This window comes from Micromys minutus, assembly GCF_963924665.1.
Source record: "Micromys minutus genome assembly, chromosome: 24".
In the NCBI taxonomy this organism is placed as follows: Eukaryota; Metazoa; Chordata; class Mammalia; order Rodentia; family Muridae; genus Micromys; species Micromys minutus.
Window position 1 is genome coordinate 40,023,862 of NC_137959.1, and position 144,179 is coordinate 40,168,040.

The following is a 144,179-nucleotide window of genomic DNA, read 5'->3' on the forward strand; positions in this document are numbered from 1 at the left end:
GCAATGGCTCGGGAAGGCAAAGGAGGAACTTTCTCATCGATTCCCTGAGGCAGTGGGGTGTGTGACACAGCATTAAAATTCTTATATTGGGACTCCTGAAGTATGGGTCCCGGATTTAGATCTACCATCAGCTACCTGTGTGACCCTAAGCAACTTTTTAACCTTGCCTCCTCCTCCCTTCAGTGCAGGCAAGAAGTTTTAAAGGTACACCACTGGTACTTAAGCACAGTTCTGAGGTGGCAGCAATTAGACACATCCAATTTGGTGATACTTAAAACCGTGGTCCATAGAAGTCTCTCGTCACCCTCAAGAACCAACTGTCATTTTCAGCAACTATCAGTCGTTCTCAGCTGTCATTTGTCACCTTTAACTACCAGCTATCACCATCACCCACTACTTTTCATGCTCAAATGCCACCTGTTACCCTCAACGATCGATCACCTTTAGCTTCTTTCACCCTCAGCCGGCTTGTCCCAAGCCAGCCGAAGTGCGTTTAGGACCGCCCTGCCATCCCAGAATACGGACCCCGTGGGTGACGACAGCCCCTGCTACCCCGGGTCCACTCACAGAGGCAGACGACAGCGTGGCTCATAGAAGCAAGACGAGAGAACCTCTGGTGCCTCGCTGCCCCCGCTCCAGAGCAAAAGCTGTCAAACTGGCTCCCAAAGCCACTTCCTGGTCTCTCTAGGAAGCCAGGAGGTTCTCTCTTCTCTATGGTGAGCAAGTGGTTCCTCGGGTCTTAAACCCCGTTGAGGCAGTTCTCAGTTCATCTCGCCCAATTTCCCGGCAGTGTGCTTCAGAGTCTTTCGAGAGGGTCATCTAGACTCCTCTTCCTACCTCCAGCTTCTGCTTCCAGACCTCTGCCTCTCTGTGTACCCCTATTAGTAAGTGTAAACGAACGATGAACGTTTAGCTCAGCTGGCTTCCTTGGATGGGTGGGTGGGTGGACGAATATTAGATGGGTGGGCAGGTGAATAGATAAAAGTGTGGATGGATAGGTGGGGTGGAAGGGTACGTGGGTGGTTAGAAAGATAGGTGGGTGGATGAATGTGTAGGTAAATAGGTACGCGGGTTGAGTAGATGGGCTGATTGAGAGGAGAGAGTATATAGATAGATCGATGGTGGATAGATAGATGCATAAATGAATAGATGGGTGTGTGGGTGTGTGGGTGGAGAATGGATGAGCGACAAATGAAGGTCTGTAAGGAATGGAACACTCACTCCCCATGTTTCTTTAAAAATATTTTATTTTATGTGTATGCATGTTTTGCCCACGTGTATGCAACCTCATGAGGACGTCAGAAAAAGATCTCAGAAATCCTAGAAATGGAATTATGAGCCAGTTGTGAGCCGCCAGGTGAGTGTTGGAAGCTAAACCTAGGTCCTCTTCAACAGCAGTAAATGTGTTTATCTGCTAAGCCATCTCTCCAGCCCCTCCACTTACCCTTTCAAAGTATATTTTCTCTGAGCTTTGGTATCTCTACATGGATGTGAATATGTTTTGTTGTGTCCCTGATTTTGTTTTTCCAGCTCCACGAATGTAACAAGCCAGGCCTAACTTTTGTTCCTGAAGAACTTAGAAGCCAGGAGGAGAGGAAGTTAGCTTTCTCCCTGTTAGGAGCACCTTATGCCCTCTCATTAGGGCTGTGGGCTTATGGCAAGCTGAATCGTCTGTGTAAGCAGCCCAAAGAGTCATGTGCCTTATACGGAACCCTGGATCGGAGGGTTTTGTTCTGGAAACTGGAGAAATGAAGATTTTTGACTTTAAGTGCTTTTGCTCTGTCAGCAGAATGGGTCCCATATTCAGACTCAGGTGGGTTCAGACTCAGGTGGGTTCAGACTCAGGTGGGTTCAGACTCAGATGGGTTCAGACTCAGATGGGCTCAGACTCAGGTGGGTTCAGACTCAGGTGGGTTCAGACTCAGGTGGGTTCAGACTCAGATGGGTTCAGACTCAGATGGGTTCAGACTCAGATGGGTTCAGACTCAGATGGGTTCAGACTCAGATGGGTTCACATGAATTCTGTCATCCACTGCTTGGTTTTCCTCTGGAATACACATAAAGACACGAGGGTAGACACAAGACCCAGGACATAAAAAGGAGTGAATGCCAGAAGAAGGAAGCCGAGTTGCTGGTGGGACCATGACTTCCCTGGCTGTCTGGTCTTTGCCTTCGATCTGGCCGTAGGCCTCAGGAGAGGAAGACAGTATTATATTCAGTGGTCTTTAGGGACAGCTTTTCTGTGGCTCATTGGGATATAAAAAAAACTTAGAAAAGAAAAAAGATGGATGCTGAGGGGCTGGGAGCCCAGCTATGTACTCTTGAGGCCAGCATCCGTGAAAGAAGGGACCCCTGAGAATTCGAAACAGGAGATTGTTTTCCTGTGTGAGCAATCCCAGGATCCTCCAGGGGATGTCCACATTTCCTGTATGGACAAACATGAAGAGTGCTATATTAAATGTTAATATTCTCTTGTCCCCCGAGGACTCTTAAAATATAAACATTTACATCTGAAAGGAAAATTACAGACTTGGTAATTTCTCCCTGAGTTCTCACTGCTGGTTAGTAGATTTTTGTAAAAGCCCCGATAAAGAAATCTCAGCTAGAAGTGACCAGAGAAAGAAATTACCCTTATCAACAGTTTACAGTCAATACACATTTTATAGGCCATTTGAGAGACAAATGGGGTTGAATGCCTAATGGGGGCAGTGGTTTAGCTCTTCCTTTGTGAATTTTATAGCATACAGGATGTGATGGAGCACATCAGAAATTGGGGCATGGCCATCTATGAACATTTTATTTATTACAAAAATGAGTATTTACAAACTCTGGATTTGCATAATGACCCCTAAAGAGGAAGAGGGAGAAAAAGAGGGAGCCTGGGAGTTAGAACTCTAGATCAAGGAAAAAGATTTTAGTTCAAGAGACTGGAGCTGGGACCCTGCAGGATGCCGTTGAGACAATCTGGGTCATGGTGCATTTCAGAAAGATCACATTTCTGGCAGGCTTCCTTAGAGCTCAGCCTCATTTTGTATGTTGAGAATCATGTACACATCCATTAGGTCATGGGATTCTCACATTAGCCCTAACATGCTATTCTTCTGGGATAATGAATGAGCAGAAGAAGCCATCCCCAGGGAGCATCCTAAGCATAAATAGACTGATGCTTAGGAGTCCAGAAAGGATTGAACAGCCATGTGTGTTTCCAGCAAGTATTACCTTAGTGGTTTCATGCAATAAAATTCACCAGCACCAAATGCAGCCTACAGGAAAGGATAAAGTACTCTGTGAGCCACATACTCATTCAGGACTGGAGCTTTCTCTACCTGATGTGCTATCCTTTTCTACACACAGTCTCCAGAGTCACCCAGGCTGGGGAAGGACATCCCCAATAATCCTATTTAAAAGTCTTGAAATTGTTCAGTCTCTCCCCTTAGGCCAGTTTTAAATTTTGTGAAGCACACAAGCACATGTTTCTGGCTGTAGCTGTTCAAATCTCTAAGCAGGTCAGATGTTCCTCTGACCCAGTTTGGATCTACTGGAGTCTGGGTGGCAAGACAGCACTGGAACAGGGGCCAGGGTGAGTAACATGAGCAGGTTGTGAACGACCACTGCAAACTGGGGAGGTCTCTAAAGAAACCATCGTGTGAACTGGAGAGATGCATCTGCAGGGGAAATGCATACCCAGATTTGATTCCTGGACAGGGAACAAGCTCCCAAAAGTTGTCTTCCGTGCGGATATCCACACATTGTCTGTAATACATGTATACCTGCACCCACAAAGCAACAAAAATACAAAAGAGATCCATGTAGGCTTGGTCAACACCTCAAAATCCCAGTGAGATTCTGGTTCAGTGAGAGATCCTGTCTCAAGTCAGCAAGCCTATACCCACACACATGCACTATAGACATACATGCATGAGTGCATGTGAACACACATGTGTGAGTAAATCCTCCCCCAAGCCCCTTGAAAATCCATTAAGTTAAATGATTTGTTCGGACACAGAAATCATGAACGGCAGAGCTAGGACCTAAAGTCAGTCTCAGGCTCTAACTCCCTGTGCTTGGAGTCCTGTCTTTCCTGCTCTGTCTCTTGGGTGGCTGTATTCCCTCACCAACAAGAAAAAAAATTAAAAGGAGGGGGGAAACAAATAGTCAAAAGTCAAGAAACATTTAAATGGTCATTAATGATTTCCAGAATTAATTTGTTTTAGGAAAGGAAATAAGTATGTATTACTTACAGTGTGTTTGATAAAATGATTTCCCTGCTACATATTAAAGAACTCTCTGAGTAACTTAATGAATGTTTATATACCATTTATCCAGCAATTAAGCATCTTCCCATTCCTTTATGAGCGTTTATAGTACTTATTAAGAATTATCAAGCATCCTATCTGGGTCAATGACTCTTCTTTTTCCTTTTAAAAAAACTTTGCAATATCTTATTATTAGAACTGTTGCCTTTCTCAGCACAAACTAAATGACATGTTTAAATAGTGCTGATTAAAAACTTCATAAGATTAGCTTAGCTCTGAGTACCCCACCAGAGAAGCCTCTTTTGCAGTGGATGACAGTTAATAGAGATATTCATGAATGGTCAAAACACAGAGAATAGGTAGCTCTGTGGTGCTTGGCCCTAAACAGGGACATCTCTATCACCCCTCTAAGGCTCGGGGGACATCGCAGCCAAGGGGTGGGGCCAGGAAGACTGTAAGAGCCAGAGGTTGGGGAGGACTGTTGGAAAACATTGTCTTCTGGACCTGACTCAGGAAGACCCGCACTAAACCAGCACCATCAACCTTTCAGCATGGAAAGGGGCTAATGAAGACCTACCCATCCTCGAGGGACTACTGATAGTTAAAAATGGCTGGGGAAAGAGATGTGACTTTTGTCAGTAATGCAACCACTGACAAGTTGCTTACCACCGACCCATGCAACCATGACACTAATCTTCGCACACACACACACACACACACACACACACACACAGACACACACAGACACAGACACACAGACACACAGACACACACACACACACACACACACACACACACACACACACACAGAAGAGTAGGAGAGAGCACTTGTTAAGAATACGGTTTTCACGGAGAGAAGGAGAGGGAAGATAAAGGAAGACAGTAAGCCAAAATTCATTATATTTATGCATGAAAATTTCAACAAGAAAATATGAAATTTTATGTTATCCCGAGTTTCCTAGCCAAGAGGTGCCTCATTTCATACTTACAATGATTGGTTGAGATGGTCACATGACACGTGACTGGCTAGAATCTTTCAGCATCAATATCGTTTCCTAGGAAACAAGCCCACTCAAGCTCTTGGAGTTCTCTGAAGCTCATGCCTGCCACATCGCTCTTCAGTGCTCTCAGGAGTTGAGGAGCATGGATACCAGCTACGTTATTTAGTCAGTTTGGAATCAATGGTTAGACAAATCCATCCTATTACCGGGAAATCAAAGGAAAACATTTTAGGCTCCTGTAACTGGAAACTCAAAAGGCGGATTCAGCAGTCTCTCAGTTCATCTTGCTAATGTTTGGCTGGCCTCTTTACTGTGGCAAGATAAAAATAAAATTTGTTGGTAGCCAAACCTAGCAGCTTCCTCATTTCTTGGACTCCACAGAAGGAACGCTTTCTGTTCTAGCGTAAGATGTGGGGAAGATTTTGGTTGGATAGCCATGGGTCATGTGACCGTCTCTTAATCAATCAACATAGTTGGGAGGTGCCTTCTGAGTAGTTGGAACTGGATTATTATTCCTACCCGTGTCTGCTGTTACAAATTAACATAAATGTGGCAGCTTAAAGCCATAAATCTAGTCTCTAATGGCTCCAGAGGCAATAACTAGAAGTCATTCTCATCTGATTAACATCAAGGTGTCGATGTGGCTACCCATGGAGGAACTGCAGGGGAATTTGCTGTGTGATGTATTTCAATTTCGAGAGTTGTGTTCTTTAATTTTTTAAAAATTACATTTAGTGAGTTTGTGTGTGTGTGTGTTTAGAAAAGAGGACACCCTATGGGATCCCCCACCTCTTTCCACCAACATATAGGTCCTGCGGATATAACTCAGATAGTTAAGTTTAGTGGCAAGCAACTGAGCTAAGCTCTCTTGTCAACATCCCTTGACTCATGACACTTTCACCTCAAAGAGCACAGAAGCTGAAATTCTTCTATTATCACATGGCATGGCCTCTCTCTCCTCTGAGTTTAATCTCCTTGTGTGCCCTCTTATTTATACTTGAGTACATTTAGAGGCCATACTGATAACCCTCAGTAGTCACTGGCTCAAAATCTACAACTTAACCACTTCTTCAAGGCCCTCTTTGCTGTATTAAATTCTAGTTCTGGGTTCCAGGCATTAGGATGTGGATACTTTGTGGGGAGTGGGGAGACATTTTTCAGTCTAACACACAGAATTTGCTCCCGTTCAACGTTAAGACAGAAAAATATTGGTTCGAGATTGTGTCCACAAGAAGGTGATTTGGGCACCTAAGGCAACCATTTTGTACTTTATGGAGCATTGTTGGTTTCGACCCAAATTGTGTCTCTCCTTTCTTCCACACTGATAGCTTTTCACTGCCCTACATGGTTATTTGTACTAACACTGTGCTTTTTAGTCTTCATTGTTGGTAAGTGTGCCCATGTTCTAAGTTCTTATCAGGACAGAGTGATTGCAATGATGTGTTCAATTCTTGTATCAGATGTTAAAAGAGTTGATTCCTTATACTCCATCCATTTTTCCCTTTTCATGGGCAGAAATTCAGTGTTGGTTAAGTCTCTGTCGTCAACATGGAGCCAATCTAGAGTCACCTGGGAAGAGAAAACCTCAAATGAGGAACTGCTCAGATCAGAATAGCCTGTGTCCATGTTTGCAAGAGATTCCCTGTAGTAGTGACTGATGTGGGCAGGTCCAGCCCACTGTGGGTGGCACCATCCCTAGACAGGTGGGCCTAGAATGTACAAGCAAGACGGCTGAGCATTGTCCAGTGAGCAAGCTGATAAGCAGCCTTTGCCAGTGGCTCCTGCTTCCAATTTCTGTATTTCCTGTCCTCAATGGTGAACCATGACCTGAAATGGTAAAGTGAATTTCTCTTCAAGTTTGGTCAATACTTTATGGCAGCAACAGAAAAGAAAACCAGAATTTTTGTTCACTTGGCTTCAACTGTGTGTGCGTGTGAAGATAGTAACAAGACAGAGAAACCTAGACTCCCAAATGGTCTCATGGAGGCGAGCCCCTTCACTAGCTTTGTTAACCCAGATAGCCTAACTACTATGTAAGATCATATATTAATTATATTATATTATATTATATTATATTATATATAATTTAGATTTTTATTGAAATAATTGTTAAGAAATAATAAAAGGAGCTCTCATATATGTTTCAGTTGGATTCTTTCAGCTGCAGCTCTTTATGAAACTATAGAATAGTATTAGAACCAAAATATTAACATTAATATAATTCACAGAGATTAAAAATATTTACCATATATACATTTATAATATAATATGATATGCGCTTATATATGTTATAATAAATATACTATTTATATTATATTACACACGACATTGTATTATATGTTATATATGATATTTATTATATATTATTATATTGTATTTACATCTATTATAATTTTATACTGCATTATATTATTCTATGCATTTGATATCATAAATGTGTGTTTGTGTGTGGCTATGTGCACATGAGCACAGGTGCCCAAGGAGGCCAAAAAAGAGTGTAGCCCCCCCCCCCCCCCCGGGGCTGCAGTCATGGTAGTTGTGAGATGGCTGCTGGGAAATGAACTCAAATCCTCTGCAGGAGCACCGAGTATCCTTGACCTCGAAGTCACCCCTCCAGCTCCACAGACCACCTATCTTATCTGCATGTTCTCTTTAACTTGTATCCACTGGCATGTGTGCTCCTTCCTAACCATTTTACCCCAGGCAGAGGCTTAATGAGCAAACATTTTGGGGGTTTTTCTGTTTGACCAGGAGTCTGATCTTGGTGCCAAGACAAGATAGTAAAATAGCCTACGCCAAGAGAGGGAGGAGTGTTGGAGGGAAGATGGTCCTTAAGTGATCTTTTCATTGCCCTGCAGAGCATCCTTAATAAACAGGGGCCTGTGCTGGGCACCATCTTCATCCTGAGAGCTGGAAGGCAGACAGAGCGTTCTGAGTGACAGTGGTGGGGTTGTTACCTCATGGGTTCTATCATCTACTGCAACCTCTATGTAGCAACCCGATGCAAATGATGCTTACACCACAAAGAGAATCCTCTGGGAGCCATCTGCTCCTGACTGGTTTGCTCGAAACCTCCTTTAGAATAGGAGTCATGAACGAGTCTTGCCTCGGTGAGAAGGTATATGGGCACCCCTTCCCCACCAACACACATAGGCACACACTCTTGGGAGGGCATGTCTCTGGATAGTGTCGGCAATGAATTCTGGAGTGATTGGACCGAGACCACATCCCTTCCAAGCCCATGACCAATGTCTGAGTTCTCATCTTTCCAGAACCAAGACCTTGAAGTTAAGAGTCAGTGCAAAGGGGGCTGTGTTTTGTTGTGAAATGTCCCACACAGGCTTGTGATGAATCTGAGGAGCTGGTCTCAGCTGATGGTGATATTTTGGGAGGCTGTAGTGTTAGGGAAAAGGATGAAGAGAGTGGGGGGCATATAGCCCATGGAAGTGTGGTGAAGTCTGGGAGCAAGGGAGATGCCTTTGGGGGGGCCCATGTTGGGAATCCCTTCCCCCTGAGATACCAGCTACATGATGGCACAGTACAGAATAGAGTTTCTTCAGGTCATGGGAGAGTTAAGAGGGTGGTAGAGGCAGAGAGAGAGAGGGGAGAGAGGGGTCTAGAAGCCCCTTTTATAGTGTCAGGTCACTGGGGTGGAACATACCTGGCTATTGCCAGGTAACTGAGGGTGGGGCTGACAGAATCCCAACATGTAGGACCATGAGGAGGTGAGGTCTAGGCTACTGGGGTGACCTTTGAGGAATATATTCTACTTCTGGATCTGGCTTGACTTCCTCTTCTTTTTGATCAGTCCCATGTGAGAGGTCATCTCTAGAAGCTTCTACCACCACGGACTCATTCTACCCACAATGCCTTCTCCACCATGATGTACTCCCTTGAACCATGAGCTCAAACAAGCCTTCCCTTGACTTGCTTCTCAGGTATATTGTTGCAATGACAGCCCAAACTGGCAAAACCCATGAGTACCTCAGAGGAGATTCCTGCAGGAAGAGAGATAACTGGCCCGAGGGCTGATGAGCTTGGTCCCTTGGGAGAGCTCTAGAGCCAGGACCCAATACTCTTCTCCGAGTTATCCTACCTTGCATGTACAACCATTTCCTGTTGGTTCACCAGCATGCTCTGATTATCGCTGAGGGTGATTCTGAGGTGTACTTAGACTGCCACCTCCAGCATCCCACAGAAAATAATGCACATACTTGAAGGTACCTGCATTTGAAAGTTGGGCATGCATGCGCCGGTGTGTCGAGAAGAGGCAGGACAGTGGGGCACCTGTAGCCTCTGCTACACACAAGGAATCCCACAGTTCTGTGCCCTCTGAGGATACCCCTGCAGATCTGCTCTCCGGTGTCTGCCGAGGCTTCTGGTTTCTCTGGGCATAGATCCCTGGCTTGCCAGTGAAAGCAGCAGCTGAGGTGAAATCTAGTAACCCAAGTAGGCAGTTTCCCAAAGAGAAGGGGGATCAGAGAAAGTGAGGTAGAAGTCTGGGGTGAGGGGAATATGTGGAGGGTCAAAGAGGCGGGTCCAAGTCTGTTTTGCCCAGCGGTGAGGTGTCATGTTTGCGACAGAAAGAAAGAGAAAGCATTCTTTCAGGTATCTGAATCTGAAGGGGAGGCTTTGTCCACACGCTGGGACGGTCTAGAAGGATGGAGGGAGATGGCAAACAGTCCGGATCCCCGCATTCCACCCTCTTTCCCTCTAATGTGTCCTTTAGTTCTCCTCAGGATACCATACCAGCTCCCATAGACTTCCAAACACAAACCCACACAGTAAAAGGTGGACAGTCCCAGGTCAGAGAGACAGCATAACTTCCTCTCTTACAGATACTGTCTGCTTGCTGGGCTTCGAGTGACAGGAACAGTGCCAGCAAGCGCACCGGGCTTTCCTTTTAAGGAAACTATTAATGCTGAAGACCGAGTCACCCCAGAAACCCTCCTTTAATACTGTCACTTTGCATGAGGGGTTCAGTGTGTGATTTTGGAGGCAACGGTGAGTATTCCGACCACAGCTTCTTCCTCTAGATGCTCCTCAGAGCAACACCTGCCAACACTTTCCTGACAGGGTTGGAGAGGCTCCTTCCACCTGCACAAATATTTTCTCCCATGGGCCATATGTTTGGAGGTGGTGTTTTCCAAATAGACTATGTGATCAGCTGAGAGCTGTCACAACTAGTCTTACTTATAAAGAATAGTTCGCTGGCAGTAATGAGCATGTGTGTATGTATGCATGCATGCAAGTATGGTGTTTGTATACATATGTATGCAGGCGTATGGAATCTATGTACATGTTCACAGGGGCCATAGGAGGATGTCATGTGCTCTGCTCCACACCCACCACCTTATTCTTTTGAGACAGCATCTTATACTGAACTGGGAACTATGCTATCAGCCAGGGATGCTCCTGACTCAATCTCTGTCTGCTGCTTATTCAGGTATGCATAGCTCACCTGGTCCTTTTCTGTGGATGCTGAGAATCTGAGCTCAGGTCTCCAAGCTTGTATAGTGAGCACTCTTAACCTTGAGACGTCCGTCTCAACCCCACGACTTCCCATTTTAAACTTCTAAACAGAGAAAAACAAATACATAAAAATTAGAAGCATGGACTGTTGTGAAAAGATGACATCCCAGGTTTCAGCACCAATGTTAGGAAAGGATGAAGAGAGTGGGGGAGATATGGCCCATGGAAGTTTGGCGAGGCCTGGGGGATAGGGGGATGCCTCTGGGAGATCCATGTTGGGAATCCCTTCCCCCTAAGGGACCAGCCACACGACAGTATAGTACAGAATAAAATTTATACAGGTCATGGGGGAGTTAAGAGGGTAGAAGAGGCAGGTGGGGGGAGAGGAATAGTGGAGTAGAGGAGTAGAGGCCGGCCATGAGAATGTGAAGAGATGGGGGGAAGGGAAGGGGAAGAGGAGGGGTAAGAGTGTAAGAGCAAGAACAAGAGAGAACAAGAGAGAGAGGAGGGAGCAAGCAGCCCCTTTTATAGTGTCAGGTCACTGGGGCAGAACATACCTGGCTACTGCCAGGTAACTGAGGGATGGGTTTACAGAATCTTAATATGGACTTTGGAGTCAGAGATAAAGAGACCTGGATCCCAGCTGAAATGAGACAGTGCCGGTGTCCCCACACACACCCCATCCATCCAAACTTAGATGTGTAGAGCCAGGTAGGATGGCATAAGCCTGCAATGCCAGCACTTGGGAAGAAGAGGCAGGAGGATTGTCATGTGTTCAAGGCTAAACAAAGACTGTGTTTCTAAAACGCTCACGGGAATGTTTAGAGCAGCGCGATTCTTAGCAGCTCCAAACTGGAAATATCTAGAGTGGTGCGTGACAGACCAATACGTGAGTGTTTTGTGTTCACTTAGTTGGAAACATGCCAGCCGTAAAAAACCAGTGTGTGTTACCACAAGGACAGACCATAAAAACAGGATCCTCACACCCTCATTAGACAGTGCAAGAGGGCAGACGAGGAAAAACTACCCATGGCATGATTTCACTTGTAGAATTTACCAGAATAGATGAATCCCCTGAGAAAGAAAGCACATGGGTGGGGTCAAGGAACTGGGGGGGGGGGGGATTTGAGGGGAGGGGTGAGTACAGTATTCCTTTCCAGGGCGTGGAAATGGGATTGTGGTTATATAACTTGTGAATAGGAGGCGTTGAATCGAAGGAGCAGAATCCACAGATTGCATAATATTTAAATTATACATCAATAAAGCTGTCGTGAAAATCTTACTACAGTCTCATTCTAATTTCAAGGGCAGTTGAGTGGAAGAGGGTGGGGTGGCCTATCACCTTGACATGCCCACGGAAGTAAGTCAAGGATGTCAAAATCTGCATGGGGAGAAGGGGGAGGCGCCAGTGAGCGCTTGTCTCGATCTCTTGTCTTGAAGTTCCAGCTCTGCCCAAGGCTCTTCTCAGGCCTCCTTCTTTCTCAGGCTGAGAAGGAAGCTGAGTGAGCTCTGAATAACAAGGGGCTCCTAGTTGGCTGCCTTGAAAACCACAAGTTGTCTTGACTGGATTTCCACTATCAATTCACCTCATTTTCATCCCGCCGCTGACTGCAAGGATCATTTTACCCCGGGAGTATTTTAGTCCTTGTAGCATGTGTTTCCTTAGCCCATAGAGGAGCTAAATGCTCTTTCCCCTTGGCAACTGTGTCCGAAAAACACACTGTTAACAGACCGTGTGTGCGCCAGGAGGTGGCCAAGCTCCTTTGCCTCCTGCAAGCTGGTGTGTGAAGAGCTCTGGTGTTGTTTCTGGGGGAGCTATGTGGGCACTACTCAGAAGGTGTTTCTGCGCTCATGTGCTCCTCATTTGCAGCTGGGGTACAGGTGTTTGCTGAGGGGTACAGCTGTGTCATACTCACCGACACGCCCTCATATTGAGACCTGCGTCTCTAGGAAGACTCTTATCTTCGTCCTCTTTCCTATTGAACCCTTTGTTTCAGATCCATACTCTTACTCTCAGCAATTCTCCTTCCCTCCCTCCCTCCCTCCCTCCCTCCCTCCCTCCCTCCCTCCCTCCCTCCCTCCTTCCCTCCCTCCTTCCCTCCTTCCCTCCTTCCCTCTCTCCCTCTCCTCCCTCTCTTCCCTCCCTCCCTCCCTACCCTCCCTCTCTCCCTCTCCTCCCTCTCTTCCCTCTCCTCCCTCTCTTCCCTCCTTCCCTCCCTCCCTCTCCTCCCTCTCTTCCCTCCCTCTCCTCCCTCCCTCCCTCTCTCCCTCTCTTCCCTCCCTCCCTCTCCTCCCTCTCTTCCCTCCTTCCCTCCCTCCCTCTCCTCCCTCTCCTTCCTCCCTCCCTCCTTTCTTCCCTTCCCCCCTCCCTCCTTCCCTCCCACCCTCTCTCTCTCTCTCTCTTTTGTGTTATCATCTCCCTTCCCCCCTCCTCCTTTCTTTGTTTTCTTGCCAATTCCTAGTGGGTTAAAACCCAAGATTCAAGCATCAGCCTTTTCTCCTCCTCCATCAGTCATCTCCTTAGAGATGCCTTCAGTTGTAGCATTTTCTCTTAACCGTGCTCCCTAGGCTGATGACTCCCAAACATACGTGAGCTTGAGATAACACTGAAGAGTGTGGAGATGGTCCAGTTTATTCCAGTATCCAGAGGAGGATTCCTAACCCCTGTCCACCCTGGGTGTTGGCCACATCATCTCCATACCCTCATTTTCATCTTGACTCTCAGATTGTTTAGTCTTGTGATATAGTGGTCTCTTGGGCTCCATTGAAAAAGATTTATTTTTTCATTAATGCATATGTACATGTCTGTGTGAATGTATACCATGTGTGTGCAGGGGCCCTCAGAGGCCAGAAGATAGGGTTAGAGCTGTGGGAGATGGAGTTACAGGTTGTGTGAGGTGCCAGATGTGGGCGCCAGGAACTGAACTGTGTCTTCTGCAAGAGCAGCAAGCACTCCTAAGCACAGGGCCATTTCTCCATCCTTATTTAAAACATTTTAAATTATTTTTTGGGGGAGTTGGACACATATGCTGTGGTGTGCATGCAGTTGTCAGAAGACAATGTGTGTGTGTGTGTGTGTGTGTGTGTGTGTGTGTGTGGTCAGTTTTGGCAGCAAGTATCTTTTTTATTAAGTCATTCCAGAGGCCCCTTCTTCTCCACAACTTCTATAGTTTCATGGTGGCTTCCTAAGTAGGGGAATACTCAGAGTGTCAGCAAGGTAGCTATGTAAGAACACAGGGCCAGAGTCTTTTAGACAACCCATCCATAGTCCACACTTCAGCTATGTCTTCTGTTCTTTCCTTCACTCCCAGGTCCCTCGCTTTGCCTCACTCCCCTCAAATCATGGAATGAGAGTAAACAGAGGCAGAGAACTGAATGAGAGTGGGCCAAGAAATGGGGTGACTCGTGGGGACCAAGAAAGGGCCACCAAGGGCCACCAGGCCTTGGAAGTGTGGAGGTGATAAGAGAAGTAGAGAAAAGCTATCTGCCTAGCTAGGAGCAGTCCTGTGGAGAGAGGGCTCGGAGGTCCAGAGAACACCACAGCTGGTGCTGAGGCAGGGAAGGGCTGAGCAGTGGAGGGAAGTCTAGTATCTCCTGTCTGCTGATGGCAAAGTTTTGTAGTTAGGGCCAATTTAGATTAATTTTAAACTTTGTGTGTGTGCACGCACGCACGTGCGCACTGGAGGAGCAAGATTGATTTTATGGTCATCTTCCTCATTCACTGAGACAAAGTCTCTTATTGATACGGAACTTGCCATTTCAGCCAGCCAATAACCCCCTGTATCTCTTATCTCCACCCTGCAAGTGTTAGGGTTTCAGGGCTGTACTGTGTGTCTGACTTTTATATGGGTGTTGGGATCTGAACTGAGGTCCTTATATTTGCACAGCAAAATGCGTTTGTCCCTCTCCCAAGCTATTTCCCCACCCAACAAAGACTCTATAATTTGTTCTGGAGTGTCCCACCCATTTATTGTCTCTTTGCTGCTGGTGAACTGAAGAGCGTGGTTACTTAAGTTATGGCACATAATCGGAGTTTATAGTCATAGCAGGTTATATGGGGCAAGAATTTGAACCTGCTATTTCGTACCAGGAACTCTAGGTAATGAAAGTTTGTGTCAACTAAAAGAAGTTTCTTATAAAGTTAGAGTGATTTATAGCTTACACAATCAGAAGTTCCAACAGCTTCAGGGACATATGAGTAAAACATTATTGCATGAATATAGACCAGTTCCAACCAAGGAATGTGACTTGGTCACACAAGCCCCAATGTAGGAGGAAGTTACAATGGGAGTATTGGTATATCTCACTACCCATAGATGAGGACAGTACTCAGTCCTCACTGAGTCTGGAATCATGGATAATATATATATATATATATATATATATATATATATATATATATATATATATGTATATATATATATATATATATATATAATGGATAATAGATATATATTACATTATATATATGCAGTACATACATAATATTATATATATTATGCAGTACACATGAGTTCATACATTCAGCATGCATCTTACTGGGTGCTTCCTGTGTTCCAGAAAGTGTTCTTGTTGCTGATTTCCTCATGTCCTACGACCAACATATATGGTGTCTTCAAGTTCTAGTAGGCAACCATGAGCAACGGTAACAGCCTGTGTTGGTTTTGGGGGGCCTCAGGATGCCTCTGACCAACACCTTGAGGGGAGGTATCCCACACCTGGCACTGTGCATTTTACTTAGTGATAGAAACACTGACCGAACAACAACTTAGGAGAGAAAGGGTTGATCTTGCTTCATGATTTTGGTTTCAGGACATAGTCCTGCACAGCGGTGGGGTCACAGAGGCGGGGTCACAGCCCTGGGAGCTTGAAGCCTGCAGTCTGCAGCCATGTTGAAGAGCAGAGAGACATGCAAGCACTTCAGCACTCCCAAGCACAACAAGGGAATGGAGACCTAATCTTCCTCTGTCAATTAACAAAATCAAGAGAGTCCCCCTAAGACACTTTCTTAGGCCAACCTTAGCCTAGTGATCCTCACAGAGATTGTCGTCCGGGGTCACTAGGTTATGTCCAGTTGACAGGTGACGCCGATCACCACAGTATAACTATAGAATGGTGGAATTGGGCAGTTGTGGAAAGTAGCTACCACTCAGGCAGGTGAGCTGCCACTGAGGTGGGTGGAAATGGTCAGGCAGTGGCCACTAAGACTTGTTGAAAGCCCTGAGTGTGGGGCGTCCAGAGTCCATGCTTTGATGCTACAAGGGGGCAGGCAGCTGCCCTTGCTGAGGTGGGGGAAGGTGCCAGTGATATAAGCTTAAAACACAGTAGGGAGAGGGAGGGCTGGGAAATGGGAGAAGAGGAATGTAGGGACAGAAGGAAGAGAGGGAGCTGAGACAATTGAGGAACAGATGATGAGGGGACTGAGGCCCTGTGAGAGGGTAGACGCTGTTTTTCTGCTATTGGTGCTGAGGTGATTTTGTGAGTTTCCAGGGATACAATATCACTGCAAACCAGGTAGTGTAAACATTCTGAATTCATCCTCTTACAGTCTGAAATCAACATGATGTCAGGGCTGTGGCCCCTCTCAAGGTTCTAGGAGAAGCTACTGCCCTGCCTCTTCCAAACTGCTGGTTCTCGGAATCAGACTGAGGCACTGTGTCTAATCTCTGCCTCTACACTGTATGACCTTTGTTCTGTGTCCATCTCTGTCCTCTCTTCACATTGTTGTTGTTGTTGTTGTTGTTATTATTATTGTGACAGGTGTTTTGTCTACATGTATGTATGTGTGCTATATGCATTCAGTACGCATATTTCATATTTCAGTCATTAGAAATCAGAAACCCTAAAACTGCAGTTAGACATGCTTATGAGCCACCATGTAGGTGTTGGGAATTGAACTCAGCCGTCTGTAAGAGCAAGGCATGTTGTTAACTGCTGAGCCATCTCTCCCATCCCCCTTCAAACTCTTCTGAAGGAACATGTCATCAGCTTCAAGCCACACTAGTTCAAGGCCATTTAGACCCCTAAGTATATATATCTGCATGAACCTCTTTATCCAGGAAGGCTCTTGGCAGAGAGAGAACGGGTGTAACTTTCACATTCATGTTACAATTGCCTGTCAATACGTCTTTTATAGCTTTTATAGTCTCACACCAGCTCACAAACACCAAAGCGAGGAGGAATAGCAGCACGCTTGGCTTCGTACCTACAAATTCCGTTTTGCAAAAAAAAAAAAAAAAAAAAAAAAAAAGTAGTGAGTGAGGTGAAATTTCACCCTGAAATTGGCGTAAAGGAAGCCATGGCAGGCTGATCTGTGAAAGTTCCAGGCATCTTGGAACTTGGGCCAGAGAGTCCTGGGACTGGGAGTTTGAGCCGATCTTAGAACGCAAAGTGGGAGCGCTTCAGCTGATCTTCTGGGCTCTAAAGACATGAAATATGATCTCACCGTAAATGCTACTTTGTAACACGACTTTCTTGCCTTAAAAATATTGCCAACATTTTCTTGGGTCATTAAATATTCTTCAACAATGCGCTTTCTTAATGGCCACATAGCCGTCCATCAAATGAAAGTACTGCTGTTTATATAATGAATCCTTTATGGTAATCTGCTGGGGCTGTTTCTACACTACACATATGATTAATACTACTGAGATGAACAACTTCTGTTATAAATCCTCATGCACATCTTTGATTATTTTCAAATGTGCTCTTTTTTAAATAACCATGAACCACGAGTCGATGGTTTGCCATAACAATTTATGCTTACTGTTTTCTTTATGAATGAAAACTTCGCCTTCGGGCAGAAATAAAAAAAAATGGGTGAAAAGTTCTGGGAACATCTGGCTTATGGTATGACACGATTTTGGTATTCAGCCGGGGCTCCCAAATTTTGAAATGTCTTATCTATAATCATTTCAGGGCAGGTTCCTTCAGGAGACACAGGCCTGATGCTCCCTGTTGGCCTGCAGCCATGGCTACCAGAGAAAAGCAGGATCCAGGTTTGGTTTGACCCAACACAGCATTATTTCCTCAGTGTTCAAGATACAAAAAAGAGGGAGGGAGCACACCAAGAAGGACGGAGCAGGAGTTTTTGTTGAGACAGAAAGGACTCCCGAGATAAAAGATGCTTTTGAAAATGGTGGCTTCCTTTTATCTGGTTCATCCTAGCGAACAAGGTAAGGAACGGGTTTGTGTTGGTTACTAGCTTATCTCTGTGAAAGCAGAGCAACCGAGGGAAGAAAGGGAGGAAGGGAGGAAGGGAGGAAGAGAGAGAGGGAGGGAGAGAGGGAGGAGAGAGAGAATTTCATGTCAAAATTAGCTCTGAAGACCATCAATGTAATAAAGCCAATGCTGTCTTCCAGAGACCCAGTACAATGCCCTGAGCAATGATCTTCATCTCCCCAGGGACCGGTGGGGCGGGGGGGAATGGAGTTTGTACCCAGAACTTCCAAGAAGGAGAAGCCACAGTCCCTTTTCAGTGGCCACAACCCATTGATATCTCTGCTTGGACAAATGGCTGCTCCAGCATGTGATACAGAAGAGACTTCTAACCTACGTCCCTGTCCCCATCTCAGGAAGAGGCTAGAAGGCTGGCAAGATGTCCATTCTACCTTCTTCTCTGTCCTGGGTAGAATTCTAATTCTTTCCCCATGTTCTTGAAAGGAGAGACAGTGGATGTAAAATTCAAAAATCATAAGGCAGAGACTAGAGAAGCATCTGAACATGTAGGCAGAAAATGTGTGTGTGTGTGTATGTGTACTTACAAGAAGAGGAGCTAGGTAAGGGGAGAAGCCTTGGTCTCCATGTGGTTAAGTCAGAACAGAACTGGAGGTCTTCAGCTGACCTTCCACCAACACCTCTGTCCCCGATTCTCGACATCGGCATAGCGTGGCTGATGTATGTGAGTGTGTGCCTTGCTCTCTCGCACACTTGAGCAAGGAGGGACAGTGATTGCACAACCTTCTGCTTACAATGGGGCCTCAGTAAACTGCTGATGGAAAAGGCAGGGGATTAAAAGCCAATGTGCCCGCGAACATGCTGCTATTTAATTGCAGAGGCTTGTCCCACCCCTTCACTAAGGCTTTATTTGTGGATTAACAGAGGTATTCAGTGTACAGAGGCAAAGTTCACATTCGAGGTCTCTGTCGAAAGCAGTTGCCATCCACGTGAAGAGGATGTAAGTCAGGGTGATTTTTGCATCTCATCTGACTTTCCAGGAAAGATGAAGTTTCTGAAGTTAGAAATTATCTACTGGGGCCCTGCTCTAGACTCTATACTAAATGTTTAACCATCTCGGGAACCAGTTTCACCTTGCTGGCAGGGTCAAAACTGAATTCATGTTCCCTGGCCCCAGAACCAACTCCTGTCCTGTTTGTTCAGCTGCTTCCTGTCGGTCTGTTAACCAGTAAGGGATGTAAAGAAGGAAGATGCTGTTATCCTGTTATCTATACTGAGGCACACGAGTCATGAATGTGCTGTTTGTCTTGACTTAATTGACTGTGTACAGCTCTCTCACTCCTTGTTCCCTTCCCTTCCAAATTCCAGGTCAGCGTCCAGGAGGGGACCTGACTGCAAAATTGACTCAGGACCCTAAAACCAGGTGACCCAGATAAGGCCCAGTCACCAACGTTAACTTCCTTGCTTAACCCCTTGTGTCAAAATATGATTGGTCAATGCAAAAGCCCTCCCTGCCCTGTTTTGTGTCCTCATTCTATAGAAATGTAGTACAATGTCCCTTTGGGGATGCTGTTCAGGTCCTGAACTGGCTGCCACTCAGAAAATGAAGCTTTCATTTCTGAAGTGAGTTTTCTCGGCTTCTACCCTAATACCCAACAGTCTCAAATGACAGACATAAATACCACCCCCCAACATCTCTAACACCCAGGTTATGTGCCAGTAGTTGTCCCTATGAGTGTAGTCACAGGTTGTCACTACTGGGTTTTTCCAGTCACCTTACTCCAATATGAGTTCAGATTCAGGCAGGTGGCATCCGATTGTGTATCCTCGAGTCCTTGGGCTCCGTTGTGGAGTCTTAGGATTACCTCAGTAGGGAGGAAAAACCTAATTTCTGATGCCCACACTTCTCTCTCCAGTTTCAATACAAACCCCGAAGCTTTCCTCCCCAGCCCCCGCTGTCCCCGGTTGAGCAAGAGCATCCACATCCATGACTTTAAAAGTCAGGAAGAAGCCCCAAGGGATGGGGTGGACAGGCACAGGCGGGCTGAGGGGATGTGGCACAGTGAATAATGCAGGGAGTGAGCACTCCCCAGAGGTCCTTTCCTATTCAGATGGACTCACATCCATTTGCATCAAACATCTGCCCCCACAGCATCCTCATCTCACTGGGGTCATAGGTGATTTCAGTACTCAGCTGTGGTCCAGAACTTAGTTAAAATCAAGGAAAGTTTTTACCTCAAATCACAGCAGAGGTTCCTAGGAGGAATAGATAGAAAGAGCTTGGAAAACTAGAAAGTGACACCATGAATGGTCACAAGCTTGAGGTCGCTTCCTTTATCACAGCTGAATCCAGATTGAGATTTGGGTTTCATCTACAAACATTCTTGACACCATGCAGGCCTCCATAGGTTAGATATTCCTAGAGAGGCTTCTGAACACCAGGAACCCACTGTCTAAACTCATGTCTTCTTTCAGAGAGGAAGGAAAAAAAAAAACCAAAAAAAAACAAAAAAAAAAAAAAACAAAAAAAAACAAAAAATCTGGATGCCATAGGCTACAGGTAAATCTGGTCCTACATGGGTCCTTTAAAAATCAGTGTGGGTAACCTCGGAGAAGGCTGGGTGATGGCTCAGTAGGTAAACTGCATCCGCATGGCACAAGCTGGATGACCCATGTTTGGACTCCCAGAATTCACATAAAAAGTACATGGATGTCACACAACCTTCATCCTATAGTGAGTCCTTAGTAAGTCACGTATGGAAAAGGCAGTTGATTAAAAGCTGTTGTGCTGGTGTAAAAAGCTGAGTGTGATGGTGTGAGTCTGTAATGCTAGCCTTTGGGGGAGGGGTGCTGGGGTGTGAGGGGGAGACAGGTAGACCCCTGAAGCTCATTGGCCATGAAGTTTAGCCAAATCAAAGACCTTCAAGTTCAGTGAGAGACCTTGTCTCAAAAAACCAAAACCAAAAGTGATAGAGGAAGATGCTTGCTCGTAATCTCTGACCTCCACATATGCTTAGATGTACCTGGTGCACATGTGTGCAAACACATACACACACACACACATACACACACCATACACACACACACACACACACACACACACACACGAGCATACACATACACACATGGGGGGTGGGGAGAGGGAGAGAGAGAGAGAAAGAGATGAGAGAGAGAGATGAGAGATGAGAGAGAGAGAGAGAGAGGGAGAGAGAGAGAGAGAGAGACAGAGAGAGAGAGAGAGAGAGAGAGAGAGAGAGAGAGAGAGAGAGATGAAGATCACCAGGAATTAACACAATGATCCAATAAATAGCTAAGTCTCACTAGCCTGTGTCTATGTTCTGACAGACTGCCCACACTGGTAACCAGAATGTGTAAACATAGTGACTCTGATTTGACAAACTCACTTGGCAAAGTAAAGCCATGTTATATGATTAACACCAGTTTCGAAAGGCTTCCCACATTGGCCATGTTTGCTTGGTAATTGCTGTCTTATTGGCCTTTCTCCCTGCCTGGGCCTTAAGCTCCCTGAGAGCAGATACCATGTTTTTATTTCTTTCCCTTGCGTTTGGGTTCAGAACTTGGGGCTGGAGAGATGGCTCAGTGGCAGAGAACCTAGTGCAAGATTTGAATCTTAATTCCTATAACCAAAAGACATGGGGCATGCACACACATGCCAGTGGATGCTGGCTTAATGACTGTTTCATTTAAACACGTAGAAAAGCCTACAGCAGCGGCTGAGTGTGTAGGTTGGTGGTAGAACTTATGCCTAGCAAGCTAAGGGCTCCTGGTTCCATCTCAGGTGTTACAAGCAATCAAAACAAACATAGTCTTTTGGAGAGATGGATCTTTGAGTTTCTCCAAAACATGGTGCTGAAAGGGAGAACAGGAACTAATCTACGTAACATATAATTTCAAAGATTTCATTTTAATGCCAGTAAAACACCTTACAAGGGCATCAACTGACTTTCACCACAAGGGGTTTAAAAAGGCTTAAGGATGTTCTTTCTGGAAGGGATGAACAAGTCATTAGGATCAAACTTCTTGTAGCTCGTGAAACAAAAACAAGCAGATGATTCTGTGTGTAAAGTATTGGTTGAGTGTCCTACTTTGTTTCTGGTTTCTGTGATAAACCTCAGAACCAAAAGCAACTTGAGGGGGAAAGGGTTTATCTAGCTCTTGGTTTACAGTCCATAATCTGAGGGAAGCCATACCAGAAATTCAAGGCAGTCATCTGGAGGTAGAAACTGAAGCAAAGACCATGGAGGAGTGCCACTCACTAGCTTGCCTCCTCTGGCTTACTCAGCTCAGCTATCTTTCTTATGTAGCCCGGGCTCACTTGCTTAGGAGTAACACTGCCACAGTGGTCTGGGTCTTTCCACAAAACTCAAGAATCAAGAATATACCCCCACAGATAGACCTACAGGCCAATTTTATAGAGGCAATTCCTTACTGAGACCCTCTCTTCCTAGGTATTAACTAGGTTTGGGTAGAGTTGAAACAAAATCATGACATATACAAGACTGAGAACCTGAGTTTGAATCCCTAGGATTCACACAAAACCAGATGAGGTGGTACATATGTGCAACTCTGGTTCTTCTACTGAGAAATGAAAGGTGGAGAATTCCTGGAAGTTCTTGGACTAGCTAGATGAACAACAGATAGACCATGTCTCCAACAAGGTGAAAGGTGAGAACTGACGCTGGAGATTGCTCTCTGACATTTGCTTTTATGTTGTAGTCCATACCCACCAGCACTTACATATATGAACACATATATGCACACAAACGCATGCATACACATACACATGTGTATCATGCATGCCTGCACACACACATACACACATGCATGCACATGTATGCACAAACATAAGCATATAATATACACATGCCTGCACATACACATATACAAACAGGCACACACACACATGAACATACATACACACATGTACACACATACATGCACGCATATATACACACATGCACTCACAGACACAGATTTTTTAAAAAGTTTGTAAAACAAAGCAAATTCAAATATTTTGAAATTTCCCTCAAAAAAGCATGAAAATGCTGCAAGAGATCAATTGTCAATGAGGAATTCTATACCCAGTGAAAGTATCCTTCAAAAGAGAAGATAAACTGTCATTTTCAGCAAAACAAAAACTGAGCAGTTTACTAAAGCCCAACCTTAAGGAAACACAGAGGAAAATTGGTTTTGGCAGTGAGCTTGGAGATAAACAAGGAAATGAAAGGCAATAAAAGGTAATAATTTGATGGGAAACTCTATTGTTGACTGTATACAAAAAAAGAAAACAAAACCAAACAGATTTGACATATCAGGATAATTAGAATTTATGACATAGTGGCATGTGAGAATGGCTTGGTGGTGGTGTGCCTGTCCTGAATCCTCCAATGAGGGAATAGGAGGTTGGTTCAGCAGAAGGGTATTTCTATTTCATTCCTAGTACAGAACAACAACAAAGAATTAACCTATTTTCTCTGTTGTGTTTTTATCAGATCTTTCTCATCACGAATACACAAAAAGAAGGAAGAGTTTTTCTTTGTGGTGCTGGGGGTGTGTGTGGGGGGAAGCTAGTGTTCAATGCCTGCTGGGCCAGTGCTGTGGTGTTTGTCAGCACTCCCATGGCTTCTAAGTGTCCAAAGGTCCTGGCTTATCTAGGAATGGAACAAGCATATCAGGTCATGATGAACTTTAACAAGCTTCTCCACAATCATTAAAAGAAGAGCAAATTACTAAGAAATGCCAACATAATGAGAGAGTGAGTGGAACATAGAGCAATAAAAAGCTCATTTAAGGGAAAGCTAGAAAGTAAAAAGTCATAGCCAATCTTCAAACAGACAGTGGGTTTAAATTAAATACATTGATATTTATATTAAGCATAAATGAATCAATGTAGTGCAAAATCCATTATTCTTTTAAAAAATATTTATTTTATTCTCATTTGTGTGTGACTGTGTGGGAAAGAGAGACTGTGTATGTATGTGTGTGTGCATGAGAGAAAGGGGGGACTGTATGTGTGTGTATGTGTGACTGTGTGGGAGAGGGAGACTCTTGTGTTTGTATGTGTATGTGTGTGTATGAGAGGGGGGACTGTGTGTGTGTATGTGTGACTGTGTGGGAGAGGGAGACTCTCTCTCTTTGTGTGTGTGTGTGTGTGTGTGTGTGTGTGTGTGTGTGTATGAGAGGGGGAACTGTGTATGTGTATATGTGTGACTGTATGGGAGAGGGAGACTCTCTCTTTGTGTGTGTGTGTGTGTGTGTGTGTGTGTATGAGAGGGGGAACTGTGTGTGTGTATATGTGTGACTGTATGGGAGAGGGGGATGTGTGTGTGTGTGTATTGTATATACATGTGTGTAGGTGCCTGCAGAAAAAGGTGTTGGATCCCCTAGAGCTAGAGTTACAGGTGGTTGTGAGTTGCCCAATGTGGGTGATCTTGGATCTATGAAAGCAGCAAATGCTCTTAACCACTGGGCTATTTCTTTAGTTCTTCAAATTGAATTTCACAAAGGTATTTTTGGAGAGAGAGGAGGAAGATGCCGAAGGGGAGGAGAGAGAGAGAATGTGTGAGAACATATATGCATAATTATTTACCCACTTATATTTTGAACAACTTTTCATATATATTACAGATTAGAGCAAAACATTAAAAATTATATAAACGTAATTATAACATCTGGAATTTTAGATTTTTGTGGGTAGCAGTGGGTATAGTGTATGTATGTATCTTTGTCTTGTTGTGTGAGTGTCTCTGTGTGTTTGTGTGTATGCATGCACATATAAGGGTGTACATGTATATGGAGGTCAGAGATCAATGTCCATGTCTTTTCAATCATTCTCTACATTATTTTTTATGGAAACATCTCTCACTTAAGCTAAAGCTCATTAATTTGGCTGGGCTAACTGACCAGTGAGATGCAGGGATGCACCTCTCTTTGCCTGCCCAGTGCAGGAATTACAAACACATGCTATCATGCTGAAGGTTTTAGGTTGTGTCTTAGTTATGGTTTTACTGCTGTGAACAGACACCATGACTAATGCAAGTCATATAAAGACCAATGTTGGGGCTGGCTTACAGGTTCAGAGGTTCAATCTATTATCAAGATGGGAGCATGATGCAGGCAGAGCTGAGAGTTCCATATCTTCATCTGAAGGCGGCTAGTGGAAGACTGACCTCCAGAGAGCTGGGGTGAGGGTCTTAAAGCCCATGTTCATAGTGACACACCCACTCCAACAAGGCCACACCTCCTAATAGTAACTCTCCCTGGCCCAAGCATATATAAACCATGACAGGTTGGTTCTGGAGATCTGGACTCAGGTCCATGTTTGTGTAGAAGGCTCTTTGCTATTGGAGTACTTCTCTCTTTTTATTCCTCACTGTGTAGAATAAAGAATTACACAAAATATAATATTCATAAAATTATAGTTGTATTTACAAAATATTCAGTATCCCCTGGGTGGTGTTCAAGAGGTACATGTTCTTAGCAACATTGCCCTCAAATCTCTGAGATTATGTTATGTACTGTACCAACCTGTCCTTGTGTTAACCATTGGGTCAAGATCACAGTGATATATGAGCACTCTATACTCAGTGAATTACCATGTGCCACTCACTACATCAAAATGCTACCCAGCATCTGCAGTATCATTATTTTAGTGGTGTTAGAACTTTTGGGAATGTGACTCATTGAGGAACTCAACACTAGAGCAAATACAATCTACCTTGTCCAAGGAACATTTGAGAAGATGAAGGTCACCATCTGCTTGGAACAGCTTCTATGTTTCAGCATCTGGAAGATGGCTATATGTGGCTATATGTGGGAAAGAAAAACAAGTGCCCAGATCAAGTGCACCAGAGGGAACTCTGTCTTGTCCAGAGTCACCTGGCAGTGATAAAGATGGCCACTTGGTGGGGATGTTTCAGAGGGAATCTCCACTCTAGAAGGAAAGTCACTTCCGCACACTGCCATCCACGCTCAAGGAGTTATGGATACTAATCACCTGTATGTTTGCAGATTCTTAGCGTTTTTAATTGTTGCTCAGTTTGGGAAATCTTCTCCTTTGGTAACTGTGATGGTTAAGTTTCATTGTCAACTCTGACAACTGTGGAAACACACTTCTGAGTGTGTTTATGAAGGTGTTTCCAGAAAGGTTTAACTGAGGAGGGAATGTGGGCAATATTATCTCTGGGCTGGGGTCCCAGACTGAATAAAAGGAGAAGGTGAGCCAATCACCACCATTTATCTCTTTCTGATGCTTGACTGTGGATGCCATGTGACCAACTACCTCATGTTCCTCAGGCTGCCATGCCTTCCCCACCACGATGGACTGTATCTCCTCAAACTGTGAGCCAACATAGGCTGATCCTTCCTTAAGTTGCTTGTCAGTTATTTTGTCACAAAAATAAAAAAGGTAACTAATATAGTAAGTTATCATCTTCAGAAAGTATCTTCAAAAAGGTTTCTCCACCCACAGAAGGTCACAAGTGCATTGACCTGGGGACATCATTTGCAAGAATGATTATATCCCTCTATCCCTTCTCCTCGAGAAGCTGGACAAAAGCTTGCCAGATATAGGACACTAACCATGTAAGGCTGGTCTTGAGGGCAGTTCCAGATCAAAATGTTGGGGACAAACTAGAAGACTGGATGCACAGGTAAGAAGGGGAAGTCCTTGCTGAGGGGTTGTATGATTCTCAGATAGAGAAAGATCTTGACGGTCCCCAGGGAAAGAAAGAATTCTAGGATCAGAACGATATGAGTTAGGTTTTCCTCTGGAAACTCCACAATTACACAATGCTCATAGCACTGGGGGCTTGTCCTTCTTCACCTCAGGAATCACTCTCTAGAGCAGCAGATCTCAACCTTCCTAATGCTGAGTGTGACCCTTTAACACAGTTCCTCATATTGTGGTCATCTCCAACCATAAAATTATTTTTGTTGTTTACTTTATAACTGTGATTTTACTACTTTTATGAATCATAATGGAAATATTCGTGTTTTTTGATGGTCCCAGGTGACCTCTGTGAAAGAGTCATTTAATCCCCGAAGAGTTTGTGACCCAGAGGTTGAGAACCCTGCTCTAATAGAAGGAACAGAAGGAGCATTTCTCGGAATAAATGAACCAGTCCAGAATTGTTAAGTGAGCTAAGTGTGACAGAAAGGATGGTTTCCAGTGGGTTCAGAGCAGGTGACACTCGAGATGACTTCATCGGAAGAATTCGGTGAGGTACGAACATGTGACACTTGACATGATGTCATGGGAAGGGGTGGCCAAGAGAAGAGTTGGGTGGCAAATTGAGTAGAGAAACAAGGAAGCAAGAAGAGCCTGGGAAGAATGACTGCTGTCCAGTGATTAGGGCTGAGAGGAGGTGAGTCTCTGAAACAATGAGGGAAAGGGGCCTCTCTTTATGACTGTACCCCAGCACCAGGCTTGGGAGAACCAGGTTGGTCCTTCTCTTTTCAAAACATCCCAATGGAAGAAGCTCTCCAACTCCCATTCTACTGAGGAGGAAACAGTCTAGAATGGCAGGCAACCTGCCCAAACCTTTAAACGACGGGGCCATTGTTCAGCCCCCTTTTCACCTTATGTTGAGAAATATTTCTTCTTAAATTTTGGTGTTGTAAGGAGTCAGCTTTCCCCCCTCACTTATGTGAACTGCCTGAACAAAAAGAGTGGGCCGGTCTCAGGTGAGCATCAGCCTGTCAGGAAATCCACACAAGCCTGTTTGGTCCTGCTCCCATACAGAAGCCAAAGTGCCAACGTCCTGAGAAAAGAACTAAAGCTACTTCTGTATGCCCACGTAGGAAACCCCTGGGAGTTCTTCCCCCAACCATCAAATGTCTGTGTACTCAGCGTTAGGATGGGACAGGGTCTGTGGAGCGAGAGAGGAAATGTTTAGGGCTACTCAAGAATCCCACAGCCCCATGGCCCTAAGCTTGCAGGGGTAGCGCCAGATGTCCATGAAGCTGGCTGGGAGTGGAGATAATTTGCTACCTCCCCACACAGGTCTCTCACGCATGCTCTGTTGACTCCCACGATGATCCCACCCCACAGTGTAACTCACAGGTTCCCGCTTCTTAGCCTGTTTCCCTTGGGTCTTGAACTAGCCTGAGGCTGTTCTACCTCATCCCCCCCTCCCCTTGATGGGCGCTTGACAGACTCTTTTGGATTGCATCCAAGTTAGGACCTGACTCCCCATCCAAGGCCTCATTCGTCTTCCTAGAGGCTGTGCCGCTGGGTTAGGTCCTGAGCGAAGCCCGCTTCCCTCTGTATCCACTGCGTTCTACCAGACCTCCTGCCTCGTGTTCACTTACATTTAAACGGGCAACTCTGCAGCCTTTCTGAGGCTCTTTTTAGGGTTCCAGGTGGAGCACAGTGTTATTGACAGGTGAGCAGCAACCCCCAGCCAAGATGACCTCATTCTTAACAACCGTGGGCACTGAAATGGGTTTAAATATGAGCTATCTGAACATAAAGTGAGAGCTCATCTCTCCAGTTTTCACAGGTCTGGCCTTTATCAGAATCCTACACCCCTCCTAGGCAGAAGCCAGTAAGCACTACACCCATCAAACCCAGTGGGAGCTCCCCTTGACCATCAGTATTGGAACTTGTGCGCTCTCTCTCTCTCTCTCTCTCTCTCTCTCTCTCTCTCTCTCTCTCTCTCTCTCTGTCTGTTTCTCTCTCTTTCTCTGTGTGTGTGTATGCAGGTGTGTGTGTACACATGGTATATTATACCTGGATATATGTGTGTAGGTACCGAACTATCTCTCCAGTTCTTACAGGATGGCTCTTGAGCCAGTGAGTCACAGGTGTGTGGATTCAGATTCCTTGCTCTTGGATAAGTACAGCCTCTCCCGGCCTGAATTTTCTTGTTTACAAGCTGAGTCTAACAAAGGATTGTGTAAGATGCACACCAGGCAAAAGGAGGAACTAGCACAGCAGGGGCTGCTTTTCTGTGTCTGACCTAAAGCAGACAGTGGGTGGTTCAAAAGGCAATGCCAGGGATTGGCCTGCTTCACTCCGCTGCTGTGTTTCTAGGTCTTGGATCGTCCCTTTTGTTACTGCCTACAGGAATAGAAATGTTGCGAGGACATCCTATTCGGAGACCGAGTCCTAACACCCAGACCAGAGCCTTGAACAGAGTAGACCGAGTCAGAATTGAGCAGAGCACCCATCACAAGAAAGTTCTGACAGCTTCTCTCAGTCTGATTGTCATGGCTATGGTCCCCCCCCCCCCCCCCCCCGCCACAGCTGTCCTCTGGGAAGACACAGGCACCTCCCGTCTGTCTCTAAGGAGTCTCCTTCTTCTGGACATTGAGTCCTTTACCTGTCTCAGTCGGTTGTAATCCTCCAGATCCAGGCCAAATCAGGGGAGCTTTCTTTATAGAGTCTCCTTCCAAGCTTCACTGATTACTTGGATAACACACAAACACACACACACACCATACTACACACACACACAAAACACACAAACACAACACACACACACACACACACACACACATACACACACACAGAGAGAGACTAAGTTGGCAAAAGGACTCAACAAACAGAGGTCATAGCCAAAGGAGATTGTAATTCCAATTCTGTCAATTATTACCTGAGTAAACATCTCTCAGGTGGGAAGGTATACACTCAGACATGCCTGTGTGTGTATGTGTGTGTGTGTGTGTGTGTGTGTGTGTGTGTGTGATTATGTATATGTGTTTGTGAATATGTGTATATGTGTGTGTAGTTGTGTGTGTATATGTGTATATGTGTGTGTATAGTTGTATGTGTATATGTGTGTGTGAGTCTGTATATGTGTATGTGGATGTGTGTGTATATTTGTGTGTGTATGTGTGTATATGTGTGTATGTGTGTGTGACTGTGTATATATGTATGTGAATGTCTGTGAGAGTGTATGTATGTGTGTGTATTTGTGTGTGTGTATATTTGTGTGTGTATATTTGTGTGTATGTATATTTGTGTCTATTTGTGCATGCATATGAGCATGCACATACACGCATGTGTATGTGTTGAGCGCCTTAAGGGAATGAGCAGGTATTTATATCACTGTGTGCAGTTTAAATTACCACCTGGGAGTAGTTTCCCCTATCACTACCTTTAACACGCTCGTTCAAAGGGTGCGGGGGCTGTTGTCCCCCCTCCCCTCTCGCCTCTCCCTTCATATAAGCCGGGCTGCCTCCAGCTAGCTTCTGCACTCACACTACTCATTGGCCCAGAGCAAGCAAAGGCCAGTGGAGAATGAAGCCGTTTTCCTCTGAGTCAGCCTGGCTCTGCTTGGCTGCCACCGCAGTGCTGGGGGGCATGCTTCTCTGCAGATCCAGGAGCCCAGGGCAGCTGTGGAGCCAGGCGGCGTGTCTGGCTGGCCTCTGGGGAGGTGCCTGCCTGCTCAGCCTGTCCCTCCTCTGCAGCTTGTTCCTCTTATCGGTGGCCTGCTTCCTCCTGTATGTGAGTTCATCTGACCAAGACTTGTTACCTGTGGATCAGAAGGCCGTGCTGGTGACAGGTAAGTGGCCATCATTGCTGTGATTGTCCTGCGGAGAAGGGCCGGACACCCTCTGCCTCGGTGGGAGGCTGTGGGTTTGGGCTTGAATGGAAATTGCTGAGAGTGGGTGGTGGCATCTATCCGAGTGGCTCTCCCTGCATTTCTTGGTTTGGATGTGCTTTGGAAGAAGCCAGTGGGAGGACAAAATATGACAGTTGCTCAGGGTCACAGATCTATACAATGAGTGTGTGAACTTCTTAGGAATAAATATTAATAAACAAAACAGCACCATTTCATGTGTATTCTTGTATCAGGAAACACTGGACAGACTTCTTCAGGCTTAGGTGGTATTCTGTTCTGAGGTGACTATTGAAGTAGGTTCTAGGCCTGGTCACCCCTCTACCTGTGGAAATAAGGTGGCCAGCCATCCTCAGCACAATACTGTGTGACTAGGACTCCACTGTACTTGGTATCTTTGCAGTTTGCCAGGCTGCTCTCCTGAACCACGACCCACCTGTTTGAACCTTTTCTCTACGTGTCATTAGTATGTTAGTGCTTTTTAATTAGATCAAATGGGCAGTGCGGGCACAGATCTATCTGCTCCTTAGCTGAGCTGCCAGCCTCTCACTTCTGGGAGCTATTAAGCGCGAGGCCAAATTAGATTCCTTGGAGTTGTAAAACGGGTTTGTTTGGTGAAGTTGCAATCAGATTTTCCCCAAGTGATCCTAACCCAGAAAGGTCTGGAAAGAAGAGGAAAGGCCATCAGCAGAGTTACCTTGTGAGGAGGGTGTCACTCCTGCATGGGGAGGTCATTACCTGTGGCTGTGGCCCTTGGCTATGGTCAGCAGAAGACTCATCGGCTGATGATTCACAGAGAAAGACTCTAAACTTTATATCTCCTTTTCTATTTTCTTTTTTTAAACTTTAAACCCAGTAACAAAATTCTTCCTGTGAGCATGGCTCAGGAAGTTCTTGCCCGAGTGGGGAAGTGCAGGAATCAGCTTCTCCGAGCTTAAAAAAAAAACCCAACAGTGGAATTGAATAGCTGTTGTATTTCCAGTTGCACAAAAGAAGACAGAACCATTAAGTACACTGGAAATGTTCCTGTCTCTATGTCTGTCTCTGTCTATTTCTGTCTCTTCTGTCTCTATCTGTCTCTGTCTGTCTCTATCTCTGTCTCTTCTATCTTCTACAGAGATGTTTGTCTGTCTCTGCGTCTGTCTGTGTCTGTCTCTACTGTCTTTATCTTTCTCTCTCTCAGGATCAGAGGTTGATCCCGGGAGTCTTCCTCAGCCCCTCTCCATTTTATCCTTTAAGATGGTGTTGCTCCCTCACCCCAGAGCTCACTGATTGGCTAGCCTGGCTTGCAAGCAAGCCCCCAGATCCCCTTGCTTTTGGTTCCTCAGTGAGTAGCTGACAGCATTTCCCACAGTGCCTAGCTTTTTCCGCGGGTGCTAGGGATCTGAACTCAGGCTCTTGGGCTTACACAAGTCCCTTACTCACTGAGCTATCCCCCAGCCTCAGCAATGCTGGAAATAAAAGTCATGGCATCCTGCCAGTCACAGTCTCCTGGGAGACTCAATTTAAGGTTTGACACTTCTTTGGTTGACCTCTGAGAAGGGTCATATCCAAGAACAGGACTCTGCTCCCATTGTTTGTCTTGGCAATACCTAATGAACAACACAATCTCAGGGACTAACCCCTAAGGGAAATTCTTTGGAATGTCAGAGCAGGGCTAGAGATATTTGAGAAGCACTAAAATGTCATTTTTTTGTCATTTGCACAATGAAAGCACAAGGTTGGTATTGTTCCTAGGAAGGTTCAAGACCTTTGTTATAATTTAGGGTGGAGTCCAGGGGTAGAGGAACTTGTCTTACATGTGCTAAAGTCTAGAGTTCAATCCCCAACACCCCCCCAAAACAAACAAACCACCACCACTAATACTAAAAGAAAACAAGACAACCAAACAAAATAAAACCAAAACCCAGGAGCAAAACCAAAAAACCCAAATGTACAGACACAAAAACAAAAGAGCAAAACCAAAACAAACCTCAAAAGGAAGTAAAAAAAAAAAAAAGTTAAAAAATAAAATTGTGATACCCAAACTCGTTAAAATTTTAAAAAGATTTATTTTTATTTTTAACTAACCTTCTCTCTCCCTCTACCCCCCCCCTCTCTCTCTCTGTGTGTGTGTGTGTGTGTATGCATCATAGTGCACATCCTGAGATCAATGAGCAGCTTTGGAAGTTGGTTCTCTCCTTCCACCATGCAGGTCTAGGGGCTTGAACTAGTATTTCAAGCATCTTTACTTGTAGAACCATCTCACTGGCACAGAACAGTCTAACAAACAAAGAAGCCAAGAAGCCTTCCTGGGTTTAAAAATTACACTCAGAGGCAGCCTTGAATTTAAGAAAGGGACAGTATGTGAAGTCATGGGAATTGCTCCTTTACTAGAAAAAACGGTTTTGGAAAAATAATTGGCATGGGTGATGTCTGCAAAAATGGCTCAGTGGTTTATAAGAGTCCCTACAGGGGACCTGCGTTTGGTTCCAGCATCCACATGGAGTGGCTCACAGCTGCCTGCAACTCCATCTTCAGGGTGTGTGATACCCTCTTCTGGCTCCCACAGTCACCTGAACTCTCACACATATCCCATCACACCTATGCATAACTAAAAATCATAAACACAAATTTTAGGAAGAAAGAACATGGCAGGTGGGGGACCCAGCTGGGCAGCCGAGTGCCTGCCTAGCATCTAGAGGCTTTAATTCCTGACAGCAAAAAGTGACCAGACCAAATGGACGGAACTGTGTGATGAGTAGAACAAAACCCAGACCGTGTTCTCAGCCCAATCTTACCCAAGGTAGCTGCAGTTACAAAGCAGCCCAAATCCATGATAGCTCCTTTGAGAGGGACAATACACAGCTGTGAAGGATGATGGCGGCAAAAGGGGTGTTTGTGATAGGGACAACAGCTAAGGGTATGGGAAAACACAAGTTAGCTGAACATCTGGACCGTGCTACATCCTCTTCAGATCAAGCTGGTGGCTGGTGGGAAAACTGTGGTAAAAGATGGCAGGAAAAGCATTTGGGAAAAGTATTCACATAAATGAAAGAAGGGGAGGAGTTTTGAAGGAATTTGTGAATGGCTGGAATGAAGTATGCAGTTGCTTTTTTCGTGTGTATGTGATGCCTTTGCATTTTTCATGCCATAAAAATTTTCAAAAGAGAGTCAAGATCCGGTGGTGGACAGCTGCAATCTCAGCGTTCAAGGTCATCCTTGGATACATAACAAATACGTAAGACTGTCTCAGACAAACCAAAATGTTAAAAGAAGTTGAGTCTGGTGGTACAGGCTTGTGACCCCAGCTATTTGGGCTGTGGAGGCAGGGGGATTTCAAGGGTAGTAAAACCTTATCTGGAAATAAAAAAGTAAAAAGGAGCTGGGAATGTTGAGGATGCCCCAGCTTCAATACCTAATGGAATAGGAAAGAGAAACATGAAGTCTTTAAAGAGAGAGGACATTAATGGACCTGGTCACTGTAGTTTCCATTTCGTTATGGTCCTATGGAAAGGACAATACAAACTCAGCTTTGAAAGGTTATCTTCTTCCCCTATGAGTCCTTCCTTTCCTCTGGTGATGTTCAACGCTGCGTTGCTTTTGATGCAATCCAATCCCATCACACACGCATAGGATGTGTGGACCTGTTTGTCTCTGAGGTATCCTGAAACGGTAATGGTCATGCGAGGTTGTAAGTGACTGTGAAAATACTGAAGGGCAGATCCGCATGATTAAAGAAACATCTCAAGCACTGAAAGATGGGAAAACATTTGAAGCTGGAAGCTCATGGCTTGGGTCTGGCATCTACCTCACTTGACTCTGGGATTCTGAGAGGTTTCCAAGGAGCAGGGAAAGGGTATGACCAAACGAAGATGTCCTCTGAGGGTCACTTCTGCTTGGTCACCCTGAACAGATGTGAGTCACATCTCAGATCTGCCCAGACTGGCTAGCAGGAAGCTGTAGTCTTTGACATCACCACACCTGTCAATCATTAGACAAGGGTAACACTGTCCTCTGCCACTTGGCTTCTGAGCACTTCTAGCTCCAGTGATCACTGGTGACAACTCTAGCACCCTGGGGACAGCCCTCAGATTTGGGGTGGTTGGTGCTGGCTGCTGGAAGAATGTGTACCGTGAACCCAGGTGCATACACAAAAGGGCTCAAGGAGCATCTGTTACAAGCATGCTTTGAATCATGTCTTTGGGCTTCCATTAGCAATTTTTGATTAGCTCTTTCACTGTAGACTGGAAAAATTACATAGACACACAGAAAAAAGTCTCACGGGTTATCAGGTTTGGGGGGGATGGAGGACTGTGTTCTGGGGCTGGTGAGAAGCAGGCATGAAGAGTGACTAGGAAGGACAAAAGAAAGGAGAAAACAAACAAAGCAAAAGGGAAAGCAGGCATGTAGACAAAAAGAAGGACCAATTTTTTATCTATCCAATGTGTGTGTGTGAGTGTGTGTGTGAGTGTGTGTGTGTAGGTCAGAGGTCACCTTTGGATACCTTTTCTTAGGGATTCTCTACCTTTTAAAAAGATTTGCATTTACATTTTGTGTGTGTGTGTGTGTGTGTGTGTGTGTGTAGGTCAGAGATCAACTTCAGATGTCATTTCTTAGGGATACTCTACATTTTAAAATGATTTGCATTTATATGTATTTGAGAAAGAGAGAGGGAGAGAGAGAGTGTGTGTGTGTGTGTTTGTGTATGAATATCGTGTACATTAAAGTTTCTGGCAGAGGACAGAAGAGGGCATCAGATTCCCTAGAACTGGAGTTACAAACTGTTGCGAGCCTGCTGACCTAGGTGCTGGGAACCAAACTGGGGTCCTCTAAAAGAGCAGCCAGCTCTTAACTCCTGAGCCATCTCCCCAGCCCTTCAATAACTATTTACTGTGAATGCAGTATGGCCTATTTTTCAGGAGTCATGGGGCAGAAGATTTAGAAGGGCATGTAATCCTTGACCTTGGACCTACTTGGGGCTGGGGCTCCCCCACCTCACCTTGTCATCTGAGGCTGTCGTGTGACTGGTCATGTGAGACTGTGTCCCTGATCCTCAGACCCTCCTGGGCTTGGTGACAAGCATCTTTGCTTTCTACCTTCATGCTCTCTCAGGCCAGACACATCTGCCTTTCTAAGCCACCTTGACTGCTCCCTGTTGATTCTGTGGAACTGAGATGCTTTAAGATCCTGTAAACAGACACAGCTGTCCCCAAACTACAGCCATAAAATGAGCACAGGGAGGTACCTGTTGCAGAAAATATTAAATATGGAATTATTTTTCTCTTTATTGGCCACCGCGGTCTCACTCTGTGGACGCTGCTCCAGTGTGGACCTATGCACAGAGACTGTCACTCAGTCCGTGAGCTACACTCTCCTCGAGATTCCCTTCCCAGGAGGTTTACTCTGCCCACCCTGGTCATCCTACCCTGGTGTGTTTCTTTACACCACCACCTGGCACAAAGATGACTCTAAGGCCCAATAGCTTCTCATACAGGTTTATATATTAAATTCTCAATTCACAAAACCTCTACACAGTAATATTACATCCAATAAACAAAGATACATACTCCCCTTCTGTAAGAGATAAAAGACCTATAAAATCCCTTAAAAAAATTCAATTCTACCTAATGTCCATTATGGCCACCAGGATCCAGGTCTGCTTTTTCCGACTCCATCTTGATCTCTTCTCAATCTCTGTTCCTCTTCCATTTTCTTACCTTTTCCCTGCCTACCTCTCCACTGTCCAATTGTCTATCACCTTAACAACAATCCACTGGTACCCATGGTGCTTTGCAGCCCATCGTGGGTCAGGGGTCACTCAGGTCTTGCACATGTGGGGCAGGTTATGTGTATGTGTGTATGTGTGAAGGGGAGGGAAGCTGGAGAAGGCTTGACAAAGGCAAAGAGTCCTTAAGAATCCAAAGTAGCTTCTAGAGTATTCTAAATTGCTTAAGTGAGTAGCTTGGTGTATCCCTTTGGCTCTCCATAAAACTCATTTTTTTACATATTTGTATCAAAATATTACATATTTGATACAAAGCAAGGTGGATGCAGGAGGAGACGTAAATTTATTTTTAAGCAAATATCTTTATTTTGTACTCTCAACGAAGTGTTCAAGGCATGGTGACATCTTCTAGGAGTTACTGAATAGTTCAGTGGAGGGTATAAAAGCTGAATACTTTGGGATTTGGGCTCCTTTGTACTTAAAAATAGATTATTACGAGGTAAAACACCCACTGAAGAGAGAATAGCAGTCTGTGATCAGTTTCCGACATTTCTCTTTTGTGTGCGGTACTGGAAATCAAACCCAGCGCTTCATGCTAGAGAATTATACCTGAAAGCCTGAACAAGAATTTTTACCATGCCTTATTGTTGCTTCTTGTGTGTGTGTGTGTGTGTGTGTGTGTGTGTATGTGTGTGTGTGTGTATGTGTGTGTGTGTGTGAGATTATAGGACAAAATCTGTCTAACTGTACTGTAAGCTGCCCGAAGAAGCCCATTAGACCCAATACAATGACAATGAGCTAATGGCTGTGAATAAATGGCCCTGTACTGGTGAAATGTCCCCCACCCTTTGGTCATAGTATTGCCCTGTTTGACCACTTGCTTAGTTAGGTTCTTATCCACTGGCTGTTCTAGCTGGGGTCACGTGGATAGAAAGGGCAGTGTGACACGGTCTAAGTGTGGAGGTCCCATTGTTCTGAGGTGATTTAATTGTTGGCTTATTCCAGACAAGATTTTGTGTGGGCTTGGTCCTAAGCATGTTCTTACCCAAGTTGTGACATGAATAGAGGCGTCTTTGTCCCTTGCTAGGCTCTGAAGATGTTCTACATATTTGCAGGGGATTTTCTACCTAGTCACGTGTGACTTCTGCTCTAGCTCTGCCAACCATAATCTCCTTCCAGGACTCTGAACTTTTGTGTGTTTCCGCTCTCTGCCCCTTGACTCTGAGGTAAACTCTGCAGCTCTGTCCTTTGTCTTCTGATATTCCTGAATTCTCTGCCACATAGCGAAGCCTCTCCAGCCTGTGTCCTCAGTCTGTCCTGGTCAAGCTGTGACTTTGGAAGTCATAGGACCTAATTACACGCTCCCTGTGAGCACCCTCTAAACACAAGGTCACACATCATAACAGCCGTGTTTATTTGCACCAAGTCTTTCTATTCCCTTATCTATCATGTCTCCCCAGTTTCCAGAATCTTCTCCATTTTGTCCCATTTTCTCCAACCCATTCCTTTGAGATGGCAATTCAGACTTCTCAGTGTGGGGCTTCTTGGTCTGAGCCATAAGAACACAAGGAGATGAAACTAACCAGGACCAATGCACGAATCTCCTTGGGAAGCAGTTGTCTGTTTGGTGGGATCCATCCATATCTTTTCTTTCTGCTGAGTGAGTCTTAAGCCATCAGTGAGAGGCTGAACAGGCATCCGGATCAAGATGTCAACCTTGTTCCTGATAGGAGCAATGAAAGACTTCTCTATGACACAGCAATCGTGACAGAGCCAGGGCAAGCAGGGTGAAGAAGTCACAGGTTTTGCTCATAGGGTGGGGCTGAGCCTGGCCAGCTAGGAGGTCACTAGTCAGAGAGGAGTGCTTCTACATGACCCTCTGTGGTTCTGGTTTCCTCCTCAGCCCCGATTGTTTTCTCTTTGTTACCTTGTTGGTTCTCTGCTGGAGAGAAAAAAAAGTCTGCACCAGGAACTCGGTCATGTCCAGCTCTTTCTGTTAACACAAATACATCGATTCACTTCCCAGGGGCAGGAGAGGGAGGAGCTGGAGAGCAGCCAGGAATGTAACAGTAATATATGTCCCCCACATTGCAGAGAACATGACAAGTAGGGGAGAGTTCCCCCTTCACTTTAGGTTCAGAACGCTGATGGAGGATGACTTGTGCAGGAATAATCCAATGAAGTTTGACTGTAAACACAAATGGAAGCAAGGCCAGGTCTAGCTCCCCCCGCCCCGCCCCACACACATCCAAACCTCAATAGGTAAGACACTCAACATGATAATGGAGACAGCTCGCTACCTGTGGGCTTATAAGCAATCAGCTCCACCTGTCTGAGGTTATTTCTTGTATAGGAAACAGAATCACCCTCCTTCTAGGGATTAAGCAGCTATGAACATATGTTACTACCTAGTACAGATTAGACAATCTATAAAATAATAGCACCTTCATCCCCTTTCTAAGCTTCTGATTCCAGTCAAGCCTTAGGCCAAGGAGGTTGAAGGGCGATAGGGGACTGGCTGTGTCACTCATTGATGCTGATTCCGTATTGGCTCCAATCATCTCTGCCCTGTCTGTCATCATCTACCCGCATCCTGGCTATTACTCGGTTGGCACGGTCTCTTTTTAAAAAAGTTTTATTTAATGTAGGTGAGTATACTGTAGCTGTCTTCAGACACACCAGAAGAGGGCATCATCTCTCATTACAGATGGTTGTGAGCCACAATGTGGTTGCTGGGACTTGAACTCAGGATCTCTGGAAGATCAGTCAATGCTCTTCACCACTGAGCCATCTCTCCAGCTCCACCCCCAAGCTCTCTTTCAGTGTTAACTTGTTTCTTCAGGTCTTGGTCCAATTTGGGCTTTTGCTTACAGATGTTTTTTTTTAACATGCCCAGGGTTTTGATTCCTGCCTTTGTGCTATGTCTACAGTTGGCTGTTCTCTTGCACACACTCTCTCTCCTTCCTTTCTTCCTTTTGATTTTTCTTTTTTTTAATTAATTATTTTATTTATTTACACCCTACGTGTTGCTTCCTCCCTGTCCCCCATCCCAGAGTTCTTCAACCCATATCCCCTCCCCTTTGCCTTTGAGCGGGTGCCACCTACCCCAAGCATCCCCCTTCTCTGGGGTACCAAGTCTTTACAGGATTAAGAACATCATTTCCCACTGGAGCCAGACAAAGCAGTCCTCTGCTTTATATGTGCTAGAGGGCCATGGACCAGCCCTGGTATGCTCTTTGGTTGGTGACTTAGTCTCTGCAGATTCTGAGGGGTCCAGGTTAGTTGATACTGTAGGTCTTTCTATGCAGTTGCCAACCCCTTCGGTTCCTTCAGTCCTTCCCCTAACTTTTCCATAGGGGCCCATCACCTCAGTCTACTGGTTGGCTATACGTATCTGCATCTATTTCAGTCAGCTGCTAGTAGAGCTTCTCGGAGGACAGCTATGTTATGCTCCTGTCTGAAAGCACAACATGGCATCATTAATAGTGTCAGGGTTTGTTACCTGCCCATGGGATGGATTCCAAGTTGGGCCAGTTACTGGTTGGTCATTTATTTTCAGGCTTTGCTCCATTTTTGTCCCTGCATTTCTTTTAGACAGGAACAATTTTGGGTCCAAGATTTAAAGTTGGGTTGTGTCTCCATCCCTCCACTGCCTAACCACTGGAGGTGGGTCCTTCATGTTCCATCTCCTCACTGTTGGGAATATCGACTAAGGTCACCCGCATTGAGTTCTGGCATTCTCTCACATACCAGGTCTCTGGGACTTTCCAGAGTTTCCCCTGACCCCTCAACCCCCGGCAGTGGCATATTTCCATTCAGTCAAGAAACTAGGGAAACAATATCCTTCACAATAGCTACAAATGATATAAAATACCTTGACATAACTGTGACCAAGCAAGTAGAAGAACCGTATGCAAGAATTTCAAGTCCCTGAAGAAAGAAATTGAAGATGACTTCAGAAGATGGAAAGATCTCTCATACTTATGGATTAGTAGGATTACCATAGTGACAAATGGCCATCTTTCCAAAAGCATTCTACAGATTCAATGCAATTTCCATCAAAATTCCCAACACAATTTTCCACAGACATAGAAAGAGTAACAATTCTTCACAGACCTAGAGAAATTCTCAACTTCATATGGCTGTTTTCTTTTTAAGCTTTGGCTCACTTGAGAGGTCCTAAATGAGCAGAGGGGAGAAGGAGCAGGCTGAGTGAGAACTCTGGATTTCATCCATGCGTCAAGAAGTACTCACCAGGGAAACCTGCTGAGTCCCATCAAGTACATACAAAGAGACCTCAGGGCAAACTCAATGCAACCAGTGGGTTCTGGACCATATGGAAGTGTTGAGAACAGCGGGGGCTGGGGGGAGGGAAGAACTAAAGAAGTAAATTCACTCCAGGGAGCAAGCTGAAAAGAAAACATTACAGGGTGTATGTGTGTGTGTGTGTGGGGGGGGGGGTTGGCAGTGATTTGGAGAACACCAGAGGAAGGACCCGAGTATACCAAAAAGGACTGTGGTGACTGATGAGGCAGAAGATGAAGCTGGAGCTGCAGGTTTCTCTGCCTTTGTTCTACCTATGGTGCAAAGCTATGGTTAGAAGGGCAGATTGTTTACAAAATGTGTCTTCACTCATTCATGGTTAATATAAGTCAACTGGAGTATCTCAGTTGCTTTGTACAGTACAGTACCTGGTCATTCAACACACACTTAGAGAACATGATCACAGGATCAGAGGCAATCAGACAAGGGAAAGGATGTGGGGGGGGGGAGAGACAGAGAGACACAGAGAGACAAGCATACAGAGACAGAGACACAGAGGGGCAAAGAGACACAGAAAGAGAGACAGAGACAGAAAGAGGGAGAGACCGATGCAGAGTCAGAGACACAGAGATACAGAAACAGGGACAGAAAGATAGAGAGAACAAAAAAATAAATAAAACCCTGTTATTTTCTGGGTTAAGAAGGTAGCCTCCTGTAGGATGATGTCATTATGCAGCAAGGTGGGTCCAGCCTATCATTAGATGAGAAGGAAGGGTAGGTGGAGAAAAGTCTAAGAAGAAGAGAAAAGGAGGAGAGGGAGGAGAATCAAGATGGAGCCAGAGAAGGAGGATCTAGATCCAGGTGGTCTTAATTGGCAATAGGTAGATATGATTATTTTTAAGGGTTTCTATATGTTAACTTGTTTTATCTAGGTGAGTGGTTTATATCTTTGTCAACTGGTTGTAAGTTTATTGTGTGGATATATTGTGAGTTTAACATAGAAACCTGATTGATAAATTATTGAGTCATGATTTTACTGGGCTGTGGGGAATAGGAGCAAAGTTCCTGGTGGGTAGAGAGACAGCCAGGAGAGGACGGCTCTCAGGCTATGTGGATGGATGGATAGATAGATAGATAGATAGATAGATAGATAGATAGGATGGATAGATAGATAGGATGGATAGATAGAAAGATAGGATAGGATAAGATAGATAGATAGATAGATAGGTAGATAGATAGATAGATAGATAGATAGATAGATAGATAGATAGGATAGAAGATGAAAGGGAAGGTAGGATGAAGCTATGGGACTTCACTACAGATTGGCACATTTATAAACAAGAAAGTCCAGATTTTGTAAGCACATAAAGCCCAGCCTCTTGGCAGGTCATGTATTATATTGTAGGTCATGCGGTAATATTGTAATCACCTTGGGACAGCTCAAGCATGCTGGGCATGAACCCTCACCATGTGTCAGATCAGTGGTTCTCAACCTGTGGGTCATGACTTTTTTGGGGTCACACACATACATATCAGATTTTACAATTTGCATATTTTTTACAATCTGCATATCAGATATTACAATTTGCAACAATAGAGAGATTACAGTTATGAAGTATCAATGAAAATAATCTTATGGTCGGGGGATTTCACAGTACGAGGAGTTGTATTAAAGGGTCACAACATTGGGAAGGTTGAGAACTGCTTCATTAGACTCACCGTGTGGGCTGGTCCTCTTTCCTAACTCCAGCCTACTTGATCTCAGGTGTGGGCCTGGCCATTGTTGTTGTTTCTTGCAAATCCCTGGTAGGAATTAAAGGTAACATTAGACCTCCACAGAGAACACAGTGATGCTCAAAATCCTGTATAAGCCACTTCTCTCTAATACCAGCATGCCTAATTTCACCGGGCAGGTCCAGCTATTCATGCTTGCGGCTGAGGACATGGCATGATGCCTTCCCTGTCATGGTTAGCAATAACCATCCACATGAAACTTCTAGAATTACCTGGCAGTTGGGCCTCTGGGCAATCATCTTGGATCATATAAAAAGCAGAACTCAAGCTTAGGACACACTCAATACTTCTGGTTTCCTGTCTGGGGATGTAATGTGACCAGTGATTTCAGGCTCCTATTCCCTGGACACCATCATGCTAGACTGTTCTGATACTAGGAGCTACAGTCAACCCTTCCTCCTTTTGCTGGCTTTTGCTAGAGGTATTTTTCTCTTTTTTTCCCACAGTGTATTAGTTGCTGTTGCTATGATAAAACACTGCAACCCCAAACAACTTCCAGAAAAAGAGTTTATTTGGACTTACTGCTCCAAGAAGTAGAGTCCATCCTGATGGGGAGGCATGGTAGCAAGTGGCAGACATGGTGGCTGGATCAAGGACTGAGGGCTCACACCTCAACTTGCAAGCATGATACACACTGCAGACTGAAAGCAGGGTGAGGTTTTAGGAAGCCTGATGACAGTGACCTATTTCCTTCAGCGAAGCCACAACTCCTAAACCTCCCCCAAATAGCACCGCCAACTGGGGACCAAATATTCAAATACCCGAGCCTATGAGTGACATTTTGCACTCAAATGACCACACACAGCAACAGGGAAAGAGACAAAGCCACCTCCTCATGAGGATTTTAATTAGGGCTCCCTCCCTATGCCGTAGGTCTTGCCACCTTCAGTTCCTCTTGGTTTATTCTTGGGTAGTACGCATAATCCCAGAATGCATCTGGGTTCATCTTTTGCTTTCCACCTTTATTGCTTTCCATCTTTTGTTTTCCACTTTTATTGCTTTTGGTCTAGTCAAACCTTCCTCAGGTTGCCCCTTCATCTTTAGAATCCCACAGTTGCCTCTTTAACACATTCATTCTATTTAGAGAACCTACACAGCCCACTTTCAAAAAAGCATATAAGATCAGAAGGCTTCCTTATCTTGAATTTCCTCATGCCTTTCATTTGGTTTTGCCATTGCCCAGAGCAACCTCACTGGCTCGAGGCCCTGGCTCTAAAGCCAGTGACTGCTGCTCCTTTCAGCCAAGTATTTCCTCATTTCTTAAGAGTGCTGGCTTTCTCACCTTCTTATAGTCTTCAAAATTGGGATTTCTCAACCTTGGCAAGATGACTACATTAAACTGGAAAGGGCTTCTCTCTTGAGGCTGTTCATGGCATTCTTCAGTTGGATTCACTGGAAACCAGGAGCACCCTACTTCCCTTGAGATGGTCAGAAAGACTTCAGGCAATGTATAGTGCCACCAGATTATGGCTAGTAGAGACCTAACAGCTTAAGCAGCACCTCATCGAACAAGCATCCTTTGATCTTCTTGCTTCTTCTCTTTCTGTACACATCCTGCAGGACCTGGCTCACCTTGAAATAACACAGTGGACAAGCAGGGAGCGTCAGTGTTCCATTCCATGTGGCTACCTCGGCTACTACAATCTGTTCTGTCAGAAAACCATTGAATACACATCCTGTTCTACTTTCATTTCTGCTGCTATGGTAAAATATGACCAAAATCAATATAGGGGAGGAAAGGATTCATTCGGCTTAAGTTTCTGGGCTGAAGTCCATCATTGAGGAAAGTTGGGGCAGGAATTTAAGACAGACACTTGTAGCAGAAGCCATGGGGGCAGCGCGGGGCGTTGCTTGTTGGCTTGCTCTCTGGCTTACTCAGGCTTATGCTCCGCCGGCCTGTTTAGGGAATGATGCTGCTCTCAGTGGTTACTCATGCATGAATTAACAGTCAAGACAATCCCCAACAGACATACTCCCAGACCCTTTACCCCCTCTAAGGACAATTACTCAACAGACTTCGGTGAAATGATTCTATTCTAGACTGCATCAAGTTGGCAGTGCATGGAGATGACAACACTTCTTGACATATGCTAGGCACTCAGAACTGGGTATCTAATTAACACGGGCTTACATAAATGAATGACATGGCACTCAGAGACATGTGAGCGGTCAAGCACATTTACTAGGTGGTAATGGTAATCCACTACAGCACAGAGGGACATGTACTTTGGAGTCACGGAATTCCAGTTTCACAGCTTTGCCACCCACACATCATGTGGCCTGGCATGATTTAAATAGCAACCTGGAATCACCATTTGTCTGCAAGAGGTGGTGCCTTTGAGAGTGTGCCTCACTGGTTAGTCTACCCTGCTGGCTCCTAGACTTTAGGTGGTTTGGCTGAGATCTCCTTATGCTTTTCATCTTGGCTTGCCAATGCCAGGGGCAGGCTCACACTGTACCCTCAGTGCCTTGTACACACGGTGCCAAGTATAGAACAGGTGCTTGGGAAATGCTCTCGATGGAACAAAATCAGGATCAAGTCCTGTTTGTTATTTAATGACATCACCGTGGGCATCTGTCTCTTGAGGGAGTTCTCACGGGGCTGGTCCTGGGAGAAATGACTGACGTAAGTCCTCCTGTGAAAAGAATGGTTCTGGAGAGCACATGGTACTCTAAGTCCTCCGCGTGGATATTTTCGATTCTTGAAGAAAACTGGGAGGCCAGGGGAGGATCTCTTTGCCCTTTCTGTTTTCTTTCTTACTGCATCAGATTTTTCAAATGGTAAGTTTAGTAAAGATGCCATCTGCCCACCTCTTAGATGCAGGGAATTTGCTTCTGCAGAGTAACTGCCATCCTCTGGACGGTACAAAGGGAACTTCAAGAATCCAAAATTCTGATGAGGAATTATAGCCGAACAGCTAGCTACCAGTGGGTTCCAGCAGGCTCATGGCATCACTGTCTTGAGAGTCTGCCACCCCTTTTGAGTTTTTCTATCTGTTCAGAAACCTGGCTATAAGGACCCCAGTGCCTCAGACACACTTTTACCTTAGATGGACTCATCCAGCCCCTACTGAGCCAGTAAGGGTCAAATCTGGGTTCCGAATTGAGGCCCTACCTAACTCTCTAGTTTTTATGCTTGAAGGTCATAAGCCATTGTAAATAAACCCATTCCTCTGGCTTGCGTGGAATTTGTAGTCCACCAGGACTCCATGTGATAGGGTCTGAATTCATCCCCTTGGATGCACAATGGATTTCCTTCATCAGAAGATGGTCTCAGAATATTTGTGTATACCCACAATGAGATGTCTCTGAGGTGGGAACCTAAGTCCAAATAAGAAACTTATTTATTTTTCATATCTGCCAGATACACAGCCCAAGGGCAGATTTACACAATGGTGCATTGTACACCTGTGTGCTGGCTGCCATCTGTCACCTGAAGTCAAGTGTGGCTTTTTCTACTAATGACTTTATGTTGATGTTCAAGAAATTTTAGATTTTGGAGTAATTTGGATCTCTGCCCTTGAGACTGGATTTGGCCAACCTGTACTTCAAATAGCTGGCTTAAGACAGCAAGAATTCTACTCAGAGCCCTGGGGGAAGAGGGAAGGAAACCTGAAATTAAGATATTAAGTTATTGGCAGGTCACATGACATAGGAAAGCTGCAGACAGGAGTCTTTCTTAGTCAGTACCAGTTTTTCCTTCTTTCTGCCTTTCTTTCTGCCTTTCTTTCTTTCTTTCTTTCTTAATTTCTTCTCTCTCTCTCTCTCTCTCTCTCTCTCTCTCAAAAGATTTATTTATTTAATGTATGTGAGTACACTGTTGCTCTCTTCAGACACACCAGAAGAGAGCATCGGACCCCATGACAGATGGTTGTGAGCCACCATGTGGCTGCTGGGATTTGAACTCAGGACCTCTGGAAGAACAGTCAGTGTCTTTAACTTCTGAGCCATCTCTTCAGCCCAAGCAGTACCAGTTTCAACTTGCCCTCATGGACGCTCACTTAGAACTGCAGGTATTCAGCCTCTCTCTGCTTCCCCCTTGGCCATCTTCCCCACAGGTCCCGAGTGCAACATTTCCATCTTCTTTTGTGGTGACAAGGTCTTCTGTAGACCAGGCTGGCTGTGAATTTGCTGCATAGCCAAGAGTGACCTTGAACTTTTAGCTTCTTAACCCTCTGGGTGCCTCTGGTGTGCGGCTGCCACACCATCTATTCAGCACTGAGGATGGGATAAGGGCTTTGTGCATGACAGACAAGTGGCCTACCAATGGACACACATCCTCAGACCACATTCTTTTTCTTTTCCTTATACAGATACAGCAAGGCACATTAGAGTAAGGACTCACTCATTTACAGTAATACTTCCCTCAAGGATGACCTATGACCTCAAAGTATAACCCCTTTTCTTCCCCAGTTGTGTTAGCAACCACCCTAATTTCCACTGAAGGTCATATTCTTACATATCAAAAGGTGCGGTGAAATTTATGACACTTCCTCCCAGGGTGTACCGGGGTTCTGCTACTAGAAAAAGCGTGGAAGTGTGCGTGTTCGTGGGTTGAGGGGTAGATTTGGGCCAGATCCATGTCCAATCCATCTTCTCCACCCTGCTCTGGGTGTTCGAGGTTGGACTCTGCCAATTGGGAACATGATTAACATTTGACGCTAGACTGTAAACAGGGAGGGCCAAGAAAGTCGGAGTGTTTAACCCTCCCCTCCTTCACCCTGGAGCTATGGTTCTTGACCTGTGGGATGCACTCCTCCTGGGAGATCACGGGGAAACAGAGATATTTACACTATGATCCAGTAGCAACATCATAATCGTGAGGTAGTAACAAAGATAATTTTATGGCTGGGGCAGGGTCACCACAACATGAGGAACTGTATATAAGGGTCACAGTGTAAAGAAGGTTGAGCTATAGGACAGCCGCTGTAAGTAAGGTGTCTCCCCTGAAGGTTATACTTAGGTTTTCCTGGATCCCTCCTGTTGCCTCTGTAGGGTTTAGAAAGGAGAACCAGACTGTGTGCACCTCCCCAACATCTTCTGCTGTCCTTTGACCTCTCCGGCCTTTTTTGTTACCATTGAGAAGGGGTCTCATGTAGCCAGGACTGGCCTTAAGTTTGCTATGTAGTTGAAGGTAGTTGAACTTCTGATTCTCAGCCTCTCAAGTGTTTGGCCTATAGCTGTGTAGAACACACCCAGTTTACACAGTGCCCGGCATCCAACCCAGGGGCTTTGTTTCATGGGAGGCACAGTTGCCTCTGCTACATGCCCAGCTCTTCCTGCATCTTAGTCTCCCTCCTCCTCTTCTTCCTCCTCCTTCCCTCTGCTCTTCCTCCCTCCCCTCCCCACACCCCCTTCTCCTGTCTCCTCCTCCAGCATTCTTCATTAAACTTCAGGTCATCCAATCTGATTGTATTGGCTACAGAGACTCTGAGCAGCCAGCAGCCAACACAAGCAGCGGCTGCTACACTTCCAGGAAAGGTTGATTCAGCTGCTATTCCTTGACTCTGTACGTGTCTTGCTAATGCCAGGGCAGTGGACAGTGACTTCTGGTTCTCACTCTGCTTCCAGTGCAGAGGAAGGCTTCATTCATCAATCTAACCTGCTTTCTAAGCAATTCCCTTGGCTCTGTGGCAGGCACTGAAGTCAATGGAGGGAATTCAAATGCCATGGGCATCAGGAGGCTGAGATAAGAGGAACCTGTACTTCATGGGAAGGAGCCAGATGCTCAGATATTCAAGGCATGTGTGAGTGGGATGAAGCTGAGTTCCCAGCAGGTTAAGGCTGCCCTATCTCTTGTGTAATTGACAGCAGGGATTATTGACTTCTCATGGCTTCACCGTCCTGATGAAAAATCGCACAGACCAACAGTGACAGAGACAACACGGAGAATGGAGAAGGCATGACAGCTGGACCTAGAACCAGCAGGCCACATTGTATCCCTAATCAGGAAGCCAAGAAGCGGAGCCAGACTGTGAAATGTCAGAGCCTAGTGACCCACTTTTCTCCAGCAAGACTACGACAACCTAAAATAGTTGCTACCAGTTGGGAACCATATGCTCAAACTCCTAAGCAAATGGGAGACAATTCCCATTCAAATTGCAGTACCAGAAGCTGTGAAACACCCTTGTGATCCCATTGCTCGGAATTCCCCTTTGAAACTGGAGACCCAGTTGTGAGACACAGGAAGGCAGAGCTTTGGGAAGGGGGTAACTTTAGACTAGAAAATGATGTGCCCTAAGATAGTATTAGAGATCCTTTAAGGAAGACAGACACCAGAAAGCATTTGTCCTCTCTCTATCACCCCCTTCCATTTGAGGAGGTCATCATCTTCAGGATAAGAAGAGACCTTGTAACAAAACGTAATCACATCAGCACCACCCATCCATCCAGACTTCTGTCCTCTGGAACTCCGCCAGAGTTGTTCAACCCACCTGACGGTATTATTTTTTATTGCAGGTGGAGTCAATGAATACATGTAGAGGCCACACCTTCCTGGCCTGTACAATCCCAGCATCTAGCATGACATCTGGCTCACAGAGCTAAACAGATATGGGTGAACAGATAACTATAAGCCGAGGTCATGCTAAGGTGTAGCAACAATGACTACCCAGAGATGCTAAGTTGTAGCAATGACTACCCAGAGATGCTAAGTTGTAGCAATGACTACCCAGAGATGCTAAGTTGTAGCAATGACTACCCAGAGATGCTAAGTTGTAGCAATGACTACCCAGAGATGCTAAGTTGTAGCAATGACTACTCAGATACTGCCTCTTGATCTTATCCTCTGAGAGGTTTCTGGGGATGGGCTGTCCAGCATGGGGTTGCACATTTGTGAGGTTTAGAAGGAGTTCTCTTGTCTGAAGTGGGGCTTGGCTCTGCTTGCTGGGTAATTAATCAACAGAAGACAGCGTGGTTCTCAACCTGCTCATCACAACCCATTTGGGGGTCACCTAGGATCATGGGAAAACACAGACATTTACATTACGATTCCTAATGGTAGCAAAATCACGGTTATGAAGTAGCAATAGGAATCATTTAAGGGTTGGAGGGATCACAACATGACTGTAAAGAGCATTAGAAAGCACTGGAATTCGGGGTTCCTGGTGGGCATCAGGCAGGACTCCGGGAGGCTGAATTCTACAGCAAGGTTCTTGTTCTCACTTGCTTGTATCAGAGGTGATACAAACGTGAGTTAGAGTTATAACACTACAGCTTGAGTCTGATGACACCCCAGGGGAAAACAGTCTGGAAATGCTGACAATGAGGAGTTCCTTAGGCTTTTTTTTTTCCCTCTCAGTTTGTCTCTTTCTAAAGTCGTCTTATCTTGTCTGGGTGTATGTAGGATTCAAAAGATGTCAGCTGGTCACTCTCGGAGAGCCCCTGCCTCCATCAGTTTTGGGGACATCGGTAACAGGAGCCATGTGCATCGTTGCTTAGCTGGTGTCATGTGACACTCTTATGTACACCTGTGCTTGATGAAACATGGAAATATGATAGAAATATGGCCATGTTGTGATGACAGTTTCTGCTACATCCGAGAATGGGCATCTGGTGAGTGGTGATGCCCAGCCTGGTACAGTGGAGCTGTACCCCCTCCCCCATGTAATGTACACAAGAGGGAATACAGAGACAAACAGGAAAGTCTTTGGATTGGAATGTGGGTAGGGGTACTGAATGGCTGTGAGGACTCAGAGAAGATTCTGGGTGATTGATGGGTGGGCATCACTGCACAAGAAAAACAAGGAATTTTGCACGATGAAGCAATCAAGGAGGCAGCCAGTGAGTATTTGGCTTTAACTGGAGATGGGCAGGAAGTTTTCAAGCTTTTGGGTATCTGTTTGTCTTTGCCAACAACTTTCAGTTACTATAGTGAAATACTGGTGAAAATCAACTTATAAAGAAGAAAGGTTTGGGACATTTTGGGGGAAGTTTTTGATTATAGCAGATTGACCCCACTGCTTCAGGGGTGGGGCGTCACATTGAAAAAGAAGTATGTGGTAGAGCAAACTCTTATTAGCCTCTTGGCAGGAATGTAAGGGAGAAAGAGGAAGGAAGGTCAGCATCATACAAATCCCTTCTCGGGTAAGATGTCATGACTAAAGATCTCCCTCTAGGTTCATCCACCTCTGTGTAGTAGGTTTTTACCACTGGCTGACAGTGCTTTAGAGGGCAGAGGGCAGAGGCTTTAATACAGCCATTGTGGAACATTCCAGATACAAACTACAGCATCACCCCTCGTTCAAATCCAGCCAATCAAGAGATGTGGCTCCTAGGTTTGGTTGTATTCCAACACCTCACAAAACAAGCCTACTGGTGTCTGTCAGCAGTTCCAGGAGGTGGAGGCAGGAGGATCAGAAGTTCAAGGTCATCCTCAGCTACATGGAAAGTTTGAGGCTAGCCTGGGCTAGAAGAGACCTTGTCTTAAAAACAGCATCTAGCTGGGCCCAGAAGCTGCTTCCTCATGCACGAGGGTGAGAAAACAAAGCCACTGTGTTTTTCCTTCCAAAGAGCAGGCATGGGAGCTGGTTCACATTGAGCTATAGATGTGTTTGGAGTCCTCCCTCTGTGAGGGAGCTGGGGTCACTGTTGTTACTTTACACCCTACCCAGGTGCTCAAGGAGAACGTGCTTCTTAAAGAGACAGTCAGGCTTCAGCGCTGACTCTTGCTCATCCCCACTGTGTGCACATCCCCACTGTGTGCACATGGCTCTCTCAGCATCTCAGTTTCTCGTGTTCTCACAGAAATAAAAAGGGTTAAGGGAGAATTGTTCGGGAAGTTCTTGCCACAGGAAAAGGACCGTCTACTAATTTCATTACAAAGTATGTATGAAGTTGTAACTGTTTTCAAGGGGAACTCACTAAGCTATGGGGTGTGCCTGTGTGTGTGTGTGTGTGTGTGTGTGTGTGTGTGTGTGTATGTGTGTGGTGATGTGTGCCACTCTGCTATGTGGAGCTCAGAGGACAACTTGTAAGGCTTGGTTCCCCAGGGATGGAACTTGGGTTGTCAGGCTTGGTGGTACTTTATCCTCGGAGCCATCTCTCCAGCCCAGCTGTTAGCATCTTCTCAGAGTGTTACAAACAAGGGAAGTAGGTGTCTCAAATCTGCTCCTCCTAGAGCCAGAGCTGAGTCCAGTCCAGGCCTCAGGGAAGTCTCACTGGTGTTCTAGTGTTTATCTATTATCTTAGGATCACTTAACTTACATAACGAGGAACAAGCAGTGTCAACCCAAGGGTGGCAGTCACACAGATTGCCTAAGTCTTAAACTAAAGGGAGGGGAAATTGTTTCCCCATTCATTTCCCACAGACTCCCAACCACATAAACAACTCCCAATAGATGTCCTCATTAGAGGGCACAATGTCTTTCAGGGACCTTAATTCAAAAGTGTTCATGCTGGTCACACCACAGAGAAGTGTTGGTGGTGAGTGACAAGCTTCGTTCCTAGCCGAGGGGAGGCCACAGGGATTGTTTTTTCTTTTTAGGCCAGCTAATGATTGCCTCTTCTGTGATGAATTGAGGCATATCTTTGATATGCAGTGTGTGTGTGTGTGTGTGTGTGTGTGTGTGTGTGTGTGTGTGTGTGTGTGAGTGAGAGAGAGAGAGAGAGAGAGAGAGAGATTCTGATGTAGAGTCTTAGAAACATTTACAAAGTAGGCTGACACATAGTAGGCCTTCAGTTCCTGTGCTTGCATACCTCCACTAGACACAGAGTTCCCTAGCAGAAAGTGTCTTGGTGGCCCTGAAGCTGCTGCCTACTGTAGGCTCTTCTTTCTGTTGCTGCAGGTTGAAGATAATGTTGGTAGCAGAGGGGATCAGAGGGACTTTAGGGACAGAGCCATGTCTCTGGGTGTTTCAGTACTATGGTGACAATCACAAGTGTGTGTGTGTATGTGTGTGTGTGTGTGTGTGTGTGTGTGTGTGTGTGTGTGTGTGTGAAGAGACCATAGATGCCATCTATCTGTTTGGCTTTTGTTTTGATTTTAAAGGTTTCTCATTGGCCTGGAACTGGGCTAGGCCAACTGGTCAGCAAGCTCCAGGACTTGCTATCTTCTTCTCCCCCGTGCTAAGGTGGAAGTGTGCACAGCTCACCAAGTTTGTGGTTGTTGAGACAGGATCTCACTCTGAAGTGTGAGCTGGCCTAGAACTCATTATTATCCCTACCTGGCCACGAACCTCCCATGGGCTGAGATTAGGATGTGAGCTGCCATGCCTGGCTGCAACTCTCAGCTCTTCCCTGTAGGTCCTGGGGATTGAACTTTGGTCCTTGGACTGCACAGCAACCATTTAGCAACTGTATCCTGGCTCACTGTGGCAATCTAAGAATCAAAATAGAAACCATTGTTGTTCCAGAAGCTAGAAATCACCAACGAAAGCTCAGCTTCAGAAGTATATCACAGGTTTTACCATTCTTGTTTTTGGAAGCAGTTCCCAAGGGACCCTAAAAGCACACATCTTACCCCATAGCCCCATATCCACAAGCTGTATGCATCCCATTCAAACAACCTGGCCCCAAGAACTCCCAAGCCAGTGCCAAGTTCCCTTTGGCTAAACTTGTTGCGGTAAAAATAAAAAGTAGTAACCTTTTATCCTGTGCTAGTGCGGGCAACTGTAGGACCGCATGGCACTCTGGGAGATCTTTATCTTAGAGGCTCCACAACACCTCTAAGTACTCACAGACGCCAGCTTCTTTTGACCCAGGTTCGATCCACTCTGACCACCCTGGCTGCTTCTGTCTCAGGTGGTCCATGGCCGCCCCAGCGTGTTGTTTTTATTCACTTTCCCTTGGCATGTTGTTGCCAAGGCTTGCACACACACATCCCAACTCCGTGGCGGGCTTTGTGCATCCCACTACTTTGAACCCAATTAAGTCACTACATCAAAGAACACACCAGAATACTCTGATCCAATTGGTAGGATATAATTTGCCCACCTAGATAAGTCAAAGAATCCTGTACAATTTCATCTCATAAGATAGTCATAACAACGTTATCCATATAGAGATGCTCGGAGAGAAGCATCCTCATCTGCCTCCATGTTACCTCCTGAATCTCCTGCTTTCTCCTCCTCCTCTTTCTTTCCTAGACTCCCCCCCCCCCGACCTTTTCTTCTCACCCAATGATAGGCTGGACCGCCTTGTTGTATAATGACATCATCCTACATAAACTAAACACTTGGTCTTGAGTGTTTAGTTTAATATCATACATCAAGCTGGGGTAGTGTCTACTGACTGACTCATACAGCGCCCCCATGTGGCAGTAGTATAAATACAGTTTGAAACTAGATAAATTCTTTTGTCCTTCTTTTAAAAAAACTTGCTCCTTGAGAATTTCCTAGGATCATACTATATTTACATATTTTTTTCTCTGCTCAGCTCCTTCTGTGTGTCACTGTCACCTCCTCTTTTAAACTCAAACTTATGACTAGGCAAAGTTACTTCTCTTCAATTAGTATTGTCAGATGCATGTATATGTATATGCATGTGTGTGTGTATGTGTATATTTATATATGTATATGTGTATATGTATATGTGTGTATGTGTGTATGCATGTGTATATGTATATGTCTATATACATATATGTGTATGTATGTGTATGTATGCATATGTGTATGTGTGTATGAATATGTGTATATGCAAGGCTTTAGAAAATTCTTTTTGTACTCCAAATGGCTGAAGGACCGAAATTAAGATGAAGAACACATGGCCTTGGGAAGCAAAGGATTGAAAGTGCTCTGTTTCGCCGTTTCATCATTTTGCAAGCTACAGTTTAACCTATGGGATCAATGTATACACTAGAAAGGACAAAATCCAGCGCAGAGACGACAGGAGGGGACAAAGCCCCACACTCAGAGGAGAAGTTATTGGCAATTACAGATGCCAAGAGAAGGAGAGTCAGTTTTCCCTAAGGGTGCGGCTCAAGGCAGGTCAACCGTGCTACAGTCGACTGTCCCCACCCAACAGAATGTGGGGAGCACAGATCGAACAGAGCAGGAGGTGAGAGGGCCGGAGGAGATCTGGAAGGAATGGGGAAGAAAGGGGAATAGGATCTAAATCATATACGACTCTCAAAGACCTAATAAAAAGTGCTACTTGGCCATTTTGTATTGGACAGATAATTAGGGGCTGATCCCTGAGAGCGAGGGGGAACTCGGAAGGAGTTGGAGGGAAGAAACATGAGAGAGGGGCTGAAGGGAGGAGGGGGAGGGAGAAGGTGGCGTAATTATATTTTGATTAAAATCTAGTTTAAAAGTTTTAAAAACGTTAAGTCGGAGCTGGGGAAAGTGTTGGTAATATTCCTTTTTTTTTTTTTAAATAAAATTTGCAAACTGTATAAAGAAAACCTTGGACTGTGTGAAGGAGCTGAGTTATGTATGTTACAGAACAAAGACAGGGCTAAAACTCTTCACCATCTTGATGAAAAATGACACCATGTTAAGGCATGCTGAGAGCATGTAAGACAAGTAAGGAACATGCGACAGTTACTTCAAAATGGAAGGTGGAGAATAACAGATCTGTTTGTGTGTTTGTGGTGTATGTGTGTGTGTGTAAGTGTGTGTTTATGTGTGTGTTTCTCTGTGTGTGAGTGTGTATAGGTATGTAGTTATGTGTGTGTGAGAGCATGTTTGTGTATGTGTTTGTATGTGTGTATGTATGTGTGCACAGTGTGTGTATGTGTGAGCACACGTTTGTGCGTCTATGGATGTGAGAGCATATGTGTGCATGTGTCTCTGTGTGAGTATGTGTATCTATTTGTACATGTGTGTTAGTATGTATTATGTGTGGTGTATGTGATGTGTGTGTGTATGAGCATGTGTGTATATGTCTGTGTGAGTGTGTGTGGTATGTGTGTTTGGTATATTATGTGTATGTGAGTGAGTATGTGTGTATGGTCTATGTGTTTGTGCAAGTGTGTATGTGTGTATGAGAGCATGTGTGTGTATGTCTCTGTATGTGTGTATGTGTGTATGTGCATATGTAAGCATGTATGTGTGTATGAGAGCATGTGTGTGTGTGTGTCTGTATGTGTGTATGTGTATATGTAAGCATGTATGTGTGTATGAGAGCATGTGTGTGTGTGTGTCTGTATGTGTGTATGTGTATATGTAAGCATGTATGTGTGTATGAGAGCATGTGTGTATGTGTCTCTCTGTATGTGTGTATGTGTGTGTATGTAAGCATGTATGTATATGTATCAGTGTTTGCTTGTGGATGTGTGTTAAGTGTGTGTGATGTGTTAAGTGTGTGTGTTGCCACTTTTGACTCTTTCAAGCTCTTTGAAGAACAGTGAGCTGATAAGGAAACTGCACAGTGGCTTTCTGAGGCATTATTTCCCACCAAGAATAACTTAGCTCATAATTAACACATCACTTCAGGAGAATGTCTGTTGTCATAAGCAAGAGACACACACAGGCAACAACTTTATTTCAGTTGCACCAGTGAAGCTAAAGTGAAGGGTGTTTTTATAATTGAAACATTTTCATTAATTCAGTGAGGATTTTATACATGCACAGTCTATTTTGATGGTGTAGGAAATTTTAAGTGAAATGATTATAGTAAAAATAGCAGAGAGCCGAGAAGCCTAAGAAGCGAACACCTGAGATCGGGAAGTCACATTTGGGACTGGTTCATCTTAAGTGATTGGCACTTCATGCTTACAAAGCTTTACACAAAGACCCCACTCCCACCCCTTTTTTCCCCTGTTCTTGGCACTGAATCTAGAGCCTTGGGCATTGTAGGCACATGCTCTACAACAGAGCTATAGCCTCCCTCCCTTCCTCTTTCCATTTTAGACAGACTCTCACTAAGTTGCTCAGGCTTGTGTTGAGCTGGTTCTGCACCCCCATGGGTCTGGCATTTTCGGTTTTCCTGCCTTAGTCTCCCCAGCATCTGGAGTACCTGTCTGTATCACCACACAGTTCTCTCACCATACAACTCTTAAAGATTCCTGACAAGTTATACGTTTCCCTCTGGCATATCAATTTTTTTCTCCTCTCCTCTTCTTTCCCTTCCCTTCCCCTTCTCTCTTTCTCTCTGTCTCTTCCTCTCTCTCTTTTCTTTCCTTTTTCTCCTTTCAAGGTGGGAATACTCCTGTGTCACCCTGGTTGGCCTGGAACTTGCCACAATCTCTTGCCTTCTGCCTCCGGAGTGCTAGGTTTACAGCTGCACCCTGACACACCTAGCTGCATAACTGGTTTTTCATGATGGCTTTTACACTTAAGGGCTGCATTGCATTTTCTCGCCTCTTGCCCAAAAGGGACTCGAGAACTTAGTGTTTGTTCTGAGGCCATGGGTGTCCAAGCTATTGACAGAAGGACTGTGAAGACTGTCACCTGGACCTCAGCATTTCCTGTCACCTGGACCTAAGCATTTTCTGGCACTCTGGCCACCTGATTCACATGGTCTGCTGAGCTGTTGAGTTCTCCTTGTGAGTCAGGCATGGTCAACAGTGACGACAGTTCCACTGTTCACAGTGGCTAAGTTATGGAAACCATCTAGCAGTGGAGTGGACGACGAAGACGTGTACACACAGTGCAAGCTTTTTCAGCCACAAAGAAGAACGGCATCATTTCATTAGCAGGAAAATGAATAACCAGAGTTGCTTCTACTGAGCAAGTTAAGTCAGATTCAGACAAATACCAGGGCTGGGCTCGGTCATGGCTGCACCAGCATGAAATCCTGAGTTTGGCCCCCAGGACTCATGTACAAAAGCTGGGTGCAGCAGTCAGAGAGGTGGAGACAAGGAGGTCTTTTGGGGCTTGCTGGCCAGCCAGTCTGTCCAACCTGGTGAGCTCTAGGTTCAGAGGCAGGGATTGAGAAAGACACCAGTCCTTGACTTCTGGCCTCTATGTGTGTATACACACATGCTTGCCCAAGCACGCACACACAAACACAAAGAGAGAGAGGAGAAATCACACGCTTTCTCTCATTTGGGAGTCCTAGGTTTTATAAGATCATATATGTACAGACAACATGGAAGTAGCCCTGGAATTACCTAGGGAACCAAGGTGACCAGTGAAACTCTAAAAGGGTAAGAAGAGGGAGTGTTAAGGAGAACGGGAGGGTTATGATCAAAGACCATCATACACTTACATGAAAATGGCCCTGTGCAATCCTGATTAATAAATTTTAAAAAAGGGGGGGCCTTCTCCTTAGTATTCAGTCACCCATATTCCCAATCATCCTGACTGACCAGTCATTCTGCACAGTGTGTGCTCAGACCTCTGCTGTGAAGGACATGAGACTTTCATTCCAGGGTTGTATGCCCAAAGCCCTGTCTCCATCTAGACTACCTCTGCTGTCCCTTGCTGAAAGAGTGAACCTTCTTTGCCTCAGTTTCCCCCTCTGTCACCTGGTGATAATAAAGTTACCTATTCCCCCCCCCCACACACATCCAAGATGGCTGTCGGTGAGACCCACTGGCACCTGATAGTCATGCTGTAATCTAGCTTAGGAAAGAGTGTTCTAAGCCACTGTCCCATTGTACACAGCTCAGATGAAACCTTTGGCTTTCCTGGACTGGCTTGACTCTGGGTTCCAGGCTTTGGGAGTGTTGAGATGTTATCTCATCTCAGTTTCCCAGATTTCCGCTCTCCTAAGGTCTGCTGGTCTATCACTGTGAGGACCAGCCAGCACAGCAGGGTCTCCACCAGTGTGAGGGACAGACCAGGCCAGTTTTGACATTCTAGGACTTCTGAGAAGCACTGTGTCCCCTGATTGCTCAGGTCAGCCTGGGAGAGGGGGCTGATTAGAACCCTACTTTCCCCACAAGGAAGTGGAGGCTCCAAATGGCTTAGTACACTTTCCGTGAGGTTCATCTGGGGACGACAGGGTCAGGCAATGATTCTCACCCACAATGTTCAAGGTCTGCCACTAGAGATGAAGGTTCCATTGGCCAACACTTGAAATCCCAGTAGAGGGTATGGTGTCATTTTAATTTTATTTTTGAATCAAACATGCTTTTATATATTTATTTGTTTGTTTGTTTGTTTATTCTTTAGCTGGTTTATATTGCTTGTGTTTATGAACCTTTAACAATTTTTTTCCTGAGATTTTAAATATGTTTTAGGGTTCTATTGCTGTAATGACCAAAAAGCAAGTTAGGGAGAAAAGGGTTTATTTGGCTCACACTTCCACATCACTGTTCATTATTTAAAGAAGTCAGGATAGGAACTTAAACAAGGGAGGACCCTGGAGGCAGGAGCCGATGCAGAGGCCATGGAGGGGTGCTGCCTACTGGCTTGCTCCTCAGAGCATGCTCAGTCTGCTTTCTTATAGAGCCCAGGGATGGCCTCACTCACAATTAGCTGGGTCCTTCTTCACTGCTCACTAATTGAGAAAATCCCTTACAGCTGGATCTCTTGGAGGCAATTACTCATCTGAGGCTCCTTCCTCTCTGATGACTCTAGCTTGTGTCAAGTTGACATGAAGGCAGCCAATACATAACAGAATTACATTTTCCCCTTCCCCTTCCTCCTCCTTCCACACCTCCACACCCTCCCATAAACCCTCCTTGTTCTTTTTCAAGTTTATGGCCTGTTTTCCTTTCATTGCTGTTGTTTATATGTGTGTGTATATATGTACGTACGTGTGTATGTGTGTTGTTCTTAAGTACCTAAGTACGAACTCCTCATGCTGTAAATGTTACTTGTATGTATCTTTGGTCCTGGATAACATTTGCTGTGCTCTGCCCAGGGAAGGCTCTTGCTCTCAGTATTCCTTAGCTGGCTGTAGTTCTTCGTAATAGCAGGCTTTTGGTTTTAAGATGGGGCCTTTCTCTGTAGCTCAGTTCAGCCGGAGACTTATCATGTGACTTGGAACTCATAGCAATCCTCCTGAGTCAGCTCAGGTCACAGAGGTACCCTATTATATTCAACGCTTCGTTTTGTTTTTAGAGACAGGCTTTCTCTGTCTGTGAGGAGCCAGGTATCTCTGGCTGTTCTAGAACTCATTTTGTAGACCAGGGTGGTCTTGAACTCACAGAGATCTGCCTGTCTCTGCCTTTGGAGTGTTGGGATTAAAGGCATGGGCCACCACCATCTGGCTCAGTCCAACTTATTCTTAAAACAGACTTTCAGAGCTAAAACTCAGCACTGTATGACTACTTCACAGACATTAGTCTATTCAACCTCTTTATTAAGCCCATTGTGCAGATCTGGAAGCTTCCACCAAGAAGTTCACACAGGCAGGAGGGAAAGGCAGAAGAGCACCTGGTCTCAATGCTAAAAGTCATCACAGCTGAGCATAGCGGTCTCTCACAAACAGTGGCTTTAGTCATTTACTAGTCAGTTGGGTTAAGATGACTTAGTGGGCAAAGGTGCTCATAGTGAAAGCCAGGTAGCTCAGTGCTCAAACTCAGGAACCCAGGTAAAGGCAGAAGGGAGAGGTGACTTTACAAAGTGATCTCCTGACCTCCACATGCATATGCAAAACCACGCACGTAGAAATAATGTTTTAAAATGCAGTGGCCAATCCAAAGGAGCCCTTTTAACTAGGAGAGGCCATTCTGCATGGTTTTTGCAAGGGACGCCCAGATCAGGCAGGGACAATTGTGGAAGGGAGCATGCTCTGTTCAAATGGCCTGCATGTGTCTCAAGGATGGGTCATGAGTGGCTCTGATGAATGGCACACCACGACCCAAGGAGAGGCCAGAACCTTTACCAAAGTTGGGTATATTTTGCTGCCGTTTATTAGTGGGGCAAGCAGGTCAGTTAACCATTTACGAGGCACAGCAGAAATTTGGAAGCTCTGGGTCTGACTTTATCCTAGGTGAACAAAGGAGGCATTCATGAATCTCATCTGATATATTTGGGGAAGGGGATTCCTTTTTTTTTTTTTTTTTTTTTTTTTGGAGAGGGCTACTGGGTTGTCATAGTTGGCTTTTTCACAGTGACAAAAGAAACTTGGGGAAGAAAGGATTTGCTTGGTTTATACTTCCAGGTCACTGTTCCTCATAAAGGGAAGTCTGGGCAAGAACTCAACACAGCAACGTGGAGCAGGAACTGAAGTAGAGGTTATAGAGGAGTGCGCCCAACATCTTGCTCAGCCTGCTTTTCTATCCAACCCAGGACCCTACCTGCTGAGGTGACACTACCCACAGTGGCCTGGATCCTCCCACATTAATCATTTATTCATGGAGAAATATGCCCTGCAGACATGCCCATGGGCCAGTCTGATGGAGGAATATGCCCTGCAGACATGCCCATGGGCCAGTCTGATGGAGGAAATGTCTCGATTGAGATTTACTCTTCCCAGTGTCCACTGGCCAGGCAGGGACTCTACCATTAGCATGTCTCCTCAGACCTCTTTAATTTACTTTTAATGTTTTAATCTCTTATTTTGAGACAGTGAGTGTCAGGAGCCATAACAGGATAAGCTAATAACTAGCAGATGATCATCCTGAAATGGCCAGCCTTGGATTATTATATAATCTGAGACTGATTAAGTAAAGCTATAAGGGATTCATTTTATAAAAATTCCCGCTATTAAAATGTTTTTCCTGTTATTATTAAACATATATAATAATCATTAAGTAGTAGCACACCCCTTTGGAGCAGATCTCTGTAGATCTATGAAGATGGACTGTCTTGTAGTGATGCTATATAGACAAATAGACAACTTCTTCTGTCTTAATGATGGTCCTATAAGAATTCCTAAAATTGTAACAGTGATTATTAATCTCTTTTACAGTGGGACTGCTATTAAGTCCTTTTGTGACAGTCAAAACTGCAATGAGAACTCTGCCAGTCTCCCGAGTGTCACCAGTTAATTGCTCTGAGATGGTAACCAGACTTTCTCCTACTCAGAGCACATTCCAAGAGGTTGTAAAACAATTAACCAAAGGTCATAAAAAAGGGAACTAACCATTTATTATAGGTGCTAGGACAGAGGATAAAATATTGATTGGGTTTATCTATACAAAACTTCACTAATAACTTAGTTATGACTTTAAACCTTCCGTGAACCTGTGGAGCTGAGACAGGTGATGGATGTTTAGCCAGATAATTACTCCTAATGGATCTGCATGTAAACATTCTCTGTTGTAAACTTCTATTTCAATTTATGATTTGATTTTGTGTGTGTGAACTTGTGATGAACTTGGTAGCATGTGATCATTTTTCCGAAAGATGTGTAAGTACTGAGGACAAAGAGAGAAAATGGAGAGAAAAAAATTTTCCCTTGATAGAACTCCCCCCCTTCCTTGCTTAGAATCTTTCCACTTTTCCTCTTAGATAGCTTTTACAGCAAAGTTTTCCCAACTTAGTAATAAACACTGTAATCACTTTTCTAAGTGTCCTGTTTTCTTTCTGCTAGAAGGCTGAGAGATACAGTCCAGCAGTTCCCGCTGAGATAAAACAAAGGCCACCTTACTTAATTCCCTGCTATTAGACAACAGGTATCAATGACTAAGCCAGGAGCCTTTTACCCTCAGAAAGAGCAAGGAAGTGTTTAGGACTTTTTAGAAGTTATCATCAGCTTTTCAGTATAGTTAGAGAGCTAGAAAGTCCTGAGACCCTCAGACTTTAAAGCTGTCACCGGAGTCCTACTCTGTGCACCCACCACTACCTTCCCCAGGAGGCTCTTGGCAAGTGAGTTACTCAGGCAGGCCTTGTAATTTGCAATCTTCCTGTCTCAGCCTTTCAAAAAAACTACAGTCACAGCACAGCTCTGTGACACCATGCCCAGCTAGAAGGAGGATCCCCGTCGAGAGTCACTTCCCAGAGCAGGATGGGGCAGGAGCATTTCTTCCCCCTGCCTAGTTGCCAGGGTCCCAGGCCTTAAGCAGAGTTTGTCATGGCATCTTCACAGTTTGTAACTCTTTCCTACTCAAGGCCAAGGCTCTCCCTGGGACCTTTCCTGATATAGGTAGGTCCCAAGCTTATGGTCCAAAGCACTGCCTATGAGGATGCCTTCAATGTCATTCTCTGCCCTGAGAACATGAAGTCAAGATCAACACCTTGAACTCCTTCACCTGGCATGTATATACATATGTATGTTGTATATGCATGTATGTATACACATATATGAGTATATATACACATGTATATATACACATATACATGGATACACATATACATATGTCTATGTCTGTGTATATATATGCATGTATATATATATATATATATATATATATACATATATATGGTATATGTATGTATATATATATATATATATATATATATATATATATATATATATACACATATATATGGTATATGTATGTATATATAATGATTTTCCCTGGTACATTCTTTTTTTCAGTCACCCTGAGCCAATCTCCTCCAGCCCCCTTTCCCTTTCTGCTCACTATATTTTCTACCAAAATTCCTTCTTTCTTTACCTAGAGTTAGCTGTTTGTCTTGACATCCCCAGCTATTTCCTAACAGCCAACAACGCAATGTCCCAGACTCCCTCCCTCCAGGGAGCAGAGACCATCATATAAACATCACGTGGTGTTATCCTCATGAAGCCATCTTGCCTGTTGCATTGGTTTGAGCTCACCCTGTTGTCTTGGCTCTTGCAGGTGCGGATTCTGGTTTCGGCCATGCTTTGGCCAAGCACCTGGACAAGCTGGGCTTCACAGTGTTTGCCGGGGTGCTGGATAAAGAGGGCCCGGGAGCAGGCGAATTGAGAAAAAACTGCTCTGAGCGCCTTTCGGTGCTCCAGATGGATGTCACCAAGCCAGAGCAGATCAAAGATGCTCACAGCAAAGTCACAGAGAAGATTCAGGACAAAGGTACCAACTTCCTTGATTCTCCCTCGCCTCACTAACCAGTGTCAACCTCCAATGACCATGGCTGCTGACCTTACCAGAGGACACTTGTACTGAGCCTCTGCTATGTATGTGCCAGAGCCTGTAACAAAGTTTGGAGTGACTCAGATTTAGGTTCCCTCTTCACAGAATGCACAGAACTCATGTGTACAAGCATACACATGCATGTGTGTCTGTGTAGGCCAGAAGACAACCTTGGCTGTTGTTCCAAATGTACCGTCCATCTTGTCTTTTGAGCTTACCAGTTAGGCAATGTTGACTGGCTAGGGAACGCTGGGGATTCTTCTGTCTCTGCCTCCCTGAGGCAGGGGTTGGTTACAAGTGTGTGCCATGATGACAGGCTTCTGAAGAGGTGGATTCTGGTGGATTAAACTCAGGCCCTCATGCTTGCTAAGCAAGCATTTTATGGACTGAACTGTCATACAACCCCACCCCCACCCCCACAGTCCTGTCTGTCACCTGCTTCTCCTTGGTCACCCTCTCAGCACCCTCCCATCCCCTGACCTTTGCCTTTCTCTGGCAATAGCAGCATGCCCGGTCTCTCCCAGCTTAGCTCACAGCCACAGGGCCATGTGCCCCTTTTAGGTTCTACCCACCTTCCCTCCTTCATTTGTGGCCAAGTCTCCATCTGTTTCCACTTCTCCATGCACACATGTTGGTTCTCACTAGGCCTCCTTACTTGCTCTGCTCAAAGCTACCACTATCATCTTGGAGAGCAAAGACCTTCTGTTCCCTGAACTGTTCCAAAATGACACCCACCCCCCTGCTCAAATTTGGGGTCCCCAGCCTCTCTTTGGCTCCCCCAGACTTCTCTCTGTTACCTCTGCTTCCTGGATAGGTCTCTTTATCTCCCCTTCAAATCAGAATCTTCCCAATTGGCTCCATCTGCAGCCATTCACCGACTGCCCCCCCCCTCCCGTCAGACCACTCTGTCCTTATGCACGCTTTGTTCCCTCCCATTGAAGGAGGGCTTGACAAAATCCATGCGTGAGCCCAGAGCATGGCACATACCCTGTGGAACCCAACATGAGATGAAAGAAGAACCTCCTCATTGAAGAACTGATTCAGAAATCTAAGATGGTGCCATCAAGGGGTTAATTTTGAATTCCCAGACCCGTGGCCAGGGGGCGGTCATGTCTGAGCATGCCTGGATACCTCCATCCCAAAGTTTTATTATTGCAGCTTACTTAAGGAGAGCCTCTGAGGCAGGAGCAGAGGGTGTGTGTGTGTGTGTGTGTGTGTGTGTGTGTGTGTGTGTGTGTTTGCATGCTTGTGAGCATGTACAGGTCAGAGTCAAAACCAGGTGTTTAATATCATTCTCTGTCTTGTGTTTTTGACATGGATCTTGTTGTTTGGGCCTGTATGGTTGACCAGCAAGCCCCTGGGATCCCTCTATCTCCTCTAACCCCTTAGTGCTGTCATTACAGCTTTTGTGGGGGCTGGAGACCCAAACACAGGTCCTTATGCTTATTCACTAAGCAGCTTAACCAACACACTATCTCCCCAGTCCTATCAGCAGCGTTTAGCTTTTAAAGCTCCCTGGGTGATGTTCATATTTGGTCAGGGTTGGGAAAACTAATTTACACTAATACCTTCCAGAGCTATGCAGCCCACCTGGAAAATTCTTCCTTAGATCTGGACCGAAATGCACAAAAATGCCTTCCAAACAGTTCCACTCATATCCCAGAGGTTCAACCTCACTGTGTTCAGAGATGACCTTGTTATTTTCTTCCCAATGTCAACCTGAAAATCAACCTGCCTGCCAGCACACCTGCTCATTTGAGCTAGTGACCTGGAGAAAGACGGTGGGGGCCACTGAGACCTCCAACTCAACCACTGATCTCTCTGTCCTAACAGCCAGTTCTGTCAGCTTTGCCTCCTAGATATTCATCACCTGTCCTGTCCCCAACATCTCCAAATTCTGTGGTTCATTGCAGGTTTTACTGGTTCCTGTCTGGGTACCAAAATGGCCTCCCTACTTCCTGTGTGGGTAGCCAATGGTCTCCCTACCTTCTGTATGCCAATAGTCCCATGCTGCCTGTCTACGTATTCCCAATGACCTCTCTGCTGCCTGTCTGGGTACCCCAATGACCCCCACTACCTGTATGGGTACCCCAACAACCCCATCTACCTGTCTGGGTACCCCAATGATCCCCACCACCTGACTGGGTACCCCAACATCCCCATCCACCTGTCTGGGTACGCCAATGACCTCCAGTCACATGTACTTTTCAGTGAACTATAGTCCTCATGACACACACCTCTTCTGTCACCTATTCCCTAGAGCCTCTGAAGTATGAAATCTCTGGGACAAATTACTCTGTGGCCATGATTTGTTTTGCATATGGCTCATACAGACCACAAGTCTGGCTCCACGCTTCCTCCTCTACCCACACACAATCCCAACACCTTGAAGATCGAAGCTCCATGGGACAATGGCCTGGCAAACCATTTCTCTGTGGTACCTGATGCTCCACTTGGTCCACTCTAGAATGTGCCAGAACAGAATGGTATTTCCCACTGCTGCCACCTAGCTTCTACCTCCCCGACTTTCTGTCCCATCTGCTTCTTCCAATGACTATTGTCTTTGCCAACAAAGTCTTTGTGACCATTGCTCCCTACTCCCATGGGGACCACTCATGCCATTGCTCCCTGGCTTTCCTGGTGAGCTGGGCTGCATTTCTTCTTTTCCAGACTCATGGTTATGCCTTATTAACTCCTCCATCACCTCCCTACGGTAAATGCCTGCTCCTCTCCAACTCCCTAGCAAGTTCCTCAAGAATAAGACCCATGAGCATGTCAGGACTCACTTAGATGCAAATGACTCAACCTACTGCAAACCTACTAACACAAAGAAGGAACGTGTTTGCCTACTGGACTGTTGGTTCCCAGCATCTCTGGATCCAGGCACTAAGCAATGCTTTTGGGATCTGGTTTCTGTGTCTGGATTTTGTTTTCTCCAGTGTTGGCATTAGCCTCAATGAGCTAGAGGCTGTATGTGGAAACCTTGGACATTCCAGGTCCCAATTTTCTGCACAGCCAGCACAGCCAGTGTAAGGGGGGGGTGAGAAGACCTACCTTGTTTTGTAGCTTAAGGATTCTTATAGAAAGGAAGTAGAAGAGTCTGGAACAAGGCAAGAGGTGCTCAGTAAAGGCCCCTCTGTCCCCCAATTCAGTGTTGAGAACAGTGAGTACTTACTCATAAATACAGTGGTTCTCAACCTTCCCAATGCTGCGACCCTCTAATGCAGTTCCTCCTGTTGGGGTAACAGCCCCCACCACTGCCACAAAATTATTTTTGTTGCAACTTCATAGCTGTAATTTCACCACTGTTATGAATCTTAATGTAAATGTCTGGTATGCGGGCCCCTGTGACATGGGTCATGACCCACGTGGGAGGGGCCACTGCAAAAATGAGATAAAAAGAACAAGGTTGTTAGTTATTTGGGAATCATTTCTCAACAAGTATAGCATGGGGCCATTGTTTTCTTTTTATATAGAAAGATTGTGTGTGTGTGTGTGTGTGTGTGTGTGTATGGGGGGGGAGAGAGAAGGGGGGAGATGGACAGGCACACAGACACACAGTTGCTAGGTGTAGAAAGACAGACACACACAGAGACACACAGAGAACCACAGAGGTCAGAAGAAAACATCAGATCTCTGAAAGCATCCAATCTCTTGGAGCTGGAGTTACAGGCAGAAAACAAAACCCTCCCAGCCTGGGTTCTTGGAACTAAATTCCAGTCCTCAGACAAGAGTAAGCTCTCTTAGCCCCTGAGCCATCTCCCCAGCTTCCCAAGCCAGCACATTCTAGGACATTCTCCCAGCCTGATCTTTGACCATCCAATAGGCCTCACTCGCCACTCATAAGTCTGACTTAACAATGCCTTACAGAAGGAGACATTGGATGCAGAATCCCTTTGTGAGATCCAGTAGGGCAGCACTGACCATCTGCAGCGATGGAGTGAGGAGTTCTAGACACAGGAATGCTGTGGGAGTACCCAGGCATGAGGTGATGTGGGAGCTCAGTTTTCAGGTCATGAGTTCCTGTCCCTTTACAGTTAGCATCCTGAGAGGCAGCTGTCCCCTGGGCCAGAACAAGCATCCCACCTGCCTGCACACTCCAGGTTTCTCCAACCTCAGTCCTCTTAAAGAGAAACTGGAACCGCAGTTTTTGTAGTTAGATCACTACAAAAGAACTATGTAGCATCTGTAGATAAAGAGGCTGGTCTTCTGGATGACTGGTGACCATATTGTATTCCTTCCTGCACAGCATATTGTTGCTTTCCTGTTCACCTATCGATCATTGCTAACTGATGCTAATTAGTGCCAAGCCAAGACTCACAGGCGTGATGGGCTTACTGGCCAGTGCAGAATTCTCTGGTAGGTTAACAAGTACCAGAACATGGTTAGATGTTAGCAATAAGTTCTGTTAATGGCATAATCATTCCCAGTCACCGATTACATAGTTTATGAAGATCTGGAAGATGGGAACCCCCCAAACCCAAAGAGACAATGGAGGCTGTCATCACGATGAGCCGCTTGCTTTGGTTGGCCCACTGACCCATGAATGAAGAATGATCTTCGAAGTGGTTAAATCAGAAGAATACCTTTGGACATGAAAAACTGCATACCATTCAAATGTCGGGGTCCATAAGGAGAAGCACATATGAGCACGGCCTCTCCTCTTTGCTTGCACACAGCCTGTACTCCATACTCACTTGTGCTGTGATGGCACAGGCAAGCTGAAGGGCTTGCAAGAGGTAAAGTGTTTGGCAAATGCCAGAGAAAAACAGTTTAAAGGAAGAGTCATTGGGCTCATGGTTTCATTGCTGCTGGGCCGTGATGAGTCTGGGCATCCTCACTTTATGGTGAACAGGAAAGGGGAGGGAGGGAGGGAGGGGAGAGGGAGGGGGAGGGAGGGAAGGAAGAGGGAGGGAGGAAGAGAGAGATGATCACTTCTAACAAAGCCACTTCTAACAAGTGCCTACTGGGTCCCCAGTAGTCCATATAGCTATTAGCCCATTAGTCGGCTAGTCAAACCCTCCTCATGACCCAATCGCTCCTGCAAAGACTCACCTCTAAAAGTTGCACTGGGGAACCAAACAAGTCCTTGGAGGGACACTTCCTATCCAGACCACAAGAGCTCTCTATGGAAAAAATGTTGGATGATACCTGGTCTAGAATATTCTCAGGCTTCAGTTGACTGACCCAATATCCACATCAGGCAGAATGGGGTTGTACCCATCCCTGTCTTAACAGCTGCTGCTCTCTCTGTGTGAACATCCCAGCTAAATGCTCACGGCCTTCGGTGCCTGCCTGTGATCACGAACTCTGGCTCACAAGAAGCGTAATTTTATTTGCTGTGACCCATTTTGGTTTCAGTTTAGAACCATCTTTCATTTCCCTGGGGCACTATTTAAATACCCAACAATAAAACATCTGGTCTCGATGGCCAATGCTTCCTGTTGGCCCTCACTGAAGTGGACATAGTTCTCATGTGCAGCCTGACTGCTACTACCTTGTCTCTGCCACCAGACAGGCACTGTGGTGTCTCTGCCACCAGACAGGCACTGTGGTGTCTCTGCCACCAGACAGGTACTGTGGTGTCTCTGCCACCAGACAGGCACTGTGGTGTCCCTGCCACCAGACAGGCACTGTGGTGTCTCTGTCACTATTGGGGATAAGCTCCCCTCCCTTTCAGACTACAGCACTGGCTTTGAATATGCTTTAGGATTGTGGAAAGTTAACACAGTAGATGCATTAGTAAGTAATCACTTACTAATGAAAAGTTTCTGCCGGGCCGTGTCAGGCCTACAGAAAGTGCACTGAAATGACCTTTCACGACATTCTGCTGTGCTCATAGGTCAGTGCCTTACTCAGCCATCATCAAAGCTTCCTCCAGGCAGCAGGTGGGGACAAATGGAGACCCACGGCCAGACATTACGCAGTGAGAGACCTTTGTATACAAGATGTCTCCAGCACATCCCTCCCCTCAGGGCTCAGGGAAGAGTGTAAGAACCAGAGGGAATGGAGGACACCAAGAAAGCAAGACCTCTGAGCCAACATGAGCAAAAGTCATATGAACTCACGGAGACCGAAGCCTCTTCTGTTTATGTGCTGGCTTTCAGTTCAGTGTTATGGGATTCCTAAGTGTGTGACTGGGCGGGTCTTTGTTTCTTGTGCCTTCTCTTGGCTCCTTTCCTTCTCTTTGTCTTTTTCCAATTCCAATGTGTTAGTTTTTGTTTTCTCTTTTTTATTACTATATCATTTCTTTGTTTTATTTTATTATTATCCCTTAGAGTCTGTTTTCTAATGAGAGACAGAGAAGGGGTGGATTTGGATGGGAGGGGAAGTGGGGAGGAACTGGGAGAAGGAGAGGGAGGGTAAACTGTAATCAGGGTATATTACTCGAGGGGGGGGGAAAGCATTTCCAATAAAGAGTGAAAAAGAAACCAGGGGAGACACAAGGAAGACAGGGAGCGTGAGTTGCTACAGGCTGAGTTCTTATGGACCAAAGGGGGATTTGGTAGACAGGATCTCACTGTGCACCCAAGGCTGGCCCAAAATCACAATTCTCCTGCCTCCAGAGTGCTGGGATCACAGGCAAGCATCACCAAAGGCAGCTACATATGAGTTCCCTGCTTTAGACATCTTTAAATGTGGAAACTGTCCATTCAGCCCAGTACCAAGATGTTTGCTATCGAAACTCCAAACCCCTTAAAAATGAAGATCTGGGTCTGGAGAGATGGCCTAGTGCTTGAGAGCATGTGCTGCTCTTCCAGTCATTTCCAGTCGGCCTGGAAACGGTTTCCAGCACCACATGGCCAGTTGTAACTCCAGTTCCAGGGAGTCTGTTGTCCCCTCCATACAATGTACAAAACCTTCCTCCCTCCCTTCCCTCCCCTCCTCTCCCCCCTTCCCTCACTATCTCTCTCCCTCCCTCTTTCACTCCCACCCTCTCTTCCTCCCTCCCCCTCTTTCTCCCCGCCCACCACCATCTCTGCCTCTAGGTCTTGGTCTCTGTGTCTTTCTCAAACATACACAATATTCTCTCTCTCTCTCTCTCTCTCTCTCTCTCTCTCTCTCTCTCTCTCTCTGTGTGTGTGTGTGTGTGTGTGTGTCTCTCTGTCTCTATCTCTCTGTCTGTCTCTCTCTCTCTTTCTCTCTCTCTCTTCTTTCTTAGTTTCATTTTGTTGTGGGTTTTATATATCCTAGACTTGCCTCAAACTTTCTCTATAGACAAGGATGGGGTTGAATTTCCAGTCCTCTGGCCTCCACCTCCCAAGCGTTGGGATTATAGGTGTACACCTCCCTATCTGGTTTATGAAGTGCTGAGAATTGAGCCCAGGGCTTTATGCATGCTAACCGAGCACTCTGCCCATCCAGCCACACCCCTAGCCTCAAACATGTATATTCCTAACAAGTTCTGAGATGCTGCTGCTGCTGCTGGGGGTGAGGGGTGGACCACACTTCGAGATCTACTGCCTGCACCATGCCGGAATTCCATAAACCTAGAGGGTCTGTTTAAGTTTGTCTAGCTCAACACCCCAAGATCCTGTCACCCCTACTCCTCTCAGGTTCCACTGTTCTCCAGAACCCCATTCTTCAAATCCCTATAGGATTGTTACTGGGTGGTGGGTCTGTCTGGTCTCTTATCCTCTTATCCAAAGACTTGAAAATTAAAGCTCAGCCTGATTTTCAGAGTCAAACTAATGTTATTGGGAACAAAGTGACAGCTCAGGTTGTAGAGGGACACACTGTCAAGACTGACAGTGGACCACATGAGTGAAAGTATTCACAGACCCTGGGCTACAGCTTAGCATCTCTTTTTTAAGAGGCCTAAGAGAAGAAAGGGTTGGTTACTAAATAGTGTGGTGGTTTGGGCGCTTCACTGTTTTGATTGGTTGGCTAAGTTACACAACCACTTCAGAACCGCACATGTTCCTTCTCATAATGCATCTGATTTTAACCATAAACACACCCAATTGTGCATAGGTATAAGGTGATAAATAGGGCATTCATCCTAAAAGGTGACTGCATCCACACCCAATACCAGTTTGGGCTGAATCAGCCCTTCCATTCTTTATACCTGGATATGTTGGGAATATGCATGAATGGAAACTGTCTAAATATGATTATTACCAGGGGTGGGGAAGCTTATACTGCTCTTGGAAGCTGACAGAAGACAGAACATATAGCTATGCAAGTGGAGGGTTTCTGAAGTTGCTAGGTGTACTATTTGAAGGTGTGTGTGTGTGTGTGTGTGTGTGTGTGTGTGTGTAATATGTGTAGATGAAGAAACTAGGCTTCCGAGTGCATTGTTACAAGAAGGGAGGTATAAATAACTTGTAACTAATGGAAAGTTCCAGGCTAAACTATCTCCTGCCTTGCCTGCCTTGGAATCACTGTACTCATTCTTTCCCACACTTTCTTTCCTTAAGGGGCGGTTCCCAACTGTACTCTTGGCAAAGTTTAAGCACTGCTTTCCCAGCCACAGGTTGATCAAACGGGCTAGGAGGTGGTTTAAGGCAGAAGACACCGTATCCTAGGTCCCTAAACATTAGGCTAAACAGTACTGCTAGGGGCCAGGGTCCTCCAAGGATGGTACAGGACTCCAGCATCACAGCCCTTGGGACTTAGAAAGGCAGATGCACACAGATTCCACTTCATGACCACTCAGAATGTCTGGTGGTTGGGCTAGGAGTATGTCTGAACCAGCTGTGCTGTGATTCTGATGTTCATCAAGATGACACGCCATCCAAGCCAGGAAGTAGGGCTCATGGTGTTAGGAGATCACAGTCACCCCGCTGTTGGGACTTTCCTTCTTGTTGCTAGGCTTTTAGCTTAGAGATGAGAGAAGGCTGAAGGCATCTTATCCTGAAGTGTGTTAATGATGTCTTTACATACTCCTCGGGGGGAGGGAATAGGCTTTGAAACTTTAAGACAGGGGTTTTCAATCTCCCGAATGCTGCAACGTTTTAACGCGGCTCCTCATGTCATGGTGACCCCTAGCCATAAAATTACTTCATTGCTGCTTCATAACTGTAGTTTTGCTACTGTTATGAATCATAATGCAAAGAATCTGATATGCAGGATATCGGACAGGCGACCCCTGTGGGAGTCAGGACCCACAAGCTGAGAACTGCTGTTTTAAGACCTGACATACTGGGATGCTATGACTGTCATATTTCGGTCCCAGCTGTTCCCATGAGTAGTGACTGTCCAGCTTCCTGGCTATAGGAAAAGGCTACCGGGTAAAAGAAGAACTGGGCTGGCCAGTCATCTCAGTAATGGTTAATCTGAGCTCAGTCAGTACCATCCACATGGTAGAAGGAAAGAATCAACTCCTCTGACCTGGACCACAGTGTGGCATGTGTGCCTGTTGTAGTAACCTCTCCAACCCGAATAAACCCATTCAATGAGAACACAACTCAGTTAATACGAATACAAGCTGTGTGTATAGATAGGGCAGATCTACCACTACACTACTCTATTCCCCAGCTATGAGATACCTGAGAACTTGTGGTTTCTCCAGGCCATGTGCCTCAGCTCCATCTTCCTTTCATCACCTCCTACTCCTCCGGAGACCCTCTCCTTCACCTCTCTCCTACCCTCCAGCTCCACCTTCTCTTCCCCCACCCAATCACCTGCTCTCACATTTATTTTACAAATTAAAATGGGAAAAAATGTCCTGATGAAAGACCCAGGCAGCCCTTCCAGGGGAAGTGTAATTAGAATCAAAATATAAACAGCTGCACGTGCCCTTCTCTCCCATGCAAAATAAATCAACCTTAAAAGTGCAGGATCTCCAAATCCATTGTTTAATATTACACACATTTGTTTGGATTCTGCCCAAAATCTACTTTTCAAAGGGGTTTGGTGGTTCCCGAACTTGGTGTTCTAGAAACTATTTGAGTGCTCTAGCTTCTCCCATTCTCACAGTTTTTTTTTTGTTTGTTTGTTTGTTTTTGGCTTTGTTGTTTTTTTTTTATTGTCCCCAGAACTGTGGGCAGTGGTCAACAATGCTGGGATCTTCCAGTTTCCAATCGACGGGGAACTCGTTCCCATGGCCACCTACAAAAAATGCATGGGCGTGAACTTCTTTGGAACTGTTGAGGTCACCAAGGCGTTCCTGCCTCTACTTAGAAAGTCCAAGGGGAGGCTGGTGAACGTCAGCAGCATGGGAGGTGAGTCAGCCTGTTGGCACAAGGTCACCGGGTACCTGTCACAAGACGTGTACTGCATCCTTTGAGGGCTACACCAGAGGGCCAGGCACACAAAAGCAGGGCTGGGTCACGATGAGTCAGTGTGTGTATTCAGAGTCAGTTGACCCTTTCTCTCCTTTCAAATTCTGTCATGCGAATGCACTTCTCCGATTTCCGTTAATTACCATGTTCGTCACTGGAGGTTTTCCAACACGTAGGACAGCACAGCTCTCGGTACAGGTAACTCCAGTGCTGTGGGAAGCCTGTCTTTGGCTTCCTCTGAGCAGAGCACACTGCTATTTCCTGTAAGCTGAACGGGTGAACTCTGGGAACCCTGAGAACATCCACTAGGGTTGACCGTGATGTTGTCCTTGCCTTTGTTGGTTGGGTTCAAGATGTGTTAACAACTCGGCTGTCTCATTTTCTGTAAGCAACAGCCTTGGGCTGGGTCATTACGCCTTACTTTCTCCCATAGACATCTTCATACAGGAGTTCCCCAAGCCTACCTCAGCTTTGGGAGAGCTTCTGGAATTCTTTCTCAGGTTTCTGAATGGATGAGAAGGAAATCTAAGGGGGCTGAGCTCTGGACTCCGTGCTCCTTCCTTCTGAGATGGACACTAGTTTCCCTGGTGGATTAGTTGGTTCTAAGTCAAGTTTGTAAAAAGAAAAGATCCAGCTAAGTATGTGTGTGTGTACATTCATGCCTATGTGTATATTCTTGCACACACGTGTGTGTATATATAGAGGCTGAAGGTAATTTCCATTTTTTTTTTTTTTTTTTTTTTGGATAGGATTTGTCACTGAACCAAGAGCTCACTGATTTAGTTAAAACGTCCAGCTAAGAAACCCTAAGGATCTTTTTTTTGTCTCTACCTTCCTGTCACTGAGGAATGTACCCTCTCCTAAACACTTTTTTTTTTTTAAGTTGAGGAGCCTGGGTTTGAACTCAAACCCTCAGGCTTGCACAGTGAGTGCTTTAGTAGCTCAGCCATTTCCCCAGCCCGACCCAACAGGCAACACCCTACCTTTGTCTTCATTCTGAACTTGACCTTAGACTTGCAAACACTTTGGACACTTCCCCCCTCCCACTTCCAGGGAGCCCTCTGGCACCCCTGGCAGAGGCTCACGTACTCCTGGTCTCATCCACTGACCAGCCTGCTTTTCTCTTTCCTGTCTCCGTTTCTGCTTCAGGCAATTGATCCTAAGGGTTTAAGTGCAGTAACACGGTGGATGTGTTGTAGACCTAGTGCCTGGTGGGAAGTAGCATCAATAAATATGTGAACAGATACAGTTGGTCTTTGCGGTGCCTGCTCATATCCTTGCAGCAGAGAATAATGAGCTCACCTGGAACTTAAGTGTCTCTGTAATCAGCCCGGGTACCATCAGGCATGAAGACGTAGGTCAATCCTTAGAACCTACATAAAAGAGCAGGTGTGGTGGCATTGCCCTTATAACCCCAGCACTGGGGAGGGGCCCTGGGACTTGATGGCCAGGTAGCACAGTCTACTTGATGAGTTCTAGTCCAGGGAGAAATCCTGTCTCTTGCACACACACACACACACACACACACAACTTATTCACCTAAGGAATAATACTTGAGGTTGTCCTCTGGCCCCCAGGGGTGCCTGTCAACAAAGGAAAGTGCACATATGTGTGTACATACACACAAAGTAAAAGAAATGCCAACTTGTGAATGAGTGAAAATAAAGCCGGGATGGGGCAGTTTAAAAACTTGTAATGGGAGCCGAGGAGATGGCTCAGTGCTTAGGAGCCTTTACTGCTCTTGGAGAGGACTAGATTTCAGTTCCCAGCACCCATGTAGGGCAGCTGTAGCCCTAACTCCAGGGTGATCTGACACTCCCTTCTGGCCTTCACAAGTACCAGACTCATATAGCCATATACACGTACATAGTTTAAAATCTTTTAAACAAAAGAATTTATAACCCCCCCAGGCTGTTCTCCTGTGTGTGTGCCCTCTGCTTGGTTTTGACACCCTAATGGCCAGAAGTTCTTACTGTCTTCATAGCTTTCTAGAGCATTAAAATGAATGGTATCTCGCTCCCATTCTCAACCCCCAGTGGCATGGATTCGCACCTCGCTTTGCCGTAATATTTTCTTAGGATCAGTGCTGGGTCATTGTGTTTGAGATCAAATGGGCCGTGGGCCTCCCAAGCTTGCCTTCCTGACGTCTGTCTGTTCTACTGGCCTTTCACAGAGCCCACCTGACTTTGCTCCTCCCCGAGGCTCCCCCAAGTGTATGAAGTGTTCCTTCTTCAGGTCTGCCTTTGAAGGTTCTGTCTCAGAGAAACTCTGGGAAGAAACACATTGGTAGGACACAAGAGCTACCCAGGGGATGGTATAAAGGTCATGTGACAGTAGCTGGGAGCCAGGAGATGGAGGCATAAACACATGGCTGGCCAGGGTGGAGAGCTGTAAGAAGACAGAAATGCAGCTTCCCACCCCCCTCTGTATTTATTTGTAGAACTAAAGTGTGGCTGACACCTGAGTGGCTCAGACAGTAGGATTTTCTTTTCCTATCATTCTGGAAGTCCAAGGCAAATGGGTCAGGAGTGTTTTCTCCTAAGGTCTCTTGGCTTTCAAGGCCCCTATCGATCCTCCTGCCTCCACCTCCTTTAGCAAATCTCGTGGGTGGCATGAGCCACCGCAGGTCAAGGCCCCTTGGTGATGTACCCTGTTCATTTGCTCCTGTCTGTGTCTCTTCTTAAGCGAAGGCCCATCACACCAGGTCGGGGACCTAGTTCATCCTAATAGTGTCTGTAAATGCCCACAACATGGGAAGCAATGAGTTCAGCACGCGGGGTTTTCCTGAAAAGGGCACAAAATTTCATCCATAATGTGTTGAGAAGGAACAAATGAACCCAGCAGAAGCCACAGAGGGGAAGGAATGCCTGGGACCATCGTGGAGAATTTTGTGATATAGTAATAACTATTTTGAGGAAATTAGCCCACTTGTATAAAGTCTGTGCTGTACCCTCAGAAGCCAGCTGTGGTATCATGTACACAGAATCCTAGCACCGGAGAGACAGAGACAGGTCGATAACTGAAGCTCATTGGCTAGTCATCCTAGATGCATGAGCGAGCTCCAGAGTGAAGGAGACCTTGTCTAAAAAAGTTAGGTGGAAAGTTAGAAAGAAGACACTTCGCATTGATGTCTGACTTCCGTATGTACACTTGCTCGAGTGTGGGGCTGGGGAGCTCAGTGGTCAGAGCACTTACTCCTCTTGTATAAGACCTGAATTTGACCTCCAGGATCCACATGGTTGGTCTGAACACCCTGTAACTCTAGCCCCAGGAGATTTAATACCCTTGTCTCATCTCTGCAGGCTTCTGCATGTGTGAGGTGTACAGAAATTTACATAGGCATATACATATACAAATAAATAAAGGCCATTTTCTCTCTCTTTTTTTTAAACAAAAGAAAAGACAACTCATCATCTATACATCCAAGGGAGTCAGCATTCAGTATGTCATCAACTTGATGGAGCTCTTGGCAAAAGTGATACAGAAGTTTATCTTGGAAGGGTCCATTACTACCTACTAGTTTCTTGTTTAAAAGCATCGATCGTGGGGGGAGAAATAGGGAGCCAGTCACTAGTGTCTGCTCTCCAAAAGGGATCCTAGATATCTGAGCCTACCAGACTGTCCGGAGTCCATAATCTCTGTTACCTTTGTGGCTCTCTCTAAAGCCAGGAAGAGGAAAGCAGGAAGGCAGGAAGTCTCTTCACATCATCTATGGCTACAGGACTAAGAGCACCAAGGAGACCAGTGCTGCGCTGAGGAGGCAGCTGGTCAGATGAGCCACTGAGATGTCTCCCACAGACATTGTCTAGGTTGGTGCTGGTTTGTTATAGCAGCAATGGAAGCAGATATGCCTGGCTTGACACTGATCAAATGCCTTAGGCCTGGCGCTGCTTCATTACAAGAAAGATACATCTGTACTTTGTACCAAATGGTGGACACACTCCCCTGTAGTAGCAGATTTACCATCTCTCCCACACAGCTTTAGCTCTCTGACTCTAACCCCAGCAAGGCAGTTGGATCAATATTTAACCAAGTATTTAAAGAGTTGGGAAAGATCTATAACTGTCCGGGAGGGGGGAGGGATCTAAAAGCTTCTCCTGGCCAGTTCTCTTCTTATGGAATCAGAGTAAATATTTGTACATAACTGCATGATTGAGGACGACCTTTTCAGGAATGGCCTCAGGCTTCAGGGGTCTCAAGTCAGGCAGGCTCTGAACCTTACAATTTTGGTACCAACTCAGCGCATCTCAAGTGGTTTGAGCAGACGTATTGGGTGTATCTTCTATTAGCTTCATCTTTCAGCTAGGTACCTGACACTTTTTACAGTAACAAACGTGCCTTATGGTCTTGGTTTATTTAGCTCTCTCTGTGGGGGAATCTTTATTATCTGCGCCCAAGGTTACATGCCATGCCAATCCCAAACCTTATTTTCCCTTTCTCCAAATTGGAAGTTCAGCCCTCCCACTTTTATCAATCTGACTATATATGAAGCTATCTCTTTATTCTTTAACCTATTAACTCATCTCATCCTTATTTTAAATTGTGTGTATGTGTGTGGGGGGGCATGTGTCATGGCAAGCTTGTGGTCAAAGGATGACTTTGGGGAGTCAAGTTTATCCTTCTCCATGGGGGTCTCAGGGATTGAACTCAGGTCTTCAGGCTTGGAGGCAAGCCTCTCTACCTACAGAACTATCTCACTAGCCCACTAGTCAATCTTTATACATTGTTGAATTAATTACTAGTTCCTTAATCATCCCACAAAGTCAAAGCCAACTGTAGAGAATGTATTTTCCTAAGCACTTAGTGGAAATATGGTAGAGAGGGAAAGTCTCATATATGAACCTTCTTTAATGCAAATCCCCCGTCAGATATGTCTCTGCTTTTCCAAGTATTCTCAGTGGCAGCCATGTCACTTCTGATCAGCCTCCTTCCCTGACTACTTTGGCTTCCAAATCTTGACTCTTCCCTTCTCGGATTTCTCTGTTCTTTACAGATACTTCCAGCATGCTCCTTTCACTGGTTCTTAGTTGTTCAGTGACCTGAGAACCCCAAAAGGCTCACCCTTCCTTCGGAGGCAAGAGTAAGCAGAAGGGGGAAGAAGGATTGACGGTTCCCACCGTCGGCCATATTGATTTCCTGTCTGTGCTCTCACTCGGCTTCCCTAACCTCTCATCTCTCTTCTCTTCATCACCCTCCTCTTCACTAATTCCTTCCCTGACTCCTTGGGTACTTCCTGCTGCCCTAGGCCCTGATTCCTGATGGCTCTGTAGCAAGTTATCAAGCATTTCCTCCCTGTCAGAAGCTGGAGGTTAGACAGTTGGGCTCTACTCCACCTCTTAGTTGAGTGACACTCCTGGAACTCTCAAATCCAGGTCAAATTTTCTCCTCGTAGGATAAAAGGGGTGGGTAGACTGAGCACAGACTCACGCGGGGGCACACTCCCCTGTAGTAGCGTATTTATCTTCTTTCACTCACAAGTTCAGCTCTCTGAGTCCAGCAAGGCAGTTGGATCAATATTTAACCAAGTATTTAAAGCATTGGGAAAGATCTGTAATTGTCCAAGGGGGTCGAAAGGCTTTTCCCAGTCAGTATTCTTCTTAGGAAACCAGAGTAAGTATTTGAACACAGCTGTTACAGTGTCTGTGACTAAGAATGACTGAGGACAACCTCAGGCTTCAGGGATCTTGAGTCAGGCAGGCTCTGAACCTTGCTCTTTGGTTATCAGCTGGTGACAGGGGGAAGGCTGCTCACTTATCTCTGCTTTGAGTGTCAGCTGTCACATAGAGATGATGGAGAACCTGGACAGTCTCAAAGACACTGGGATGTGTAGGCAAGTTATTCCCTACCTCTGGTCCCTTGACACTGGAGCAAGAGGCCATGCTAGCATTGTGGGGAGTTTGGAAACACCCATGGCCTTGAACCTCTACAACTACAATACCCATTTCCTCTTGGTGACAAATCTTTGTGCTCTGCCACCTGTTTATATGATGGCCACCTTCTTCAGGGGGACATTTGCTCCCCCCATTCTTTTCTCTCTATAGAATAGAGAGGATTTACAAACACCCAGGCCTCTGAGTCTCACATTCCTCTTGAGACAGGAACTGGGAAGGCATCTTGGTTAGGTTAAAATACCACCAAAAGCAAGTAAAGCAGTGTCAAGGCATGCATGTAGATCCCTTCCCACAGAATGGAGGACAAATGTGCTCTCTGAGTATAGAACATGCAGTGCCCCATCACTGCCCTGATCAAAGCTAACAACAGCAGCAGCAGTAACAACAGCAACAGAAACCAGCCCATATGTTGGTGAGGATGTAGAGGGACTAGAGGAATCCTCATCCCCTCCTGGTGGAAACTGAAACTGAGGCAGTTGCTGTGGAAACCATTAACCAGTCCTTCAGTAAGTTAAACACAGAACAACAGGAGGCCCTGCAGTTCTGTTCCTAGGCGTAAATAGCAAGCAAGGGCTCAAATAGACAACGGGTACATAGCTGTGAATGGCAGCATTGCTCACCAGAGCAGAAGGGAAAAAACAATCCATCCGTCCGTGGCTCACAGACGTGGTATGCAATAGACACAGAACATTAACAAGGTAGTGAACTATTGATTCCTGTCAATCCAGTGTGGGTGGACCTTGAAAACATTAAACACTGTAGATAGACCTTGGAACATCAGTACCCCGATCAGGAAGCCAGACACCGAAGGCAGAGAGCAGCACGTGAACTGTCTGCAGTGGGGGAATCCATGTAGCCAGGAAGTGGAACAGGTAGTTGACAGGAATGGTGGCATAATGGGTGCAACCTTTCCTTCTGAGGTGAGGAGATTGTTCTGACAGACAGAAGTGATGGACGGAGACACTGAGGGCTCTCAACGACAGAAGCCGAGAGCCAAACGAACTAAATGCTACAGAATCAGACACTCTAAAGGAGTCAACTTTGAGTTGTGTAATACAATGTTTATGTTGTGTGTTTTATCACAATAACAGATTTTCTGGGTCCCGCTCCCATATTTCTGCTTTAATGCATCTAGAGTCAGATTTGGGAACTTGCAACTCTTGCTTAATCTTCTCAGACCAAGGCACTGGACCTGGATTTTGGTGTGGTACCTAGCAGCTGGTCAGTCTGAGAGACCTTTAAATGATGAGGTGACCATCCCATGCTCTTTAAAGTTTCTGCTGAGTTTCGGCCGACCTGACTCTCCTGAGCTCATGGGAAGGGTTTGTAGTTCAGTGTGGGAAAGTGAGCCAGAGGAGTGTACTGTGTTCCCAGAGTCAATTTCAACCCATCTTGAAAGAATGAGAAGCTAGGTGAGAGACCTCATGGTGTTCTCCTGAGAGTAGGTCTGGGTAGCACTGGCTAGGAGACGTACCAGGGTGTGAATGAGTCACACTGACCTCGGAGCCTTTCTCCTGTAGTCTCTGGGAAAGTCTGTTGTGTTCTGCCCTCTACTGTGCTACCAAGAGATTTATTTGAAAAGCTTCTTCTCTCTCTTAATTCCCATAGAAACACACCTTAACTTCAAGCTACAAAGAGGGGAGGGTGATCCTGGGGTTGGGGAGATGGCTCAGTAGTTAAGAGCTCCTTTTGTCCTTGCAGAGGAGCCAAGTTAGGTTCTCAGTACCCACACTGGGCAGCAGCATCTGACAATTGCCTATAACTCCAAGTTCAGGGTGACTGTCTGGCCTTTATGGGCTCATGTACTTATGTGTACAAGCCAACACACAGATACACATGAATAACTAAAAACACTGAAACAAATCAAGACTGGCCAGTAGGACCTTAGGACACATTACTATCTTACCAAGGGCATTGGGCAAGAGCAACTTTCAGCCTGTCTGTAGGGAGGGGCAAAAATCACATTCCCAGTTTATTCACTCAACAAGCAGGGAACTTGGGACAGGAGACAAGGTCCTGAGTGGGTCACAGAGGCAGAGGAGGTGGGGCTCAGGAACTGGCTCAGTTGCAAGCATGAACACCTGGGTTTGGGTCCACATAAAAGCCAAGGTGATGGTAGACACTGGTTCCAGTGCTGGGATATTACTGGAACTTACTGGCTAGCCTGTTAGCCAATCTGTGATCTTGGGTTCATTGAGAGACCCTGTCTCTAAAAACAATGGGGGGGAGTGTCAGAGGAAGCCTCCAGACACACAAGCACACATGTGCAAATGTACCTTCATACATACATACACATACATATGCTATACAACACACACACACACACACACACACACACAAAGAGAAACAGAGACACACTAAGAGAAACAGAGACAGTGAGAGGTGGAGAGAGGGAACAAGAGAGGGAGAAAAAAAAAGGAGAGGGAGAGATAGAGCAGAGACTGAGAAGATAGTTGGGGGGACCATGCTCATAGTGTGTACATAAATAAGTTTGCTATCATGACCTAGGAGAGGTGGGAAGAGTCTATGGTCCTGTATGGGGTTGGGTAAAAAAAGTCACACTGTTGACAGGATGTGTTTAGTCAACCAAAGCTGTCATCATGAAATATCATAGGTCAAATGGCTTAAATAAGGGTAATGTAGTTACAGCTCTGGAGGCAGGAAGTCCCACATCAAAGTATCAGTGTGCAGTGTAGCTGGTGAGAGTCCTTTTCTTAGCTTAAAGGTTTTTATTATCTTTATATGTCACCAATGCTTGGGAGTGGGGTGCCTGATAATAGGAGGTTAAGTTCGCCTCCTTGTGATCTCATCTAATCTGAATTGCTTCTTTATACAATCCATTTCTAAAATACAGCCACTTTGGGGTTTACCACTTCAATGTAAAATTTGGGGAAACACATTTAGATCATGATAAAGGATGTTTTGTTTAGCCATCCAATAACAGGTCTTTTAGTGTCCCAGTAATACATGATGGACAAATTCTATAAATCTGGTGTGTGATGTTAATCATATTACCAACACCTTTTAAAACTAAGAGAACCTGTCAATTTGACATAGCCAAGAGATATCTGAGTGAGTCATTGCCTAGATCAGATTGGTCTGTGAGCATGTGTGGGAAGGGAGATTGTCTTAACTATGTGGGAGGGCTTAGTCCACTCTGGGCAGCAGCATTCCCTAGGCAGATAGTCTTGGATTGTACAAGAAAAGTAACAAAGGATGAGCCAGCAAGCAGCACCTGTTTCTATTTCGAGTTCCTGCTTGAATTTCTTCACTGGCTTTATGCAATAATGGTCTGTCACTTGGAAGATAAGCCAAATAACCCATTTCCTTTCCTAATCTGTTCTCAGTCAGAGTGCCTTGTTACACCAACAGAAACAAAACTAGAACAAATTAAAGATTCTAACAGGTGAGAGAGGGGCATGGGACTTTAGACAGGAAATATGCTGTGATATGTTTTTTTCTCTTGGCCAATCACCTTCAGAACCTGACTTAATCTGTTTTCTGTCACCATAACAAAATGGTTGACAATTTATTGGGAAGAAAGCTTTATTTGAGCTCATGGTTTCAGTCCATAGTCCCTGACTCTGTTGATTCTAGACCAGTGATGAGGCAGAACATCCTGGTAGCAGAAGCCCATGGAAGAAGAGGGTGTTCACTTCATGGTGGCCAGGAAGAAGAGTATCAACAGGAAGAGTCAAAGGCAAGATACAGTCCCAAAATTCTGAGTGATTGGCTTCTTCCAATCAATCCCTACATTCCACAGTTCCATTTTCTTTTCAAATCCATTCAAGCTTTGAATCCAATGGATGGAATTATTAATTAGGTCAGAGTCATCATGAGCAAACCATCCCTGAAAATATGTTAATGTATGCACATTCACATACATTAGCTTATAAACTAATCTAGGCACTCCTCAATCCAATCACAGTCAACCATCTTTGACTACAGCAGAGGTCTTCATTACTAACATGTAATATCTATGCAGGGTTGGATCTATGATGCTGACCATACAAGCCTGCCATTTTTGTGGCCTACTAACAACTTTGCAGGCCTTAACACAATGTAACAGGCACATACGGCTGTTGTTAAAATGTCCACAGGCTGTTGATGCTTTCTCCTCTCTAAGCTTTAAGAGTTGGGGTGTCATGCATGTACACTAGACAGCTAATATTTAAAGTACCCACTCAGGAAATTTGGGACATGTTCAAATCCCCATGACACTGAAACTACAATCAACCTGCTTAGAAGATTCCTCATATGCCTTTCCAATCTCCTTCTCTTGCTCCACATCATCTCCTGGATTAGCCTATATGGGCAGCCATAGCATAACCACAGGCCAGGCAGCTGAAGCAGGAGTAATGTATTTCTCTCAGTTCTGGAGGCAGAAGTCTGAAGTTAAGATGCTGAGAGGATTGGGATCTGGTGAGGGCTGTTTTCCAGGTTGTAGGCACTCCCCTCTTACTGTGTCCTTTTATTGTGGACACAGACAGACAGACAGACAGACAGACAGAGACAGAGATAGAGACAGAGAATATGAATGAAGAAACTATTAGTGTCTCATTTTAAAGGGGGCACTAACCACACCATCGGGGGGTCCATCCTTCTGACTTAATCATGTTCCAAAGAACCTGTCTCCAAATACAATCCTACTGGGATCTAGAGGTCCAGTTGAAGGTTTTACATTTATTTTTAATTATGAGTGTGACTGTGTTGATGAGTATGTATATGAACATGTGGGTATCATGCCCACAAGGGCAAGAAGAGGGCATCAGATATCCTGGGGCTGTAGTTACAGGCACTTGTGAACAACACCCTGACCTGGGTGCTAGGAACTGAACTCCAGTTCTCTTTGATAGCACAAGCTGAGCCATCTCTCCAGGGCTGAGGTTCAGTATCTAAATTTTAGGGAACACAACTAAGTTTATAGTTCTTCTGTCTTACATGTGACCAGTGATATGTTTTCCTCATTATAGATTAGTTTTCATCTTTTAGAATTTAGATGAATACAGTCATAACAAAGAACACACACTCATTTCTGCTTCGCTCCCTCCCTCACTATAATTACGATGAGACCTCCCTGTGGTTCCGTATACTAAGCTCATGGCTTTAATGGCGGAGTTGTAGTCTACTGTATAAATATATCAATTTAGGCATTCACCAAGTGGGTCCCAGAAGAATCCTTCATAATGCTAAAGGTCCTGGTTCCTGGGTATCCTGTCAGGTTTCTCTCCTGGTGCCATTTTTCTACCTAGAACCTATCTGGAGCAGCTTCCTGTAACAAACCCAGTGACTTACAAGCCAAAGTCTATTCTTTCATGATTCTGGAGGACTACAAGTCAAAACGAAAGACTTAGTAGGGCTGCATCTCCTGAAGCCTCCAGAGGAGAGTTTAACCTTACTGCTTCCATTTTCGGCTGAGCTTCTCCCAGCAGACCCCAAACCTGTGCCTCTCCCTCACATAGCTTTCCCTTCACTGCCCCTGGTGCCCCATTCTTTGCTTTCTTATAAAAAACACCCTCAGGTGGACTTAGGGCCCATTCCATTCCATTTATTTATTATTTGTTTATTGTTATTATTATTTATTTGTGTGTGTGTATATGTGTGTGATGCATGTGCACGCTCATATGAGTGTGTGTATCCTGTGTGCATGTGCATGAGGAGGCTAGAGTTTGACATCAGGACTCCTCTTGGGTCATTCTCTACCTTAATTTTTGGAGACAGGGTCTTTCACTGAATCTGGAGCTCATCAGCTCCACTAGGCTGGCTAGCCAATGAGTTAGGAATCTGCCTGTCTCTGTTTTTTCACTGCTGGGATTACAGACGTGCGCTGTCACACCTGGATTTTACATGTGTACTGGGGATCTGGATTCATGTTCCCTTGCCTGCATGGTAAGCTGTTTACCAATAAGCCATCTCTCCAGCTTCTTTATAAAGCTCAGTTCTAGTCTGGAACAACCTTGCCTAGTGATCATAACACCTTAATTACATCTTCAGGGCCCTTTATTCCAAGTAGATAACTCATGCTTTCGTATTTCCTTTGAGCCTCCCCTGTAAAGCTTCCTCCTTGCCTTGCAACCCAGCCCAGCTTAAGGCTCAATATACTAAGCTAAATGTTATCTAGACAGGGCAATGGATATTTGTTCCATCACAGACTGAGATATTTCTCATGTTCTTTTCAGAAATGCCCCCACAGCCCACCACAGTATATGTTACTCCTTGTTGCAACTAGTATTGAGTCTAATTTGGTGAATATTGCCTTGGTGGGCTGAAGTGTGGATCCCATCCAACCCCCCAAAATGATACATTAGGTAAAACTTCAGAGTGAATGCTGCTAAAGCTGAAGGCCATGAGCTAGTGAGTAGATGCTGTCATTCCCACACCAATCCCATTACATTTAGAAAGAAATACATCCATTCCATAGGACCCTGGAAGGTTCCGTGATGGAAGCTAACCAACCAAGAACATGTGCTCACCTGGATTTAGCAGGACCTTGCTTATCTTTGCCTGACCTGGTCATAGTTGATATCAGTTCCTGGTGTACAGCTAGATACTGTAAATATTTATCAAATGAATGAATAAAAATATCAAACCCTATTTTCCCCTCCCTTTCTTCCCACAGCCATGGTTCCATTTCAAATGATGGCAGCTTACTCCTCCACGAAGGCAGCCATAACCATGTTCTCAAACATCATCAGACTAGAGCTCGACAAATGGGGAGTCAAAGTTGTTACCATTCATCCTGGAGGCTTCCAAACAAGTAGGTAGCCAAACCCAAGAAATCTGTAACAGTCACTTTGAGAGGGATCCCGACATTAGTCTTGATTGGTTATGATGTCACTGAAACCTCGGGGTTGTTGGAGAGGAATACAGCCAGGGGTTCTACCCCCAGGACCCATGTGGTGGAAAAGAGAACTAATTCTGCAAGTTGTCCTCTGGTGTCCACATAAGCATTTTGGCACAAGGGCCATCCTCATCCCATATACAACATTCTGATAGATAGATAGATAGATAGATAGATAGATAGATAGATAGATAGATGGATGGATGATGGATGGATGATGGATGGGAGGGTGGGTAGGTGGAAGAATAGATAGATAGGTAGATAGATACACAGGTACATAGTTAGATACATAGACACATTGAAACATAAATACACAAATGAACTCCACCCCATATACAACATTCATATATATATATACATACATACATACATATGCACACATAGATTCATAGACACATAGATAAATAGGTCATCCTGACCTCCTACACAACATATAACATTCATATATATACATACATGCGTGTGTATATATATATATATATATATATATATATATATACAGATAGACTGATAAATGTAATTTTTAAAAGTCGATGAAGGGAGGAGAGACTGAAATTCTCTATCCTTTGATCAGGGCTAGAGAGATGTCAGAATAGACATGGCATGCAAGCAAGAGTGTTTTGCAGGGCTCACCCTGTAATTGTTGGGTAATTATTTCTCCACCTGCAGTGCTGTGCCTTCATGAAGAGAAATAGGACACTGGATGCTCACTAGCATCCTCCCAGCTTCACCGGACTTCAGGGGCTCAACACTTTATCCAGGCGCTTCAGACACTAGCAAATGAAGGTGCATCCGGCAGCCAGACAGCAGACAGGGTGTGAGGGTCTTTGATGTTTTTGAGGGGCAATCTGGAAGTAGTTATTCAAATAAAGAAATGCTCATGTTTTGTAGCCAATTGTCTGCACTTTGGAGTGCTCTTTGGAGATGTGGCAAAATGAAGCTTAGGCATATGCGGTGAGTTTGTGGACTTCCACCATTGCAGCAGCAAAACCTAGCAAGGGCTGACTGGCAGCGCTGTGACGGCCATTCTATGAAGAAATATGGCTGCCTGAAAGCTGTTTAAAGGGGAGCCTATTGCTCTGTTTCTAACCACAGCTCAAATCTACAGCCCTTGAGCAGGAGAATACAGAATGCAACCCTTTCACTGCTGTTGTTCCTTCTTGATAACAGAAGGAGGGATTGCAGAGGGGCATGCAAAACTGTTAGTCACATCAGAGAAGACTGATGTCAAAAGATTCTCACATCTCTTCATTACTCACTTATAAAATAAGCAGGCATTGCTGCTATGATTTAAAGCAAATAGATTTTATTTAATTTCATGTAACAAGCAGGCATGTGAAGATATATTTCTACCCAATTGTGTCATTTGCATAATAAAATTCAAACATGTATTGAAAATATATTAAAAACACACTATGTTTAAAATTACACACAGAAGATATTTTAAACTGCATACGAAATTTTCAGTACAGAAGTAGGTACCGTTTGTATATTTAATGAGTTATAAGTGCATACTGTGTGTATTTACACATTTATACACATAGAATAGATCATATATTAGATACTACATAGTAGACATTATGTTTTACACATATAATTCCCATCAAAAGACATATGCTAGAATGTTCCCATCAGCCATGTCTGTAAGAGCTGCAAACAGAAAAATCAAGACACAGTTTCATTGTAATGTGTTATATTTACAAGTTTTGGCAATATTTATGCAATGTAAAGCTATAGAATAAAGAGAATGAGCATATCACATATGGATGCATCACACACACACACACACACACACACATACATTACACACACAGACACACACACATACACCACATACACACATTACACACAAAGAAACACATATACACCACAGATGCAAACACACACAAGCAAACACCACACACACACACACACATTACACACTCATATACCACACACACATACACACAAACACAATTTTACAAACAGAGACACACATATATACCACACACATACACCAAACACACACATACACATTACACACATAGAAACACACACACACACACACAATGTTGGACAGAAAAGTTGACACCTGACAGTTAAGTGCTCAAAACAGACAGAATGAGCCTGTCCTTGTGAGTGAGGACAGTAGCTGAGAAGGGTGAGGAGGGGACTTGAAGAGAGACTGCTCTCGTTTTTGGATTGGTTGCTCACTAGCTGGGTTATTCAGTTTGTGAAAATTCCAGCCCTCCATCTTTATCCATATTTAGGTTTCAAAGATTTATTTTATGTGTGCATGTGTGTGCCCGAGTGTTTGCATGTGCACCTGTAGAGTCAGGAGAGGGTGTCAGATGTCCTGAAGATGGAGTTTCAGGCAGTTGTGAGTCACCTCGTGTGTGTGCTGGGAACCAAAGGTCACCGGAAGAAGTGAGACACCTGCTTTTAATCACTGGGTCATTTCTCCAGCCTCACCTGCAGGTTTGGAAATGCTAACCAGTGATATTACGAAGCACTCAGTGTAAACGGAATGCACAAAGCTGACCATTAGCTGACCATTAGATAGCTCGCTGGTGTGCGCTTCCCTGGAGAAGCTCTCTCCCTTGCTCTTGGCATTCCTTAGTTGCCTGTAGTTCTTTGCATAGGTCTGGAGCCTTGTGGGGTTTCCCCCTCTACTCTGACATGTCTAAGTGGTCATCCTTGAAAACACACATGTGTGTACCATTATTCGAACTCTGTAAAAAGAGGCTATAAATCTTAAAAAAGTTCAAGGACAGGTATATGGGAGGACTTCGAGGGAGAAAGGGGGGGGGAGGGAAGTGATGGAACTATATTATAATCTCAAAAAAATGAAAGAAAATTGGCCTTTAAAACACCCATGTTTCCCAGCAGAAGCTGGCCCACCATCACCTGCCTCCCCAGCATCTGAGCCTTCCTTTCTTTCTGTGTTCCAGACATCACCGGCTCAAGGGACAGTTGGGATAAAATGGAGAAGGAAATCCTGGACCACTTTTCCAAAGAGATTCAGGAGAATTACGGCCAGGACTATGTCCATACACAGAAGATCAGCCTCCGGGCTATGAGAGAGATGTCCGACCCAGATTTAACCCCTGTGCTGCAGGATATCCAGCATGCCATTTCTGCCAGGAATCCCTCTTCCTTTTATTCCCCAGGGAGAATGGCTTACCAGTTGATCTGCTTCTCAGTCTATTCCCCGAGCAGCTTATTGGACTATATTATGAAAAAATATTATCATCCCAAACTCATGCCAAGAGCTTTAAGGACAGCAAGTTAGAAGAACAAGGTCCCGTTGGGGTAGGAAATGTCATATATTTAGGATGAAAGGGAAACCTCTTATTAAACTAACTTTCTACCTCAGTTTCTTATTTTGAAGAGTTGGTTCCCTGTGACTTGATGGGAAAAGGACTGGAGGGTACCAGAGAGTACCACGGGGAGCACTACGGGAAGCACCATGGGGAGCACCACGGGGGAGCATCACGGGGAGCATCATAGAGACTTTACCTCCAGAGGTCCCTATCAGAGACAGGGTTTCTTTAAGATGCTGTGAATGCAGCCCTAGACCACTTCAGGACACTTACTATACTAACAAACCAAGCCTCAGGTTGTTTCCCCTTTCTCAGCATAAATATACATTTGTATATATTTATATGTGTATATAAATATATAACATACAGATATGCACATATACACATATACACACATATATGTGTGTATACATATACATATGTGTGTATGTGTTTGCATCATACTGAATTCTATTAAGTATCCACTAGCATTATGTCTCAACAAATCAAAGCAGTCTACCCATACAGATCATTTCTTCTTGCTTAAAGATGCTGACAGCTGCTCCAGTCTTAGAAAATGTAACCTTTATGGTACTGGCTAGTTTTGCCATGTGCTGCTGACTGCCGGTGACAGTGGGCGGAGACTTAAAGTTGGGGATTTCGGTGGCTGTTCATCTTTTATTGCTTTTTACTTTGAGATACATCTCATGTATCCCTTGATGGACTCAGAAATCACTATGTAGCCAAGAAGCCAAGAATGGCTTCAAACTCATCTTTCTGCCAGTACCTCCCGTGTGTCTGTGTGTGTGTGTGTGTGTGTGTGTGTGTGTGTGTGTGTGTGCACGAGTGCGCTTGTATGTCCCTTCTTTCTGTTTATATCCTATGTTTTCATGGATGTAGTTAACCTTCTTGGGTTGGAGTTTTCCTTGTAGGTCCTTCTGCAGAGCTGGATTTGTGGATAGATGTTTAAATTTTACTTTATCAAAGAATATCTTATTTTCTCCATCTACAGTGATTGAAAGTTTTGCTGGGTATAGTGGTCTGTGCTGGTGTCTGTGGTCCCTTAGAGTCAACAACACATGTGTCCAAGCCCCCGTGGCTTTGACAATCTCCACCGAGAAGTCAGGTGTAATTTTAATAGTTCTGCCTTCAGATGTTACTTGGAATGTCTCTCTTATGGCTCTTTATGTTTGTTCTTTGTTCTGTATTTTAGTGTTTTGATATGTGGTGAGGGGCCTTTCACTTTTGGTTCAATATATTTGGTGTTCTGTGTGCTTCTGGCATCTTTTTAGGCATCTCCTCCTTTAGGTTAAGAAAATTTTCTTCTATGATTTTGTTGAAAATATTTTCTGGACCTCTGCACTGGGAATCTTCTTCTATTCCTATATTCTTAGGTTTGGTCTTTTCACAGTGTCCCAGATTTCCTGGGTTTTCCATGTCAGGGATTTTTTAGATTTAACATTTTCTTTGACTTATGTATCCATTTCTTTTATCATGTGGTCTCTGTCTTAGCCAGGGTTTCTATTCCTGCACAAAACAACATGACCAAGAAGCTAGTTGGGGAGGAATGGGTTTATTCAGCTTACACTTCCACATTGCTGTTCATCACCAAAGGAAGTCAGGACTGGAACTCAAGCAGGCCAGGAAGCAGGAGCTGATGCAGAGGCCATGGACGGATGTCACTTACTGGCTTGCTTCCCCTGGCTTGCTCAGCCTGCTTTCTTATAGAACCTAGGTCTACCAGCCCAGGGATGGCACCACCCACATTGGGCTGGGTCCTCCCCCTTGATCACTAGTTGAGAAAATGTCTTACAGCTGGGTCTCATGGAGGCATTTTCTCAATTGAGGCTCCTTTCCTTGTGATAACTCCAGCTTGTGTCAAGCTGACAGAAAACCATCCAGGACATGGTCAATGCCCAAGAGTCTCTCTTTCACTTCTTGTATCCTGTTGGTGAAGCTTGCTTCTGTCCTTCCTGTTTAAATTCCTAAATTTTTTATTTCCAGGATTCCCTGTTTGTGTTTTCTTTGTTGCTTCTATTTTCATCTGCAGGTCTTGAACAGTTTTATTAATTTCTTCCAACTGTGTGTGTGTTTTTCTGGCTTTCTTTAGGGGATCTATTCATTTCCTCTCTGAAGACCTTTGTTATCTTCACATAGTTGGTTTTAAGGTCTCTGTCTTGTGCTTCAGCTCTATTGGAATATTCAGAGCCTGTTGCGGGAGAAGAGCTGAGTTCTAGAGGAGACGCTGTCCTGTGTGTTGTTGATAATGTTCTTAATGTGGCATCCAGACGTCTGGGTTTGGGGTGGTTATGGGTCTTGGTGCTTAGGTCTGGGTTTGTCTTTGTTGAGTGTGAGTTTTGTTTCTTGGTTTCTGTTTCCTGTCTGGATTTTCAGAGCCTGGGATAGCTGTGTGTGGCCTTATTGGTTGACCTGCAATGCTGGTGTGTTCACAGGGAGACCATAGAGGAAGGGAGACCAGGAGGGGACTGCTTTGTGGGATGTGTGTGGGGGGGAATAGGGGTTGGGGGAGGTGGCCATGGTTGCTGTTCTGATGCAGCGCTAGGGAGGAGCCTGAGGGACTGGGTCTGTCAGATAGTCTGTTTCTAACACACAGACTCTCATCTTCATAAGCTCCCAGGGTAAATAGCTCCAAGAAAGATACATTTCCTGAAAGTTATTGGCCTGTGCATGAGAGTGAAAGTAGCTAAAGTTCCTAGTAATTTCTCCCCCCCCCCTCCTCTCCCCTCCCTCTTCTCCTTTCCTCTTTTCTATTCTGTTCACTTCCTCTTTTTACTCCTTCCCTTACTCCCCGCCCCCCCAGCCCCCATCCTATTTTGGGATACAGTGTAATAGGGCCATGGGCAGACCTTAGATTCTTTTCTCCTTTCTCTGCCTACTTGTTTTTATTCTCCATAAGAATCTCTGAGGTCGCCTCCCCTGAAGAAAAGTCTGAGGTATGTAATCTCTTCCATTGAGATTGCGGCTTGGTCTAAGCAGGCTGGAGAAGGGGAAGGAGTGGAGCGTTTGAGGGAGCCGAATGGAGGCTCTTAGGGGAATGTAGACAGAACCTCGAGGCTCCTACAGGCTTTCCTCACTGAGGGCAGAGCACCTCTCTCCCCAACTCTGACACTCACTGAGCTTTGTTGTTTTTAAGTGTTCTGAATCCCAGTTGGCACTGCTCCAAGCAGGATTGATGGCAAGTAAGGAGAGCAGCATGGTGTAGATACCATGGCATTAAAGACCATTCTGAGCCAATGTGTCTTCTGCAAATGCCTAAACTGAAATCAAACCTTCCAGGAGGAGGCGAGGAGGTGGGGCCTTCGGCAGGTGAGGTACCGCGATGCCGCGCATGCGTGCTTGCATGCTCCCGCCTCTCTCTGCCTGCAAAGGTGAAGAAACAGAGGGACACCCACACAATCGGAAGCAGGTCCTGGCAATGGACTTTGAACTTCCCCCCACTCCAGAACGGGGAGAAATGAAGTATTGTTTAAGTCAGCCCACCTGTGATTTGTCATAGCAGTTGAAAATGACTAAGACTAAGATTTAGGTTCTAACCCGGGAGCTGTGGTTCAAAAGCAGGGTGGCCTTTAGCAAGTTCTTAGGGCACTTTAAAAACAAAACAAAGCAAGCAAGCAAACAAACAAACAACAAAACAACCTATAAACACGGGGACAACAACAAGTGATAATCTCATTAAATTCTCTCAAGGATTGAGAGCATGGGCATTAGCCAGCACCCCACGCAATAGAGGCTCAAGGAACATGGGAGTGAAGCCAGCTCTTTCCTTCTGTCCCGTATCTGACTAAGAAGGAGTCACCCGGGGAAGTCTTTTCTAGGCTGAGGGGCCATAAAGGGAAGGGCGCATGTCCCTGGGTCTCCGGCCAGAACTTCCGGATATCCTTGACCCCAAACAGCAGCCATGGCTGTGATTGGCCTAGGCTCCTCTGTTGCTGCCAATTAGCCACGATAGGCTAATATTCTTCTGCTGCTCATTGGCTAATACCTCCTCGCAGTGCACTGAGTCTTTGTTATAAATACGTGGTGAAGCTCATACCTGTGACTCCTGACAAAAGTCCCCGTCGCCTCTATTTTTTTTCCCTATATGGACAAAGAAGGAAGTTGATAGGTCTTCTGATTAAATCTCTTCTGTCTTTTGTTTGGAGACTGAACTCACAGCGATCCTCTTCTCTCTTCAGCCTCCTGAGATTTTTGCTTTAATGGCAACAACGACTTCTGATAAGGTACTGTAATTGTAGTGCCAGGGAAGTGTAGTGATTCCCCTCCCCCCCCAAAATAGACCCGAGCTGATTTGATGCAACTCACAGCGGGGGTCTTTATCCTATTGGAGCTAGCTCCCCTCACCCCCACCCCCGCCACGCACCACCATCATGCAGGACAGTTTTTTTTTGGGGGGGGGCGAGCCCCGAATATCTATGGGGCAAGGCTTTATAGTAAACAGCAAGCAAGGGGTAAGTGTGCAGGCATCTTATTGGGAAGCTGCGTGACCTTTAACATAATTGGCTCGTGCTTCCCTCTGCTTTGGTGGTCGTTAGGCAGGGGGTGGGCTTGTAACCTGAGGGTGCAGGTTTGTTGGGGGAATAACCTGGAGTCACTGGTCTTGTCAGGGTGTAACCTGGAAATGCTGGTCTTGTTGGGGCTTAGCCTAGAGATAGGAGCTAGGCTCAGGTTTTTTGTTGGGGGCAACTTGGAAATTAATGCTAGGTACCAGCCTGTTGGTTTACCTGAGTTCAAACTCAGGTCAGGTTTTCTACAACGGAGTCTGAACTGAAAAGATGTGACCTCTTGGTCACAAGATCTCCCACTTGGTCTCCGCTTCCCTGCTTCTCTAGGGATTAAGCTCTGAGTAGCTGTCCTTATCAGCACCACGTTTAGATAAGACGTAGGGGGTACAGAGAGCTAACTTACCCAAAGTCACATGTACACTGTGTGTGTAGTACAGTTGAGATATTTCGTCACTGTCAGACTGTAAAGGCATTTACAGTGTGGCGCTTCATTTCTCTGTTGAGCCAGCCTCCTGGGGTTGGCATAGTTCTGACAAGGATGAGTTATGAGGCCCAGAGGATATTACCTTTTTTTGTTTGTTTGTTTGTTTTGGTTTGTTTTTTTTCTTCTCAGCACTTATGTGTGAGGTGTGTGTGTGGTTTGAGTGTGTGGTATGTGGTATGTGTGTGTGTGTGTGTGTGTGTGTGTGTGTGTGTGTGTGAAGTATGAGTGTGTGGTATATGGTGTGTGTCTGTGTGTGTATATGTGAGTAGGAGATCATTAATGGTGCTTATCTCAAGGCATAGTTATAATGTCAAATAACTTAAGGCTATCTAAGTACTTAGAACTTACCTGCTATAGTGGAATATACCATAAAGTAGCAGGAGACACCAAGCTCCTAACACGTAGACACAAAATAAGCTCTGATTGTTACCATACCACAGAGCTAATACGGGAGGGCTATGGAAAGTTGCTGAGACATGGAGAAGGTTCTAGACTTCTTTGGGCTGTTTGGGGGGTAATGCCTTATTTTATTATGAGATGTCAGTGGTGTTCTACAGGATCACCAAGCTTTCTCTGACTTTGGAAGGCAATATACTCGTTTGCTCTTTCTCACTAGTGGGCACACAGGTGACCCCAGCAGACCACAGACAACATATGGGCATCCCTTCCTGGAAACAATGGCTACCTAGCGGATGGGGAGCCTGGGATGAGATTCAGTGTGCAAGCCTCCATAGGTCCCACTCTCAGGTCTTTCTTTTTTCTGGACTGAGGGGGGAGAGCTGTAGATTCCATGCTCCTCGATTTAACACTGTTGGGGACTGACTTTCAGAAAATGCTAAAACCGTGTGCAAACACATACAGTAGGCACACATCGACATGTTATTGAGCTCACAGGTGAAAAGGCCAGGAGAAGGGTGGGGTGGACTCAGCGAGGAGCAATTGGCATGCAAGATACAATGCTCCAATGGAAAGAAGGCAAGAATTGAGCTGCTAAGGTATACATGAGGTTACAGAATTAGTCATGGTCACAGGGAATGTCACTTACGATCTTTGGGGCCATATTCTCTGTTTCTACTAGAAATCTCTTGTACCCACTGGGTAAAAAAAAACAAAACAAAAACCTGTGCTCTCTGTTTTCTCCAACTTGATGCCTCCCTGGACAGAACCTGGGCCACTTATAAGTTGTGATGGGCAAAATGCCATGGTCCTTTCATGTTTTTCTTTTGTTTTGTTTTGTTTTTGTTTTTTTAGACATTGTCAGAGCATGTTGAAATACCACAATTTCTTAACTTAATTTTTTTTTTAAACATTTGTTCCAAGTTCTGGATAATTGTTTTCATAATGAGAATTAAGGTTGGGGTTACTAAGCAAATTCTTCCACCAAGCTGAGATAGGACCTAAACTCTCTCTCCCACTCCACCTCTACACATCTTCTGGCTGTTGAGAACCAGTGTAGGAGACGTAATTAATCTTCCCTCTGGCCCTTGGCAACAGCAGAGAGATAGGTAGGAGCACCAGGCAGCTTCTTCCATGACTGACTCATGACCCAGTTCCACCGACTCATTCAAGGAATTCTCCAGCTGAGCCATGAGGAAACTCTGAAGAATCCTGATCTTTCAGTGAGGAAAGGAGGCCAAGGCAGCGTTCATGTTTTCATCCTGACTGGATGTCACTCGCTTTCCCAAGTCTGGATTTCAGAGGACAGGCTACATGCAGGACTCTCTACCTCACGTGATGGGTTGTTAAGCACCATAGGTACAGACGGTTCCATGTTAAGTGGGCGAGGGATGGAGATGCCTTCTTAGCTACGCCATCTGTCAGCGACCTACAGAGCCCGAATGGTCTGCCACACTGTCAGCAGATAAGTTATAGGTTAGAGAAATGGGAAAATTTAGAAGTCAGGAGGCGAAGAACCATCCCTTCCCCTTGTCCTAAACCATCTGCTTACACTCTGTGTGCTAGGTTTCATTATAGTGTATGGGTAACTGTCAGGAAGTCTCTTTCCCAGAGGCCTCTCTGGGCACTACACATATAACACATTTCCCATACAGACGAGGCCATCCGCCGGAAGGGAGGAACGACTGAGGGCTGCCAATGCCCTCCGTTGAAACGTTCTTCCTCGGAGTTACACAGTGTTCGAGTGGTCAAGATTTCTTGTTTGGAAATTACACTCGACAGTCATATTTCCTTGGGAAATTGGGAGGAAGATGGCTCATTAGTGTTTCAAATAATCCAAAAGAACAGTAATTCTGTCCCATCACGGGCCTTTCTTTCTTGTCCTTGGTGAGATGATGAAAAGGGACATGACGTTCCCCTTCTTGGGACAGCTGTGAATGGGGAGTTGAGGAAAATTGTGAGGAGACAGAGGGTTGGAGTGAGGCTGGTGACGCACAGCATTGTGCCGTGTGGGGGGGGGAGGGAGGGGTGGGGGTGTTTCCACCCTTCTCTTCCTGGCCAGTGTTTGCGTTCTGTCACTGGGGTTCTAATGTCTGAGATGAGGTGTCCTCATTTAGTCAGACCATGGACAGACAGCACGGAGTGAGACGCTGCAGGAGCGGTGAGGGCCACCAAAACAAAAGGGACAGACGGACACTCCCAGAACGGACTCCCTAGGACACAGAAAAATACAGTCGGCCCTCTGCATCTGTGGGTCCAACCGTGGCTGAAAATATCCAGGAAAAAAGGTTTCTTCTGTATTAAGCATATAGACCATTTCCTTGCTGCTGTGGCCTAATGGCACAGCGGAACTTCTCTGGCCCGAGCATTTTTACGGCAGGAGGTATTCTAACTCCGGTAGACAGCTCCGTGAGGACTGCATTGGAGAGTGTGCACACGCAGCATGCAAAAATAAAAATAAAATAAAATAAAATAAATGAAGTGATGGAGGAGTTTTGTTTTCTATGGGAGATTGGAACCAACGCTCCAAAGGAGGAAGGGAGACAATTGTAGGCTCTTCCGAACTCATAGCCACCAAGCCAGTGAGAATTGGAGAATGTCAACAGGAGAAACAGATGGGAAAAAAAAGATTCATCCTATAAACACCAATTAAGAAAAAACCTGGTACATGGTTTGGGTCTTGCTCTCTCCCCCACAGGCTCATGTGTTTAAAGGCTCGCCAGCTTTTCAGTGTTACTGAAGGGCGGGGAAAACTCTGACATGTGCTCTAATAAATGGAGCACACGCATCACCCCTCCAAGGTCCCGGGAACACCGTGGAAAAGGATACGGGGAGAGTGTAAGAGCCAGAAGTCAAGAAGGGGCTGATAAAGACCACGTCTCCTGGATAGGAGCTGTGGACTCACAAGATCCAGCCCGGCAACATTGTAACACAGAGTGAGGGGCTCATGGAATCTCACCCCAGCTGAAGAGCTCTAGACAGTTCATGGCTACAGAGCAAGGGTGAGCCTGTTTTCTTTAAGGGGGTGGCTGTGCTTCAGTGGGTGGTCTACCACTTCTACTTATGTGGGCAACACAAATTGTACTGTGTGGCTTTTCAAAATAACAGGACATAGAGTTGGGAGGGAGACTGTTCTGGGAGGGGTTAGTGGGAGGAGTGGTGCGTGAATGACTGAACTATATTATATGTGTGGATGACCTTCTCTGAGAACTAAAAGATACATTGTAAAAAGAAGTTTGCCTTAGTGGTAGGGTTCTGGCCAACAAGCCCTTAAGGTGTGTGTGTGTGTGTGTGTGTGTGTGTGTGTGTGTACACTGTAAGAGGCACACTCCCACCCTTTCTCTTCTTCCCAGTCATGGGGCTTCATGGTTTTGCCCTGACACCTCTCCATGTGTTGCTTATCTCAGGCCCAAAGCAATAAGGCCAAATGGGGCCCCCAAACTATGAACCCAAACAATAACCTCTTTTTTATAAGTTGATTGTTTCAGGTCTTTGTTATAGTCCAGGAAAATAGGACAAACATAGTTGGTACAGGTATGCTAGAGCCAGGGAGACTTGGCCCCAAGGCTGGAGATGCTGTTTCATAATTTCCTTACTGAGCTCATATATTTTATATCCCACAGAACCTGATGAGAATATAAATGTGTTTGTTCTAAAACTCCTGGATGCTCCTCCACTTCGGACTGACCAGGGCACACATACCAAGTCAGGACCTGGCTGTTTCCTTAGCCCACTTGGCCCCAAAACAGGAAGAAACCAAGTTTTGATTCCCCACAGCATTGCCAGCTCCTTCTAGCCCACTAGTGTTTGTTTGGAGACAGAGTCTTGCTATGTAGCTCAGGCTGGCCTCAAACTTGCACCTTTAGGTGTATGCCCAAGAAAAATGCTTGCCTATGGGTACCTAAGATATTTTACAATAGTCACAGTGACAGGGGCCGTGGCTAGGCTCTGACAACTCAAATGCCGGTCCAGGGGATACTGTACAACAAGGCAAAGGAATCAACAGCAGCACTGCAAGCTGGAACGCACAGGAATTACACAGAGGCAACCTGGAATGAAAGAAGTCAGATTCCCAAAGACGGAATGTTACAGAGGGAGATGTGGAGAATGGGCAGGTAGCCGTTCCATGAAGACTCGACAGAGGGAAACAAAAGGGAAAGAGAGAGGAGCCACTTATTCGAAGCCTCAGACGACTTAGCTTGGTGTATCATGGGGCTGAAACTGCAGAGTGGCCCATGGAACATAGGGAGGTACGGGGTAGAGGCTTGTATGAAATAGGCAAAGGTGAGGCGGTGAAAGGCTTGAAAGTCATGGTAGGGAGTCAGACAACTCAGGAGTGTTGATCTTCTTGAGGTCTGAACCCAGGCTTTGCATGTGACATGCATGTGCTCTCTACTGAGTCCTCGGGCCCGTCAGGAGAGAACAGATTCAAGAGACCTCCGAAGAAGAAAATGGAATATTCAACCTCAGCCTCTGCTGTTGGGGTAGAATCATCTCTCGCGAGGGTCCCAGGACCTCTATAGATGACACTCAGTTAGCTAACGCCTGCAAAACGCTGTGTAAAAAACAGTCCCACAGTTTAGCAGCTTAAACTGTTGTGGGAAGTTTTTTGGGGGTACGTGAAGGGGTTCTGAGTCACCAAACTGTTTCAGATGGAGTGGCGAAAGTTTGTTATGTCAGCTTCCGAGGTCACTCCCTAATGGCATCAACCTGGGCCTTAGGCTCAGAAGGGGGGAAGGGGGGAGCAACCAGGAAGAACAACGTACAGGGGTGTGCATGTGGCAGTAGGTGGCAGGGAAAGTTAGAATTTCGTTACCCCACCTCCCCGGTGCCTCCAGTCTCCAGAGATCTTGCAAGTGGAGCAGAGAACTGTCTGGAACTGGGGAATTTCCATTTTTAAACACACACAAGTTTGGAGGATTTCCCCACATTCTCTCCTCTTCTTTGTCATAAGCAGGGACGGCGTGGGTGGGGGTCACCTCTATGTAACCACTGCGGGTTGCGCAGCCGCAAAAGCATCTCCTGCAGGAGGACCTAATTGAGGATCGCCTGAGAGACCAAGGATTGCTGGTGCAGATGATGCCAGCCAATCGGAAATTGTTGTTTAGAAGGGCTGCTTCCTTGGGACCAATGGGGTGCGGGTGGAGGGTATTAAAGGAGCCTTCGGCAGCTTCAGATGAGCTTGCTGTTGGTTCTCAGCTGCTCCCCGCAGTCACCACCTCACCTCCAACCTCCAAGGGCAGATAACTTCCTGGATTGCTGAGGGCTGTGAGTTCAGGTAAGGTAACAAGCTGAGTATTTCCGCTTCCGTAAATAAGTTTGGTTGCCCTGACAGCACAAGATGTGCTTGCTCACATGTAGACAGAGGTGCGTAGGGAGGAAGTATGCCAGGATGTACGATTGTCCCTGGTTAAACAAAGGCTGGAAGTATGTACCTTTGTGGATTTGCTGTTAAGAGCTTCTGACTAATGAAGCTTGTGCCAAACTCTGCGTCTCTCAGGTGTGAACCTGCCCAGTGCCCATTGTCCTGGCCAGTATTTAATAAAGTTTGCTTCAAATTTCTCCCCAAAGTTGTGGTAGTGGTCTTATTCTCACCCTGTGGCATTAACAGTTTCTGATTGAGAGAGAAGATTTATACAGCAGAACAGTAGAGTCAGGAGACTCATACCCAAAGGTCCTGTTAGGCTGCGAGGTCCACTTATCACCCTAATGAGAGCCTTTGGTCTTGTATTTGGCCTTAATCCATTCTAACTATGTCTAGCATTTCCTCTACTATCCCTGTTTGATTTACCTGGAAACGTTATCTGAGGAAGACACACATATCCCACCTGCTCTGCAGCCGTCATTAGGTCCAGGCTTCTATGGTTTTGTAAGACCACGGTGGCCAGGGATTCTGGTTCAGTGGAATGATGATGCTCTACTGAGCTAGGCTGAGATCTCTCTTATGGCAGCTAGAGCCTGGTTTTTGAGGGCTTAGTACGGCTACTTCCACCTATAGAATGGGCCAGTCATGGCTCATTTTGGGATGGAGGGGACTGAAGGAACAGCGGTTACCCAAAGAGAATACAACGAGAGGGAGATGAAAACAAGCCCTGTAAAGACTCCAGGGCAGAATGAACCAGCATGTTACATCACGTGATCTGCATGTTACATGGAGGTCAGTGTTGCCCATCAAATGGCCCAGACCAAATCTAGAGCTGAGAGGAGCGTGCTCTTCCCAGGACAAGGGTATACAAGCAGGGAGGCCAAAGAACAGCGTTGAGATTGTCACCTACCATGAGTGGTTCCACAGGCCTCTGAAGAAATCCTTGTGCTAAGAGAAATGTTCAGAATAAATCAAATATAACCATTTCTCATAGTCTTACAAATAAAATAACATTCATACACATTAGATATATACACCTTAAGTGTACAACTCAAAGACCTTTTTTGCATTTTTTTGACAGTGTCTCACATACTCTGGACTAGTCTCAAACTCACTATTGGCTAAGATGGTCTTGAACATATCTGATTCTTCTGTCTCTACCGCCAAATGCTTGGATTGTGGGACTGTATTACCACCCCTACCATGACTTCTTTAAATACAACCCTTAAGTGTTCACAATCAGTTTTTCATATGAGCACTTGGGAATGGAGGGAAGCAAGATCAGTGGTTCAGGATCAAGCTGAGTTACATGAGTTTGAGGCTAGTCCTGGATACATGAGACCATGTCTCAAATGATAATGATTACAAACAACCCAAGACAACAAAATAACAAAAACAAAGTTTTAACTGTAGATTTCCTTGTAGCTAGGAACGGTGGTGTATATGTCTAATCTCTGCCTTTGAAGGCAAAGGTATGAGAAATACAATTCTAGTCTCTGGAATAAGATAGAGATTTCAGAACAGATCGCCTTGTCCACGATGCTCCCTTCTATGTGATTTTTCTTTCCACTCAAATTATTTTCTTCTTAAATTAAAATGGTTACCCTATTTTTAAAAATTAAGATCATTGTCCCGTTCATACTGAGTGTGTACTGAGACTTTCGCAGTTTCTGATCAATGGGCAGCTAGCTTCTCCAATTAATATTGGCCAATCTCTGTGCTCGCTGGTGTTTCCCAGGCTGCACAGCGCTGTCTTTGTTTTTCTGTACTGTGCTTCAGTGTTTCTCACAGGGTTCTACATCCGGGAGACAAACTCCTCACAGGTGACCTCGCTTTGAAGATGGGCTTGCTGGAAAGTGCTTGTCATCCCAGAACACTGGGACAGGGGCATCGAGATCTACATAGTGAGAATCTGTCTAAACACGACCACTAACTCCCCCACCCAGAAACAAACAGCAACAAACCAAGCCATCAACATAGCAACCAGCCAACAGAAACACCAATTCCATTTCCAAATTAGACTCCAAGGTCCAGTTGCTAAGGGACCTATCTTTTCTGGGCCCTGTCAGAAGTGTGTTTGATTTTTTGCTTTCAACTGTAGCCAAGTCCTTCTGCTGGTCATAGGTACATTTTGCCTGCTGCTTTCAAATTTGCCCACATCTAACCTTGGGATAACTATGCACGGGCTCAGTTCTCTACTGTGAGCAAGCAAGGTCAGAGTGAGGAACATCCCCCGTGTTGCTCCACCCATACACCCACACACACTCTCAGGGAGAGCACTCAGCAGGAGTGAGGCTCTGATGCAGGAGAGCTTTGAAGCTCACAGGGCTGAAGTGACCAGAGGGAGGGAGCTCCTGGATGTGGTTACAAAGTCAGGGCCAGACCATCTGGAGTCCACTGTCGATGTCGTGGAAATCCATAGAAACATTTTCAGCAAAGAAAGGGCACAGCAGATTTCCAGATTCATAAAATGACTTGGCGTGTGCTGCTGGCTTCCCTTTGCTTCTCCTTCATCTTCCAGTTCCTTATCTGGCTTCATATGCATACGCCTGTTTCCTCGGCCTTCGGGCATTTACATTTGGAAAATGCTTCCCACAATACAAATAAAAGCTCCCATCATTAGTCGGCAGCCAATCAGAGAGCACTCCAGAGCACTGGTTTTAACCCTGCCTTATAAACTGTATGACTCATAGCAAGCAGAGACAGAATTTGCTTTAGGTTTGGCCAACTTCTGCTAAGTCAAAACACACCAACTAATTATTCAAGGAACATATTTGCAAGAGAAAGAGAAAAGAATAGAGACCCATAGAATCTTAAGATGAAAAGAATCTTAAGAGAGACACCAGCCAGGCATAACTCTGAGCCCTGACCTTAAGGTCTCAAGAGCCTTTTAAACCATGAAGTAATGTCATTTAGTAGATAATCCCACACTGTGTGGATATTGTATGATGTAAAGAAGCCAGTAGTTACTTTAGCTGTGGTTACTGTAAATACTATCTTAAGAGCTTTCAACGGTTGGACTCTTATGACGTAAGTGGTTGGCTTACAAATGGCACAAGCCGGCGGTGGTAGGTGACTGAGGTAAAGAGACGGCTGTGAGTGGATAATTTTTGAAATAGAAAATTGGGTGGGTGAAAATTTACATTAGGGCATCTGTTCTTTATAGAGTTGAGATGAACCGCCATAAAAAATCGTTGGAAGAAATTTAAAGCACCTTTAAAAAGAGAGATGGGCTTAATCAATATGAATGCTCGGATAAAATATAAAGAACGCTGCTTCTTTGATCTTATTTTTAAAATTAATTTTTCACATGAGAATGCAAAGTACTGTTTCATCTTGACATTTTCATATATTATGTCATTACCAGTGATTCTTTTCTTGACTTCCTGTATTCACTATCTACTGATACCCTCATCATTCACCCAACCTTTCAGCCAACTAACCACCATCCATTTACCATTTGCCTGTTCATCCATCATCTATCCACCAACCCATCTGCTCATTCATCTGTTTGATATCATCAGTCTGTTCGTCCATCCATTTGTCCTTCCGTCCATCCATTTACCCATCTACTCAGTATATACTACCCATTCATCTATACATCCATCCCCACTAACCCATCTGTTCTTCATCTACCTATCACCCATCTGTCTAGTCCACCATCTATCCATTATCCATTTGCCAGTCCACCTAGCTGATCGCCGATCCACTCACCTATCATCCATTCTATTACCAATCCATTTGATTAGCCAATCACTGTCCATTCAGCCTACCCACCCATGTACCCTTTTACCTAATTATTCATCTATGCTGCCTTGTCTCTCCATAAATTAGCAATGAAGATGGTTACAATATTTGGCCCAGATTTTCTGTGTTAATTTGTGTCACTCCCACAAAAGAAGGCGCAAAGATGAGGGTTCAAATACTAGCGGCTTATTTTGAAGCTGATGGGAAGACATAGAAGGGATCAAGAAGGAAAAGCCGTCAAGAAGTTACCACAGTAAGGAGGACGGCATCAACTGCAGAGGCAGCTTAGTGAAAGGGAACACATTACACATACGTGCCTCAAAACCATCCCAGCTGGGTGGCTGTGGCTGGTCTGATCCAGCTTGTGGTCAGTGGCTGGCTGAATGCTGTTCTGAAAAACGGTTTCCAGTACTTCTAGAATGCAGTGTGTCCAAGTCAACCTTTCCTCCACAACTCCGGGAAAAGCTATTTGTTTTGTAATCTGGTTGATCAGATATTTAAATAAGGCATGGCAGCCTTTAAAAGGGTCTATCTACATTGCATGCAAATTACATCCCATTGCTGACTAAATGGAGCAATGATTCTCTGGGTTAGTTGACAGAGCTGTAAGAAAATTGAGACCCTCTGTGGTGAAGATTTGGTCCTGGCCTTTTCAAGAGTCCTGACGATGTTAAAAACTCCAGCTTGATTCTAGTCTCTACCTTGGCCTGTTTTCTCAGAGAAGTCCAATGAAAAAAACCTTCCCATTCTTCCTCCTCCTCCCTCCTCCTCCTCTCCCATCCTTCTCCTCCTTCTCCTCCATCCTCCTCCTCCTCCCCATCCTCCCCCATCTTGCTCCCCCTCCTCCTCTCTTTATTGCTTTTGTGCCGGGGTCTTTCTCTTGCCCAGGATGACCTTGAGCTTTCTCTTTCTTTCAAAGAATGAAATTCCCACTTGTTATTCCAGAACTTGAAAGACAGAGGCAGGAAATGTGGAGTTTAAGGCCATCTGGGGTATACAGTAAGAGCTTAATCTGGGCTACAAAAGGAAAAAAAAAGTATTTACTCTCCATCAAAATGAAGAGCAAATTAACTTATATTCAAATTTTTATACTAAGAGTTGACTTAATATGAATTAGAATTCTTGGAATAAGCTAGTTCTGATTCTAACGCTTTAAGTCATTAAAACCAATAATCTCCCAACATGCATAATTCATACTGAAGAGCAAGCTTTCCCTTGTTTCACAATGACTACTTCTGATCGCCTGAATCTATTTAGTAGCTTTCTGAGTCTGTGCACTATCTTTATTGATGAGGCTGGTCAGCTCCTGGAGACCAGGCATTTCCTGGTTCCCCCACCCCCCACCCCACACCTCTCTTAGGCACAGATATGGCAATGACTGGTTTCTGGTTGCAAAATGATCTGCAGGTGCTGTGGGGGTGTTTCCAAGTCCCATTCTCTCAGCCTTAACCCTCAGGTGTCTCTGGCTCAGAATGAAGTTCTTGTCCTTTGTAGTGTGGTCTTGTCCTTCTTTGATGTTTGAGACAGTCTCTCTATTTAATGTTTGAGATAGGGTCTGTCTGTCTGTCCCTTCAGACAAGACAGCAGAAACACACATAGAGACAGACAGACGGACAGAGAGACAGACAGACACAGTGATGGGCCAGAGGATGAAGTAGGTGTCTTCCTTAATCCCTTCTCTTATTTTTCGAATCTCCGACTGAACTTGGAGTTCATTGATAGGTAGGTGGCCTGGTTCTTACTAAATGAGTTCCTAGAAGAGAATCAGGAAAACCACTTGTAACAGGTTGAGTAATGGAAGGTATTTTTCATTCTGTTTGCTATTATCTGTGGAAGCCCTGCTTTTTGCAGGGGACCGCTTGAAGAACGCCGAGCTGGAACTGAATGGAGTGAGTCGGGAATCCTGCTTTTGAACAGGGTCATTTTTCACACACGATATCCCAAGAACTTGTGATGATAAACTGTGATATGCCAGGAAAGGGCTCATTAAATGGTTGTTTTTCCAACTCCTTTTGGTTGCTATAGAAGCACGAGCACCGTTTACTATGGAATCGCTGGTATCAAGACCATCTTTGTCCAAATAATCACTTACATCTAAAACTGGCTGTTCATGTGAACAGAACCCACATCATGGGTAGAGAGTCAATGTATAAAAAGATAACAATGAAGGCTGGAGAGATGGCTCAACAGCCAAGAGCACTTGCAGGGGTCTTGTGGAAGACTTGCTTGGTTCCCAGCACCCACATGATGTCTCAGAGTAACCTGTGACCTCAGTTCCAGAGGACCTGATACGTTCTTTTGGTCTTTGTGAATATGTGCATGCATGTGGTGCACAGATATACACACAGACACACATGCACATACATGCATTTTTTAAAAATAAAATAACATAAAAAATTTACCAGCTATAGAAATACATTGTTTTTAAAAATTAGGGTCTCCAGAGAGGACAGGGACTCTAAGGAAGACCACAGGGTCAAGTAACCTGGACCCCTGGGGGCTCCCTGAGACTGAATCACCAACCAAAGAGTGAGCATAGACTGGATCACCCCCCCCACACACACACATATGTAGCAGATGTGTGACTTGGCTTTTATGTGGGTCCTTAGATTTGTTTCCTGCCTGTCGGTTCTGTTCCCTTAACTGGGCAGCCTTATCCAGAGGATGCACCTAGCCCTGCAGTGACCGATGTGCCGGCAGGGGTAACACCCAGGAGGGCTTTCCCTTCTCAAAAAAGGGAGGGGAGCATGGTGGGGACTGAGAGGAGAGGGAGATATTAGAATGTTAAGTAAAAAATAAATTAATTAAAAATATTGGGGTCTCATGAGACTAGGCTGTTTTGGAACTATATCCTAAGAATATTCTTTTTCCAAAAGTATGGCATAGAAGAAGCATGGGTTTTCTTGTCAGGGTTCTAGTCCTAACACTCTGCCTTAGATGTTGTGTGGGAGCAGGGGCATCCAATGTCTCTGTGCCTCTGCTTCTTCCTCTCATGCCCGCCAGTGCCCTGCTCAGTGTTAGACCAAAGCAAACGATTAAAGCTTGAAATGCCCCTGGCACTCAATACTACATTTCTTTTCCTTAGTTGTCACAGTGGGCTGTGGTCTGCTCTTGGTCTTATGGACTTAGGACAGCAGCTGCTCTCCTTCAAGTAGCATCTCAGCCCTGCTATCATCTGCTTCCTTCTGGTTATGCGAGAGGGAGCTTGGGTAGCCAAGCGTGACTCCGTATACTTTGTGTTGTGTGGGGTTTCCATTTCTATGAATTCACAATCTGGTCTGTGGTTAAAACCAATCTTCTGTGTTACCCAGGATTTAGAGGATGTCTTAGTTAGGGTTGACTGCTGTGAACATATACCATGACCAAGGCAACTCTTATAAGGACAGCATTTAATTGGGGCTGGCTTATAGGTTCAGAGGTTCAGTCCATTATCATCAAGGCAGGAACATGACAATGTCCAGACGAGGAACTGAGAATTCTAGATCTTCATCTGAAGGCTGCTAGCAGAATCCTGACTGCCAGGCAGCTAAAGCCCACATCCACAGTGACACATCTACTCCAACAAGGCCACACCTTCTAACAGTGCCACTCCTTGGGCTGAGCATATACAAACCATCACAGAGGGCCAGACCATTGGGAGGAACACATATCAAAAGAGATTGGTTCGCATGGTTTGGGATCCAGGAAGTTCATCAGTGGTGATCTGTATACTGAAGAGGCTATACAATTTGTAGCTGCTTAGTCAGCGAGGCTGGATGTGACAGGAGGTGACATCTGTCCATTCCCAAAAGCTCTTTGATGGAGGTCCTCACCCAGTGTGAAGTCAGAGCCTAGAAGGCTGCATGAATGTCACAAGTTACCCAGCAAACTAGATGTTACACTCTTCAGCTAATAGCTTTAAGGGTTCTCTCCCAAGACCTGGCATAGCCAAAGCTATCCATTACCTGATATCTCACGATCCAATTCCTTGCACCTGGTCCACAAAGGCATGCTCAAATGTCTGCATTTTAGTTAGAGATAAGTCTGGACGAGGGAATCTGAAAGTCCTGATAGGATTATAAATCTGGGTGTGGTCATACACACCTGAAATCCCAGCCTTAGAAGAGTTCAAGGCCAGCACGAATTACATATTGAGTTTCGATATTGTCAAAAGAAAGCCACAAACAAAACACAAGCCTTTGACCCAAGCTCCCTCTTGCACAAGAAACCATCTCCTAAGCTACAAAACAAGTCAGGAAGCCAATGGGCTATGAAGCTTAAGCTTGCAGGAAGCCTGTAGCTACTTCTACTGATAATCTTAAAAGGCAAACAATAGCTTTAAAATATATTTGCTTTTAAAAATTACCAAGTAGGTTCCATTATTTCACCTGCATACTCATGTGGTTCAAGATGGTCTTCCTCTGCTGACCTTCCTCTGCTGACCCCTCTTCCTCTGTTGACCTTCCTCTGCTGACCTTCCTCTGCTGACCTTCCTCTGCTGACCTTCCTCTGCTGACCTCTCTTCCTCTGCTGACCTTCCTATGCTGACCCCTCTTCCTCTGCTGACCTCCCTCTGCTGACCTTCCTATCCTATGCTGACTCCTCTCACTGGTCACTCACACCTCCATTGTTTCAGTGTTACATGTATTCTTCTTACCCCATCACCCACAATCCTTCGAAACTTCATTTCATCACACACACACACACACACACACACACACACACACACCCCTAAAAAGCTATAATCTACATGAAAGAAAAAAGTATGATGTACATCTTTCTGAACCTGACTTATTAATACAATTACTTCCAATTCCGCCCATTTTCCTGCAAATGTGCTAACACTGTTGTTTTTTTTTTTTATTACATTTATTTTATTCACTTTACATTCCAGTATAAGCTGCCTCTCTCCTCAGTACACTCTCCTGAAGATTCTTCCTAAGGAGAAGTCCCCTTCTATGTATCTCCTCACCCCACCTCTTAGATGGTCTTCATGTGGGTCCTCCAACAACAGAAGCAGGGTCTGTTCCTAAATCTGTTGCCTGCCTGTCTGCCTTCGGAGTCTGTTCCTCTAACTGGGGCGCTTCATCTGTCTTCAGTGGGAGAGGATGCATATAGTCCTGGAGTGACTTGATGTGTCAAGGGTCGGGGTGGGGTATTGATGTCATTTTCTTAAAGTTGAGTAAAATCCCATCCTTTCTATGTGCTTATCCATTTGTCTGATGAACACCATGTCGATTCCATTTCTCAGATATTATGAATATGCTGCCATAAACACACAAAAAAAAAAAAGCCCTCCAACTACATCTTTGATGTAATATTAAAACAACGCATAGCCAATACTTGACAAAGTGCTCCCCATCCTTAGCCATTAGGAAAACTGCAAATTAAAACTGTGAGATTCCATCCCAAGGCAATTGGAATGGCCATGAGCTAGAAAATAAGTAACAACAAATGCTGAAGAGGACATGGGGAACAGAGAACTCTTATTTGTTGCCAGTGGGAGTGTAAACTGATGTAGCTACTAGAGCAGTCAGCATGGAGGTTGTTCATAAACTAAAAACAGAATTACCATGTGACCCAGCTAGGAACTAGCTCTGCAACAGTAAGTCACTTGGGTCAGGAGGGGCTTAGCTGATAGATTCTCTACTCTTTGTTCCTGCCACCAAAGTCAAACGTGCTCTGAATCATTTGTGCAGGGTGTTCCTTTGAGACTTCCTCATGTCAAGCAGCTTCAAATAGGGCACACCTGCACCTTCCCTTTCTTTACATACTAACGTATTTCCCACCCTCAGCCTGCTTTTGAGGCTCTGCCAAAAAATGCAAGTGGGTTGGGGAGGATTCTGGCTAAGTAGCTTTTACTTCATTGCTTGGTTGGTTTTGATTTGCACAGCATTGTCTTAAATAGGTTTTGCAGGCTGTAGGCTTCATTTATTAAGCAAGTGTTTATGCCAGGTATGAACATACCTGTAAATCTCAGCATGTAGGAGGTCAAGGCAAGATTGCCTGGTAGCAGCAATAAATACTGGCCTAACATATTAATGCCTGTTGACTGGATGGCATTCTTTCTATCCGCACAGTATTCACCCCGGCCCATGTTTGAAGCTTTCACTGTTCCTCTTCCCCTGTTAAACAGAGCCTCAATATGTTGCCCAAGTTGGCCTGGTACTTGCTATTTGACCTAGGCTGGCATTGAACTCATGATCCTGCCTTTGTCTCTTGAGAGCTGGCATTACCAGACCTTCATCACGCTAAAGCTGGCATGTGAGAACCTTCACAAGGGAAGAGGAGTCTAAAGAAACGACCAATGCATGATGTCCATAAACTATGTGGACTGAAAGTTTGGGGCAGACTGAAGACAAATGGGTCAGTGAAGAGCTGGGGGAGGGCAGTATGGGTATAGGTGATATACTATTGGGAAGGGTAGGAGGAGGGAGTTGGGAAGCGTAGGAGGAGGGAGGTGGCGGCCATGCTTTCAGCTTGAAATAATCAATAGAACAATTTAGCATATTTTACGATAGTTCCTTCGACATCCTTTAACTGGAAATGCAGAACAAAGAACTGGGCACCTTAGACTTTAGTACTAAAGAGGAAAAAAAAGTGCATGCTGTGGGGAGAAGGCAGGGCTAAGTCCACAGTGGGGAGTCCACGGTGGTTCCCAGTCTCCCTGCGGGTGCTGTCTATAGAGCACAGAGTGAGTCCGGAACCACTGGTACACACAGGTCTACCTTTCCCTCCGGGCATCTACAGAGAAGGGACAGGCAGAAGCCTGTCAGCCTGATTTGGAAGAGTAAGTGCTAAGAATATGGAGGGGCTGGAGGAGAGGCAGCCTTCCTCAGGAGTTTTAAGCTCGACTCTTTTAAGAGAAAGGCCTTCCCCAGTGATCCTTAATGTAGAGATAATCCTTGCTTGTTCTTCTGGTTTATCTGATGGCAGATGTGAATGCATAATTTGTTCAGGTTGAACCAGGGATTAAATCGCTTTTTCGGGAAGAAATGCCCAGGAAGGGAAGCTCATTGGCTATCGAGATAGCTCATTAGCATGGAAAACTCCAGGTGTTTGTGCCACATGACTCAGTAGCCACGGTCCTCAGTGGGGTGTCACAGTTATGTGTTCAGGAGCAGCTAGAGGCAGGTAGGGTTTGAGCTCATTCAACCTATTTCTTGGTCTGTCTGGTAACAAGGTTCCCCCATGTCCTACAGAAGACCAGGAAGGTGTCCTGTGCCCTGCCAGAAGCTGCCACCTCCCCAGCTGCCACCTCCCCATCACCCTCCAGAAGGGGGTTGGAAGCCTGACTGTTGGCAACTGAAACTCTTGACATTGGATGAGATGCCGTCCAGTCAAACCCAGGTACTTGGTGTTGAGGGGTGCGGTAGGTCATGATACCAGGCAGAGGTCATCAGAGGGGTAAGTGGATGCCTAGTGGTGCTGTACAAAACACTTGAAATAGCGTACCCTAAAATATCACTTGAGCCCACGAGGGACCTAAAAGCAAGACAGAGCACGGCACCTTTGCTTTCAACCCCATCTGTCCCTTTGAGGCTCAGGCTCCTGCTTGACTCTGTGGAGATGCAGGGAGCCTTCGGTATCTGTCTACCTCACCCATCTATCTCATTCCGGATAAAGCTGAAGGCATAGAGATGAAGTCCGAATCTTAAACTGGCAAGTTACCTGAGATTTCCAGACATTAAAAAAGAAAAAAAAAAGGCAGTCTGGTTCCCACCCAAAATGGGCTCAATCTTCCTCGACTGCAAGGCTGCACCTTGGGACAGAAAGGATCCCTCAGTGTCTTCCAGGTTTTTTAGGCTAAAATAGCAAGAATTGGGGGCAGGGCAAGAGGTCTGCATAGTTAGGCAGTCTGAGCAGAATCTGGTTCTACCAGGCGGGTCAGAGTTCTTGCTGTCCCCATGTCCTCTTTACCTGTTCCTGAATCAATTCCTCTTTTTCCTGCCTTTTAACCATGTCCTCTTTCATTATATTTCATCCAGCCTTCCCTTTCATCTCTACTGTATTCCAGAAAGAAGCTGTTTGGTATTGGAAAAATGAGGTTGCTCAACTCCAAGTGAATGCCAAAGGCTGGATGTGATCAGTATCTGTGATCCAGCCACGGTCAAAAGTATAAGTATTCAGGGAAGGCTGAGTGTGGCGGCCCCCACTTTTTTTTTTTTTTTAAATTTTAATTTTTTTATTGAGGTAATTGCAAAAAACACAAAAACTTCTCCCCGTCAACTCAGTCTAACTAAATATTCTTCAATTTTACTAATAATTTCTAAGAACATGCTTTTGGTTTCACTGAGTACATAAAAATGCAGCCCCTGTTCTGAATTGAGACAAACAATGATTAAGAAACAGCCGATTGTGTTTGCAATAACAAAGTTTGGTTTTGCTGAAATTTTAAATTTTGCAATTTAACTGTTAAAGGGAACTATGAGAGTTGTCTTTAGAGCTTAGACCAATGGATCAGGAATAGTAATTTCTAGTAATAAGTTAGTCAGGATTAGTAATTATTTCAGCAATTAACCCTAGATGAAATGCCCTACAGTGGGGAGAGGGAACTTGTAGACCCACCTCCAGCAGAAAGACAGGGCATCAAGTGAGGGATGGGGTTGCTATAACACAGTCAAAACTGTGACCCATAATTGTTCCTGTCTGAAAGAACTGCAGGGATGGAAATGGAGAAGAGCCTGAGGAAAAGAAGGTCCAGGGAAAGTCCCAAAAGGAAGGGCCCAAGGCCTGACTCCATAACTGAGCCTACGGAGTGCCCACCAAAAGGGACCCACCATGACTGCCCTCCAGAAGACCCAACAAGCAGCTGAAAGAGTCAGATACAGATATTTGCATCCAACTAATGAACAGAAGATGCTGACTCCTGTGGTTAAATCAGGGAAAAGCTGGAGGAAGCTGAGGATGAAGGGGACCCTGTAGGAGGACCAGCAGTTTCAACTAACCTGGACCCCTGAGGTATCTCAGACACTGGACCACCAAGCAGGCAGCACCAGCTGATATGAGGCCCCAACACATGTACAGCAGAGGACTCTCGGGTTTGGGTTCAGTCAGAGAAGATGCACTTAAACCTCAGAGACTGGAGGGAGCCCCAGGGAGTTTAGAGGTCTGGTGGGGTGGGTGAGGTGGGGGCATCCTCGTGGAGACAGGGGTCGTGGAAGAAGTATGGGATGTGGAAGAGTAGGAGAGTGGACCAGGAGGAGAATAAAATCTTGAGCATAAAGATTAAAAAACAAAAAACTTAAAAAGCAAACTTTTGGCCATAGGCTAGTATCCCTTCCACACTCTTCATGGAGTGCGTGGTCACCACAAACACGGTACTTGCTTGTTTGCTTTTATCAGTCGTCCCTTAGAGAAGGTTAGCTCTCTACACATAGGTGCTTCATTCTTGTTTTCTGCTGCTGTGCATGTGCCCATGGTAATCGGCATTAAATCCAGGGCCTCCATGATAAACATAGGTTCTTCAACTCATCTACGCCCCGACCTCTTTTACTTGTTTACAGCTCCATTCTTAGTCTTTAATACTACTCAGTTCAGGGCGTGTGTTTAAGGAATACCTGTTGAACTCAATTTCTATTAATTTCTGAGAATCATCTGGCTAGTGTTACTGGGCAGGCATCCAGAATGTGATACAAAGCTGCAGTGAGAAAGTATGATTTTTTTGGAACAAACACTTTCAGATAAAACTTCAAATACTCTCTTATTGTCCAGGAGTATTCACTTCATTAAATGCTCACATGATTGCTTCCTTACCAAAAGATTTTAAACAAAAGTTTATCTTCAAACGCTACATATACACTTACACAAACACCACAGACGCTTCACAAGTTAATGTCAAACACCATACTTAAAAGGCACGTAAGAGGAACCTAAATGTATGAAGCCAGGCAACGGGAACAGACAGAATGCTTCCTAAGTATCTCTGCTCTCACTTCTGGTTTGTTTACATTCCCCAAATGTCCTCACTATTTCAATAATCTAGTTTCCTTTTCAAAAACAGATTGGCATCTTTTTCTTTACACATGATATGCTCAGGTAAATGATCAGACCTTTTGAAGAACCACACACCAATTCCCTTGATCGTAATAGCTCTGCAGAACGTTAACATCACCCACAGCCCGGCAGGAAGCTTCCAGTTCTCCATCACAGAACACATGGTAATAACGATGAAACACAGGACTTGGGGCAGGACATCCTGCTAGTTCAGATTGTTCAACAGCTTTGTCTTTACCAGGAATTCCCTTGAGGTGCCAGGAAACCAGCACATCTTGGGAATGAAAACAGGTCCTATTTGTATGAATAGGAAGCTCAGAAGTAGGAACTTCTCTTGACTTGCACTCTCTGTTCTCGAGGTTCTTGCAGTGAGCAGACGATGCTGGGTCTTCACAGCCTCCCTCGGTCGTTTGATTTACCAGCAATTCTTCCTTGGATGTGGTACTGTTTAGCTCATCTTTATCTCCTTGGCCAATTCTGTTTCTTCTAAGATATTTGGACTTTTGATTTTTATATTCTTGTTCCATTGCCCAGACATAAATGAGGGCCTGCCCGCCAGGTCTCAGGAGCCGGGAAAGTTCTCGAAGAGCTTCCACTCTGCGCTCTGCAGTCGCAAAGTGGTGAATGACAGCAATAGAGATACAAGCATCACAAGACCCAGTCCTGACGGGGACAGCCAGTGCATCGCAGACCAAGGCCTGGAACTGCCTCTCTCTACAGATGTCCACAAGGTTCCGGCTGCGATCACACCCAATCATATATAACTCCTTGTTGGTACCAAGGTACTTTCCATTTCCACATCCAATATCGGCCACTATGGAGCCACTCGGCAAGGCTTTCAGGAACTCCACTATGCGCGGCCATGGGCTGTGCCTTGTGCTGCTGAAGTGACTTGCAATCTCATCGTACACACAGTGGACATGCTTTTGCTCGAGTTCCAACGCATCTTTACGGCTCCCAGAAAGGGATGGAGGCGTGACCTTCCTCTGCCTGTCGCAGACGGAGGAGCAACTGCAATTGCAGGCGGCCCCCACTTTTAATCCCAGCCTTGGGAAGAAAGGTGGACAAGATCTTTGTGAGTTCCAGGCCAGCCATAGTAAGACCCTGTCTCAAACAATCTGGGGAAGATGTTGGACCTATGTGGAAGGTGCTTTCTTCTTATATCCCAACACAGCGTAAACAAGGATGACGTCTACATCTCTGGGATTCAACACTACTTCTAATCTGGGGATGGGCACACACACACTGTACTATCTCTTAGGTGCTTATATGTTCTCAGATGTGGTACCCACCAGAATTCCTAAATCAGAGCCTTTCCCCTACCAAAATATGACTGTATATAGAGGGCAAATTTGAGTAAACATAGCTTATATTTGCTACAGTTTACCCAAGTCACTCAGCTCTCTCTCTCTCTCTCTCTCTCACTCTCTCTCACCTCTCTCTCTCTCTCTCTCTCTCTCTCCCCCTCCCTCCCTCCCTCCCTCCCTCCCTCTCTCTCTCTCTCTCTCCCCCATGACCTGAATAAACTCTATTCTGTACTACAAAAAAAAAAAAAGATGAATCTCTCATAGCAGTGGGTTGTGTGTGTGTGTGTGTGTGAGAGAGAGAGAGTGAGAGAGAGAGAGAGAGAGAGAGTGAGAACGCGGGGAGAGAGGGGGGAAAGGAAGGGGAAGAGATTCATCTTTTTACTTAGCAAATGCAAATGCCTGTTGTACACAAAGTTATTTTCAAAGTGACCGGAATCCCAGCTGGTATAGGACAAGTTTCTAGAAGACCCGCTTTACCTCTTTGGTTATAGGCCTAAGTATTATTAACTGGATAGCAAGGTTAACATGCAACCCACAGAGCTGAGGTCACATGATTAGTCTACAGAGATCCATAGAATGCTATGTCCTTCACGTATCACTGATAATGAAACTAAATCAAATCAATAACTGTCAGAATCTTTGGACAGACAGGTAATTCCATGTGCTGATGAGCTTCGATTAGGGTCTAGCCAGTGCTAAATTCTATCGGGCCGCACCCTATGAAACTGGAAAATTCAGTGACTGACAAAAGGAAACTTTTTATGGTTCAACCTTAGATATTAGTATATTCTCAATTAATGGCTAGTCTTAATGAGTTATCATTTCTATAAAACTGCATTGCTGAGGAAGACTAAAAAGATTTCAAAGTATAAGAAAATGGGAAAGTATATAAAAGTACATGTTTATTATAGAACATTAGGAAAATGACCCAGATGACTGTTTAAAAGACACAAACCCCACACTACACATGACAAAGGCCTGAGAACATGCAAATCCTCCAGGCTGGAGAGGATGTTCCTGGTGAATCACTTCTGAAAAGTTCTCCAATATTTAAATCCAGAGTGAAGGAGTGACCTGGCTGATACCGGTCAGAAAGTCAGAAAGGTGAGGGCAGTAAACAAGGCAGCGATTAGGTCACAGCAGTCACCCCTCGATGGCCGCTGGAGAGCGGTGTGTCTGTGCCCTGTCTGCGTGTATACACACACACACAGAATCGGGTCAAAAACCTAGGGAGCCACCTGTGCCCACATATCTGAGGCCCCCGTAGAATGCCATAAAAAGGATGTATGACATCCATTATACATCTGTCTCAAGAACAGCACATTTCCAAAATTATGCCATGTCTTTAGAAGGGAACAGTGCTTTAACCAGTACAGACAGGAGGAGGAGCTCAGACCACACTGTGCTCACATGCATCCGCTGCATCGAAGGCATCCATTTTAGTCTTGGGGCTTTAAGAACATCTTCTTAGTTTTAATGGCTTTTATATTTCCATTTTCATCTTCTTCGTAATTGGCGCGGTCTCTTTTCTTGGCAAACTTTTTTCCAATTGTTCCCACCAAAGTCTCGTATCTGTTAGGAAGATACATAGTACAATTTAATTAAAAAAAAAAAAAAAAAAAAAAAAAAAACAAGGCTTGCCAAAAACATCATGCCAAATGCAACAAGAAAAACAAAATGTATAGTGGAAAGAGACTGCATGACTTAAAAATCTACAGTTGGCTAAGGACAATTAAATTCTCTGCTGGTTTAGTTTCTGCATCCCCCAAACAAACTGAGACATATGTTTCCTGTTAACAGATCCAGATATGAAAAGGAGCCTTCATGCCCCAGCAAGAAGCCAGTAGGCTATTAGTAGCAGGCCGAGCAGGCACATCTCCCCAGTGCACACCAGGGTTAAAGCTCTGTAGACGGTTCCCAGCTGTTACCTTCTTGCCATTTCTTCATCCGAAACATCGACCTCTACTGCCTCCTCTTCTTCTTCTGCTGCTGCTCTGTTCTTAGAATTCATCTGAAGCATTAACTTCTGAAAGATACACCAGTGCTGGCCATCAGGGGGGCAGGGGGAGGGGCTGGGGTCAAGGCTGTCTTCTGGCAGAGCTTAGTCAGAGTCCCTTGTGAGAACAGGCGAAACTACCATCAGTGCCAGGAGCGGCTCAGGATCTCAACAACAGCCATGCTCAGTGCCAGGTAAGCTGTCATTTACAACATGAACCCTACCTGTCACTCACAGTAAAGGGGGCACACCATGAGACAACAAAGGAAAACAACTGTTTCTATTTCCTTTGAATGTATCTTTGAGCCGAATGGAAAAAGTGTGTCCAAGGCAGTAACTGCAGATCCATCTATGGAGGTAGTGTGGGGAATGGGGGTTAGCCAACACAGGATGGGGGAGAGTGTATTTCAGATGACGATGTCCCTGAGCACTTCTTCATCTCTTATTTCACTGTACTAATCATACTTGTGATTTTCAGATAAACTTTTCAACAGTCGTCTCTTTATAGCAAGGGGAGGCAGAGGGAGGAAGGCCAATGAGGCAGCAGGTGTTCATGAACACATAGGGAACTGATAAAAACTTTTGCTGAGAGACTCTGTGTTAAGAGTCCAGTGACTTGGGCCATTTTCTGAGCTGTTTCGCCTGACCCTTCCTACTGGGGAAGCACTTTGGGAAACTTGCCCACCAGAACCCCAATTTTCGGCCAACAAATTCAAAAAGCCCAAATGTTTGCTTCCTTTTGCCTCTCAGTCTCCTGCCCATTAAAAGCTTAAGGGGGCTGGGGCAGAGAAAATGGACACTAAACATGGTGTGAATTCTGAACATATAACATTTTGATTATGATGCATGCTCTGTGTCCACCCCCCCCCCACAGAAATACCACTCCCAAAACAACTCTCCATCTTTAAATAAACTTTGGTGTAGACTTAAATGACTGGGTTTTTCAGAGGAACCCAGAAAAGTGACTCATCTGGGGACGTTTTACCCATTAGGGGGCAGATGACAATGGCCAGGGACACTTTTAGTCACCCCAGCTGAGTTTGAAGGAAGCAGGTGTGACACTGGCATTTAGTGGTTGGTGGCTGAGGCCCTGGGGTAGCCTGGACCATCCTTTAACGTCCAGGACAGCCCCAGTGACACTGCAGACTGAAAAGCCATGGCTAACCTGGTACAAACTAAAGTTCACACCACACATTTGTGTGGATCAAGCTCACAGGAGGGCTCTCAACATAGGGATCAGAGTTCTTGTAATAGGAGAGAGAGTAAAGGCCTGTTTTTCTGTGAACCTGAGTCAGGAAAGTCAACTGACAGCCCAGTCACAAGGTTAACATTTATTTTTCAAACACTTTGAAGGGATTCACTGGAAGGGGGAAAAAAAAAACCAACCTGTTTACCAGCTTGGATTAAAACCTGTCCATTACAAAGTCAAATGATACCATTCTTAAGTAGCATTTTTCCATTAAGAAGGGAGACATTTACAGATGCCGGAAAATAACTTCTTATAATAGCATCGCATGAATAGTCTTGACATCCCTGTAAAAGACCCAGTTGAAACTCTAACAGTGGCTGCGTCAGGGACCGCACACCGCTATATTAAATTACCCACTCAATTCTTCCAGAAAACCAGACTGCCACGCTGCAATTTTTTTAAATAGCTACGGCAGTGTTTCAAGACTTGCTATTTTTTATATAATGAGGAGAAATGGTACCTGGTGGGGAGAGACTGAAGCTCAATTACTGGCAGGAAAAAATTCAATTGGAAAAAAATTTTAAAATTGAAGCAATTATATTTAATACCTCAACTTCAGGATTAAACCCTCTGAATGACATCCTTCCGTAGAGAAGATCTTCACACAGGGAGAAGCTCTGCTCTTCTATGATGAAGCTCCTGAGCAGGATGAGAAGCCATGTTAACAGTGCATCTGCTCACAACCGCAGAAGTGGAGGTCAAGACTGGATGGAAATCCATCGTCTGCGTCTTGGAAGGAGCAAGCAAGAGCACAGTGAGACCCCTACCCAGTAAAAGCTGCTCCGTCTGGCCAAAGGTACCGGCAGACAGAGCCACAGCCTTGGGTATGGCTTCTTCCCATCTCTGTGAGCAATTACGTCACACAGAGACCCCAGAACTCTTGATAAACTTGAACTTTTCATAGCTGAAGCAAAATACTTGACTCCGTGTGACCCCAAGTGGCCATTAAATATTCCAGAGGAGCAATTAAACCCCAAGACAGGGGACAGACATCAGGCCTGGGTGGCTCTAAACACCAAAGACTGAAGACTGGCCTCAGCGGCTCCTGTTTCAGCAGAGGAGCTTGTGGTGTGGGAAGCTGGACTGGGAGGACTGGAAACATGCTTCAGAATAAACTGCAGCTGCCGAGAGGACTCAGCAAGGGAAAGCACAGACATCACAGGCACAAATGCTCTCCTCTCAGGAACAGACCACAGTATGTCTGACTCTAAGAGTGATTCTTTAGTCTTGGGTTTGAGACCCAAATCCCAGGTCAGTAAGCCAGCAAAGGCCAGACCTAAGACTCCATTTATGGAGTCCTGCTCTGCTTCTCATCAAAAACTACTCCCTCTACCAAAACAACACACAGGTGAGTCCAGCGCCTGGAGAACAGCAAGGAAGGAGAATGGGCATCCTGGACCAGACACGGTGCCAGAAAAGAAACCATTTATATCACACAGGGCAACAACACAAGCCACCCTGTTCCAGGCCACAGAGGGAGCGACTGCACACAATCAGCACAAAAGTGAACACAAGTGTTTCCATAAACTGCTGAGAGCACAGGGCTGTGACAACTGCAAGGAAACGCTGAGTGAGGCAAGCTCTCCTTTTTCAGGGGGTGGAGCAGAAGCTGGCCTTGCTGAACTAGGGAGGCAAACTCAAGTTCAGGACCAAAGAGGGGGCTGACACATGGTCAGAAAGACAGAAAGGGACTCGCTGTGAGGTCTCTGACTCTGGTGGGATTTTAAGTTGCATGGCTCCTGGGATGACAGAGCTCTGTGCATGAGCTTTCTGTGGCCACTGTAAACCTAGGCTCCCACAGTGTTAGGCCTGTGCCTGAGTCAGGCCCTTCTGGAGACAAGTGCAACATTAGTGCTGAAGTGGGGCTGTAATTCCTCCCACAACTCATTTCGTCTTCCCAGCTGGGTGTGGCCAGTATTACTCGCCAGGGGCCAGGACACTCAGATCTTTGCCTGTGTGGTCAGAGCCTTCTCTGTGGCCGCTGTTAAAATGTGCTGTGGTTGGTACTCCAAGGGCTCACGTGATTTTGGTCTCCAGTGAGGCTATAGGAGAGTGGGGCCTGGTGGGAAGTCACCAGGGACACTGCATTTAGAATAAAAAATGCTGTTTTGAGAGTTCCCAACAGTGAGTGCTACAAAAGCCTGAGCTCGAGACATCCTTTATTCTCCAGAATTCTCCAGCTATACAAATTTGTCCTTCTTCACCAGCCTCAGGCACTTCACTATAGCAACCGATGCCAGAAAACACAACTTTTAGAGTCTACCCAAATAATCCAGGATAATCTCTAAAAGATCCCTGACCTCATCATGGCCGTCTGTCTCTTCTGCTAACGGTATGTACGTGTTCCAGAGATGAAGTCCTGGGTAGTTGTTATTTGGGGCAGAGGCATTTTTCTAACCTACTGCATCTGGAAAATAAAGTTAATCCCACCGTGAACACTGGATAAACACAATGTGCACAGAACATGGGGATACTTGAGTTCTGTCCAGTCAAGCTGAATCTCTGTGATATGTAGAGAAAGGCCCGAACTAGGAGTATGGCTAATTTAGCCAGAGCAAAGATGAGAAAATTCAGTGTATCAGAAACAATAAGCTTACCGGCATGTTAGGCAATTGTCTAATGGGACAAAACTCAACACTTTATTAAGGAAAACAACTAAACTTGAGAGTCAGCAAAATACACACACAGACACACAGCCCTAGACACACAAAACAGTAGGAAAACATAGCCCCACCAGCAGAAGAAGAAAAGATGATGGAATTAGTTAAAAATTAGTTTAATAATTATAAAATTATAAACATCCCTGAGTGTTTCAATGAAAATATAATGTAAAAAAATAAATAAATAAACCAATCAAGAAACCTGAGTTTTAAGTGAAAACTGCAGAAAAAGAAGCAGATAGGAATTCCACAGCCGAGGAGAAAACTGTGTGAAGGAAGAACTTGCTGTGGGTGTGGTAGAAACACCGAGAGCCCTGTGCTCGGAGGCTGGAGAGTAGGGCTGAGTCTGAGAGGAGCTTGGGCTGCTTCAGACAGTAGAGTCTTGTAGCTGTTAAAGAAAAGCCATTCGAATTCATTATGAAAATCTTCTGGATAAGAATGCTTTGCATCCCAGATTACTTCACTGATGAAATCTGATCAACAGTCAGAAGAAACAATGGGCCACCCTCAATTTTATGTAAACTAGGAAAAGGGGAGTTATGAAGATTCAGCAACTGGCCCGGTGGCCCCAGCCAACGGCATGACGAACAGCGCACAGGCTATGAATACAGCCACAGACTATATTAGTGACAATTCTGGGACTGAACTGGAAAAATAAGACTGTTTATATTATGTCTGCTCCAGGCACGGCACATCTCTGTAATCTCAGCACTCACAAGGCCAGGAAGACTGGGGGTTCAAGGCGAACAGGGCTAAGCTTCTGTCTCTCCTGACTCAAAACAGATGGTTTTTCCTATTCAGAGATTAATAATTTCTGACATTTTAACAGTAAACAACAATTATATGATTTTTCTTCCTCCCCTCCCCTCTCCTCTCCTCCCTCCTTCCTTCCTATGACTTGCCCTTAGCCAACTAGGGGAGGAAACTAGCTCTGATGGAGAGGGCATCTAGCAAACACATACCTGAAGTGGACAAGTTAGTGCTTCCTCAAGACATCTGCTCTCAGCGCTTTTTAGTCTTTCCTTTTTTTTCTCCAACTACGTTGCTGTTTGGTTGGCCATGTTGTTGTTCTTTTTATATTTCTGACTTTCTCTGGTCCCTCTGGGATAGTGACTTGTTCTCCGAGGAACCATCCCCCACACCCCTGTTCACACTGTCCCTAGGCTCCTCCTCTGTGCTAACCATCCCTCACACCCCTGTTCACACTGTCCCTAGGCCCCTCTTCTGTGCTAACCATCCCCCACACCCCTGTTCACACTGTCCCTAGGCTCCTCCTCTGTGCTAACCATCCCCTACACTCCTGTTCACACTGTTCCTAGGATTGGAAGTGGAAGAAAACCCATCTCTGGTGTGACCCAGCCTAAGTCCTCTGGGCAGGTGGCTCAGAGCAAACAAACCACCTCTCTGGCCCCCTCCTTACCCCCAAGCTTCAGTTCCTCATCAGAAAAACAGCACTATGGTGCTGGGTACTCCTGGGTTTCTGTAAGAACTAAGGGATAGGAAATGCTTAGCCTAGCAGACTACCAATGCAGGAATGTTTGTGACACTGGGATTAGCTGCAGTACTGATTAAAACAGACAAACATCCCCCGAGCTGACAAAGGACTTAGAGAAACAGCTGGTGGGGCCTAAGCGTTAACCCACCCTTGGGATTGTGTCCCTGTGGAACACACTTGGTTGGCAGGTTTTAGAACAGAGAACATGTGGTACTGAAGGACCCACGGTTGTCAACCCCAGGAACCTACTCTTTCTCCTTCAACTCCGGCAGATCCAGGTACCAGTGCTCATCGCTGATCATCTTCCGCTCCTCCTCTTCCAGCTGTTTCTTGGTTTCTGAGTCCAGGCCCCTTTGCATGAACTGTTAAAACAGGAGCAGGCCAGTGTCAGTGTCCTGGCTCATGGGTGGCCATAGGTACGGGGACACCCGGCAGACTCAGGAATGGTTCTGAGTATCCAGGACCCAGGATCTGTTTTACCTTTCCAGACTCCCCTGTGGTTCAAAGTACAGTCACCTCACACTGCCCCTTATTGGTGGCAAACCTGCCAACCTGACTAACTGCTCCCTATCTTCAATTTTACCGCAGCGGATACATTAAAGCACAGTCAGTCACACATATCCATCTTGGACAGAGGATAGAACATGGCTGTGAACCAAGCACCTAGGGTTAGGAAGACCTCAGGACACATTCTAAAACTAGCAATTTCACCCCCCTCAAAACTGGGAAACTACTTCTTTTAAAAGGTTTCCCAGACAGAATTTCTCTGTATAGCCTGTGAACTCTGTGTCCTTTCCTGGAACTCACAATGTGGACCAAGCTGGCCTTGAACTCAAGAGATTCACCAGCCTCAGAGTCCTCTTCAGTGCAGGGAATAATGAAGGGTTGTTTGACGTTCTCTGTAAGCTTATTGTGATGGTTTGCATATGCTTGGGCTAGGGAGTGGCTCTATTAGGAGTTGTGGTCTTGTTGAAGTAGGTGTATTACTGTGGGTGTGGGCTTATGACCCTCACCCTAGCTGCCTGAAAGTCAGTCTTCTACTAGCAGCCTTCAGATGAAGATGTAGAACTCTCAGCTCCTGCACCATGCCTGCCTGGATGCTGCCATGCTCACACCCTGATGATAATGGACTGAACCTCTGAACTGTAAGCCAGCCCCAATTAAATGTTGTACTTTATAAGAGTTGCCTTGGTCATGGTGTCTGTTCACAGCAGTTAAAACCTAAGACACGTTTTTCCTCTGGGCCCCAAGCTCCCATAAACAATGACCCTGAGACTCAAATATATTTACAAATACCTAGGCCCGATAGCTAGCTCTGTTCCTTGACTATCTCATAACTTAATAACCTCATTATTCTATTCTAGGTTCAGCCGCATGGCTGGTTACTGGGACCCAGTTACATGTGACCTCTGTGTGTCTGGGGCCAAGTCCCCTGTACTTCTCCCTATTCCAGAATCCTTTCTTCCTACCAGACCGCCCACCTCCTATTTCCTGCCTACACTAACAGGTCGACAGCATTTTTATTAGCAGGTGAATGCACATAGTGCACAAGAGATTATCTCTACAGAGCACAGTCATGCTGACTCAGTTCTGAGCTAATTGTAGTGGGCTAAGGAGGGCGGTGGGTCCTTACTGGCCTACAAGCCTACAGCAGTTTACTGCCCCCTGGAGGGTCCAGAAAGAACCAAACCCACAAATCAATACTGTCTCCAACCAAACCATCTGATGGCAAACCTTCTGCCCACATCCTTCTCTCCTACCAGAAGTGCCTCTGTCCTGGATATCTGCCCTGGCCAGAGGAATTCAACAATGCTGACGGGACTGGCAAGATGGCTCAGTAGTGAGAGGCTCTTGTGGCCAAGGCTGACAACCTGAGTTTGATTCTCAGGACCAATCTGGCAGAAGGAAAAACAACTCCTATAGGTTGTCCTCTGACCGCTTTGTGTGCCATTGTGTGTGCACACATATGAAAGAAATAAGTGCATTAAAAAGGATAAGGAGGAGGAAGAGAGTTGGGGTTGGTTAATACTGACTGCTTTTCTAGGGGACCTTGGTTTGACTCCTAGCATCCACGTTGGATGTTCATAAACCCCTGGAACTCTAGTTCAAGGGAACCTGACATCTATTCTGGCCTCCTTGGGCACCAGGCACTTACATGGTGCACAATTTTTAACTAAAACAAAGGAACAAACAAACCCAACCCACTATATATATATTTGCTCACATGCAGGAAGTAGTACTTCCCTAACTAAATTGGGGCAACTGTCCACTCTCCTTCTGCATCCTGCTCAGTCCCTGACCCCCGACGCAGCACCCATTCGTGCCTTCCTTTTCTTGGAAACATGTTCCCTCAGACAGGTTTCATTTCACCATAAGCACTGACAGCCCACAATGTCACACAGTGAGGCTCAATGAATCACCTTTAAGATGGTGGGGATCTGATATCACCCGTCAGAAACAGTACTTGGAATTCTGATCATTTCCTGGGCTAGCCATATATAAGAGGAGACTCTACTGGGGTGCTGGGGAGCAGCGGGCCATAGCTCCCAGACAGCTACTGAAACTCTACAGTGTACTGTGTAGCTAAGTATACCGTTCGATAGGTAGGACAGATAGGTTCAACACATTTCTACTGTTGAGTAGGGCAGTGTAATCAAGCTCCCTCTGTGTGTTTAGAGACAGGTGCTGGAGACTAATCATTACCAGAGAAAGCTCTGGGGCCATGACCAGTCTTGTCAGCTGATACTCCTGTTTCAGATACATCAGGTGTCAGAGATAATGACTGTGACTCCTTCAAATGTTATGATGTGAATCAATACATTATATACAATACACTGAGAACAATGTCTGCATGTAGGAAGGCCTGTAAATATGTTCTATTAGTATTATTTATGGTTCAAGATTTAGCGTTTGCCTATTTTAACTCCTGTGTTCATCTGGCCTTAACCTCTTTTAAACTATAGTTAAATTGATTCCGTTTTCTCTTGTCTTTTGACCATCTGAGACAGGGTTCCACACCTAGCCCAGACTGGCCACAAACTTGCTAAGCTCCTGCCTCCACCTCTCAAGTGCTGGGATGACAAATGTGTGCCATCAAAGTCACTTCAGGTGACTGACTCAAATTGGTTCCGTTTCAAATTTAAAACTCATGGGACGGGAAAGTCGGTTCAGCAGTTAAAAGCACCCTTGGCTCTTGCATAAGGCCCAGTATTGACACCTGCTTGCTGGGTTCAGGGCCTCCAACACTCTTTTGCCCTTTGCAGGCACCCAAACACACATGGTGTATATTCAGCCATGCATGCATACACAAAGGAAAGACTAGCATAACCCTCTTTAAAAACTCATTTTGTTTAAAAGTTAGTGGAGAACTCATCCCTCCTCCCCCGTGCTGAAAATGTCTCCATTCTCATTATGAAGACAAACCTTCACCCAGAACACAGAACTTTTGGCTTACATGATGTAGGGCTGGGACTTTCTCTGATTTAACTATCATCCGTCGTACAGTTAAAGCAGCCTTAAAAAGCAACAACTCAGTGCTTTCCTGTGACAGTCTGGCTTACAGTTCCTTGGATGTTGTGACGACCACTAAGATTACCAGACTCGTTTTATGCTGCTTATCTTTCAGACATCTAACTTTAGTTCTTATAAATGTCCCTGATTTTCTCTTCTTTCTCCTTCTTCAGCTTGGACTCACTTTTCCTCAGTTTAGGACACTATTTCTGACATCCCTCACGGTGTTCCTACTTAAGGACCACTTCTCGCGAGAAGTCTAAGTTCCCAGGCGGCCCTGTCGCCTCAGTCACCACCGCAATCAACACTTCAGGTTCTTATTTACGCGGTGCAAGCTCCATCCCCACAGCAGGCTAATCAAAAGCTCACCCCTGGGGCCCAATGGCCCGCAGCCTGAGCGAATGAATGGGGTAGCTCTGGCCGCCGCCATTCAGAGCCAATCTGCCCGTCGCTTCCGCCCGAGTCCCACTATGGGACACCTCGGAGCTCAGCCTCCAGCCCGACTCTCCAGCATCCCCCGACCCCAGCACCTTCATGCGCAGCAGGTTCTTGGATAACTTAGTCTTGCGCTCCGACGCCATGTTGGATACACTTTCAGAGGCTTCCCGCGGCACCGCGCTTGCGCAAGGCACAGAGCCGACGATACGTCGCGCTAAACGTGCCCCGCCCTCGCCACGTCGCCTCTCGGAGTCGTTCACCTTTAGCTCCACCTTCGCGCCTTTGCCACGCCCCTGATTAACCACACCCATCGTGTTGCCCCGCCCCAGCACCTGGTTTTGCCCCGCCCACGCGCTTTGAGCTCTGCGCTGCTTCTGGCTTCTCTGGCTCCGGGAGCATAAGAACTCTGACCACCGCGGGGCGACTGCGATCTAGGGTTCCAGGGCTTACCTCAGGAAAGACGGATCAAGGGGAGGCTGCTGGAGCTGTAGGCGGGGATCCACGACAGGAGGTTCCTTGCTGAGGTTGCAGCTGAGGCCGCTGCGGTTGCTGGCAGAGTTTAAAAGTTTTAAAATCACCAATGGTGAGCTCTCTGTGTCACTTGCTTTCTAGACCTTTCAGAAGCCCCTGAGCAGCTGGTGTCCTATGCTAGTATCTCAGTCGCAGAGTGAAGGAGGTGGCCACAAACCCAGGCTGCGTGGTAGCTGCAAGGCTGCACAAAAACCATGGTAGAGTGATAAATATGCATCTTTGAGTCTGAAGGATTCCCCTCTGAGACCGGAAGAATGTGAAAACACTTGCCAAGCCCGAGGGCGTGAGTTTGATCCCCTGGGTCCCCATGATGATGTGCAGAATGGGCTTCCACAAGTTGTTCTCTGACACTTCCACACATACCTGCCTCACAATAATTAATGTAAATTATTAAGAATTAAAAAAAAAACAACCCGGACACCTTGTTTTAATAAGCTGAATAATTGTAAACATAGTATCTTTGATACTTCCTGTTTAGTGTTCACTGTACCTTCTAAAGACATCCCCCCCCCCCCGGGGGTTATTCTCAGGTTCCACACTTTGGACGACATCCCTAATAACCACTTCAGCTATTTGCATGCAGTGATTGTTATCCGTTTTTGAACTGGGTGCTGTACCTCTTAAGAACTCTGAAGGACACTGCACTATCATGTAGCAACCCGATGGGGAAGTGGTAAAGCAGAGATTCATAAAGCATTCCGGATATTAAAAGCCCTGCAGGTCTTCTCAGTGGAGTAAATAGAGACATAATGTGTTAAGTGGTTACAGAAACACATTTACTCATAACTGTGAGCACCAAGGGGCTAAAAACACATTCCCTGGAGCTGGTGTTCTATACATTAGAAAGTAGCTAATATCACGGGAGGAAGAAATGGCTGTGTTGAGTGACTTTTAGGCTCACTTTAAATTTAGCCCAGGGTGGCCCGCTTCAGATCAAAGAGGGAAGGTTTGAAAGTCAAGAAAATATCATAGTATGAGGCCTTGGACGTAGAACATACAATAAGATGAAAACTTGTAAGCTCCCTAGAGATGGGAATGCTAAAAGAAAGACTGTCTACATGCCAAGGAAAGAAACCCCAGAGAAGCCAAAACTACTACCACCTTGGTCATAACTGTAAGAAACACATGTGCCCGACACCTGACACCCTTGTCTCTGAAGTATTTCATTATGGTGACCACAGATGACTATAGGTTACAGTTGTGACAAGAGCCTGCTGTTCAGAGATAGGACAGCAAGGGCTCCTGAGCCCCTCTGCCCTGGCAAAGGCAGTGTGTCCCAAACAGTGTGACATTTAATTTCAATAATCCCTTGTCCTCCTAGCCCCCTCGTTACCCGTCTGGCCTGTGTTGTTTTATTTTGATACTTCCGCCCCACCCAAAATGTTCACTCCAGTCACTCCAGTGAAACCTTTCCTATAAAAAGAAAAAGGTGGAACTGTGGGACGAAAAACCACACCAGGAAGTTTGGTAAGGTAGAGCAGGTTGAGACCCAGAGACTCGGTGGATGGGCGTACACACCTGAAACTTAGGTGACTCCCAGCTCCCTGCCAGATTCCTGGCCTGGTTTTATGTCCCACAAGTTAGCCCAAGGAAAGACCTCCCAGTCATTCCCAGGGCTGTGTACCTTTGGCAGGTCACCCACTCCCCACTTTGCAAACCCGAAACTCTACCAACTCAACAGTAAGCAGTCAAACCCACTAGTCTACTTCCTAAAACCCCGACTTTGACTCCTGTGCAGGATTTTGAAAGACGTGCCTGAGAACAGAGGCTTAGTCACCCGAATCTGTCTCCAGGAAGCTGGAGGGTGTCTGAATTAACTTTTGAAGGATGAGTCCTTTTGGGGTGGAATAGTGTGTGTACAACCAGCAAAGGCTGGTATGAGCTCCATAAGTTTGTTCTGACCTCTGTGATTTCTAGTCTACCTGAGCACCGGGTTTTGATTTGTTTCCCTGAAATGCCAATGCTATTGTCTCAATTCTTCAGCACTCGTTTGAAGGATGAAGGCCGAAGTTTCCAACCAGTCAAAAATGCTTAAAACGAATACCCAGAGGCCCTACTTCTCAAAATGCAACACACACGAGTAGTAACTTAAGACTAATAGTGTAATTGTGGCTTTGAGTTACTCCCCACAGGGAAGATGCCTCCCTTAATCTTTTGATGGTACTAAATTATAGAACATGGGATAGATACTGTACCCAATAACCTGTTGTGATTATATACACTAAAGAAATCGTTGTTCTGTGGTCAGAAATATCTTGGGTGGGTCTTCACATAGTTCCGAGTCCTGTGATGAATTTTGTTTTATTTATAAAGGCCAACTTCTGGATCCATTAAGAAGAGGACTCCTCTGCCCACATTGACTCCCCCCTCCCCCTGCCCCTTCCCCCTCTTTCTTTCTGCAGCACTGAGTTTGGAGCTGCTATGGCAGCACACACCTTCTCAATGCAGGAGCTGGAGCCGAAGAGTCTGGGGCCAGCAGAGGATGCTCTTATGCAAATATTAAGGCAGCTGATATATTAAGTACCACTTACTATTTTTGGTCATGTGTTTGCAAGTACCAGGTATGAAGGGATGTATACGAAACAGATTTATTAGGATATCCAGCCGTTCATAGAATTGACGAGGAGGCTTAAGAATAAAGGGAAAAGGGGGCAGAAGCCAGGACCACCAAGGAATCTTGGAAGCAGTGAACACCAGCGGGTTTCTCAGTTCTTAAGGTACACTCTGCTCACAATTTCAAAGTCAAGGAGAGTCTCCATTTGTCCTGGTTTAGGGTAGGACTTGATTCATAATCCCAGCAAGACAAGACTACATAGTGGGGAGAGTGATGCTTCAAAGAGAAATCCTGCTGTTCCTCCAACAAGAGACACTCATTATGTTAGTCCAAATGACAGTGGCAAGGACAGACACCCAAATAAAGCAGAGAAGGGGCGGGTGCTGCTGAGACAGTACCAGAAGACAAGGAATTTAAGTGTTGACTGGGAAACACATAATATCCAGTATGATGTCTGTTTTTTTTCTCAGACTGTTCTCCCTCTTCCTGCTTCTGTGCTTCGTTTATTAAAACAGGTACTTACAGGCTGGCTGCCAGTAATATGTAAATTGTGAGTCTTAGGGCAACCAGCCTCAAAACTGAAGCAGCAATAGATTACTTACTAAGCTCTATCAGCTTCTTGTGCAGAGGTATCTAGACATGGCCTTGCAGGTTATATGGACAAGTACTTTCTAAACATGGCTTGACCCTGGAAATTGAATGACTGGAATAGTCAAAGGATGTCAAAGCATGTTTCCTTCTTTTGACATACTTGGGAAGAGAGAACCTCAGTTAAGGATAGGACCTGCAGCAATTCCTCGGGGGCATTTTCTTGATTGCTAAGTGATGGGTGTGGGCAGTGCCACCCCTTGGCTGGTAGTCCTGGGTTGTGGGGCAATTGGTGGTGAAGGGCCTGATTCTTGTTCGAGATAAGTGAAGCCCTGGGGACCCTAAGGGACAGCAGGAGCCTCCTAGTCTCAGAGGAAATCAGGACCCCCCCTCAGGCAGCTACAGCCTCTCCATAACTCCCTGTAGAGTGGTGTAGGTCACACCCCAAGTCCCTCCTCCAGGTAGGCTCAAGCCAGATCAGCCATGCCCCAAGTTCCTCTTCTACAGGTAAGGATATGACGTTGGCTCAGGACAGAACAGTCATGTCCCAAGACCCTCCTCCTCCTCTGAAAGTGAGAACCCTTACCACACATCAAGTAGATTCAAGACAGAAGCAGGATCACATCCCCAAATATATAGATGTGATATTCCCAAGCCCTCAGGCCAAGCCAATAGGAAACACCCTTTGTCAGACTCCGAACCATCCCTAAACTGTATACATAAGGCCTGTCCAAAATTAAAGGTGTGCAGGAATCACTCCATCATCTGGGAGCTTCTGTCATAAGAGCTGTAACACTGCAGCTTGGGAAGAGATGAGCTCTCCCGAAACTCTCCTGCACCCCTGCCTGAGCCTCCCACTGGCTCAGCCCAGCCCAGTGTTCTGCAGGTTGGCAGAGACAGATGCGGGATAGTACCAGCAGGGAGGCAATGGAACAGGTTTCCCCCTCTCTGCATGAGCTCTCTCCTCCTCGCCCGAACCTACACATCTAGTTGGACCAAATAGCGGAGGCAGTGAAAGCCATTCTCCCTCCCTGACCAGAGATCTCTGTGTGGGGCCTCCAGCACACAGCCCCACACTGGGTAGTGTAAGGAAGCTAGCTGAGCAGAAGCAGGAAGCAAGGCAGGGAGCAACGCTTGTCCCATGGCCTTTGCCTTTGGTTCCTGCCTCTTGTTCTTGGTTTCTCCCAACAATAGACTGTAAACTTGTAAGCCAAATTAAACTCACTTCCATCACCAGCTTTTCATCAGAATGTTTTATTCTTTTTTTAAAAATCACAGAACATAACCTAGGTCAGTTCTCTTGTGTGTATATTTGGTGTGCGCATGTGCATGTGTGTGTGTGCATGTGTGCATGTGTGCATGTGTGTGTGTGCATGTGTCCCACTGTGTGGAGGTTGGAGATCAAGGTCAGGTGTTCATCACTCCCTGTCTTATTTTTAAACATGGTTTCTCAATAAACCTGGAGCTCACCGTTTCAGATGAACTAGGCAAACATCAAGCCAGTGATCCTCCTGTCTCTTCTTTCTTGGCACTAGGAACAGGCTGCTGCACGTGGACAGTGTGTGCTCCTGTATGTGGTGTGTGTGGTGCGTGTCTGTGTGCTTACTTGGAGGGTGCCGGATGCCATCTGGTATTGTGTCCTGTCACCCCTATCTTTCTCCTTTGAGGCAGGACCATACCTGGAGCTGAGAGAGGGACAAGGGAGCCCCACAGTTCTTCCTGTCTCTGTCTTCTCACAGCCCTGGTGCCATACAACCCCATGGGCCTTTTGTTTGGCACTGTTGATTTAAACTCAGCCCCTCATGCATGCTCAGCAAGCGTCTACTGCTGAGCCATCGTCCCAGGCTCACGACCTTGATGAAGGACAGGAACCTCACTGACTGATTTCTCCAGCCCTTGCTTGGGTGAATCTAAGGAGCAGTTAGCATCAGGAAACTGCTAAGCTGGATGGGATTTCTAAATTTTGTATTTACATAAAATACACTTATATTTTATATTTGGGATATATGTATACTTCTATTGTCTTAGTTACCTTTCTGAGGCTGTGATTAAACACCATGAGCAAGACAGTTTATAGATGGGAGTGTTATTTGGGCTTTACGGTTCTAGTGGGGTAAGAGTCCATCATTTTCACCATGGGGAGGCGTGACATTCTTACCCTAACCATCTCACCATTTAGCCAGTTGGAATTAGATTTATTCACATTTTATTTAGCTCTCTCTGTACCATGTTCTCTGCCGTTCTTTTGCCTTGAAGTCTGGCCTAAATGATACCTTTTTATGACTGGCTGACATATCCTCCTCGTCTTTTTTTTTTTTTCCTGCCTTCTTTTTACTTTAACAAATCCTTTTTGGTATCTAATACATTTCCAGCTCTTTGGTAGGTGCTAGATAAATCACTCCTCCCCCTAGGAGGGGTACCAGATCACGGGCCTTAGAATTGTTAATAAATGATTGGGAAGCCTGATTTGGATTTGAGGAGCTTTGAAAGACTTGTATGAGACCCTAAGAGGAGTTATGAGGACAGGAAACAGGGGCAGGAAGGAGTCTTTCAGCCTGCTAGACAGGGTCTGAAGGATGCTATTGGATGACTGGCAAGTCTGGAAAACAAGCTAGGCCTATGTGTTGGTAGGATTTTTACCCCGAGCCACTGTGAAGTGTTGCACTATTAAAAGCAAGAAAATGAGTCCATTTTGAAGTAACACGAAACTGTGCCGTGTCTAAGACCAAGCTGGCTGAGAGCAGAGGAGGGCTGTGGAGGAAGGGAAGGCAGGACTAAGCAGAGAGCTGTTCAGATACTTAGCCGTCTTCAAGATTGTTTTCTGTCAGTCTTCCTCATCGCTTTTAGACTGTTTCCCACTTTGCGTTAGTCACCTCTCACCGGTGAGATAAAATCTACCCTGGGTCAGGATTTGGCAACCAAGCCTATATTTGGTTTGTAGCCTTAACTTCTATCTTCTTATCCCTTTCTTATATAGCTCTGTTTTCCCCCTTGTAGCCCAGCAGCCGCAACTACTAACCCTAAAGACACCCCTGATTCACAGTCTGTGTAGACAGGTACTCAGGTGCTGGAGGAACGCCCAGAGTAGTGTTTCCTGTCCGTTACCTTGCAGATCGTACCTACCCAGCAGTGTTGGGTCGAAGTTTATCTTTCTCTTGCATCAGAGGAATACAATCAGGCTGAGTTAGTTTCGGCACCTAATTGCATGGTGCCTTTTAGTCTTGTCTGCTCTGACGGCAAGCACGGTTCCTTAGTTTCCTACATGGCTGTGTCTTTCAGAGCGTGAAGCCCCGCTCCTCATCTACTTAATACACGCTGGGTGAGCAGTAAGCCCAGAGCTGCTCTTTAAAATGGGCGAGGCAGGATCATTGGGAATTATACACGTCCTCTATTCTCTCACAAGCACAGCGAATACTCCAGCAAATTCTGTCCAGCTGAGTTTACGGGTTTTTATTTCATCTTGCAAAAAAAGGGGAAAGATCAAGGGTGACATGAAGCCAGTCATAATGATGATAGCAGAATGCTCTGTTCAGTTAAAATGGTATCTTTAGAGCTGCCGAAGGAGTTTCTATAGAAGCCAGTTGCTTGAAGGATTATGAAGAGGAATTATTTTCTTTAAAAAACAATCACCATTTTTTTTTTTTTAAACCACAGGCCTAAACCTGCAAGACAGGGAAACGGGGGAGGTTGTCTTAGAATGAATGAGAACGTGGGCATGAACTGTTGGGGGGACACAGTTTTTTGTTGTGTGGTTATATGTGAATGCATGTGTGGGGTCTTTGGGCCTGCATGGGCATGTGTGCATGCATATGTGTGTATGTGTGTGTGTGTGTATGCAGGTGCATGTGTGTCTATGTGTATATATGTGTGTGTGTGCATATGTGTGTGCATGTGTGTCTATGTGTATATATGTGTGTATCGTATGTTCATATGTGTATGCAAGTGTCTGTGTGTGCACACATGTGGTGTGTATATGTGGGTGTGTATGTCTGCATGTGTGTGTGTGTAGAGGCCAGAGGTCAATCAGAAGTATTGTTTTTATTCTGCCTTACTATTTTGAAATGGGGTCTCTCACTGGGGTGTAGGCCTCACAGTTCCACTAGGTGGTCAGCAAGCCTCAGGGATCCTCCCTCTGCCTTCCTAGCTCTGGGATCACAGTACGTGCCCTCGTGCCCACCCTTTTAAGTGCTGCTGAGAAATCAGGCTCAGGCCCTCACGCTTATCTGGGGGACTCCACCCCCAGCCATGGGAGCACACGATGATTGCAGAACTCAGTTCACAGCTGAGGTGGGTGTTTAATTTCCCCTAGAGCATAATTTGTGTGTTCGTTAACCAGGAACAAAAGAAAGGTCTCAAATGGGAGTTCCAGAAAGACCAGGCATTCTTTACCTCCAAGCCCTTAAGCTCAGAAAAGGAAACCAGGACCATCAGGGAGGCTTTTGTGATGAAACCTTCCTTGCTAGGTACAGTGGCCTTCGGCTCATTGTGTTACCTTGCCATTTGAAGAATAGAATCCCACCACTGTAAAAACACACAGGCTTAGTTCTCGTTCAAGGATATTTATGTTTGCAGTGCTCTGACTATTTCAATTATCGTATATAGTGTTAGGGAAAGGATGAAGAGAGTGGGGGGGGGATATGGCCCAAGGAGGTGCAGTGAGGCCTGGGGGAAAGGGAGATGCCGCTGAGGGGCCCATGTTGGAAATCCCTTTCCCCTGAGCGACTAGCTTCAGGAAGGTATAGGACAGAATAGAGTTTATTCAAGTCATGGGAGATAGGGTAGTAGTGGCTGAGAGAGAGAGAGAGAGAGAGAGAGAGAGAGAGAGAGAGAGAGAGAGAGAGACAGAGACAGAGACAGAGACAGACAGAGAGAGACAGAGAGAGAGGAGTAGAGAAGAGACCGGCCATGAGCTCATGGAGGGAGAGGGGGGACGGGGGGAAGGGGAAGAGGAGGGGTAGGGATGGGAGAGCAAGGCTGCAAGAGAACCAGAGGAGGGGACATGCAGCCCCTTTTATAGTGTCAGGTCACTGGGGCAGGACATACCTGGCTACTGCCAGGTAACTGAGGAGTGGGGTTTACAGAATCCCCACATATAGAAAGTTTTATTTGAGGTCCTCTTGTGCTTTATGGCTTTTTTTTTTTCCTATTGTAACTTTAAAATAGGAGGGGGAGGAGGAAAAGGAAGAAGAGGAGGAGGAAGAGGAGGAGACCATACGTTCGTAGATCGCTACCTGTATGTTGAAATCATTATGCCAGAGGACTTGATTTTCCTGCGACCAACACTACCTCATGCTCACCACATGTTGGAAATTGATGGAAAGAGAATGTTTAATTCCAATGCAGGTTCTGAATCTCCCTCCAGCTATTTTCTCTCACTGCTGATTTTACGGTTGGTGGATATTCCTGGCCAATGTGGCATGGGTAGACTTAGATTTTCTAACAAAAGTGAGTTAAAAAAAAAAAAAACACCCAAAACAAAACAAAACAAAAAACTCAATAGCAGTTCTCTCTTTAAATGCATTTGAAGCATTCAAAGCAGTTAACTATTTTTGTTAGCTAGCAGCAGGTTGGTGTTTTTGACAATGGGGGAAAGATTGATTAGGTATTAGTTTCCTCTGATTAAGGAAGGATACATTTTCTAAACAATATTTCAAAAGCTATGTATTTCCTTGTTGAGTGAAAAAGGAAAGAAAAAGAAAAGGGCCTGACTGCTCTTGGGCATGGTGGAGGAGGGAGTTTATCATAGATACGTGGGAAAGTGCAGCCAGAGGCAGACACATCTGGGAGAGTCCAGGGTAGACATGACCAGGCTGAGCTGGGCCACTTGGGGAAAGGGAGAGGGAAAAGGGGGGTGTGGGAGAGAGGAAGGGGGGCAGTAGCCAGGTACAAAGGGCAGGTATCCAAAAGCTGGACTATGTAGGGAAGAGCCTCTGGGGGAAGGGGAGTCTAGCCCCTGGGCTGGAGAGTTCAGGATAGAGGGTAGGGTATGCCAGCCATGCATGCCCTGTAACAGGTAGGGACTGAGACATACTGGGGAAACCTGGTGGTCAGGTCCACTTTGATGTGTTAAATGTGGACTTCAGCCATGTGTCCCAGGTATGAAAACTTAGCACTTGTAACCTGTACAGAAGCGAACAACGGAAGAACACAGGAGACTTGCTCCCTTTCTGCTTCAACTCCTATTCAGAAGCAGCTTTTATTAAATCCCTTGATTTTCAAAGTGTATACTAAGAGACTACTCTAAATATGTTGCTTCTCCAGTGAGTCGATTTAAGAAAGATGCGCGTGGCTCTGAAGGTTTTGGAAAGTGTTGTGACCTTGTTCCCTCACAAGCACCTGCAAATGTCGCTTTTCTGTGTGGTAGAGTTTGGCTGTGACTTAGAGTGACCGTCAGGTGGCAACTTAGACAGGATCATGTTAGAAGTGAATTCGTGCTTAATAGCCGGCTCTGCACCATCCATCCTAAAAATTACAGCTTTGCTCAGATGTTTCAAAGCTTGTGGTGGTGGACGGGGTCGGGGTGGAGCCGCCAAGTAGCAAACTGGATGACAGTTCTCTTCCCCACTAAGCAGTGTCACTCCTTGCCCTTCTCCTGAGCCTTGTGAGAGCCGCTGAATTTTCTCCCCTTTGAGAAGATTGTGTGAAACAGTGTACACAAAACCGCATCACCAGAAGTACACAGCTGGGCAGATGTGGAAGATGGTTACTACAGTGCAGAAGGGGGTGGCTCTATGGCTACCCTCATTGGCACCGTTGATTTTAAGTGGCATAGTATGAACTATTCACACTGTGATTGGAGGAACTAATTACCATTGATGCAGAGGTGTAAAACCTGGTACATATCTCTATTCTTACATCTACTCAAACTCAAATCTAAGATTACTGTCCTGCTGAGTTGGCAGGAATTAAGCGTAAACACCTGTTAGTACTTTCCTGCTCCAAACTTGGTACAATGGTGACGGTCTTCGGGGGTGTAGGTGAGGTACATGTGATCACTGGTCACTGGGATGACATTATCTGTATATGGTGTCCTTTTTGGGTTGCTTCTAGCTCATGTTTGGTTTCAGGGAATCACTGGCATTTGGTATTTCTGGAGTACCGTTTCCAAAACAGCTCCTTGTCTCGCCTTATCTTGTGTCATTGGACCTTCTGAAGGTTGATCTCTCCGCAATATCAGGGAGGGAGGGTCCTGCTTCCTTTTGCTGTCCAGGAAGTAACAGTCTCTCCCATCTGCCTCTGGGCTATGAACACAAACCTCTTCAATGAATGTAGGCTTAAAAAAAAAAAAAAAACCAAATAATCAAACTATGAGAGATAGGCAGTTCTCTCTCTCTCTCTCTCTCTCTCTCTCTCTCTCTCTCTCTCTCTCTCTCCCTCCCTCCCTCCCTCCCTCCCTCCCTCCCTCCCTCCCTCCCTCCCTCCCTCCCTCTCTCTCTCTCTCTCTCTCTCTCTCTCTCTCTCTGCCACACAGGCTCTGTCCTTGTTGGGTTTCTATTGCTGTGTTAAACACCTTGACCAGAACAAAACCTGGGCTTTCCCACACCCAGTGTGGCATGTGCACTTGCCCCCCTTTGTAACAATGTAATTTGTAGGTTACAAACATTGTAACCTAATGTTTTGGCAGTCACATTGGTGAGACTTTACAGGAGTAGCTTCTGATGTCATTAGGAGACACAGTCTCTCAGCAAACTTCCTGATCCTCTCTGGCTCTTACAATCTTTCTAGTTCGTCTTCTGCATTGTTTTTGGATCCTTCTTGGTGTGTTTTTGGGGATGTGATGGTTGGCTGTGGTTTTCTGTAGTGATCTCCACCTGTCGCAAAGAGAAGTGTCCTGGATGAGGGGTGAGGACTACATTTATCAGGGGGTACAAGACAAATGTTTATACACTGTCTTAGGGATTATGTGATTTAGTAAGTTAGTACCTGTAGAGTCTCCTCCAGTAACCACGATTTCATCAACACAATGAACTACGTAAAGCTGGGAGCAGGAGAGATGGGCCTCCCCAGGGATGACCACATCAATTGGTTGTCCAGTGCCAAATGGTCATCCTTGATTATATGGTAATATTATATGGTCTCAATAGGAACACACACAGACACACACACACACACACACACACACGTGCACACACGTACGCATGCAAAAGCAATGATTAAAGAGGCTCCGAATTTGAAGGAGAAAGGAGTAGGATTATATGGGAGGCTATGAAAGGAGAGATTGTGACTAAATTACAGTCTCAGAAATAACAACGTGTCAAAAAAAAAACAAAACCAAATCACAGGACTTGGAGAGCCAAGAGTTATGTATTTCAGCTTACAGTTTGTATGTGGTCCATCCTCCAGGGAAGGCAAATCCGGAAGTGCAGCAGAAACCGTGGAGGAGTTCTGCTTGTTGGCTTTCTCTCCACGGCTCAGCTTACTGTCCTCTAAAACCCAGGACCCGGTGTGGCACATTCCACAGTTGGCTGGGACCTCCCTCATTGATCATTATTAAGAAAACGGCCCCCATAGATATTCTCAGGTCAGTCCAATAGAGGAAGTCCATCAATGCAGAGTCCTTTCTCTCAGGTGTCTAGTTTGGGTCAAGTTAACTAAAGCCATCCGGCGCAGCCTCCTCCCAGCTTCAGCACCTTTACTGTAGGAGCTGTGCACAGAGTGACACCCAGGTTAGATATGGACCCCACTAGCATCACACACATTCAGCTTTGGCATGGCAGAATTTTGCCGAGCATACTCCGACTTGTTTGTGCCTATCCTGGAAAAGGGAATGCTCAGTACTTCCTTTATGAAGTCCTGGTTGTCTACAGACTAAGGAGCCGTTTTCCCTTTCTCATCCCATGACATCCTAATATGAGAGAAAAGGCGAAGCGCCTCTTTGGTAGTTCTCTGAGCAGTAATTATAACAGTGTATTATTTACACATGCCAATAAATGGCTCCCACAACATTACTGAGAGTCACTTCTCTGTGCTAGTTATTGGGTTGGAATTTTTAGAGCATCATCTAACCCAGGGAAGCTGTACTCCCTTTGTTTGTTTGCTTTATGGGATGGGCATTAGGAATGATTAGCCTTGATTAAATTATCATTGAATCAGTCGGGAATTAATGGCCGTGATTTAAAGGTATGGGGGCTTGTCATTTAGCAGATAAATTATGAGAGAAAATGTCTAAAATTTTGTTATAGAAAATTTCCTCTTTTTCTTCTCCTCTCTTCCATCTTCCCATCCCTTTCTTTATCTTCTCTTTGTATTATCTTTGTATTTTTGAGACAGTGTCTTATGACCTAGGCTGACCTCAGACTCATGATCCTCCTGGATAAGTCTCCTGAGTGCTAGGATTTTGAGTCTGTGCACACCCGGGGGCTCAACTAACAATTTCAATAACAGCCAAAGCTTGAGATGAGAGAATAGTTGTATTAATCAATCAATTTAGGACAATCTTATTTGGGCCCCCTTCTAGTTAAACTAACACTTAGCTTTTAAAAAACATTACTGTTGAGACTTAATTTTCAAGAGGTGATTCAGAATTTGTGTATAAACATTTCAGGGCATATCTTTCGAAGATCAGAGCCACAAGCACCACACTTAGACTTTAAACAGTGACAAACTTGTAACAGTTTCCTTATCTTGGCTTATCTACTTGTTTAGGTTTAGTGCAATATTCCCATCAGCAGATTCAATGTATGCACGCTATGCTCAGATATCTGGGGTGGGCTGGCAAGAAAAAAAAAAGCAATTCATAGTATAACGTTTTGAAAGTGGTTTACTTTCCACTTTTAAGATGACCAAAGCCAAGGGCTATGTTTATAGTCCAAATACTTGAAAGACCGAGACAGGAGGATTACCACGACTTTTACGTTTCAAATGTGAGGCCAGCCTAAGAAACATAGTGGAATAGCCAGACCCCATTTCTCCCAGCTCCACTGAAAAGCTACACCTGTGTTTAAATGTGACCAGGTGAGAGGCATCGTTCTTCCAGCTGAGAACAGAGGCGATTTAAAAAGAGTTAGGGCAGGAGACATGGCCAAGCAGGTAAAGGTGGTTGCTGTGAAGGTCTGGTCACCTGCGTTCCAACCTCATGAAACCATAGAAAAGTGCAGAGAATGATTCTACTAAATTGTTCTCTGACAAGACTACATACATATCACGGCATAAACACACACACACATACACACACACACACACTCACTCACTCACACATACTCACATTCACTCACATACACACACTCACTTACAAATAGATACACTCACACATACATACTCACACACTCACACACACATTTTTTAGAAGTAGGAATGAGTATATTTGATATTGGAGGTGAGGATAAGTAAGCCTCTCATGTTTAACCTATTGAGTCTTTTTTTTTTTTTTTTTAATCTTCAAAAAAGTTGTTGGAACTGAAGTTTAAAAGAGAATCAGGAAAGGAAGTACTCCAGTCAGCTAATAGTCTGTGAGCTGGGAGACTGACTTCTCAGATCAGAATATCATGACCACTTGCTGCCCCTCAACTGGCTGGTCCCCCTCCTGGGATAGACAGGGCAGCAGCTAGCATGTGGGGCTGCTCATTGCCTGCTGCCTTCCCTCTGATGACGCACTGCTCACTGAGATTCTCTGGGGCAGGTATTGCTGTTCATATTATTCAGATTAGGAAAGTATCCACAGAAATGAGTGGTTTGGAGAAAGCCAAGTCTGGCTGGGTTCTGAGCTGGAGGGAACCACTCTCTGTGACCTCAGCAGCCTCCGAAGAGCTCACTGGTGCAGGATTAAGGTAAGATCAAGGCTGCGCATCTCCTTGTGGCTGACTTTCCATATTAGCTTTAGGTGTCGTATTTTACCATTGACGCCTAAGCTCTTGCAAGACGGTGTCACAGGTCCTCCTGCATCATCTCGGGTGCATAGAATCAGTGGCCAGAGGGAAGAAAGGTGGGAAAAAACCTCAAGAGAACTTGGCACTGTTTAGTCTTTGTCACCCTGTCACAAACTAGAGTCATATATATATATATATGCTGGAGGGGCTGGAGGGCAGGGGGCTCAGACCAACCAATGTCTGGTGCTTGGTTGGTGGCTCTGTCTGAGCTCCCAGAGGTGAGGTCTGGGTTAGTTGAGACTACCGGTCTTACTATGGGGTCACCTTCCCCTTCAGCTTCTTCAATCCTTCCCCTAATTCAACCATAGGGGTCCCCAAGACTTCAGTCTAATGGTTGCATGTAAGTATCAGCATCTGTTTCAGTCAGCTGCTGGTAGGGCCCCTCAGGGGCAGCCATGCCAGGCTGCTCTCTGTAACCACATCATACCTTCAGTGATAGTGTCAGGCCTTGGTGCCCCTCTCTAAGATGGATCCCATGTTGGGCCGGTCACTGGACAGCCTTTCCTTCAGTCTCTTCTCCCGTTTTGTCCCTGCATTTCTTTTAGACAGGACTAATTGGGGGTCAGAAACTTTTGACTGTTGGTTGGTGACCCCATCCCTCCACTCGAGGTCCTGTCTATCTACTGGAGGTGGACACTTTGAGTTCCCTCTCCCCACTGTTGGTTATTTTGGCTAAGGTTGGGTCCTCAGAATCTCTCACCTCCCAGGTCTCTAGTACTTTCTAGAGGGTCCCCCCTACTCCCATCCCAAGAGGCTGCCTATTTCCAGTCATCCTCCTGATCTTCTGGGCTTCTCTCTTGTTCTACCCACCCCATACCTGATCCTGTTTCCTTTCCTCCTCCTTTCCTCCCTCTCCCCTCCCCCTCCTCTCTACCACCCAGGTTCCTCCCTCCCTCTGCCTCCTGTGATCCCTGTGTTCTGCCCCCTAAGTGGGATGGAAGCATCCTCATTTGGGCCTTTCTGCTTGTCACGCTTCTTACATCTGTGGGTTGTATTCGAGGTTTTCTATATTTTATGGCTAATATCCATTTATCAGTGAGCACATACCACAAATGACCTTTTGAATCTGGGTTACCTCACTCAACATGATATTTTCTAGTTTTTCCCATTTGCCTGCAAAATTCATGATGTCCTCATTTTAAATAGCTGAATAGTATTCAATTGTGTAAAGGAGCCACCTTTTCTGTATCCATTCTTTGGTTGAAGGATATCTGGATTGTTTTCAGCTTCTGGCTATTATAAATAGGACTGATATGAACATGGTGGACCATGTGTCCTTGTGGTATGGTGGCGCCTTTTTCGGGTATATGCCAGGAGTGGTAAAGCTGGATTTTCAGGTAGAAGGATTTCCAATTTTTGGGGGAACTGCAAGTTTGATTTCCAGAGTGGTTGGGGCATTTTCATGATTGCTAATTCATATAGAAGGGTCCAGCCCACTGTGGGCGGTGAAATCCTTAGGCAGAGGAGACAAGACTGTATAAGAAAGCTAGATATATAAAGCAAGTTAGTGAGCAGTGTTCCTCTATGGCCTGTTTTGGTTCTCCAGGTTTCTGCTTGAGCTCCTGCCTGGTTTCTTTCATGATGGACTGTAACATGGAAATACATACCAAGTCGATCCTTTTCTCCCCCACCCAGCTATTGGCTCGAGTGTTCTATCACAGGGACGGAGCAGCAAACTGGGCCGAGCTTCATGTCATTTCTGATTTGGTAAACAAACGCCAGGCAGATGGTGTTTGGCACCGATGGCTTTCTCCGCTGTTCTCCAGCTGCCTAACCTTTTCTTCGTAGAAGCTATGATAAAGCTCTTCTCAATCTATCTGTCCATGAACACAGAAAAGAGAAATTTCGATGAGAGCCTAGCACTTTGATTTGGCAAATCCTTTCTAATCAGAGCTGCAAACAGGTGGCAGTATCTTTAACCAGTTATGGGTTAGCCCTTGCAAGTCGTTTCTTTTCAGCACCTTGAGCTCTACATCCGTATTGCTTTGGCCTTCTCAGTTCGCTTTTTTTGTTTTTTTCAGGAATAACAAATTATTAGAAGAAGAATGAGATTGGGAAATCAAATTAATCTATAAAACAACATACTTCTATGTGCTCGCTATAACTCAGGAGTTATTATTTCTGCATTTGCAACACTGGCTTTCCTTATCTCGGGGAGATCACCGAGATAATGAGTTGCGCCCAGAATAAAATGGATGTACCGTGAACATCTTCATCCTGCCTGAAGATTCGTCTGCCCTTTATAAGCCGCTGCTTCAGCTGTTTCTTTGGTGGCTGGAGAAAATGACCCGACAGTGTGGGATTCCCAGAGCTTGGACCACTTGATGTCCTTCTTTACACACGGTGACCAGGCATAGCAAGGATGAACGGCCCAACCCATCCCAGAAGACATGGTACTGCCAAGTGCGGCTGGTTGGAGACCCCAGTTCTTCAGTTTTAAAATCCCTCCTCTCAGCCAAGTGCAGTGGTAGGCTATGCTGGTGGGTAGGCAGCTCGAAATGTTCAGAGAAGAGTGTTTAATAGAATTCTTCTGAATATGCACGTATCTGTTTGCTTCATGTCTCTGTGTTCGGATACTTGAAGGAGGGTATTTTGATAATGTAACTATGCTCATTGAACTAGTTCAAAAAATACAATTCTAACTTTTTTAGAGGAGATCTACTTGGGAGGGTCAGTTCTCACAGCCTAAGGTTGGGGAACATTGCAACTTTCTCAAAAAAAAAAAAAAAAATATATATATATATATATATATATATATTTTTAGGCCAGGAGCCAGACAATAGGAAACGCAGTTCTGTATGTGTGTGTGTGTGTGTGTGTGTGTGTGTGTGTGTGTGTGTGTGTGTATGTGTGTGTATACATGTATGTATATGTATATATGTGTATATATATGTCTCCAGTGTCTGGGACCTAGTTGATTTAGGATTTAGGTCTACTGTTGGCTTTTTTGTTGTTTTAATCTTCTGAATCACCTCGAAGAAGTTTCTAGGAAGTCTAGATATGGATTTTAGTTGTATCATAAACATATTGTAAACCATTTGGCCAAGAAGATGGTCTCTGAGGGTTACAACTTGTACGACAGTTTAAGCACCAAGGTTAGAAATATTCTCCAATACCTCTTCTGCCTCTCCTAGTTGAACTCATTAGGAAACTAAAGGTCTAGCGGTTCTGAGTAACTGGTGGCAGTTCCGGGATTATACAGTTACT

At 45.4% G+C, this 144,179-nt stretch overlaps 3 protein-coding genes across 3 annotated transcripts; 1 reads left to right on the forward strand and 2 right to left on the reverse strand.

Moving 5' to 3' along the window:
• Positions 1-30,170: 30,170 nt before the first annotated feature.
• On the forward strand, positions 30,171-89,279 carry HSD17B2 (hydroxysteroid 17-beta dehydrogenase 2; the record flags this gene model as incomplete). Its single annotated transcript, XM_080937148.1, has 5 exons — positions 30,171-30,435; positions 62,778-62,990; positions 73,031-73,216; positions 85,787-85,924; positions 88,939-89,279. The coding sequence occupies 5 exons, from the start codon at positions 30,171-30,173 to the stop codon at positions 89,277-89,279; spliced, it is 1,143 nt and encodes a 380-aa protein (XP_080793274.1).
• Positions 89,280-113,829: 24,550 nt separating this feature from the next.
• Positions 113,830-116,511, reverse strand: LOC308436288 (tRNA (carboxymethyluridine(34)-5-O)-methyltransferase ALKBH8-like; the record flags this gene model as incomplete). Its single annotated transcript, XM_080937149.1, has 2 exons — positions 113,830-114,826; positions 116,483-116,511. The coding sequence occupies 2 exons, from the start codon at positions 116,509-116,511 to the stop codon at positions 113,830-113,832; spliced, it is 1,026 nt and encodes a 341-aa protein (XP_080793275.1).
• Positions 115,976-126,612, reverse strand: MPHOSPH6 (M-phase phosphoprotein 6). The gene is made up of 5 exons (XM_080937024.1): positions 126,527-126,612; positions 122,736-122,848; positions 118,880-118,970; positions 117,015-117,112; positions 115,976-116,658 (listed from the first exon to the last, which is right to left on the reverse strand). The coding sequence occupies exons 1-5, from the start codon at positions 126,575-126,577 to the stop codon at positions 116,526-116,528; spliced, it is 486 nt and encodes a 161-aa protein (XP_080793150.1). The 5' UTR covers positions 126,578-126,612; the 3' UTR covers positions 115,976-116,525.
• Between the last annotated feature and the right edge of the window lie 17,567 nt (positions 126,613-144,179).

Coding starts and splice junctions, on each gene's coding strand:
- MPHOSPH6 (XM_080937024.1), bottom strand. CDS start 126,577: ATGGCGTCGGAGCGCAAGACTAAGTTATCCAAGAACCTGCTGCGCATG. Junction 118,971..122,735: donor CCGGAGTTGAAGGAGAAAGA/GTAGGTTCCTGG, acceptor CATCCTGCTCAG/GAGCTTCATCATAGAAGAGC. Junction 117,113..118,879: donor GGTTTAATCCTGAAGTTGAG/GTATTAAATATA, acceptor TGTATCTTTCAG/AAGTTAATGCTTCAGATGAA.